Below are 143,251 nucleotides of genomic sequence, written 5' to 3'. Positions count from 1 at the left end.
TCCAACGTTGGGGACAACCCTCGCGTGAATGTTTAGTAAAACACCATGGACATGAAGAAAGTTGCCGAGAGTTTTGCTACAGTTTCTGAGAGGGTTGTTTACGGTTAGGCCGAGGCTGCGCGTGGGAGCGCACTGCGGCCACGTCGGCCGGCTGGGACATGCCTCACGCGTCGTCAACAGCGCACAGAGGTTGTATGTCCCCGACGTCACCCCACGCCTCTATTTGTGCTCCAGCGCCGCGGGAAATTTCAAAAGACTGCGCGATGGATAGGACTTCATCTAGAGTTGGATTTGCCAACTGAAGGGCACGTTGCCTCACTTCTTTGTCGGGCGCCGACCGGATAATAGCATCCCGTACCATGGAATCTGCGTAGGATTCTTTGTGAACGTCAGTAACAAATTGACACTTTCGACTGAGGCTGTGAAACTCAGCAGCCCAAGCGTGATAGGACTGATTCGGTTGTTTTTGACAACGATAAAAGGCAACACAAGAGGCTACCACATGCGTTTGCTTATGAAAATATACTGACAGAAGTGAGCACATTTCAGCAAAGGACAAAGACGCAGGATCTTTCAAAGGAGCCAACTGCGACAACAATCGATACATTTGAGGTGAAATCCATGAAAGGAACAGAGACTTACATGTTTGTGCGTCCATGACATGAAATGCCAAGAAGTGCTGTCGAAGACGTTTTTCGCAATCAGACCAGTCTTTCGCCGTCTCGTCGTAAGGAGGAAAAGGAGGTATAGCCAATGACGAGAAACGGCCCACATTGGATGCCGCGACGAAATCTTGAATCGCCGATGTGAGAAGCGTTTGCTGTTCAATGAGACCTTGCAATAGTTGCTCTAAAATAGCCATGGAAACCTGTGGGTCAACGATGAAAAGGAAAAATCCCATCCTCGTCGCCAATTGTTTATAACGTCAAGTTGAACACACATATTTCAAAACGACACAACACATGTAAGTCACTGAGCAAGTTGAGAAAGCAAGACGTGAACACGGTAACATTCAAATGAGCACTGAGCCCAAGTCTAGCGGCCGCTGGCTGGCTGGCCGCTTAGGTGGCTGCTGCTGCTGCATGGCTGGCAGACAGCGCCGCATGTAGAGGACGCGCCTAACTGCGCGGCGGCACTTTGAATGATCGGCAAGTCACAACAAAAATATTGCTTAAACTGCATTTGTAGAATGGAATCAAACATGGTGGAACTAGTATGTGTGTAAAAGAAAATGTAGATTATAAGAGTATAGCCTCTGTGTGAAAACTAGGTAGTGTAAAAAACTTTGAAAACTCACGTGTAGAGTCAGTGTCTGAAAAAAAGTATTATTTTATGTGTGTATAGATTTACTGTTAAAAAGTATTTATTTTTATTTATTTATTTTTTAACTGGACCTTCCTGTAGGCAAACTCAAGACAACTGGCAAAACAGTAGTACTGTGTGGTGATTTTAATATTGATTTTCTGAGCCATAGCTCCCACAGAGAAACATTCTTAAATATTATAAAAGCCTACAGTCTATGTCTGACTGTTAGCTCTTCAACACATGTAAGAAAACGTAGTGTCACTCACCTTGATCAGGTATGTGTAAACATAGACAAGTGTATATCAGAAAACTTTGATACCATCTACAGTGATCACCTTTCACAATTACTAACCATACCAGTAAATCACATTTCAACCAGTGTACAAAATATTATGCCTAAAAGGACTTTTAGCCAGAAAAAAATTGCACACTTCCAGTATTTACTCAGCAAAAAACCTAGGAGATAAGTGTACAACACTTCTATTACCAATGAAAAGATGGAAAATTTTTCGTCATTCTTAAGCATAATTTTGACATAGCTTTTTCACAAAGAAGTGATTTTCAGAAGTGCAGACAGATTTGAAAACTGGATTGTGTTGGGCATTACAGTATCCTGTAAAAGGAAGCAAGAACTTTTTCTGCACTCAAAAACTCAAGAACAGTCCAGAATTTCTTAGTTATTTCAAAAAATACAAGTTAGTTTTGAAATGCATCATAAAAGAGGCAAAAATTAAGGAAAATGAGAAATACATTATGAAGCCAGCCAATAAAACTAGGCCCATGTGGAAAGCTGTAGAGGACCTTATGGGGAGAAAGAACTGAGAAAAATATTGTGATATCACACAGTGGTGAGAATGTCACTGATTCTAATGCAATTGCAAACAACTTCAATTCTTATTGTGCAACTGTTGCTGGAAAATTAGTGAAGGATAAATTTGGTAATCCACCTAATACAACATTGAAAGAACTTTCTTCTTTTGAAAAAAATAATAAACCAATGTTCCTCAGTCCAGTAGGCTCAACTGAACTCCTAAATACCATTAATTCACTGAAGATTAATTATTCAGCTAGTATTGATGGTATTCCAGATTATACCATAAAAATAACATCAAGACACATACACTCTCCTTTTTTAGACATATGCAATTCATCTTTATCAAGTGGTATCTTCTCACAGCAACTGAAAATGGGAAAAGCAATACCCCTATATATAAAAAAAAGTTATCAGCAATGTATGGGTAATTATAGGCCTGTGCCACTACTGTCTGGGTTTTCGAAAATTATTGGAAAAGAAGTCTCTGGTAGAGGTGTATAAAAGAACGTTTACCCAGTAATATAAAGTGTCTGACAGACAGCAAAGTGAAATTTGCTAACCAAACTGAGAAAGTTTCTGCTTGACAACTCCCTCTTTTCCGTAGAAGAATTTCTATTACTGTAATGTGTAAAAGGTGGTGGGTAGGAATTACTAACTCACATCTGTATATACTTTTTCCTTATTGTAAAAAAATAAAAAAAATAGGAATGTTCAGAATGTAGCCATATGTCCAAATTAATCTGCAGTGTGAATGTGTAATGACTAGTTCCACATCATTACGATCTATCATGCGAAGTGATCCATGAATCATGTTACTAACCAACTAACGGCGCTATCAAATATCACAGTTTTGTGTCAGTTGTTGTACACATTACTTGTAACAACCAGCACTGCTGAAAAATATTTCCCAACCCTCCCCAACTGAAGACATAGCTTCACAGTAGAATGACAGAAGATGGTTTAAATAGACTGGCGCTGAAGCATATCCATCAAGATATTGCATATTTGATGAACACTGAGAAAATGTTGGATATCTTCTGTAGAAAACCACAGGAAACTTCCATTTTATCATGTGTAATGATGATTGTGATAAAATTATGACTGTAAGACAATGATATTTCTAATAAGTATATTGTACACAATAATGACTGTAATAAAATTAATTGTATTATATAATATACAATCTATATACATGGTGATTCAGTTGCTCCTACAGCCGGCTTTTATGCATCCGCAATTCCTTCAGATACGACACGGAAGGTTTTCATATTCTCTCACTCACTATGTGCGAACTAGTTGTCCTACAGAAAAAATGAACAGGGCGTTCATGCAGAAAACTTAATATAGTTAAGTTCTTTACTGAGATACATTCTTGGTGGAAGCCACTGTTTTCAAGTTATTAAAAAAAACGTTTAAAGGTCACTTTTGTATGTTTTTCCTGGATAATTCGAAAACTATGCCCCTTAGCAGAAACATATCTCAGTGCATTAAATTTCCTACAAAAAGGTAAGCTAATTTTTTCTGTAGGAGTTACAGTTTGCGTGTAGCAAGTGAATCTTGCACATGGTATTTGGAGGCATTCGCGTTTGCATAAAAGCCATGGTTAAGGGCAGCCAAAAATATATATAAGTTTTTGTTTTAAAATTAAACTTACAAAGCCAATAAGGACATGTTGACCCTTATAATCCATGCCCTCTTCCCCCCCCCCCCCCCCTCCCAGAAAAAGTTCTGTATCTGACACTGATCCCATCAAATTTTCAACTATTTAGATATGTTTTTTTCCCAAAACTCTCAGCATCATGTTCACTTAGCTAATGGAATCTTGAAAACCACCCCTGTATTTCAGACTCCTTTCTATCTAGTTTGTTTAAATCTAAGTGCAAATATCTTACAACAATACTAATTTGGTCCTTTATTAGTGCAATGGGGGTTGTGTCTACGGTAAGTGCAAATAATGGCTGCTGTCTAATTTCAACGATGATCCACTCTGCAATAAAATCATTCAACAGGTCTATCATCTTATGTGAATTTGTGAGCTCATTTTATTTTATTTTATTTATTTATTTTTAGTTTTTCCATTTGCATGATGTGCCCTCATAGGATGATCATATCTGGATAGAAAGTATATTATTTTTAAGAAATGTCCCAATTACACATTTATGATGGCCATAGAAAGAAACTTCAAATAGAGCAAATGTCCTTCTTACATCCAGTATTTTAGAAACTGTAGCTTTCATTTGGTCACGCCCTTCCTCAAAAATTGTATTAATGTTTTGCAGCATTTCCACACACTGTAAGTAATTCACGAATTTTAATGTGTGATATAGGTTTTATGTACTTTTATTTTCTTACTCTGACCTTGCCAACCATTAATTTGTCCACCATGTCATTCATTTTCTCTATCTCTGTATAATGAGCATGCTACACAATATACTGGATTTAAAGTAGGGATCAGCACAGCCAAAATTGTCCAATTTTCTGATATGTTTCAGTAAAATCGTACTAACAATTACAGCAAAATAATTTTTGGTATTAGTGTCTCTAGGGGAAGGACCCTGAGGCTTGCATGGCCTGCTGTCCATAACTTTTAGTTTAGCCTCTTCATTCAGTTTACCTTAGAATAACGCTCTATTAGTGATAAAAGGTGCATTTTGTTTATTATTTTGAAGTTTAGAAGAAGGATCAGATGGTGTGGACTGGTGCCTAATGCTGGTGGTCCATTTTCAAATTGTGCATCACCAGAATTTACACATTATTGATTTTCACAGCTTGTATCATGTCCTCTGTGAATGTGCAAAATTTCAGAATCTTGTCTCCTTTCATTTCTGCAACTTTATTGACTTTTACTTTCAACTTTTAATCATCATACATTTCTTCAATTTCACTCTCATTACTAATTTTAGTACATGTCTGTTGTGGGCCTGCAGGGTTGTCATTTATGCCATTGGGTCTACTAGGTACATACAGGGACTGGACACAATCATGAAAACATAAAAAAAACACAACACACCACCATGTCTAATATGGTGTAGGAAACCCATTGGCATTCAAAATAGCTTCCAGTCATCTCAGAATGGATAAATAAATGTCCTGTAGGGTTTTCAAGCGAATGTTACCATTTTTCCTGCAAAATGATAGCATGTTCAGGTAACAATGACAGAGGAGGATCGCAATTACGCATCCTTGTCTCCAAAGTAGACCACAAAGTCTCAATTACATTGAGATTTGGTGACTGGGGTAGCCAGGAGAGATGTGACAGTTCATATTTGTGCTCAGAAAACCAGCCCTTGATGATGCGAGCTGTGTGAACAGTGGCCCTGTCATCTTGGAACACAACATGGCCATTTGGCAACAAACATTATACCATGGGATGGACCACATTAGCCAAAATGGTTTCATAATCCTTGTCAGTAATGCGATCTAGCAGATTAACCATGAGATCCATGGAATACCACTATATTGTTGCCAAATCACTGAACCCCCGCCATGTTTCACCCTTGGGACCTAAAATCAGCAGAAGTCGGAAACAGAGAGAAGCAAACTTGTCCAACCAAATGACATTCTTCCATTGCTCCATAATACAGGTTTTATGGCTTAAGCAACAGGTTTTACTGCTACAGGTACTTGCATCAAGTTTTGGAATTCCAGCTCATTCTGCAATTCCCTGCTTATGGAGCTCCATTCATGATGTTTTGATGCTAACAGGGTTCATGAGTGCAACACTCAGTTCTGCAATAACTTTTGCAGCTGTTGTCCTTAAGTATGGAAGTGCGCTATCGACACTTATGGTCCTAGATGTGCAGTGAAGCAGCTTTACTGTTGCACCCATGCACTGTGTCCAAGGAAGAGGTTTGGTGATGGAAATGTGACTGGAATTGATGAGAGTTGTTTTGTCAGTGGCATACATTTAATTTCCATACCTCGCTAGATATTACAAACAAACTCTTATATCTAATGTCCGTACTGGCACGTTACACTGGTGGTGCGGCTCGATCACTGATCCTGGAAGGCACACAATCCAGTGATAAGCAGTTTGTGTGACTGTATGAACCATGTGGAACAAAGGTTGTGTCTCTGAATGGTCAGTTTCTGGCGCGGCCTGTAGAGTGGCATGTCTTTCCTGGACAGATGAAAGACACCATGAAATGAACAAATGAGTAAAACTTTGCATACACATTTGCGAGCAGTCATGTTAACTCGACCCACATGGTCCTCTGTGAGAAAGATTGGAGGCGTATGTCATGTAGCGCTGTCCAGCTTGCACTGACTGCCTGGTTTGTGTTGTGCAGGTCAGTGCACGTTGCTCCATTACCAAAATTTGGAGTAACGGTAGATCTGCATGCAGCCTAGTGAATTCTGGGCACTGTTTGTTTGTGTCAGCTGTGACTGCAGTTCTGCTGTTCATGTCCCCCTGAATAGGTCAGGCGTGCACTACACGCTGGAAGCGGCTACAAGCGTAGCGGAGAACGTGTGGAGTGCACATGGGGGTTTTTTTGGTTAGAGAATTCCTTCCCTAGGCCCGACAAGACGCCTCCTGAGACGCGGCAAGGTAGGAGTAGGCAAAATGCAACAGGGAATAACAATATTAATGTGCTAGTAGTAAACTGCAGGAGCGTCTATAGAAAGGTCCCAGAACTGCTCTCATTAATAAACGGTCACAACGCCCATATAGTACTAGGGACAGAAAGTTGGCTGAAAGCAGACGTAAACAGTAATGAAATCCTAAACTCAGATTGGAACGTATACCGCAGAGACAGGCTGGACAGTGACGGGGGAGGCGTGTTCAGAGCGATAAGAAGTGCAATACTATCGCAGGAAATTGACGGAGATCCGAAATGTGAAATAATTTGGGTGAAGGTCACTGTTAAAGCAGGCTCAGACATGGTAATTAGGTGTCTCTATAGGCCCCCTGGCTCAGCAGCTGTTGTGGCTGAGCACCTGAAGGATAATTTGGAAAATATTTCGAGTAGATTTCCCCACCATGTTATAGTTCTGGGTGGAGATTTTAATTTGCCGGATATAGACTGGGAGACTCAAACGTTCATAACGGGTGGCAGGGACAAATAATCCAGTGAAATTTTTTAAAGTGCTTTATCTGAAAACTACCTTGAGCAGTTAAACAGAGAACCGACTCGTGGCGATAACATATTAGACCTTCTGGTGACAAACAGACCCGAACTATTTGAAACAGTTAACGCAGAACAGGGAATCAGCGATCATAAAGCGGTTGCTGCATCGATGATTTCAGCCGTAAATAGAAATATTAAAAAAGGTAGGAAGATTTTTCTGTTTAGCAAAAGTGACAAAAAGCAGATTACAGAGTACCTGACGGCTCAACACAAAAGTTTTGTCTCAAGTACAGATAGTGTTGAGGATCAGTGGACAAAGTTCAAAACCATCGTACAGTATGCGTTAAATGAGTATGTGCCAAGTAAGATCGTAAGAGATGGAAAAGAGCCACCGTGGTACAACAACCGAGTTAGAAAACTGCTGCGGAAGCAAAGGGAACTTCACAGCAAACATAAACATAGCCAAAGCCTTGCAGACAAACAAAAATTACGCGAACCGAAATGTAGTGTGAGGAGGGCTATGCGAGAGGCGTTCAATGAATTCGAAAGTAAAGTTCTATGTACTGACTTGGCAGAAAATCCTAAAAAATTTTGGTCTTATGTCAAAGGGGTAGATGGATGAAAACAAAATGTCCCGACACTCTGTGACCAAAATGGTACTGAAACAGAGGATGACAGACTAAAGGCCGAAATACTAAATGTCTTTTTCCAAAGCTGTTTCACAGAGGAAGACTGCACTGTAGTTCCTTCTCTAGATTGTCGCACAGATGACAAAATGGTAGATATCGAAATAGACGACAGAGGGATAGAGAAACAATTAAAATCGCTCAAAAGAGGAAAGGCCGCTGGACCTGATGGGATACCAGTTCGATTTTACACAGAGTATGCGAAGGAACTTGCCCCCCTTCTTGCAGCGGTGTACCGTAGGTCTCTAGAAGAGCGTAGCGTTCCAAAGGATTGGAAAAGGGCACAGGTCATCCCCGTTTTCAAGAAGGGGCGTCGAACAGATGTGCAGAACTATAGACCTATATCTCTAACGTCGATCAGTTGTAGAATTTTGGAACACGTATTATGTTCGAGTATAATGACTTTTCTGGAAACTAGAAATCTACTCTGTAGGAATCAGCATGGGTTTCGAAAAAGACGGTCGTGTGAAACCCAGCTCGCGCTATTCGTCCACGAGACTCAGAGGGCCATAGACACGGGTTCACAGGTAGATGCCGTGTTTCTTGACTTCTGCAAGGCGTTCGATACATTTCCCCACAGTCGTTTAATGAACAAAGTAAGAGCATATGGACTATCAGACCAATTGTGTGATTGGATTGAAGAGTTCCTAGATAACAGAACGCAGCATGTCATTCTCAATGGAGAGAAGTCTTCCGAAGTAAGAGTGATTTCAGGTGTGCCGCAGGGGAGTGTCATAGGACCGTTGCTATTCACAATATACATAAATGACCTTGTGGATGGCATCGGAAGTTCACTGAGGCTTTTTGCAGATGATGCTGTGGTGTATCGAGAGGTTGTAACAGTGGAAAATTGTACTGAAATGCAGGACGATCTGCAGAGAATTGACGCATGGTGCAGGGATTGGCAATTGAATCTCAATGTAGACAAGTGTAATGTGCTGCGAATACATAGAAAGATAGATCCCTTATCATTTAGCTACAAAATAGCAGGTCAGCAACTGGAAGCAGTTAATTCCATAAATTATCTGGGAGTACGCATTAGGAGTGATTTAAAATGGAATGATCATATAAAGTTGATCGTCGGTAAAGCAGATGCCAGACTGAGGTTCATTGGAAGAATCCTAAGGAAATGCAATCCGAAAACAAAGGAAGTAGGTTACAGTACGCTTGTTCGCCCACTGCTTGAATACTGCTCAGCAGTGTGGGATCTGTACCGGAAAGGGTTGATAGAAGAGATAGAGAAGATCCAACGGAGAGCAACGCGCTTCGTTACAGGATCATTTAGTAATCGCGAAAGTGTTATGGAGACGATAGATAAACTCCAGTGGAAGACTCTGAAGGAGAGACGCTCAGTAGCTCGGTATGGGCTTTTGTTAAAGTTTCGAGAACATACCTTCACCGAAGAGTCAAGCAGTATATTGCTCCCTCCTACGTATATCTCGTGAAGAGACCATGAGGATAAAATCAGTGAGATTAGAGCCCACACAGAAGCATATCGACAATCCTTCTTTCCACGAACAATACGAGACTGGAATAGAAGGGAGAACCGATAGAGGTACTCAGGGTACCCTCCGCCACACACCGTCAGGTGGCTTGCGGAGTATGGATGTAGATGTAGATGTAGATGTTTCTGTGGTACCACCACCACAAAGATCCCCCTTTGGAGAGCGAAGCACTGTGGCTGCAAGAAAGCAGAGTGATCAGTCTGTGGTGCACATGTGTTTAGAGCTTGTGCACTGCGCGATGACATCAGGTAGGTCAATGGTGGAAGGGCGGCGGTTCGTGGCGTCAGCATGTGGCACTGGCAAATGTGCGGTGGGTGTGTCTCCATGTGGTTAGCTTGTGACAGCATCAGCAGCCAGTGCTGGCTACAAACTGCCTGTATCAATGTCCAGTGTAGTCATGCAGCTGTGAGTCACTTGGAAAGACATCTCAAAGATTGATGCAGTGATAATTTAATAATGACACAGAGTGTTCACTAGTGTTACAGTTAATACACTACAACAGAATGAATTTCAGTATTTTAATTGTTCAGAATACATCCAGAATGACAAATCTAAGGTTTTTCAGTAAGAGTGTCCCACAAGTTTGCCGAAGGACTCAGTCATGGAAGCATGGCACGGTACTTGATCTGGCCCCTATGCTCAAGACAGGAGGGATACTGAGATTGCATGCTAAGTATGAACTTGTGCCAGTATGGTGTCACCATGACTCGAACACGGGTCTCGGAGCTGCAACGGGCAAATCCGGTGGCACAGAGGGCGATGTCCAGAGCTCAGCACGAACACAAGTACAAAAGCCAATGTGGACCAAACTGGATTCAACACCCAATGCAGTGAAGGCACAGGGATGTGAGCGTGAGTCCATGAGATATGACAGAGAAGCAGACATTGATGTGGGAGGTGGTGTCCGAAGCTCGACAGGAAATACTGGCTGCGTGTGCGGCCAGCTGGTGACAGGGACTCTATAGCAGATGGTAGCTGGGGGGCGCCAGATTCTAACAATGTATGGCACCTTGGGGTACATGCATGCTGCGTAGTGTGGCATGTTGGTTTGATGACACAGCACAGGCGTTTGAAGCATTTGCAGTGGCTGGCACACATTACATAGTCTGCTGCCAGCTGTGTTGGTGGTGACCTGTACACCTGTGGTGGGCACAGTCTGGGCAGCAGTGCCGACTGCCATGGTGAGGTGGTGGGAGCCACACATGACAGTGTGATGACAACTGGAAGCAGCTGTGCATCACTGGCAGCTACAGGGGTGGGCACTGGCTGACCACTGGTTTAGGGAGTATCGTCTGTCGTCACATCCTCCACCAGATCAAAGAAATGAGTTGTTGATGAAGTGGGCAATATGTAAGCCAGATTGATGCTGTCAGTTGAGCCCCCAGATGGCTTCATGTTGCACTAAATGTTCAGAGTTTTTTCTCCATGTGCGATCACATGGTGCAGTCCGGAGTAGGGGAGCTGGAGCGGTGGCTGTACTGTGTCAATACACAACATGACCTGAGTGCAGCACTGCTGATTGGAATGCACAAATAATGTCCTGGTGCTGTGCCATGTTGGTGCTGTGCCGCATCACTGCATGTGCTCAGAGGCCGGCCATGTGAGTACGCAAATTTTCCACCAGAGTGAGGGCTGCGGAATTGTGTGGGAATGGTACTTCCTCTACAAAATCACCTGGGATTGTTAGAGGTTGTCCATAAATGAGATCGGCATGTGATGTGTCGATCTTCTCTTTGGCGTTACTCGCAGGCCCAGCAGCACCAATGGAAGTGCCTCTGTCCAGGCAGTGTCATGGCACGTGAGGGCTGGTTTTAGAGTCCTATGAGGCTGTTTGACCATGCCGGCAAATGCCAGATCGTAGCTTGTGGTTCTGTGTTATCGGATACCACATAGTCTGGTGACATGCGTGAACAATGCACAGTCAAACTGGTGACCGCAGTCAGTTGTCACGTGATTGGAGCATCCGAAATGTGCCACCCAGGTGTCAATGAAGACAGCAGCGAAGGACTCGGCAGTGATTTCCGCTATGTGCGCCACCTCCAGTCAGTGAATGAAGGGATCAACCATAGTAGATACCACTTGCCTTGGGAGAGAGGGAGGAAGGTGACGATGTCCATGTGGATGTGCCCAAAATTGGCTTGTTGCGTTGGGAATGTACCAACGGGTGCGTGGTTTGCCTCCCAACTTTGGTGTGCTGGCATGTGGTGCAAGAGTGTGTCCATTCAGGGCAGTGCTTCCAAAGTCTGGACCAAACGAAATGCGCAGCTGTGAGAATTGTAGTGGTGTTGGTCCCAGGGTCTGATAGTCTGTGGACTCAGTTAAAGGTACTTCAGCGGAATTTCTCTGGAAGTAATTGTCAGTGTGTCCCAGTGGAAATGTCGGACCAAATGTTCCATGTAGAGTTGGGTACAGACACTAGCTCCAGTTGCAGGCTGCTGGAGGTATCATCTGGCTTCTACTGATGGGCAGAGTATTTCACTTTCACATATACCACAACCAATTCCTGATCATCAGCACTTGAAGCGTGTTGTGATCCCAATAACTTCTTTGAGAAAAAACGAAACAGCTGCCAGTTCCCACCGACATGATGTTTTAGTGCCATGCTGAAGGTGGTGTGGCTGGCGTTCATCACTATGGCCAAGTCTATGTCATGTACCACATGCACAATCAGTGTCGCTTCTACAATATTCCGTTTTGATTCCGTGAAGCTCTGCTCCAGTGCAACTATCCAATTCACCAGAGTCTTCCCTTTTGAGCTGGGACAGGGTAGTGTTTTAGGCATAGGTTCTTGCTTTGTGGCAGCGTTGGGCAGGTGACGGTGATAAAAGTTCAACATGCCGAGGTAACGGCATAATTCTTTATGCATCTGTGGATGCAGCACATTCAGAATAGCTTGTGCTTTCTCCGGTAGTGGCATCGATCCAGTGGGGGTGATTAAATGACCAAGGAACTCGATTTCTGTCACCCTGAATGGGCACTTCAGTGGGTCGATATCAATTCTGGCTTCACTCAGGCACTCAACGATGGTGGCAGCGGTGGAGTTCAGGTGACTTTGAGAACAACAGGATGTCATCGAGGTATGCGAAACAACATGGCAAGCCTTGCAAGACGCCATCCAGGAACCAATGCCAGGTCTGGGCTGCATTCCAAAGGCTGAACGTCACAAACAGAGTTTCAAAGGGCATGACGACAGCTGTTTTCTGAATTTGGATGCCACTGGAATTTGTGTGTACATCTTTGCACAATTTATAATACTAAACATAAGGCATAGCTAAACATGTTGTACTGGATATCGATCTGGCACTGTTTGTGAATTAAGGGCGGGATGGTCCAGACACAGGTGACACTAATTGTCCTTTTTCGGAACTAAATGAAATGCAGACAACCTCAAACTCGGCCATTGGTGCCATGAGTCTATTTGTCGTGAGTCGATGTGGGCAGCAAGATGTGGGTCGGCCAGGTGTAGTTATCATGTGGTGCACCATTGAATGCTTGATGCCCTTCAGTGTGCCAGCTGGGTGGGTGAGTTCAGGAAATTTCTCCATAATGTCAGCATAATGTTCAGGGCACATCACAGACTTTATGCTATAGAATGCTACCTGCCGGTGTCATCCCACTATCTTTAAAATTGTTGTCACATCAATAAGCTTACCGTTTGCATTGTCAGCTAGCAGCCTGTAGTGGCCGAGAAAGTCCGCTCCCAGGATCGGCTCATTGACGTCGGCCATAGTAAGTGTAGATGAGAATGTGCAGTGTAGTCTGAAACCTAAATTGGAGTTGTGTGTGCCATAACTTTTAATGGCCGAATTGTCCACTGCAGTGAGAGAGAGTGCCTCAGCCCACCTATGGTATCTTAGCATAGAACAGGGAAATATTAAGAATCCGAACCCACAGCAACAAGGTACATCATGCCAACCACCTGTTCCACTATGAAGAGACGCCTGGATACTGAATTGCAGCTGGGTGTGTCCAGGGCTGTATGCAGCTGGCGCTTGGATGTGAGCAGGAAGGACAACACTTTGCCACTTCATTGTCAAAGCATGTGCAGTGTGACCAGAAGTCTCTCAATGGCTGCTGTGCTGTCAGTGGAGTACCAGTGGAACAGCCGGAGCTAGACTGCCAGTTGTGCTAGCAAATTCGGCAGTGGCTGGATCGGCTACCACTGTGGTGCCTACTGCTATCTGCCTGTGAATGTGCCAACCGGTTGACCTGCATGGTGTGAGCTGTCACCTGTGCAGCCAAGTTGTGAACTAGCTGGTGCAGGTCGGCGACCACGGCAGAGACTGTGGGAGGTGTGTGCCACTGTGGAGGTGGCAGAATGCCATCATAAGCTGCTGCGGCCATGGTGCTAAGTGCTGTACACAGCGCATCATGCACCTGGTCAGTCTAGTATGCAATGGCGTCCAGTTCCATCTCTGTCTGTGCTGCTATTACCACCTGCACCTGAATGGGAAGGCTGCACACCCACGTAGTGGATAACAGCATGTCTGGTATCATGTCAGACTGAGTGAGGCTCCACAAGTGGTGCGGGAACTGAGAAGGTCTCTGGTCACCACATTCCTCTTGACAGAGCAGGTGGTGCACTCGCTGTTCCTCAGGTACTGAGATCAGATGGATTATTTCTTCCTTCAATCATTTGTAAGAGGACTGCGTTGGCAGGGTAGTGATTATGTCCCGTGCTTCGGCCACGTAATTTTGGTCAAACTGGCTCACTACGTGCCCAAATTTAGCGATGTCACGGGCTACATTGTTACTCATGAAGATCAACTCCACTTGGCTGAACAACGTGTCCCAGTCATGTGGCCAAAAGGGAGGCAGCCTGACCAACACTGCTCCAGTGCTTGCCACTGCTCCTGCAACAGTAGGTGGTGGTGCTGTGGCAGGGCTTTGCGTACCGAAATTTTCCTGAGCTTTCTGTGGGTGAGAAGAGTCCGTGCATGCAGAGCACACCTGTAACTAACTCCCCAGTCTTTGGTTGTGCATGAGCAGATCTTCTAAAGCCTTTTGTCGGTCTCCTAAATTCGCCATCTTGGCTTAGAGTTAAGTTCTTGTATAACGGGAAAGCACAGCATGGAAATAACACAACACATGACAAAAAAGCACTAGAAGGTTAATCAGAAAAGCATACACCCATTATATATATATATATATATATATATATATATATATATATATATATATGTGTGTGTGTGTGTGTGTGTGTGTGTGTGTGTGTGTGTGTGTGTGTGTGTGTGTGTGTGTGTGTGTGTGTGTATTTGCCCAAAAAAGTTGATAGTTTGTCTCTACAAATCACTGTATGGATGCGGGAGTGTAAGTACCAGTCCACTTGCTGTTCCATGTCACTCGTAACCATAAATATTCATCACCACGTGTTAGCCCCAGATCACTTTGGCATCACCAGTGAAGCATGGACATGTGTTATCGCTGCTTACAGTCCTATAAATGCAGTGAACTTGCTTTACTGCCACATTATGTACAAGAAAGAGTGACAAGAATTCATGAGAATTGGTTTGTGAGTGGCATACATTTAATTTGTCATACCTCGCTAGATGTTAAACACAAACTCTTATCTTTAATGTCAGTACTGGCATCTTGCACTGGTGGTATATTTTGATCACCGATCCTGGAGGGTACACACTCTGGTGATAACAACATTGTGTGACCATGTAAACTGCATGAAACAAAGGTCACATCTCCGATGGTCAGTTTCCGACGCTACCCAGGGAGTGGCATGCCTTTTGCGAATGGATGAAACACACCGCAAAATGAACAAATGAGCAAAACTTCACATACACGTTTGTGGAGAGCCACATTAACCCAACCCACATGGTCCATGGCAAGAAAGATCGGGATCATGAGTCACATTGCATTGTCCAGCTTGCACTGACTGCCTACTTTGTCATGTGCAGGCTGGTGTGCATTGCAGCACTGCCAAAATTTGGAGTAATAGTAAATCAGTGCATGCAGATCAGCAAATGCCAGGCACTGTTTGCTTGTGTCAGCTGTGACCACAGTTCCGCTGTTTACGCGTTTCTGTGGTACGGCCGCCAAAGTCCTCTTATTTTATGTCACAGTCCTCTTCAACAACTGTCTGTCACGATCACTGAACATACACTTTCAACCGCTTTATGACTTAGTGAATGATATTTTTGCACTTTCTCTGTGAGCAGCATAAATCTCCAATATGACACCTCTTGAAACCAGAGACTTCCACTCCCTTGGTTATGGATGCGTCCACCATATGAGCATCAACCAGTTGCCAATGTTCGAATTCACTTAGCTCTTACATAATGCACTCACAACCACATAGAACACTGTTCTGACCACAGCTGATATTTGTAGAGTATTGAGGACATTGCACTAGTGCTGTTCATACTCAAATACAACAATGATACCTGCAGGATTGGCTAGCATCTGCGATTATGTTCAAGCATGCACTTCTTGCGGTTTTTCCATATGTTTGTCCAACCCCTGCATTTATTCAGTTCTTGGCCAACTGTTCCTCTACACCAGTGCTTCACAACATACGTGCTCGCGGAGCAAGCTGTGAGCAGCAAGGCGCGAGCACGGAGCAGCGCGAGCACGCTACCCCCACTACCGGACCAGAGCGGAGAGTGGGGAGAGTCACGTGGGGCACACAACAGCTGCAGCCAGTCGATGTAAATCCGCGGCCACCTGCAGGGATATCACTCACGAATTATTACTGCGACAAATGAAACAAATAAAGGAGAATGTACACGTGCCACATAATTTTATTAGCTTAGTGTATGCCTCTACCATCTGTAGACACTGAAACTAAAGAATTCCACGACAATCCTATATTTTCAACACTTTCTTCAACACTACTTAAAATATCACCTCCGGTTGTAGTGTTCTTCATGGCTACTACATTGAGGAGCTTCTCCCTCACCTGAAGATCTCTATTAACACTGCTAATAAATATGGCAAGCTGCGCTGTTCCAGTGATATCAACACTTTCGTCCAGAGCCAGAGAATACGCCAAAAAATCTTTACGGATATTTGCAAGCTGGCTGTGGACGTCGTCTGTTATGTCCTGTATGCGACGCATGATGGTCATGTTGGATAATGGCACAATCCGAAACTGTTCAACTTGAGATGGACACAAATGTTCCGCGGCAACTACCAAACATTCTTTTATTAAATTGCCATCAGTGAAGGGGCACAGGGATTTTGCTAAAAGCAAAGCAATTTTGTAACTCACTCTGAGAGCTGCCTCAGTTGATTTTTCTTCGTCGTCCAGATTTTCTTCGGATAGCTTCCTTTTAGGTTTAATAACTTCCTGTGCACGATCTGGTCCATCACATTTTTCACTTCCGTAGTCTTTTGCGTGGAATGACATATAATGTCGCTGCAAATTAAATTTCCTAAAAGAATTCAGCGTTTTGTGACATACTAAACATTTTGCAACACCATCTTCTTCTGTAAACAGATACAATTCCTCCCAATGGGGGTTGAACTGCGAAAGCATGGTTGGGGTTATACAACGACGACTGGACACGATTCTTAACCAGGGAAGTGACTGTTAGAGCTGATCGTAGTACTTTAAACGTTACATAGTCGGTGCGAATTCAATAGGCACGCTGCGGCCCTATTCAAACGTGTGCGCGAATTTCCCCTTCCTCCCCTCCCTCCCTACTCCACGACCATGCACCTGCTCGCGAGCACGTGCCTGAGCAGACGCGAGTACTCGCGCTCAAATCCGGCCAGTTGTTAAGCCCTGCTCTACACACTTATTACCCAGAGTAAATGTTTCGAGTTCCTTCTTGAGGTAAAACATCCCTTAATGTAGTGCTTCTGAGCATTAAGCCAAGTTACTGTTCATTTTATGCACAATATTTTGATGACTGATGCAGTCATTATCTTCAGGTGCTGTGAGTTTTGCTGTTACATGTACTTTCTGCCTGGACTCCAAACAAACTGTCAACTATTGCTGGCCCTGCGTCACTATTTATAATTGTATTTGACTCATGATGCATACCATGCCCTTTGATGCTCTGTTGCTTTACCGAGCCTGCACTGATATTACATTAACTGCATATTCCCTTAGTGTTTCCCAGTTATGGTGCATCGTATGGTGGGTGAGATCTTAATGAACTGAATGCCTCACCACAAGCTCTGTTAAAACTGAGTCCTCCAGACTAGTTTCTTAGGTTTTATGATATCTTTATTTCAATACACTACTTCATTATGCTGTCCAAGAAACTTGGCATTTACACGTTGATATTGGTCTCATCGTATTTAATTTCAAGATTATATTTGAGACAATGCTCAGTGACATCTGATATGAGTGGTTGTTCTAGTTGGGTGTGTTGATGATGTTCCTTACATGAACCCTCGATTTTTCTAATAGTCTGCCTCAGTCAAGACATGCCATATTGATATGGAATGCAGTATACATCTGGCTTTTGAAGACACAAATAGACTTTAGACAAAGAAGACTTTTTATCTTTTGCTGGCATAACAGTTTGAAAGATTGGTAAACTCCTGTGGAAACATACCATCTAGTGTATTTCACTCCTTCAACAAAGATAAAGTCTTCTTTGTAGCATTAAAGATGATCTAGGTCTCCAAAAGTCAGGATCTATCACATTCTACACAAATGTAATATGTCTTACTTGGGGCAGACTATCAGAACAGTCAAGGAGAGATGCAAGGAGCATGAGCGACACACCAGAACGATACATCCAAGCACATCAACTGTAACTGAGCACTGCCTCAAATATAATCATGAAATGAAATAAAGGATGTCCCAGGTGGTATGTTACAGCTTCAGTGTTTTATCACTTGACTTGTAACTAACTTAGAGAAAAAAAGTAAAGTCTGTTTGATGTATCAACTCAAAAAGTTTTATTCTGGATCTTAATCACATTCTACTTGTGCTCCCCTTGTGTCACATACAGTACCTAGCTGATATTCCAAGTCAGTCCAAACCCATTCTAACAATGTCAACTATCTCAATAGCTGCCATTATTCTTGCCTTCAAATCGCAAACTGCTGGCCTGTCATTGGGTTTGATTTGTAGTAACAATTGTAGTCTGATCAGGTTCGATTCCATGGGGAAACAGTTGTGCCCAGTGACTGTATTCATATGAAGTAGTTCTCTGTAATATGTAATAAAATTGTCAGAATTTGATTTGTAGTGCCAAAGCTCCTCCAATACTAAAGCAGCTGAGCACCATTGATTTTATTGCTGTAAAACGTTAAAGCTAATTCATCAACACATGCTGGTGAATCAGGAATCAAGAATGCAAGGCAAAGACTGTCGCCCTAATATCAGATGAATTCTCAGTAGGCTTATGCAAACATGAGCTGTAAACAAAGGTCTTTATTTAAAATGTTATTGGCCCCTTTCTTTTACAAAATGTTAGATAAACAACATTCTTTACCATATATGAAACATTTCATCACAGTTTGAATATTGTAATTATCTTTAGCTTCACTACCACTGACAAGAACAATAATATAAAAGGGATTATCAGAAAATACAGTACATTTAGCTTTGCTTGCTTCCTCAAAACCAGGCCAATCTTCAACAGCATCAACTAAAATTGACTTCTCCCATTTACTGCTTGTGTCAACTTATATGCATTCTTTCCAGTACACCAGCGCCAAGGCACACCTGCAAAATCAAATCTGTACAAACTAAATTTGCCAAGTTTATTAGAATTGCATATGCGCACCTGCTCCACACCCCAACTTTCTTCAAACACCTTCTTTGATACCTGATTATCATTAGTATCTCCTTCAATCTTCACATTAATTCTGTATTCATATGTAACTACTTTACCAATTAGTGCATTAGTTTGTTTATTTTTGAGAAACATTGTCTCATCTTTTATATCATAGTGCCAGAAAACTGTAATTTGATTCGCATATGAATCAAAGTTTCTGGCTATAATGTGCTCTTTGTCCTTGGTGGCACCTCTGTAATTAAATTCACTGTTGAACGACTCAATCAACTGCATTCTCCATTTACACATTTTATCATGATGAATAGCTATAGCTCATAGTCTATGGTGACTCCATCACTTCCAGTGATGACACATCATTCCTATCTTCCTCTTTTGACAAAATATCTCATAGCACCATTTTGTCAACATTAGCTGCCTGTGAGGTGTCCATATCCTCCTTAGTATTTAAACAATGACAAAAATGGCAGTCAGCATGAACAACCAATAGGCACGACATAAAAGCCTCATACCATATAGCCATTTCATAAGAAACAAATGACAATGCCTCTATGTGCAATTGTCATGAGTGGCTTATGAGGTTAGGCAGTGGCAGTTTTCATATGTATTGAAATGCATAGTTGAAGGCCATGCCATCTCCATCAATGTAAAGAATAAGCCAGGCATGACAACTGCACATAGGGGTCTTGTCATATTCATGTCTAATGAAATGGTTATAGGTGATGAGGCTTTAAGGCCAATAGACACTGGCGGTCATGTCGCATCACGTCATGACAAATTCCCGTCCCATCAAAACATTGTGCAATGCATTTCCAATGACAGCATCCACATTGGCTGTCCTGTTCCATCACACCATGTCATGCCACTGCCAAGGTTTCTCAGGAAGAGAGTTTTGATGGTTGACATCGTCCATCTGTTGTTGATCATATGACCCCCAAGCTCATTCCCTTCTGATACACGGCCATGTGCAGATGTCCATATTTCATTTCATCGTGATTTTCGTAGTTGATATCAGTTGTTTGTTATTTGTTAAAAATAGTATCCTTTCGTTATTTCTTTTGTTAAAATTTATAAGAAATGATGAAAGGTTAATTGAAGCAGTTAGGTAGCAATCTGAATTGTATGACATGAGCATACTACATTACTTGATCTCTACTACATTTATAAAGTGAATGTTTATACATACTGGTACCACATTGAACATTTTACAATGAAATAGATTACCATATGGCTACAACTTCCATTTAATTTTTGCTATAATTATGCTATTACTGTTAAGTAGCTCTCTGGATTGTGTGTGAAACAGTTTTGCAAGCATCAGTGGTCAATATTGAGGTGGCTTCACTAGCTAAACCCAGTACAAATAAGGCACTGGTATTATTACAAGCCAAATACAAGATGCAATGAAAATCAATGAATCTTGAAGGAAAGGTACTGAGAGAGATATGGCTATTGCACAAAAATTTGCAATGGGCTACCAATTAAAATTAACCTTAAACAAACCTATTTTTTACAAGATGTGATCCTTTTAATAATTCTGAGTGCAATTTGATATAAAAATGAAAAAACCTATGCTTCAAGTTTCTAAAATATAAAATGCACATTCCTCTTCCTCAGGTTCCTTGTACAGCGTGTGAAATTCCCCTTCTGTACCACATTTTTTGGACCCACACACTTCTTTGTGTTATTTTGCACTTCTGTCTTCCCTTTGTAATATACAAGCTAGGTCTACAAGCTGCAAACCATTTGATCCCAATAAATGGCATTTTTGGACAAATGTGCACTCCAGCATCCATGTATATACCCTGCCGCACTATGTATATGCACTTTGCTCTTAAAACAGTTGAAAATCATGTTGCAAAGATTTCAGGTCTTGCAAAAAAAGTTGAGGACAATCATGCGAGTTGAGATCAAGTGACTTGAATGAACTTGATGGGACATGACATGACATGATGGACAGTGCGAATACACCTTGATATGGTGGTGCCGTGACTTGATGGTGCCATGATTGCTAGTGTCAATTGGCCTTTAATGTCTCACCTATTGGTTGTTCATGCTGATTGCCATATTTGTCATTGTTTAAATATTAAGGAGGAGATAGACACCTCGGAGGTAGCTAATGATGGTGAAACGCCGGATTGGATATTTTGTCAGAAGAGGAAAATAGGGACAGCAATCATCCACAATCATACCATGTACATTGAAAAAAGCTGTTTTGTAATTGTAAACAGCAGCTTCAGTGTGAACTCAACCTATGTTTTCAATATTTTAACTTATATTTACTGGTACATATTTTATGACTGACTTACATTTAAAGCTTATGCAACTGTACATTTAATAAGGCACACACATTATCTAATTGTAACTCATTCTTCACACTTTTGTTAGCAATGAAGATGGCCACATAGTGACTGAAATCTAGATATACAATACACATCATTGCGACTGAGTGCTGTACCCTTTACTACTTGAAAAGCAGCCTTTTGATGCCTTACAGACAGACTTCTGTGGAGAATGCTGGAAAACCAGTTGAATTCTTGTCATATTCAATTCAATTCAATTCAATTTATTAGCGTCCTTGTAATACATCATCGAAATGACATAGGACTTCTTTGTGACTTCTCCTTGGCCCGCCTACATGGTGTTTCAAATCCACACTTCCATTTCCATAAAGTTCGTGTGCCATTTTCTTATGGATGGTTGAGAGAGTGGTGGTTTCCCATTTCACATTCTGAAATTTCTCTGAACTTGGGTGTCTGACTTCTTTTCAATAAACCAAATCGCACACATGTGCCTTTCCTGGTGCAGACTCCATTGTTCAGTTCATTTATGGTGCTCCTCCACCCTGTGACAAAAGGAAAAACCTTTTTTTAGTTCTGTTGCCCTTGTCACCTGGAAGAGCAAAACATTTATGCATTACCTTACAAAAAAACTTTTTAAGAACTTTATTTTGTTTCTCTAAGATTGCCAAAACAGTCAAGGAGAGCTGCAAGGTACATCAGTGACACACCTGAATAAAACATCTGAGAACTTCAGCTCTCACTGAGCAGTGCCTTGCATTACAAGTTGAGTTTTATGACATTGAAATTGTAATGTACCTTTTGGGATACACTGTAAAATGATACTGATATCACGGTGCAAATGCCAAGATTCTGTGACAGCTTAATTAAGGAGTATATAAGAATAAAAATTTTAGAAAACCTAATAAAAGGGACAGAGATTTTGTGTGCTTCACAAATGATCAAATATCTAGGTAGTGGCCTCTGACATGTAGTGAAGCCCTGGAGGGACATGACAATTATCAACCCTATGGTGCATGTCTAAGGTGATACAGCTTAGCTTGTCAGAGAGCCTTTGAAGACCTCAGTTTAAACCAATGGCTTGACTAAGAAGTGAGGATAATGCCACAGATTATAGCTCCTTTGAAATTCAGTCTTGTCTGCTTGTAATTTTTCCTACTATCTATGTAATTATGTAGTTCTCAATTCGTTCGCGCAATCAATTGTTCATAAGAGGAAACACAGTCATAACTCAGTCACTCAAAATGATTCAGAAATTTTACTTCTTAGAATGAAATCAGGCGATGATTCTTCTTCTCTGCAGGCTCGTGCTTTGGGTAGTCTGCTAATCTGTACAAATAAAATGCCTCGTATTTTTGGGAGCGTTGTATAATCAGTCGGGAAACCTCAGATCAAGCAGATATTTGGCTTTGATGAAGTTTAACCTTCTGAAGAAGTAATGGAGCTCTTGGATTATTAAATGCAGGTTCATATCCAGTCTTTCAGAAGTTCCCTTCTGATTAACAGCTACGCAATATATCGATGAATATCATTAATTGTCAAATGTCAAATAATGTAAATTGTTACACACCTTTTGTATGAAGGAGCAATATATATATATTTCCCTTTTAATCTTACAATTTGGTATCAGTTATCTTTTGCCATAAATCTCAATATTCAGATTACAATTCTTCAAACAATGCTCAGACTAATTGGCACAAAGACAATCTCGTTAGCTTTTTTCTAACAACCACCAGAGAGAGTACTACAAAGAATAATTATGCGCTCATGGCATAGCTATTGTATGAAACTACTTTGCGCATGGATTCTGCGAGTATGAAGATAGAAAATTAGTAAACGTCATTCAAGGGTAGAATTGTATCAGAATAATTCATCGAATATAAAGAGATATTATATGCTAATACCTGAAATGATTCAAATATAACCTTGGATGTGCACCATGAACTGCAGCTTGTGGAAACCTATTTCTGCAATGGCTACTAGAACAGCTTTTTCAGCATTCTGAATGAGGCCTCCAGGGATACATACTGAATCCTTCTTACCCAACACTGCCATTTCCCCGAAGGATACCATTAATTACCATATGTTTGAACTGCCAACAGGACTCTACAGTTTTGCATTTGTTTTCTGGGAAAATGGGACACAGCAGGTTTCTTAACAAGGGAACTGTGTTGCACTGGCTCAGTTTCACTTTCAGGGGAGATAAAACCTCAGACTTATTAGTCATTGAGTGGGTGTAGAGCCCCTTCTCCCTGGTCCCTGACCACACAAGTAGACAAACAGTTGCAGGTACTGTATTTCCTGTAGAGCAGACTGTATCCATGGGAGAGGATAGCAGCTGGGGTACCTGCAGGGTTATTCATATGTGTCTCTTGGTATCGCATCCACAAACTTATTCACAGCTGCTTCCAGTTTCTTGACAGCAGTCGAGATGATTTCAGGTTGCTTATGAACACAAATTAATTCATCCCAAACCCTGGAACAGCACTCATAAAGGTCAGCCTGTTTAGCCAGGTGGTAACGCACTAGCCTCACAAGCGGGCCCAGGTTGATTTTCTCTGCTCGGGGACTGGGTCTTGTGTTATCCTCATCATCATTTCATCCTCATCACTGGTGCGCAAGTCACCCAATGTGGTGTCGACTGAAATTAGACTTGGATTTGGCAGCCGAACTTCCCCGTTGGGGCCTCCTGGCCAAAGATGCCATACGCTCATTTCATATTTAGCGTTGATAAAGAGGTTGAATTGTGGCAGGTGCAATGTTGTTCTAAACAGCATGGAAATAACTGAAAAATAAGCTTGCTGGCTCTCATGTAATTTTTGCTATAATTTGTCTGTGGTAGTTCTGGCAGTAAAAACACACTGAAGAAAGTGCATAATTAGGAGTTATGTCACATCTGTACTTTTTTGCCACAGCAACCAACATAATGTTCAGTTTTCTTTTTGTAAATGTACTGTTTTATTGATTACTGTGTGGCATCAAATAATTGCTTAATTAGTTCTTTATATGTTTTCTAACATCACCATATTTTCATATTCTCATAGTTCTTCTGAACCACTACTAAAATATGACACACAACTGCACATGACACAGCATGTTTCTAGGTGAAAAGTGTACAATATCTTACTGCTTAGTGACATTTTGGGTAAGCTCACTTTGCATGTAATTTCAATATAAATTAATAATGATAACTGTGTAATTCGTGACAACTACCATGAAAAGTTCAATCACTATATCAGATTGTATACTTTAAAATTTGTTCCATCGAAGTCTGCAAGAGATATTGTTGCACTGCTTGTCAAAGTTTACAGACATTGGTGGAAGCAGACAGCACATTCTCATTCACTTCTACACTATGTAGCTTCCAAAATAGTTAGCTTTGGGTATAATCCAGTTTAATAACTGTGTATCACTTTTCATCAGTATGTTGAGTGTAGTTCTAGAAAGATCTGCTAATGATATTTTCATGGATATTAATAAATGGTTTAAAGCCAACTCACTGACATTAAACTTCGAAAAGACTCACTATATGCAATTCAGAACCTGTAAGAAGTTTCCACCCAGCATATGCATAAAGTACGGAGAAGAGCAGATAGAAGAGGTTGACAGTCTTAAATTCCTGGAATTACAACTTGATAATAAATCAGTTGGGAGGAGCACACCACAGAACTGCAGAAACGCCTTAACAAATCTGTATTTGCAATTCGAGTGTTAGCAGACATAGGCGACATAAAAATGAAAAACCTTGCATACTTTGCCTACTTTCATTCCATAATGTCATATGGTATTATATTTTGGGGTAACTCTTCAAGTCAAACAAAAGTTTTCAGAGTCCAAAAGCGTGTAATATGTATTATTTGTGGAGTAAACTCACGGACGTCTTGTAGAAACCTCTTCAAAGAACTGGGTATACTGACTACAGCCTCTCAGTATATTTACTCCTTAATGAAATTTGTCCTAAATAATATATCTCTTTCTCCAACAAACAGCTCAGTTCACACATACAATACCAGGAACAAAAATGATCTGCACAAGGACTTAAAAGCACTTCCTTTAGTTCATAAAGGGATCCACTACTCAGGAACACTCATCTTCAATAATTTGCCAGCAAACATAAAAAATTTAGTTACAAATAAAGATCAGTTTAAAAGGAGTCTGAAAGACTTACTAGTGGCCAACTCCTTCTACTCCATTGACGAATTTTTTAATAGAAGCAAATGATGTATTGTATATATTCATACTATCAGTATTGTTATTTCAGCTTAAAAAAAAAGTGACATGTTCCACATCCACGAGGATCTCCTCAACACGGATCAATGGAATGAAAAACTAATCTAATCTAACCTATTCTAATCTTAGTGAGAGATCTGGTGGTCGTGACATAGCAGGGCAGCTGTTGTACACTGCATAGAGAATTTCGCATTGAAGCAACCATATATGGACTTGCACTGTCCTGCTGAAAAAGTACATCACCTTCCTCTCGAAGAAATGACAGTAGCACAGTGACAACAGCCTGTACAATGTAATGGTCACTGGTTACTTTACACTGCAGAAACACCAAATGTGAACTCATGTTGTAACCAATGGTGCCCTGCACCATGAAGTCTGGGATGGGACCTGTGTGTTGAGGGTGAATGCATCTGGAATAGGCAGCTCACCAGCCCTAAAGGTATATGTCCATCACTCGCATACATACATAATCTACTCACATCACCAAAGGCAAGAGTGACAATCCACTTTCCAGTCAACAATTTCACAACACCAGATGTGGCAATGTTGTGATGTCAGCTGTAGCATGGTCAGAGGTACATGTGGTCCTAATTTTGCTGCAAGCAAGTGGTTGCCAATGCTCCTGATGACACAGCAGGTGCAACATGTGCCTGAATTTAGGCCCTGGATGATGTTCGTACAACCACCACTGCTCACACAATGCTTTAATCATGTGTGTCTGTACCAAGTGGACAGCTAGAAGATGGTCTTCAAGTGTGGTAATGTTCCACAAACTGCAGTTGAAAGCAGCAACACACCACCAACACATTGTGCCCAACATGTGCTGCAGTCTGTTGTTTCATCCATCCAGCTTCCCACAAGCCCAAAATACAACCCCTTGCAAATGGCTAATGCTTTTTTACAGGGATATATACTTATCAGTGGGGCATGGTGGTACCCTAGAATGAATGTTGTAAACACTTTTCACCTTTAAGCTCTGCACAGTTACTGCCTGCAGAGTCAAAACAGAGGGTGTACAGACAGGCTTCCTGAATGCCATCTGATCGTCAATGACCGTGTCAAATGAATAACATTGCAACCCATCAGTATGCACATATTATAACTTAGTGCCACTGACCACAGTCCTTGAGAGTGGTGTATTTTTTCCAGCAGTGTACAGTTTTCTTTCTTGATTCTTGGACCAAGTGTTAGCAATTATTAGATTATGCTCCACACAAAATTCTACCAGGCAGCTTTCCTTTTATTCCTTTACCCTAGTATACACTATAAGACAAAATAAAATAAAGATGCACCACTAAGGAATCATCCAAATGAGATGGAAATTGCTAGATGTGATATACATGCACAGATAAACAAATGATTAAAATTTCTGAAAAATTCAATGATAAGAGAAAGAGCTTCACAAATTAAGCAAGTCAGTAACGATCCGGTCCACCTCTGGCCCTTATGCAAGCAGTTATTCGGCTTGACATGGATTGATAACCATGTTGGATGTTGTCCTGAGGGATACTGTGTCACATTCTGCCCAACTGATGTGTTAGATCGTCAAAATCCTGAACGGGTTGGAGAGCCGTGCTGATAATACTCCAAATGTTCTCAGTTTGGGAGAGATCTTGGAACCTTAGTGACCAAGGCAGGGTTTGGCAAGCACGAAGACAAGCGGTAGAAACTCTCACCGTGTGCAGACGTGCATTATCTTGCTGAAATGTAGCCAAGGATGGCTTGATGTAAAGGGCAACAAAATGGGGCATAGGATATTGTTGTAACATTCCACTATTCTGTAAGGGTGCTGTGGGTGAAAACCAAAGGGGTCCTGCTATGAAATGAAATGGCACTGCAGATCATCACTCCTAGTTGTCAGGCCATATGGTGGGTGACAGGTTAGGATCCCACTGCTGTCCAGGGCACCCCCAGACACCTCTTCGCTGGTCCTCAGAGCTCAATTGAAAACGGGACTCATCACTGAAGACAGTTCTGCTCTTCTCAATGAAATTCCAGTCCATTTCATTTCCTAGCAAGACCCCTTTGGTTGTCTTCTGTGGCACCCTTACATCATAGAGGTATGTCAATGATATTCTGTGCCTCATTTTGTTGCCCTTCAGGGCAAACGATCCTGGGTTTATATTTCAGCACGATAATGCCTGTCCACTGACAGTGAGAGTTTCTACTGCATGTCTTCATGTTTGCCAAACTCTACCTTGGCTAATAAGGTTGCTGGACCTCTCTCTAATGGAGAGCATTTGGAGCATTATGGGCAGGTCCCTCCAACCAGCTCAGGGTTTTGACAATCTGACATGCCAGTTGCCCAGAATTTAGCACGATGTCCCTCATGAGGACATCTAACAACTTGATCAATCAATCAAAGCCAAAAAACTGCTTGCCTATGGACCAGAAGTGGACCAATGCATTATTGACTTGCTTAATTTTGGAATAAATCATTCAAATTTTCTGAAAATATTGTCATTTGTTTGTCTGTACATGTGCATCACATCTATCAATTTCTATCCCATTTCACTAATTCCTTAGTGGTGAGTCTTTCTGTTTTTGTATATGTTCTGTTACTACTTTTCTTTCTCTGTCTTTTCCCGCTATCAAATTCCTGTGACCCACAACAACTAAATTTTCATCTCCCTTATAAATTTGAATAATTTCTTCTCTCTCTTGATACATTCTTACAATCTGTTCATTATCTATGGTTCTAATAGGCTTATAAACTTGTACTTCTCTATTGGATGTTGGTTTCATGTCTGTCTTGGATACTATAATGTCTTCATTGCACTGTTCATGGTAGCTTACTCACATTCCTATTTCCTTATAGTTCCCACCTCAAGATGCAAATGGGGGACTATCTTACATCTGGAATATCCCACCCAAGATGATGCCATCATCATTAAGTCATACAGTAGACCTACATGCCATTGGGAAAAATTATGGCTGTAGTTTGACCCTGTAACTACTGAACAGGCTGCTGTCCCTCTACAGGAATCACAGGTTAGTCTCGCATCTTAAAATATACACCTCTGTTGTGGTTACACCTATGGTACCACTCTCTGCACCATTGAGGCATACAAGCCACACAAATGTCCATGGTTCATGCATATCCTACATGCATGGATTTGCAAATGATGAGCATTTCGACACAAAGTGAGTAGGAGTAACGCCATCTACATTCTGCACAAGGGAAGATTACACAACAGCTATCTCATTCATAAATCACATTCAAATGTTGACTGTTTGCAAGAAAATTGTGATATGACTCATGCAAGAAAGAGGAATGGCTACCAACATATTGGAATTTGACAGTAGCAGGATTGTGGCTCACTGAAACTTGTTTATCATTGCACAGCTTGCAATGGTTGATGTCCCGTGAATATGGAATCAGTGGGTTCAGGATGGCCATACTGAATGCTATGCATGATCTCTATGGTCCCACATGTCTAGCACCTGAGAGGACAGATGTACTGGTCACTTGGCTCTGCAGGATCATATAGCCATGTCACATAACTTGCATCAGGAAATGGTTTTTTTTGCACCAAGGTAAGTATCCAAATGCACAGTGCAATGATGCTGGAGCACCACAGACAGACATTGTGGTGACCACTGTTGTTGTTTTCTTGGTACAGCTGAAGAAAGAGGAATGCTGACACTGCTGTGCACATCAAAATTGCACCACACAGGAGTCACACCATATTGTCTTTGCAGATGAGTTCTGTTTCTGTGTACAGCATTAAAATGGATGAATCTGTGTACATCTCCAAGGAGACTGAATGCCATCATCATAACACCTGGCACAGTGGTATAGAGTGCCATCAGCTACACAACACTATCAGCTCTGGTCTGCATTGTTAGTAATTTGGACAGCAGCTGTTACATTTCTGGTGTGTTAAAGCTGGTGGGTGTGCCCTAACTTGAGGTCTCTCTGATATTCCCTTTCAATAAGATAATGTGAGGCTGTATGTTGTGCATGCTGTCCTGACCTACATTGATAGAGGGAGTTCAACTGCTGATCTAGCCAGCACATTCTCCAGGTCTCTCACTCAGTGAAAAAATGGTCACTGGTTGCTAAGACTGGCATACCACCACTCACCAGTCACTATGACTAATTAACTCTGGCAAAGAGAGAAAACAGCATCGAATGACATATCCATATATGTCATTCAACCTTAGTTCAACTCTATGCCCAACACGGCTAGACTCGTTGTTCCTCAAGATGGCAGCTCTGTGTATTAAAGGTCTTACCCTGTTTAACCTCGAACAACTTACACACTTGTAATTCTTCAAGCTTTTCCAGCTATCTGTTGACATCTTGGATATTCAGGAATCCAGCCAGATATTCGTCGTTCTCGCACAATATTTCAACAGCTTGCCTTGCTGTCTTCTTCAGGTGCTACCTGAGACTGGTCCTTGGGTTGATCGAATCCAGTATTTATAGCTGGAAGGAGCTGGGCGTTCTGTCTTCGGTCCGCACCGAGTCGAGTGTTCCCTCTGTGGTCCGCGCCCACCAGATTTGGCTCCAATGGACCCCTCCAGTCGTGGATGTTCTGACTGCCATCTGTGCCCGTTTTGGCCATCCCCAACGGTTGTGGACGTCATCTGAGGTGTGTCGGACCCGATCTGAGATGTTGGGTACTCTGTCTCATGACTGTTACTATGATTTCCACTTCTGTTTTGTGCTGGGCACTTCATAATCGGTCCGCACCGTGTCGTGTGTTCCGTCTGTGGTCCATGCCTGCCAGACGCGGCTACATTGGCCCTCTCTGGTCGCTGGTGTTCTGACCGCCGCCCGCACCCGGCCTAGCCGTCTTCTGAAGTCGAGTTCATGATCTGGGGTGTGTCAAATCTGGTCTCTAATGTCCGACACCTTGTCTCACGTCTGTTCTCTCGGTCTCCACTTCTATTTCGTGTAGAGTCCCGGAGTGTCCGGCGTTGAGTTTTCACAAGCTCAAGTGCTGGATTCCAGGCAGTGCTGATTTGGTATCCCGACTCACAGTTGATTAGATTATCTGTGACCTTGATCTCAATGGCTTCTTCAATGACACTGTCCCAAAATCTTGAGGTCTGTGTCACAATCTTGGTGTCATTGTAATCCACTGAGTGACCAAGTTCCAGACAATGCTCTGCTATGGCTGATTTAGTTGCCTGTCTGAGTCTGGTGTGTCTCTGGTGTTCCTTACACCTGATGTCCACAGTTCTGGTGGTCTGGCCAATGTATGACATCCCACACTGGCATGGTATGCTGTAAATACCTGGCTTGTGTAGCCCCAGGTCATCTTTTACATTCCCCAGCATAGCCCCAATTTTGGTGGGTGAGCAAAATATGCTCTTGATGTCACATTTCTGGAGAATTCTGCTGATTTTGGCAGAGATAGGTCCAGTGTATGGCAGGTATGCCATTTTCTTTGCCACTTCTGGTTCTTCTTCTGGATCCTTTGGCTGATTGGCAGGTTGAAGTGCCTTCTGGATATCTCTAGAGTAGTACCCATTCCTGCTGAACGCTAATCATAAGTGATCTATTTCTGTGGCCAAACTATCAGGATCTGACAGAGTTTGTGCTCTGTGGACCAGTGTTTTGAGCACTCCATTCTTCTGTGCCAGATGGTGGCAACTGCTGGCTTGTAGGTATAAGCCAGTGTGCATAGGTCTAAAAAAGCACTTGGGTTGATATGTGGCTGAAGAGAGTGCCTCCTCTTCAAACCTTTCCATAAATAGGTTGGCCACCACTGGTGATAGAGGGCTGCCCATCGCCACCCCTTCTGTTTGTTCATAAAATTGACCCCCATATAGGAAGTACGACGAGGTCAGTACATGCCTGAATAAGTCAAGGAAAGCCCCATCGAACTTCTCTCCAGTAAGCTCAAGTGACTCCTTCAGTGGTACCTGTGTGAAGAGAAACACCACATCGAAACTAACCATGATGTCTGTATGTGTGATGTGTTGCTGGCTCAGCCATTGCAGGAAATCCTCTGAGCTCCGAATGTGATGTGCACATTTACCCACATGTGGTGTCAACATCATATTCAGGTATTTCACAGTAGGGTAGGTTGCTGCGCCAATATTGCTGACAATAGGTCGCAGAGGAACCCCATCCTTGTGAACCTTGGGGAGTCCATACAGTCTAGGTGGTACTGGCACTTTGGGACACAGCTTCTTGATGACTTGTTCAGGCAGGCCTGTCTCCTTCAACAGAGCCCTGGTCTTTTTGTCCACTTTCTCTGTAGGGTCACTTCCTATTGACCTGTATGCAAGATCCTCCAGAAGTTGTTGCACATTTCTGTCATATTCTGTTTTCTTTAGGATGACTGTGGAGTTCTCCTCGTCTGCGAGCATCACCACAATGCTGTCATCCTCCCGTAGTCGCCTCAGTGCCACCCTTTCATCACCAGAAACCACAACCGCTGGGGACGGCCAAAACGGGCGTGGACGGCAGTTGGAACATCCGCGACTGGAGGGATCCATTGGAGCCGATTCTGGTGGGTGCAGACCCCAAAGGGAACACTCGGGTCGGCGCGGACCGAAGACGGAACGCCCAGCTCCTTCCAGGCATAAATACTGGACTCGATCGACCCAAGGACCAGTCTCAGGTAGTGCCTGAAGAAGACAGCGAGGCACGCTGTTGAAATATTGTGCGAGAATGACGTGAATATCCGGCTGGATTCCCGAATATCCAAGATGTCAACTTACACACTTAATCATGAATTATTCTTACAATATTGTATATACACAATAAGGATATCTTCATCATTTGCTACCCTTCCTGGAGCAGCAGTTTTAATGGGCAGCAATGTAGTTCTCATGTCACTAAGTAGTAGTAGTTGTAGTAGTAATAATAATAATAATAATAATAACAAGTGATTTTTTTTTGGGGGGGGGGGGGGCGAGGAGTAACTCCTCATTAAAAACCTGGGGCCATCTGGCTCTCCAGATAGTAGCACCCTGTGAGGGGCCCTGCCTGGGGTTACAGGGGAAATCTGGTCAATGGTCTCAAAGGTGGAAGAGGAGTATCAATTCCCAATGGCAGGGAGAATGGAAGAACCATTCAGAGAAACCATTTCAGTGTCTGCTCAGAGTGAAGAGCGAGCAGTTGACCCAGTATCTGTTCATCTGGTTGGTGTGGCTGCAAACAAAACTCTGGAAGTAACCACTCCAGTTCTATCTACCTAGTGAAAGTTGAACTCATTAACCAAGTGCAGACATGAATTGTGAGCAGAATACTACCAATACCCTAGGTGATAACCAATCTTCCAGTGCCCACCTTACCATCGCAACTGGACTATCAGATTCTGGGGAGTTTGGCTGACCAAGGAAACATACGGAGTTTGAGACCTGTGGCAAACTTTATACTAAAGCGAAAACATATATAGAAACATTGAACATTAATACGCTAATCAGATCAGGGGAACTGCATGCATTAAAAAAGATCCTGGATGAACAAAATAGCCTGATACTGGTAATCCAAGAGACCTGTATAACAGATGACAACAATATGGACTGCTCAAGAGCGAAACAGACGGGGAAATGAGCAAAGGAGCTTTGTTCATGTGAATGGTCTTTACAATCAACAAGAGGATCCTTTGGTCAGTAACAGATGTAAAACAAATAGACAACTGACTGACGATGAAGAGACTGAAATGTGCCAATAAGTCTTACACGATAATTGACGAACTTGCACCAATAAACCAAGATAACATGAGAGACAAAAGAGGAGGAGGAGGAGGAGGATATTAGTGTTTAACGTCCCGTCGACAACGAGGTCATTAGAGACGGAGCGCGAGCTCGGGTGAGGGAAGGATGGGGAAGGAAATCGGCCGTGCCCATTCAAAGGAACCATCCCGGCATTTACCTGAAGCGATTTAGGGAAATCACGGAAAACCTAAATCAGGATGGCCGGAGACGGGATTGAACCGTCGTCCTCCCGAATGCGAGTCCAGTGTGCTAACCACTGCGCCACCTCGCTCGGTGACAAAAGAGGAGATGATAAGTGCAATTAGGCTGAGAAATGAGATTCGGAGGATCAATAGGACAATACCAGAGGAACTGATTTATCAACAAGAATGGACAGAGAGTAACTGAACTATGTTAACAACACAATATACACATCATGTTGATACATTTCAAAAAGAGCATAGAGGTTACCAGTCAAATCCTTAAGAGAATACCAAATCAACCATGTAGGTACACATAAGAACTGCAGGTAAATCACAAATATACAAGTCAGAAGAGACTCCGATCATTATCTCACCAGAATTAAAATTAGGCTGACACCAAATAGAAAGACCCTGCTGACAAAGTTCGATATGACAAAATTAACATCAAGGTTCAAACCTCAAAGGGAGGCAGAGATAGCCACGGCATGAGAAGAATTCAAAGAGAAGACAACCAGTAAAGTGAAAGAGAAAATTCCTCTAGCTAAAAGAAGACACATCCATGGTTGAATGATAAGCCATAAAGCAATTACGAACATGAAAACAATGTACACCAAATGTGACAGCAACAAAACAGAAATTAATCTGGAAACATATGTAGCAGCAAGAAAGTAACATGAGGAGAGTCAACAGAGAATATGAAATGGATCAGTTAAAAGGAATAGAAGAGGAGTCCCAAAATTACAACAAATTATAACACATGAGACTTCAAACATTTAAAACCAGAATCATTGGATATCAACCACAAACTCTGTTTCAGACAAAAAGGATGGAGAACTGACACTGGGAAAATATTTCAACTAACTATTGAATTGTGCTGAACCAACAGAGATTCCCAAGGGAAATGATAAATCAAAAGCACCAGATGAATTGAAGATCAAGAGAGAAATTAAGAAATTGGAAAACAGTAGAACAGCAGGAGAAGATGGCATCATAGCAGAACTGTTAAAGAAAGCTGGCCTCAGTACCATCAGTGAAACAACAAGTATCCTCCAAAATATATGCAAAACTGGAGTAATACCAGAAGACTGCACGTCTTATACAAACTCTTCATATGAAATGGGATAGGACCGATGTTAAAAATTACAGAGGGATATCTTTAACTGCCTGTTACATACAAAATTATGTCACAGCAACTGCTAGATAGGACACAGTTCCAATTGGAAAACAAGATAGAAGAATACCACCCAGGTTTCGGACCGGGAACATCCTGTCCTAAACAGATACTTAATTTAAAGACAGTCCTGAGATACCAAGCAATGAGAAGAGGAGAGACCGCATGCACCTTTGTAGATTTCAAAAAGGAGTAAGGTTCTATAGATGGACTGTCACTGATCCAGGAACTAAACGAGGTGCCTGAACAAGAAGACAGTGAACATTATCTGACTGACACTAACACAAACAAAATGTAAAATTAAATTCATGGGATAGTTATCAGAGACTTTCGAGATCAGAGCATGAGTGAGATAGTAGAATGGTATTTTACCAGTACAGTAGAGCGTCGATTATCCGAAGTAACTGGGGGACATGGGTGTTCGGAAAACTGGTTTGTTCGGATAATCGAACTGTACATGTTTATTTGCCAAAAAGAAGTACTGTACAGTAAATTTTTTCATAAAAACAGGCATCTCTTTTAGTATTACAAAGTAACATACAAAGACAACTTCAGTAGGAATATGTAGTATGTGGCACAGTTTATTAAACAAAAATATATACATATTACATACGCATTTTGCATGAACAATACACACAGTATACAAAATTAATGTTTAAAAAAATCCTTTATTTTGGTCTGTCTAAGCAAGCCTACATGCTTACGAGCAGCTAAGTCACGTACGGTTTTCATTACAGATATCTGAAACTGGTCACTTTCATCTTGGGCTTCAAACCATCGCAAGGCAGTATCTAAACAACTGAATGTCTCAGAAGCTGTTGGTATACTTTCATCTTCACTTTCTGGAGTACTGATTGATGAGATGCTGGCAGCGTCATCTTTATCAGTGACGACGTTTACAATATCACTGTCCAGCATGATTTGGTGTCCTGGATCTGCATCATCGATATTCATCCATTCATGAATGTCTTCTTCATCACATTCGTGGCAATCTATTTCTTTTACCATACCGAGAATTTCGGACATATCATTATGTTCGTCATTTTCAATCATACCTTGCGAATTTTCTTCTGTGTCCAAAATTTTATTCCAGGCTTTCTTCAAATTCTCTTCCTTTACACTATTCCATGCTGCGCTGATCATGTAGCATCTTTCAAGTCAATATTCTTTTGATTTCTTAAGAGACTTTCTTCTCCATCCTCTTCTCTTTCTAACAATAACTTACGCAACAATTCTTTCCTGTAATATCGTTTGAAAGTCTCAATAACACCTTCATCCATGGGCTGTAATAGGGAGGTTACGTTAGGTGGAAGAAATATTACCTTTATGAACTCATCTTTTTCGTTCAAAATATCACATGACGGATGAGTTGGTGCATTGTCAAGGAGAAGTAGTGTTTTCTCCCTCTTCCCATTCTTTAGCTGATGAGCTTTTACAGAGGGTACAAAAACGTCCAGAAACCACTTCATAAAAGTCGTACTATCCATCCAGGCACTCTTTTGTGAGGTGTACACAACAGGCAAGGCTGACATATTAACGTGCTTCAAACAACGTGGTTTTTTACTTTTACCAATGACGAAAATAGGCAGTCGGTGACTTCCAGTAGCATTAGCACAAGCCAAAGCTATAATACGGTCCTTGCTTGTTTTAGGACCAGGTGCTGCTAATTCATGACGTGAAACAAGAGTTTTTCTCGGTAAAGCTTTCCAGTTAAGTCCAGTTTCGCCAGCATTGTAAACGTTTTCAAGAGCATAATCTTCTTCCCTTAATACGTCCCTTAGTTTGACTTTGAAAGAATCAGCTGCTGAAAAATCAGCCAACAGTTTTTCTCCCTGTATTGTAAGCTCACGAATGCCGTGTCTTGACTCGAAGCGTTTTAACCAGCCCGTGCTCACTTTAAAGTTCGAAGGCCCTCCAAGTTTTTCGTTGAACTGCATTGCCTTCTCACACAGAATGGGACCTGAGATAGGTTCTCCTTCTGATCTCTTTAGTGTACACCACTTGTAAACAGCATCATCTAGATCAGTGTTAGCGGTGAGCTTCATAGTTATACAGCTTGTTGATCCATCAGTAGAATCAAGCATAGCTATAAAATTTGGTATGCTCGTATTTCCCCCCCACCTGGAACTCATTGGATAAAGTGGTTGCAGATTCACCTTCTTCTAACCTTTTAATAATCTCATACTTGTCCCTCATAGAAAGGACAACACGTTTACGTTTAAGCATTTTGTATCGTCAAGTTCACTTCTTCACGCAGCAGCACACAAGTGGTCATAACACAGAACAGAAGGTGACTGTTTGCAACGTGAGAAGCTCTTCTTGGTGGCGCGCAATCCTTCAAACTGTGCGGAGTGGCACGCCTCAACTCTAAGCTGGTGCAGCTGTTGCTGTGAACAGCTCTGATACTGCCGCTACTTCTACTGCCAGTGCCAAGCCGACAGAAGTGTGCTGATTGTTGAAACACAGCGACTGGCAGATTGGCCGGTCAGCAGCGCCTTGTGAAGGCCCCATTAGAAGCAATGTTCCACCAGCGGTGGACCAGTGCGGCGACTACTGTGGGAAACTTTGTTTGGGAGTGAGGGGGATGATGGATGGTAGGGTGGGAGAGTAACAGGTGCGAGTGAGTACACAGTTCAGTTAAGCGGTCATTCGGTTGACCGACGTTCGGATAATCGACACACTACTGTATTATTCAATGTACAGAGTTATCAGGAAATGAGAGAAAGAACAGAAGATACGGACTCTTCATAAATAAGTCAGGCTAGGAAGGAAAATGGCTGGTAGTTTGCTGATGATCTGGTAATATGCCCCGTACCACAGCAACTGCAGTTAGTAAATAGCAGTCCTGAAAGAGAGGGTTGAAAAAGTCGGACTAGACATTCCCTTTGAAGAAACAGAATAGATGTCAAATCAAAAAAAGATGTACCAAAAACATCATGACAAAGCATGGTAAGATCAAGAGAGTTCACAAATTCAAGTATCTTGCAGAGATGATATAGGCAAATGGAATAGAGGAAGACACCAATGAACAAAGAAATCAAAAGATGAGTAGAGCATTCTGAAAGACTGGAAACATCTACAATAAATCATGCATATCATGTAGTGTAAAACTGAGATGTTAGAACACTATCATCAGGCCAGAAACTTCATATGCATCAGAAGCGGTCATGGATTGCAAAGGTGTACCAGAAAACATCAAGAAATTGGAAAGAAGAATCATGAGAAAAATCCTAGGGCTCAATAAGATAGAAGGAGGCTACAGATTGCAGAGCACACAAGAGACCAAATAGATATCTAACACAGAACATGACACGAAGAAATACAGACAGAAATTTTGCTGGCATATCAACACAATGCCGCCCACCTAACAAACTAAACAGATATGAAATCATGAAGAATGCCAACATGACATTCAGTTATGCAAGAAAGCACAAAGTACTCAACTGGAAAATGAACCTAGAAATGCAAGACAAGAACAGCTTGTCAGATGAAAGGGAGAAAATACATGGTGAGAAGATGGAAAAAGTATAATAATAATAATAATAATAATAATAATAATAATAGGAATGGAATAGTATAGCAAATTCTTGTAATCGAAATAAATTTCTGTAGCTTGTATGACAAAAATAAAAGCTTCATTGCTCTATATTTCCTGTGTCCACTTCACAGCTGTAATCAAATTAGTAGTTTGACATAACACATTCGTATTTCAGGGATCAGCAGTCAGAATTAACTTCTTGGAGAATAATTTAGTAGCAGTTATTAATTACAAGATAATGGTATGTTTTGATCATGGATTGTTAGTAACATTATTCTCATATAACATACCATTATTGATTATTCAGAATACTATAAAATGTCACCCTCACCACAAAATGTAAACTGCAATATGAACATAAAGTATTACAGGTGAATAAGACTACACAACTTGATACTGTTTAAAATACTCCCTCCTTCTTCGCATGCTCAGATACAAAGTTTGCCCACTGGGCGCAAAAACACAGTGTGTGTCAACGGACTACATACAAAATTTTAAATTTTGCGAGAGAAGTGTGTTGGACAAATGTGGACAGAAGAAAGTATGCAACAGAATTTGCTCAGCCAAACTAAAATGTCATGGCACATTAAACAGTATCATCCAAATGCTGGTCTTATTCTGACAGTCTATTGAGATGAGTTACGTGGGTCTTTAATGTATTATTTGTTCTATGGCAATGAATGACACTCCAGGATTCAAAGTCAGATAGTTGAACCATCTTTATTTGCGTCCAGCCATTATATTCATGAGCCGTAGCTTACTGTCAACAGCCTACTTGCGTCCACATCATTAATCCTGCAGAGGAAGGGGCTTTTGTCAGCACACCTGAGTGCACTGCTTGATGGTTGATACACTGATATTGGGACACTGTAGAATCCATTAACCATATTTCAACACCTGCCTTGCATACAACAATGTTGAACACATAATGGCAAAATCCATTTTTAAAAGCAGAACAGTCGAAGCACACAACTAGATTTTGTGGGTCGGCGGACATGCTTCTGCTCCGGCTTTCTCAGCCTTGGCTGCAAAGCAAACATGCGGCCACCAAAGAGAGAGACTGTGATGAATATGGGCTTTACCATCTAATATTTGTTGAGGAAAATGACAATCATGACTGGCAAACTATTGTACTTTCCGAGGACTCAGTATCGCCCTCAGAAAACAATGGTCTGATAATTGTATCATGAAAATGTCATAATCCCATCAACGTGACAACTATATATTGAGGCAGTAATCTCTTTCCATCGGGATCAGTCTCCAGTGCACTTGTTCACAACAGGGTAAGGATGATTGACAGAACAGAATGAGATTACTCTTCTAAACTGACCTACTTCTGCACCAGCCCACAACTCCATCTAAACTGAATGGGCAGAAATGAAATGGACAAACTGGCCTAACCCTGCACTAAGAACCTGAGATAGCTTTTGGAACATAACCTGACAGACAGGGAGGAAAGTGGTAGAAAATAATATGTTTGCTGTCCACCTCAAAGACTTCTTTCCTCCTGCAATGCTTAACAGTTGTTGAGATTGAAAGCTTTTGGACAGATGTTATTTGAGTTCACAAATTCCTACTACTTGTAATTCCAACCTACCCATTTCTGTAACCTACCTGCTTAACCCATTAATCGGCCCAACATCTCATCATAACAGGAAACATTGCATCAGAAAAAGAGTAGAGTGCGCAAAATGTTTGCCAAACTTCCAGTGGTCATGGGAGGTCATCAAGATGTTGCATACCTAACACAACATATTACAAGGCAGAGGGGATTTTTTGAAAACAAAGAAAGTTATTCCAAATGAAATGGATAGTAGATGGAAAAGTCGTGCATCAGTATCTCTTGCCAAATGTAACAGCCTTGGAGAATGGGATAGGTCAACCTGCAGTTACACAGCAGATATATTTGACATTGTCACATTTGCAACAGGCCCTATTGCTAGTTTGAATACCGTGGAGAAGAATGGATATTTAGAAGATGGAGGGTGACATACCAATACATTTTGGCTATAGATGACATGAACATATCATACGCTCCAGTTGAGAACAGAGAAAGGTGTTCAATATGCATCATGCCAGAAAAAGTCAACCATAACAGCAACTACACACACACAGTCAAATGCTGACCTATGGAATGAGGCCTATTATTGTATAAATGATGCATTTGTGCACAACACTGAATTCTCTTTAATTGCCCATACATTTTGTTGGCTAAAAATTTGTAGAATCTTTCAGAATTTCCTTATATGAGTACGATACTGACAAGAGGTAGGAATTTGATCTAAGATCTGCACATTACCACAAATGGCACAAAGGGTATGATATAGCTCCCATTCCTAAATAAAACTTTTTTGTAAGGGCTTTTCTGAGTTGCTTATGTATCTTTTTGAGAGGTCCTTGTATGTTAGATGTCTTCATGACTGCAACATTGAAAGCTGTGAAGAGCACCAACAGTATCATCCACTTCTTTACCCTTGCATGGTATCAGCTCTGGAAAAACATATTGTATGCCTGGGGTCATTTTTGACCCCAAAGTTATTCAAGCAACTTTATGGCAATCAAATTTGAAATATGTCCACAAAAGTAATTATAATTTATTGAGAAACATACACACGATGTTGATATTACAACCCCATAGTTTCTTAATATAATTAAGTAACATGTAAATTGTAATTATTCACTAGAGTTGTTTGAAATATGAAAACATATTTTGTTTAGTTCCAAAAATTATTTTAACACAAAATATTCATAACCCGCACACTATGTAACAATACTATAATTAATTAATACTATGTGTAGTATCACTTACATGGAATTTTATTAGAAATACACTCCTACTTGCCCTCCGTGTCATACGATGAACAATCATTACACAACACACTTATCCTAGCGTGTTCTTTACAGACAAACTTGTGACACCCATCACATTGTTAATTCACTTTCTTGTCCTTTGACCTTGAGCAGGAATCACATCATTTTCTTTTCAGATTTGGAACATCGGCTTCCTGGTTATTGTGTTGCTTTTTCTTTAGAAGATCCTTGAAGGCAAATGGGATACAGGAAGAAACCAATGAAAAAAATCAAAAGATGAGTAGAGCATTCTGAAAGGCTGGAAACATCTACAATAAATCATGCATATCATGTAATGTAAAACTGAGATGTTGCAGCACTGTCATCAGGCCAGAAACTTTATGTGCATCAGAAACGGTCATGGATTGGAAAGGCGCACTAGAAACAAATGCGTTGTGTTCTGCACTGGGGCGACAGGATTTGTTGTTCAGTGTGAGGTTTGACTAATTCTTTTCCTAATTCTGAGAGGAATTCTCTTCTTGCATTTCTACTTCTCATATCATGTAAAAATTTACAATACAGAACATAAGCAAGATACAAGCTACATCTAGTATATAAAAAATTACAGCAATTGGCCACCTTTTTGTTCCTAGTTTCACTGAATAATGTCTAGCCATCTTATCAACTGTACCCACTCCTGACTTTATTGTGTTGTAGAACATTATTATTTCAGGTGGCTCATGTCCACTTACATCAAATGTTTGGTATAGAATAGATGACAAAACGACTGACTTCTTTTGTGTAGTAACATACGAAGCTAAAACAGTATTCTGTCCATACCCAAAAGTGGTCAATAATGGGTGCCTCTGTTTTGACGGCAACATTTCTTTTGGTATCTCTTTTTGGTTGGCCCGAAGATTTCCCACAATTGTCAATTTATTATGAGAAGTTCTTGTCCCAAATCAAAACCGGTAAAAAATTTGTCAGTATTAATGTTCCTACCACTTCCCTTCAGGTGATCAACTAAATCATGTACCACTCATTTCTCTTGATTTATTTCCCTTCCTTCAGCAGATTTCCCCATATACACTTATGCATTTATGGCATAATTGTTCTCACAATCTACAGCAACCCACACTTTTATCCCATACTTTCCAGGTTTCGAAGGCATTCATTCATTATCATTGAATGGACACTGTCCCCTGAAAGTACACAGATGCAGGGACATAAGCCGGAATGCATGCATCAATGAACATTTCAGACACAGCCCTTATAGGTTCAGCTTTTGAACCAGAAACAACTTTTGTTTCTTTCCTTGTAAGTTTATCATCAAACCAGAGGCACATCAAAATCTTGAAAAGCTGATTGTGGCTAACCAATATTCACCCAAAGGCTTCCTACAAGCCTTGTGCAAGCCAGCTGTTATTAGAGGACCAAAGAATGCCTGCAGCTCCGTAGAATCAAGTTCAATCCAGGGTTCAAGAGTTGGGTGCAGAATTTTATTATATTTTGCACGATTATTGGTATGCATTACTATTACACTCTGCATGTGATTGGCGATAAAAAGTCTGAAACAATCTGCCCTTGTGTGTAATTGTGGTTGAAGGTGACATGGAATATGCGGTTTCACGTAATACATGCCTTGAAACCTGCTTACACACATCAGGTGGTACTGTGTTGTGTGTTATCTGTCCACTTCTAGACACAAAAGCAGATGCACTTGTTACCTGAATACCATTATCATCTTATTCACAGTCACTCATATCCACTTCATCTCTGACCTGCATATCTTCCTCTATCATATCTCCACCAGCATCACTATCATCCTTGTTCCCAAAAATGCATTCATTATCACTTTCACTCTTCTGTAAATCTGCCAAAGCCTGTTCAAGACTTTAGCTCCTTGCAAAACATACATCACCATCTATGATGAATAAACACCACACCTTCCTTCCACAAAACTCAATTGCAAACTGTGAATGTGTTGTAACAATGTATGTGAATGTACTTTCTATTCATTGTTTACAACAATGTACAAATGAATGTCAGTTTATAAGGTGCATTGTTGCTAAGATTTATTTTCATACCAAAACTTATATATGACACTGCAAAACACATATTGCATACCTGTGGTATTTTCTGACCACACTGCAAAAATTTCAAATTGTTGTACTATAGACTGTGATGTAATCATAAATATTTTACCCAGTTATAGGTCTGTTAACAGCATATCTCGAGGATGAGTAATTTACACCCACATTAAAACTGTTTATTTGCAGTTAAACGAGCCTTGGGGTCTCAAAAGACCCCAGATATCATGTGAGGGTTAATATGATTAGTCTTCATCTTTGATCCAACCATCTGGACTGTAACAGGGGCTTCATGTGAAGGGCATGGATAATGTCTTCTTTATATAAGATTGTGTTCGCAGCTTTGTGGATGCAGCATTCAGTACAGAACAAAACTACATTTGAATAATTATTCTGAGTGCCTGAATTTCTGCACAAACATAAAGTCACCTGGTCTGTATTTGATGGAGAATTGCAGTGGTCTGTGTTGTTATTCTGGACATCTGAGATCCATATGTGGATCAGACATCTTGCTTAATCAGTTCTTGTGATAACCATTTGGTATAATCCTGAAGAATATCATTTTGCCCTCATAGCCTTAGAAGTATGACAAAGAGCTCAAAACCTGCAGTATCTTGCTTCCACGCATAGTGTGCCACTAGCAGGACAGGTATTATTGTATCACAGTCTCCCTGAGTCAACATCATATTATAACATTAAGTAAGGCCATTTGAGTGGTAGGTAGTCGCCATTTAACCGGAAATTTTGCATGTTAGTTTTCTTCTGAAAGTAATTACAACTGAAAAACTTTTCCATAAAGATAAGCACACCTGATACTCAGTGTTTCAAAATGATTTCTTTCATTAGTAACTAAGGAACTTTTAAAATTCTGGATGTTGCTAGAGACTTTGTAATGACGTATAACACTCGAGACAATCAGTGTACACTGTAAGTCATCAACTTCAACTAACATATTCACTAAACTAAAGGCAGGGCAATCTCTTTTTATTTCTGTAGTAATAATTCTCAAAATATAAGAAGTCACCTTTTCAGCAGCTTATTCAATATGCAGCATATCTACACAAATCCCATAAATGATAATGAGAGCATGCAGTCCAATTTTAGTATTTTTTTCAATGACAGTAATGATTCTAAGTCTGTATCAGGGTGTACATCAAAATATACAGTTAACAGGAAGAGACCAATAATTCAGAGGCATACCTATACATAACTTTATTGTATCAAAAGATATTTGAACTTTACACACAGAGACATTTCAAAAATTCTATGTTATCTTTCTTTCTTCCTTTTCGTGAAAGAAAAGTCCCCTGAGACTTTCCCAATGAGGTTCTTAAATAAGGTACATAAAAATCAGTACAGAGGAACAGACTGTTTTTTCTTCTTTACAAAATTCAAAATATCAATAGAATAATAAAACAATGTACTTGAGTGACTGGTACATAAGCTTCCATTTTCAGTGCAGTGTTCACTTAGATGTCTATCAAGTAACAATATAACAACTTGTGCAAATACTATGAATGGGAAAGAACATATGAAAATGAGAGGGTGATTTTTTTTTTTTTGCGTATGTGTGTAAGGAGGTTTTATGCAAGACAGAAAGAGAGAGAGAGAGAGAGAGGGGGGGGGAGGTGGAAGGAGGAAGGGAAGAGGTGGTGGTGGTGGTGGTGGTGGTGGTGGTGGTGGAGGAGGAGGAGGAGGAGGAGGAGAGAAAGGAAAATCATGAATTTAGTGAATCTGTGACAATTACATTTTAGAGTTGATTTCTAGTAAGTTATTTCTTCTATCTTTGTCTCTCCTCTAAACAAAAATATTATTCAAAAGTTACATTAATTTTAAGTACATATATTGCCTTTTTACACATTGGAACCTACAAATAATTTACAAAAGTAAGTACTTTGTGATTACATTAGCTCTGACAAAATGAGACTGTGATATATATCGAAACAAGAGCCGGTGAAATGTTTCATATGAATACAAAGTCCTTTCAAAAGCATTATCAGTCATTCACTGCATCATGCTCAGATTATCAAAAGGCAAACTATTTTCCCTGTGAAGACATGCTGTTACGTATCTTGAAAATTCATTTAAATACATTCATTTTTCATAATTAAATATGTATCTCAGGGACTTGTGAACACAGCTGCCTGACTGAAGAAAATTGCCATCAACATATTCTTTGCAAATTTGGAGGGAAAAAAAAACACATTTAAACTCTTGATACATATCCTGTAATATTTCCTATTCACATAGCTTATTTATGAACTTTTTGTCTTGGTTTTTTAAATTTTATCTGTAGTTTCATTTTCCATGAATACATGTTCAACTTATGAATGGGAGCTAATTAATATACACAGATGATGTGTAGTGGTAGAGTGTGTAACATATCTTTTGTTTGTTGCATTTTACACAGTTACCATTTCATATGCAGGGTGATGAATATAGTGCTGTAATGCTTGTTAATATTGACAATGAAACTTTTTGGAAAAATATCCAAAAAATGTGCTAAAGTTAAATGATGAGGTGTCTAGAATTTGTCAACTGTGGTGTAAACATTGCTAAGTGGGGCTCTCATGCCAGGCTCCACTGTCATATCTAGCCCTTTAACTGTTCCCACAAATGCTGTTCTATTCAAGTATGTACACACATTTGAAATAGTTTTACTCAACCCCTCCTGACAGGCTAGAAGTTAGAATGTAGCTCCACTTACAACAACTGAAACTACATTGTATCTATGTAAAATAAATTAAGATCAAGAGGAAATATGTTTCATCTTAGCAGTGTAGGCTTGTCTTCTATCTGCATATTATGGCAGAGCCTAACATAACAGACCCCCCTTGTGTTTATAGTGCAACAGCCAATCACAGCTATCTTGTCTTTCAATTTTAGCACATTTCTGGTATATTTTAGTCAAAAGTTTCAACACCAATGAGAGTTTAATCGTCGTACTTTCAAAAATTTTCATATGTTGTTAAAAGAAGCACACCATAACATGTTTCAATATCTCTTTTCATAGTACCTCTGTGTACTGTCATCTTCTGAAAACCTCATTTCTGTACCTTGAAAAGGTCACGAAATAAAAGTGTTGTTACATCATCCTACATGGCTCACCCCCCTCCCTTTTTTTTTAAAGTGTGACATCCATTTGTTTTGATTTAAACAGAGTATATTAGTTCATGATTAAAATAAAATATGATGCTTATCATGCCAGTAATAAGATGAAATTATAGAATACAGTACAGAATTGAAAATTATGTTTGCTTCCTCCAGGAAATAAATGTTCTGGACAGCCAACCAAAAGAACAAGATCACTTCCATTTTTTGAGGTAGATTGATTAGTTTGTATGCTGTTTTAATTAAAATGACTTTCACAAGTTTGTTACATTTCAAATGAATAAAAGGAATATAAGTCAGAAATTCAAGTTTGTTACATTTCAAATGAATAAAGGGAATATAAGTCAGAAATTTAAATGTACTGTAAGCTTTAAAACAGTCCAAACATTTTGGACTTTTGTAAAACTGGGTACCAAGGGCTACGAGACTGAAATACAAACTATGACAGGGTACAAAGTATAAGAAAACATGGAAAGAAAATAATTATCATTTAATAAGATGGAAATTAATATTTAAATGTCTTCTGCAACACTGCCACTATAATTACTGATGGCAAATAGCTGAATAGCAATGATATACAGTAATGTTCAGTGGGTAATTTATCCTCACTATTACCCAGAACGAACACTGGTTTATGCTAATGATATGTTTAAAAAAACTTTTGTACATCATGGACTGGAATGCACTAAAAGGCTGAATCATTTGAAAATTTCAAATTACAATTATTAACTACTCTCAGTGTTCCATACCTTTGTGGAATTAATGATTTTTCCTTCATTGGGGACCACAGTCAAGTAGAACTTCTTGAAAGAAATTTCTTCCGTCTGAGTGTCAATTCACATTCATTCATTTCACACAATCATGATTTCGGGTTTATAGCCATTCTCAGGTGCAATTTGAAATTTCAAAAACTGTCCAACCTGTCTAAATGATATGCCATCATCAAAGAAACACTTATCTGGTCTTATAAAACCGTCATCACATTAAAAGACATGAGTACCATATATATACTGTGTTTCTTTGATATTTATTCATATCCTTTAATATAATGACCAGTTTATAAGACCAGATAAATGTTATTTTGACACTGACATGTCGTTTAGGAAGGTCAGATATTTTTGTGATTTCAAATGGCACTTTAAATGGCTACAAAGCTGAAATCATGATTGTATGACATAAATGAATACAAACTTGCATTCAATGGCGGAAATTTCTTTAAAAAAAATTGTTCAATGGTTAAATATCATTTTCTGTATCTATCATTATATGGAAGTGTTACCAAGTCTGTATCTTGCACAGAAATGAACATCTGGACAGATTAAAATAATGTGTCAAACTAAGATCTGTACCTGTATCACTACTTTCTGTCAGCAAAACTCTATAGTTAATCTATACAATCACAAGTCACAGACAATACTAGCATCTCCAGTAGTTCTCTCCTACTTTGCAAATATCCTTATGGAGATATATGCATGACGTTGATACTGCCACATCAGAGCCGACGAAGACCAACGGAAAACAACAACATGGCCACTGCACCTAAACTCATTTGTGCTGTGTTAGGATATGTACTTATTACACATAAGTCAAGGAAAACAAATTTACTGTATAATGGTTGTTCTTCTTCAAATTATTAATAAGAAACAGAGACCTGGAGCCCCGAAAATGAGGGATGCAAATGAAGACAACCATATGCAAATGGGGAGAACGTCTAGTTGATGACAATATAGAAATTAGAGAAAAAAATAATGCTGCAAACTGTGAACACATGAAACAATTCTACTACTCTGAAGAAATGTTTCTGGAGGTAGCAAAATAAAGAAAATGTAGGAAGTTTCAAATGGGCAAAGTAAATAATAAAACTGGCTCAAAAACTGAATTAACACAATGATGACAGGTTTTACAAGTCATTTGTTTGTGGTGGTGGTGACAAGGGGAGGAGGGGTGTTAGTAAGAAGTCACACAGCATTTATATGGATAATGATGTCATGGAAGTTTTGATCTCTGATAACTCTAAGTTAATCGTTATCTACCAACACCCGGTATTAGAAACTGAATGAATGCTCTAGAACTAAGAATTTGCCTTTGGCACAGGAAAGATAGGACAAATCATGGGAAGAGCAGAAGCTTGAATGACACTGTAATTATTGGAGAACTGGAACTTGGCCAGGGTTTATAGAACCTAGGAGCAGCAATAAGGAACAAACTGTTTATCTGAATGGCAACAAAAACCAGACTATGAGTGTGTGTGTGTGTGTGTGTGTGTGTGTGTGTGTGTGTGTGTGTGTGTAAGCGCACGCGCACCCCCCCTCCCTCCCCCCACCTCACGTACCTTTGTCTACAGGTAGTAACTACTACGTCTAGTGTAGTGAAAGCTACACACTGAGGAGGATAAAATTATATACCACAACAATATTATACATGAACTGGAGTCACAGAGAACCAAGAAATTTGTGAAACAGAGATGGAAATTCATTAGTTGATATGGTATCAGGAGTAACATATTCACGCTGTGCAAAATAATTCAGCATTCAACATTTATAACAAATAATACTGCATATCTGTTGCACACATGCCTATGTTTCAATCTGTCAGTTGTGAAGACAAGCAAACGCAGATGAACTGTACAAATACAAATTAAATCAAGAGAACTACAACAAAAGAATCATGTAACACATGTATCCAATAAATAGCAACTAACAACATTGGCAATCCATATAACCTAGAATAACAAATATCAGCATCATCATAATATCAAACAGTATAAATGGGAATCGGTCATTCCAGCCACATCTTACCATACATTCATCAACTCAGTTACAGTGATAAATGTTGTGAAAACAAAATTACATTATAACAACATACAACTAGCAGCTTTGCCAACTCTTTAACAGAATATGACAACAAAAGCTCAATGAAATTTCATTAGTAGCCATTCACAACAAACGTTGTGCATGGTATGAGGATGGAATTGAGGCTGAACATCTGCTCACTACTAGCACATATTGGTTTATCAACAACAACAGCAAACTCTTTTTTTAGCTATAGTATAATTATCAAAAATATGCTGAACAATAAAGGGATTGCTAAAATCTATCAAAAGTCAGACAAACCTCCAACAAGAATATAAAATACTTCTTTGAATATTTCGCTTACTAATATTGGTGAAGAATGACCGACTTACAAGTTGCCATATTACCAGAAGATAAACAACAAATCTGGGAAACATTTATTTGCACACTAATTTTTGTTTCTTGGCTTGCTATATCTAACTCAAGAGGTCTGCAGGACCGGGGACAACTGTACCAACCATTAGAACTCTCCTGATTCCTACTAAAAGAAAACAGTATTATAGTAGTCACAGGAACTGTTATTGAATTCTGTACTTCTATTTTTTGAGCATCTTGTATTAAAATGGAGGATAAAGCTACATAAACTCTTCCTCAATGAAGCAACTTTGATTACACCAAACATTTAAGGATTTTCAGTATAAAAAAGATTCCCATTTTTCTTGTGGGCTGCAGTGTATTCAAGTAAGCTGGAGCAAAACCATTGCTAACCCTAGATGAACTATGCAGGTTAGAGCTAATTTCCTTATCTGAAAACAGTGAAGAAAATGTGCATGGAGTGCAAAAATCTCTGATGAATGGTATTAAAACCTGGGAAAACCTTACATGACGTAGTAATGATGAAAATATAACAATAATGATATATGCTGCTTACTGGTATGGCTTAATAACTTGCCTTTCATGAGGTTTTAGTGAAAAAGAGAGCCCCATGATCAGATTATAATATCTAACCATGACAAAAAAACTGGATGCCATGATATGTTAGGGACTAGTATTAGGAGAATGGAAAATAAAAGTTAAAGGCATTGGAAAGACAATTATCAACGCCACCACAACAAAACTTGCAAAGATTTTTACTTCATACTTCTGCATGGACAGTCAATATTTATGACGTTAATATTTCAGTTGCACAACCCTCAGATGAACGAACTCCAAGATTCATCACTTTCAAAGGTGAAATAGTAACAATGACAGTAGAAAAGTTAGTCTGAAGCAATACATTACAGGAAGATCTGGCTCCATTTAACATACGGCAATAACCATACACAATGAATCTTATAATAATATTTAAATAGCAAATTTAATGGTCAATATGCAAAGTGCAAGAGAGAAAACAACAGTGTTTCATACTCACAGTGGAATAACAATCTGTTTTACAGTCAATGCAGCTATTTTGAGATATAAAAGCATAACTAAATTTCCCAACAAAAGACATTATTCTCAATCAATGTGTGTTAAATAAATGGTAGCTATCTTATTCCAGTATGGTGGCACTCAATTACCTCCAGCTACTGTAAAAGACAGCAGATAGGGAAGAAACTTCTTAGTTTTTCAACCATCAACCATCCTCCCACAGCAAACAACTTCCTGTTTGGAGTTTATTCTGCCACTGTACTTCTCACTTGCCTTTTGAATTAACCCTTTGACTGATAAACCCATATATAAATGAGTGGCAATTGTTAGATGTCAGGTGTTGTGTACAGGTTCAGTTTTCAGTTTCATATGCTTCACTTGTTTTAAATCAGTTTCTTATATTGCATTGTCTTGATGAGTAATGTTCTCTGTTATGTCTGTTTCTGTTACTCTAAGCGTCGAAATTGCATTGTTCCACAGTCCCATTCTAATGCTTGTTGCTTTCCCAAAAGAGCATTTTCCAGCGTGGCCTTTCCAATGTGTGGTCATCAAGGCTGCCCATCCCACATACTGGTCTCATCAAAAAACAATGTGCTTGATAGTAATTTCATTATTATGATCCGGTGGGGTGTGGAGGAAATTCTAAGTAATCATTTTTGTAAAACTGTATAAATAAAAATGTGTAAGTTATATTTAGACACACAAGAGTTTAATTCCTTACTCCTGACTTGAGAGAGAGAGAGAGAGAGAGAGAGAGAGAGAGAGAGAGAGAGAGAGAGAGATTTGGCTGTGAGAGAAAGTCAATTTCTAAGGCTGCATGCGGGTTTTGCATCATTTCCCAACACCCCAGTGAAAGGATTAATACTCAACCAATTAAATCTACCACCTTTCTGTTGGTTTTAGATACTTTTTGGCCACAGAAATTTTTATACATCATCAATTTAGGTCGCTGTTTACATATACATATTCATGTCACTTCTCTCTACTTCTTGCTGCTCTAATAGGCTTTGGTTTGATTTTTAGGAGACTTTCCCAGCATAACTAATTGATGGTATGTTTTCCAGTATCTAGCACAGCTGATTCCATTTTGGATACAATATTTCAACCACTGACAGAGTTATCTTCTTTGTATATCATGAACATTACTGAAGATTTTGGTATGAAAGCAAACAGCAGATATTTGTCCAATTTCCTTACAAATGCAATTAAAAAGTAAAATATGGCAAAATATTAACAATTGTAGCAGAAAAGTGTTCAAAGTATTACTTATCTGACAGCAGCTAAGGAGGGATAATCAGCACACCTAACAATAAATCCTCTGACAGTCTGTTCTGTAGCAGTAGAGGAAATGTTATGCAGAGAACTATGTCTAAAGATCATGACTCAATCCCACACTTGAGATGTCAAGAGACTGAACATTTGCAAAAGGAGTAGAGTCAGTTTATCAAATATAATATTAAAAAATGAAAAATAAAACTGATTGACATACAACTTTTAAAACTGACTTGAATGTCAAGCTTTCTGAACTTTTAAAAATGTTTTCAAGTATGAGATGTAAAAATGCCAAAAAAGATGAAAAGGCACTCCTAATCATCATTGATCATTAGAGTACAATGTAGCAGTCAGAGAGAACAATGGAAGAGTCTCAAATTAACCAAGATACAGATTTTGACACAACTATTCATTGCCCTAAATCACCTGAAAACTTTTAATTTGTGTTTTCTGTTTTTTCATCCTCCTCTATAAGAAAATACACAATTTGCAGATTAGAGTTTTTAAATGTGTGTTTCTGTGATTATTCCTGCTTCAGCAGCGGGTAAATAGATGTTCTTCTAATGTCACAAATATTGGTGCACAAATCCACAAATTGCATTCAAAAAGAAACAAGCCAGAGGCTGTAGAATGAGAACTGCAGAAGGGATTATAATGCCATTACCTATGGAAGAAGGTGTGGTCCCTATGAGAATGCTGACACACCACACTCACCACTAGAGGGACAGAGGCACACGCCCAAGTGACGATGGAGCAAGCACTTACACACATTTACTGTCCACTGCACTTAGTCTAGCTGAGAACAGTGCAATAGAGACTTCTGAAGAAGAAAGATCAAAGGAGGGTAGTGCATCTTAAGACATCAGAAGGAGTGCAGGGGTGGAAATTCATCAAAGAATGACACAAATGTATGGAGAGCATGGCATGTCCGTCACAATGGTCAAGGCATGGCAAATCAATTCAAAGAAGAATGAAGGAAGTTGGCCAATGATGCAAAATCTGGAATACCACACCACATTACCGATACCACTGTCCAGCAGGTGGATGCCATCATTATTGAAGATTAGCAAATTATGTTGGCACCCACTGCCACAGAGCTTCGAACTGCAATAGACATGCAGTGCTCTCCATACACTTGTGCCATTGTCCAATGTAATTCCGTTCCCCCAAACTCCTTTCGCTGTAAGGAAACACAACACCCCTTTGTTCTTCTTCTGAAGCCTCTCTTTCTCTATTTTCAGCACTATTAAGTTGGGTGCATGGTTGACACAAGAATGTGCTCACTTTGTCATCATGTGATGTGTGCCCATACCCCTCTTGGAATGGGCTTGGGGTCTCAGCATTCGTACAGGAACCACACTTTCTTCTGTAAGCAATAGCATTGTGATACTTTCAGTGGTTTTCACTTTACAGTCTCTGGCTTGTTTCTTTCTGAATGCACCTTATAATTAAATCACAGAAACAAACATTTTACAAAGTTACTACTGGCGAACATTTGAGGTCACTCATGTCTCCTATATTATCTACTTTCATCCATCATGAGTCATTAACAATGTAACTCCATTACTTATGTATTTCCTCTACTAAACACCTTTATAAAAATTTTGATCCATGTCTAAGTATGCTCTGCAGGCTGTAATTTCTATATTAATCATAAAATAGATTTCTCGATAAAGCCGATCATATTGGGCTGGAATAGCTGCCCAGTTATCATCATTTGACAGATGTTTTTTTGTTCATCATAAAACTGAGAAAACATACTTAAGAGTACATCTTTATGTCTTACACCAACATACTAAAAATGAAGTACTAACTTTTCAGAGCTATTACAAAATGAATGAAAATAAAATCCACACAACACTGTATATGATTTAATAAAAATATTCACTAGACACTATTTATTGTGGGGTTTAGGAGAAGTAACAAAGAAAGATGAATTTCAGTAATAAAAATGTGAATGCCAGCAAAAAGCTGCATATAACAAAAACAGCATACAAATACTACTAGTGATACACAAACAAAATAAGTTTCCAGTGGAACTTATTGTAAAACAGATGTTCAATCAGTAAGAAAGTTGTCTGTTTTAAACTATTCACCACCTTTTTTTCACGTAGAAATCATAAATTAGCACAGTTCAGAGAGAGAGAGAGAGAGAGAGAGAGAGAGAGAGAGGCTGATAGTACACAACAATTCTGACTGATCCCAGTCGTCAGTCTGTTATTCAGAGAGATTCTCCATGCCCACAAACTGTTGTTGTCAAACTACTGATGTACTCCTGGACACAGGATGTAGCAATTTCATGACATTATTTCCAACATGCTTAGTAAATTTCTAATTATTTATCAGGTTCCTTTTTGACAAAACAAATACTTTCAGTGTCAAAGTAGACAACCTGTCAATACAAATATCAAAAACCAACCAAATCTCAAAACACAATAAAACATTAAATTTCCATTTGTGCTTATGTACCCCAGATTCTTTTTAGTATCTATTAAGGTAAATGTGTAATGGTGATACTGAAAAGGCATTAGTTTGCATAAGTTGGAGTTCAAAGAAATTGGAGGATACATGACAGGTATGTAATGCATTGTTAGAATTTAACTACATTTAACAGTCTGACAATAAAGTTGACATAAATAATAGATAAGGGAAAAAATACATCCAGTCACACAAACAGGTGAATATGCACACACTTCTCGACATTTTCTGTGATACCTTAACAATTGTTTACTTCAACAACATTTCATGTTTATATATAATTATTTGATTAATCAATACTACTTCATCACTGCAATTAAAATATTCTACAGTAAAATACTTTGTTTTATATCAGTACAAAGATCATTCAAATTAAAACCAAAGAAGCATGTCTTCAAACATCGTACTGAGTTTCACTGTACTCACAAAACCTCACATTTCTTTTATACCACTGCCAGAACAGTAGCGTGTAGTTCACTCCTGTTGTTACCTAAAAGCCATGCACCACTTTGCTACACCTCCATTTCTATAAAAGGGATATTTAACCAAAAATATTCCAGAGGAAAAAAAAGCTTATCATGGCTTGCAATTCTGGACAGGAAGGAGTGCCTGGTCCCCGGCACAAATCCGCCCGGCGGATGTGTGTCGAGGTCTGGTGAACCGGCCAGTCTGTGGATGGTTTTTAGGCGGTTTTCCATCTGCCTCGGCGAATGCGGGCTGGTTCCCCTTATTCCACCTCAGTTACACTGTGTTGACGATTGCTGCGCAAACAAGTTCTCCACGTACACGTACACCGCCATTACTCTACCACGCAAACATAGGGGTTACACTCGTTTGGTGTGACATTCCCTGGGGGGTCCACCGTGGGCTGAACCACACAATAACCCTGGGTTCGGTGAGGGGCGGCGGAGGGGTGGAGTGGACTGCAAAAGTTGTCGTGGGGTTGTGGACCACTGCGGCTGCGGCAGGAATGGAGCGTCTCCGTCGTTTCTAGGTCCCCAGTTAACATACAATACAATACAATGGCTTGCAAGGTGCAAAGACAGTGATTGCACACCCAAATCTGGCAAATTATTCTGATTGCATATATTTCATTCAAATTCAAAATGACAAACGAGTCTTCAAGCACTTTTTGAACTTTAATGAGGGTATTAGGTGCATTATACCAACTTTCACATTCAATAAAGGGTAACAGATTTATTTTGAGTGGTTTTGTTTGTTCATATAATATGGATTTTCATACACAGTATTCATATTCTTGCTGATATTAGGTTTCTTGGAGTACTTCTTTTCAGCTTCTTCTGCGGAAAGAAGATCCCCTGAGGCTAAGGAGGTAGCTGTTTTGCTATTTCTAGCAGTAAATTTAAAGCAATACTGAGTATTTACACAGTACTTGTAATTTTGATTTAAACGTTTCTCATGCTGAGCATACATGTCTCAATACAAATATTTGTATATATGTAGTTAATTTTTTTTATTCTTTTCAAATTAGAGCAATTATTATTATTATTATTATTATTATTATTGTTTGCACAAAACATATGAAAACTGTTACTCAGAAAGAAAAGAAAAAAAGATGTAAAAAACCACACAGCATTGTTAAAATTTAGATGAAAAATTAATACTGCAAAAACATAAGAGAGGGAGGAGGTGAGCCATAATCCAACATGCATATGAGAAAGAATGAAAATTACACAATTAAAAAAATAGGAATAGTTTGTTGTGAAAAACTGAGTTGCACCATCCACAATACACATGAACTAACAAGATTCAAAGGAACACTGACAAATGATACATGATATTTATAAAAGATATATGACAATTCAAAAGCCATGATTCACAGAAGATGTTGTGTGTCCCATTTTGTAAAAAATCAAAACTTAAAATATTTCACTATACTTTGTGAAAAACAATATGTAACAATATATTTACTATGGTATACTTGTTGACAGCCAGAAAAATTACCATAACTGTAAAATGCAGTTACAGTAAGGTTACAAATGGGAGTGAGTTTATTATAATCAGTATCAAAAATCCATTTTTGATGTGGGTGTGAAATCCAGTGGGGGAGGGGTGAGAGGGGGGGGGACATATCAACAAAAAGTTCATATCTTGTTAAATACAAAATATGATTATGTGAAGCACTGGAACAATGTCAAGATTGTTATTCAACACTGGATGATTTAGCCGAACAAATTGTGGTAACTGATATTAAATCTGCTTTGTACTGAGCCGTTGTTTGTAATCAAGGCATTTCTGATTACTTTGTAATGATAGATCATTGACATCTTAGCACTTCAGGTCAAACACACAGTTAAGATAATATTTTGACTGGTACCGATATGGCATTAGTGTTTTCATTCAGGCTCACATTCTGTGATCTTCACTCGTAACAATTATGGACTGTTATCTAGGATGAGACCTGTGTGTGACAGACCTCATATCAGTTTGAGGCCAGTGACTACAACTACTATCCTTACTGCACAAACAGTATTGTTTTGATGTGCTTGAAGTAAAAGCATTTCAAACCAGTAAATATCAGGCAACCTTAACAGTTATCTCCACAAACTCTACTGGTAGAAGGTGAAAAATTAGGTACAAATTTGACCAAGTTTTAGTGAGGAAACATGTTTGGCGTACACTTTTATCTACAAGTAAATTACATTTCTGTAGACTTAATTCTATAGTCAAACAAATAAAACACACTACTTGAAAGTGATATGCAATGAACTGCTTTCATAGGCTCACACATGGCTAACACGCAGTCTCACATTTTTAATAATTTAGTTAATATTTCTTTACAAAAATTCTCACACTATGCCATCTTTTAACAACAATTCAAGAACCACTCTTGAAATAAAGCTCAAAACAAATTTCCTTTGTTTCAAAATAAAAGCTGAAATTTTTGATGATCAAAAATAGTTCCTGCATTTCTTGTAATGATTTGAGATATTTAATCTATCAAATTGTATTGTTCCCAGTTTTAATTTAAATGATCTTTGTATCAACTTCTCACAAATTAGAAGTTACAGCAAATACAGCCACCTATACAGCATTCATACAGCTCACAATATCAAAATCTTTAAGTTCTGTAGAGCGGAGACTGCATTCAGTTCTCTCTCTCTCTCTCTCTCTCTCTCTCTCTCTCTCCCCCCCTCTCTCTGACACACACTCAATAATACAAAGTGTCTGCAAATTTCAGCTCCGTTTCCTTTTATGGCTGGAAAAAAAAACATACCAGGAAAACTATGTTAGTATTTTACTTCATACTCAGGTAAAAGATATATTTCACTATAAATGGAAAAAAAAAATTATCGTACTATCCACTAACTATCTTTGCCCCCTGATCTGTAATATTTAATTAGCACAAACAATAGCTCTGTCGACGTTTGAGATCAAATATGCTGCAGTTCAAAATAAGCTACAGCACCAATTTGTAACATTTTCCTTCATTTTCTATACTGTATTTAGGGTGAAATTGAGCATTAAAGGAGTTCCTGGTTCACCACAGGCAGGAACCTCCTACTACTATTCGATGAAATTGTGGCTTCAGCTATGATGACATGAAACATATACATATTTATTGTGTCAGCACATCTGTGTTAACTCACTAGAAGGTTAATATGAATCAGAAGACAAAGCTTCCATTTCATTGTTAGCAAAACTACATACGGGAAGTAGAGTTTGTTCTTTTCTCTCCGAATGCCTTATAATCTGAGTGAAGTTGACTTATCCTACTTTCTATTACACCCCCAGGGAAATGGAAAAGAAAAAGTTTGTGGATAACAGATACAACTGAAATATTGAAATATACATACCGTGTTTCTCGAGAATAATCCCTCTCTTTGTCATAAGCACGATCCAAGTCTTTATCCTTATCTCGACTGCGATCTTTGTCACGGGAATCCTCTCTGTCCCAGACCCTAGAGCGTTCATGAGCCCTGTCACGAGAACGGTCCCTTTCCCTCAATTTTTCTCTGTCTCTTTCCCTATCCCGTTCTCGATCCCTGTCTTTATCTCTGTGTCGGTCTTTTTCTTTATCCCGTTCTCTTTCTCTTTCCCTCTCTTTTTCTCTCTCTCGTTTCTGACGTTCCTTTTCTCTTCTGAGCTCTGCAGCAAAATCATCAGGTGAGCTTCGACGAACAGGGCTGCAAAAAGTAAAAACAGCAGTCACTGTCTGAACACACAGATGGAAGCATGATTTCAATGTGAGGCTATAGATGAGCTCTTTGCATTCTTTGCTGAGGTGGCCTTTGTTACGGCTGTACTGCTTGTCAAATGCTGGTGTTTCTGCTGAGAGATGGCATTCTGGCTGATATGAAACATTTATCCGATTTTTCAAAAACTATTTGGAAAAAAAAAAAAGAAATATTTTCGCACATCTTACAACCTGATATCTTCACTCAATAAAGAACTGAATTTCTTTTCATTATCCATCATTCTTACTGCACTGCATCAAATTAAGTAAAACAATGCAGCGAATTTTAAAAGAGTTCACAAAGGTAAAAATGCAATGCACAAGCTTTGTGTATTGTTGATTTGAGCTGATAAATTTCAGTAAATGAAATGTAGATAAGATACTGAAATTTTATTTAAAATTGAGAGAACAATAATATCTCTTTTCATGCTTGAGTTACTAGGTTTTATAGCTGAAGGACAGTCACATGTGACACACCCATTCACAGCCTTGCACATCGCGAATCGTGTGGCCATAAAAATTGTCATATCTCATGAATAGTTCAAGATACTGAAACGAGGATTTCTGCAAATGATAGCACATAATGAGACATAAATACTCAAAACTTTTTTTATTTGCCAAGATATGGAAATAACTCATCTGCAGCAGCGAGAGGTCGACAGCTTATGATACATTCAATGTTCATAGCACTGTAGGGAAATCCTAGCGGCAGGCATATACATGTCTGAAACACCTGGGGAACGGCATAGGATGACTAGTATACATGTTCACAACAGTGTAAGGGTTAATGAAAACCGATTATCCTCACCCTCAATAACACTACAGAGGCAGGTGAGAGAATCAACCAATATAATAATCTATTTAACATGCAAATATAGTGTCAAAGAAAAAATTAAGAGAGCATGAAAGTCCTGCAAAATAAGAAGTATTGGCTGACTGAGTTATTTATGGTCATCATAAGCTCTCAATGAGTCAAGTAAATATCAAATGAACAAAATTACTGTCAAGGTAATTAGTGTCATAATAAATTACTCTATTTCTAACACTATTATGACTAGTCTCAGCTAGGATGATCACAATATCACCCAACTCGGTTACCTGGCTTTGAATATCAAAATTTATCATGAGAACATCATTATACCTCTGGTTCCAGCCCATCACACCACTGAATAATGAATTCATGGCATTAACAGAGATAAAAGTTGTGGCTAAACAGTTACACATCAGTTAGATTGTGGTCTGTTGCACTTAACTGTTCATAACTGATTGCCCTATAGAACCAAACAAGTTACAGAATGTGAAACACATCAGTCATGATGCCTTTACAAGAACTATTTGGAAACTAGTGACACAAAATGAGTAAAAATGGACATCGAGTGAGGCAATCGAACACCATAAAAAACACACAAACCTGCAGGGTAACACAAAATGTGGGCACTGCCAAAATAAGATCCATATGCACTATGGAACTTCAACACTGTTAGGGTAAAACTGGCACCAAGAGTTTTGGTTTCTGTACATGGGTTAAACAATTGTTTTCTTGGGACTAGCACGCTTCTATGTTGCAATACATAATTAGTAGCAAAAGGAAAATTTTACATAAATGAGAAAGTGAAAAACAGTATAATCAGTTAGTTTTAGTGACATACCATGAAATTGGCAATTTTTAGTAAATGCCACACAATTTAGCATTTTTCCCACTCCCATACAATAATGTTATAAAACTGAGGGGGCAGTTTCCTACACTGAACAAATATTGAAATAAATATTCTCAGCAGTCTGTGTTACTGCAAGAAAAAGGTAACATGATGTCACATGTCTGTGTTGTGAGAGGCTGACTGAAGCAAAGTGAGCAGCATGATATTGATTTGTGTATTAATGAAGGTAAAAACCAAATTTCATGATTTTCTTATTTCTACTTGTGTACTACAAAAATATGTTGTTTAATTGATCCACCACATTACAGATCTTCCCAAAACTCATCATTTTTGGTATTATTTGTGACATAAAAATATCAAAAATTCTGAAGCTGCCAGATAAAACATTATTTGTATAACCAGTTAAAAGTAAAGACTGCATCATTATTGCAGGAAAATGAATTTCTTCAACCAGTAACTTTTGAGTAATATGAAGGTATGAATACTTCAGGCAGTGGTGAAGGAAACATTGAAAGACTCTAGGTTGTACGAGAGCTGTTCAAAAAAAATGGCTCTGAGCACTATGGGACTCAACTGCTGTGGTCATAAGTCCCCTAGAACTTAGAACTACTTAAACCTAACTAACCTAAGGACAGCACACAACACCCAGCCATCACGAGGCAGAGAAAATCCCTGACCCCGCCGGGAATCGAACCCGGGAACCCGGGTGTGGGAAGCGAGAACGCTACCGCACGACCACGAGATGCGGGCGAGAGCTGTTCAAACAGTACCCAAGTTTTATTCATAAAATCAATCTTTATTCAGATACAATTGTTCGACACTAGCCATGTTCGAAGTAATCGTCTTCACCTCTCCCAACACTGCTGCTACTGCTGGAACCATTGTTAGAAAGTGTCTTCCGGTATGGTGCACAGCTGCCCTGCCAAATTCTGCATAATGTCTTCCCTGTTCTGAAATCTGGTCCCTTTGAAAGTTTTTTTTTTTTTTCAGTTTAGGGAAAAGCCATAACTCACTTGGTGCTAGGTCAGAGGGATAGGGAGGCTAATAAACAAGTTACAAAAAACTCCAAATTAATTGAGGATGATAAGTGAGTGCGTTATTGTGGTGACAGTGCCAAATGCCTACTGTCCCAAAGTCCAGACGTTTGCATCTCACTGCTTCACAAAGTTGACACAGAACCTCTTGGTAGTAGTCCTTACTGACATTATTAAGTTCTGGGATGTGCATGTGTTGGACAACACCACTGGAATCAAAAAAGATTGTCATCATGACTTTCACATTGCTGTGATCTTGCCTCAATTTTTTGGTTCTTGGGGATGATGGATGCATCCTCTGTGATGACTGGAATATTGTTCCTCAGTCATACTGATAAAACCAGGACTCATCATCAATGATCACTGTGTTAAGAAAGTTGGGATTACTGTTCACAGTATCCAGCACATCCTGTGTGCTCTGCAAACAAAGTTGCTTCGGCTTAGTTGTCAGCAACTTTGGCACAAATTTTGACGAGATATTCCTGAGGTCCCAAGGTTTCATTAAAACAGAATGAATGGTACCAGTACTAATTTTAACTTCATCTCCAAGTTTTCTGATCATGATTCATCTGCCCTGCATCACCAGCGTCCTTATGTGATCAATAACAACAAGCCTTATTTGTGGATGTTGAGGGTCTACCTGAATTTAATTCCATCTTCACTAATGAGTGACCATTCTTGAAGAGGTTGTACCACTGAATCTTTTATATAATTTCAACTTGACAATTGCCAAGTTTAAAATAAAATTTGAAATAGTAACATTGTTCCACTTTTTCTGTCATTTTACTCACAACACAAAAACTGATGACTATCAGTTACATGAGTTCATTTGTCAAAATCAGGCATGCGCACTATGTATGCCTACAAACATAAGTGTGTGTGCCCGCCCTGATACTATTGTTAGTTTCAGCAATAAAAGAAAAGTCGGATACTGTTTGAACAGCCCTCGTATCCTAAAATTAAGCCAACAATGTTTAGGCCAAAGATCGGTGTATTAAACGTGTTCAGAATCCTAGGTTCCTGTTTCAAGCGTGGTAAAACAAAATGTGGGCAATGCCAAAATTACACATATTTGCTCTATGGAACTTCGACACTGTAAGGGCAAAATTTGCAAATACATTTTTTGGCTTCTGCACATGGGTTAAACAACTCTTTTCCTGGCACCAGCAAACTTTCATACTGCAATACATTATTAGTACTGACAGGAAAATTTCACATTAACGATAAAGTGAAAAATAACCCACTGTTCTCTATCACTTTTTTTTCACATGGCGCCAACAGTCTTCTCACTCGCCACCACATGGCCCAGCACTGGCTCAGTGCAGGGCAACAAGCAAGTGGCCTTGCCATGCACCTCAGGAAACATGGATTCTATACAGTTTTGTCACAACGTAATGGCACTAATGAGCTCGACAAACATTGGAATGCATTTAGAATTAGAATTTCTTTCAGTTATCAATTTTCCATATTTTCTATGACTGATTTAGCAAGAATCACCACAACGACTGAGTATGCTCATGTATAATGAAAATTAAAGTGATAATCTAATATTTAGTGTTACAGAAAGTAATTGATTTAGCTGTGGAACTATGAATTTTATAAGCACATGTGGCACCTCACTCCAGCAGTCTCATCTTGGACTTTACTACTGCGGATATATCAACACCACAACATTTTGCTCGCTGTCATCCGGACTTTGACTACGCTCGGAACTGGACTATTCAGAGATTTTTACTACTCAACACTACAGAAACCAGATTCACCCATACACTTTGCTGATCTCTGTCTCAGTGGCAGCACTCGCCCTATCACTTAAGTGTGTAGCAATACACCTTGCTGAGTACTCACCACTCATGGATACAACAGAACCATTATAATACTTGACTGGAATTGTGTAGTAAAAAACAAGGAAGGTCAAATAAAGATGGCTGCATCATGTAAACAAGCCTCAATCCACTTTATATTAACAACTTTTGCACTTTCCACTGTATTTTGATGGCTTACAATTATAACAACATAATCAAATAATTTGTAACTGAATTTAAAATAGTATTCACAAACATATTAAATGTAAAGTATAACTGCAATTCATCATCACTACTTTCAAAAGTATATTAAGACAAGCAGAAATTGTTAAATACTTACGTTTCCCTGCCATTTTTTGTTCTATGTACATGTGTTCTTTCTCGATGGCGCAAAGGACTCCTCTCGCGGCTGTACGAGCTTCTCCTTTCTCTGCTATTTCTGTGATGTTTTTCTCTGCTATTTCGCCTCTCAGAACTGTAAGCTCTTCTCCTATCTCTCTCCCTTTCTTTGCTTCTGGCTCTATCTGGTGATTGCCGCCTCTCTCTTGGTGGAGGTGCATCCGTCCTCCTGAGCCTTGAAAATCGTTCTGCTTCCCCAAAAGACACTTCATCATCAGGGATATGTCTTGCCTCTTTGCTTGACTGCAGTGGTGGTAGTGATTGCTTCAGTGGCCGTGAGGGTGATACTACAGGAGGAAATCTTTCTAACATCTTTTTTTCGAGTTTTTGCTGCAACAAAAATAATGTTATGTGTAATAACACATCAAGTACTGAATATGACTAGTAGAAACATTTGAGCCAATTATGGCACAGCCTATTGCTCAATTATGGTGGTGTATCAAAAATAGTGTAAACTATTTGCCATTTTACAGGAAATATTGGTATGACTTTTAAACCAAAGAAGCAGAAAAAATATTGGGAAAGACAAGGACATAAATCAGTGGGAAAATATATGAAAATAATTATACAAAGGTGGAGTTGGTTTGTTGACTTTACCAAAAAAAATGTCATTCCTTATGTAAGGAACCATAGCACGTTTTTAATAACATGCAAATACATTATCCTCTGATCTCTCTGACATATACCATTACAGCAAGTACACAAAAACTTATGTCCTAGCTATCAGAACACTGTCTTACTTGAATGACAGTTGTGTCTTGGAAGAAAATAGCTCTTTTACAAGAGGAGAGAAACTTCGTGAAGAAGGATATGCAGCTGTTGATAATCTCACAATATAGGATCTGCCTAAACATACTGGAATTATTCTGCAATAAACACTTTTAGTAAAATCAGGTTTGAATGCAGTTAATAGTTATCAAAGTATGTACTTTAAAAGTCTATACATTGTGTCTGGCATTAATGTCACTTTCCATCACAGCACTGGAAGCATTCAACAGACACAGTGTTCAAGGTCCTTGTAGTAGCAACATGGATTATTTTATGGTTTTCTTTTCAGGTCTGATTTTATGTTGGGTAACCACCTTTTTACTACATGGTGTGGTATCCTTAGGTATTATGTTTTTATTGTGCCGCGCGCGCGTGTGTGTGTGTGTGTGTGTGTGTGTGTGTGTGTGTGTGTGTGTGTGTGTGTGTGTGTGTGTGTGTGCGCGCGCGCGCGCGCCGCGCGCGCAGGGTAATGGAGGAGGTGGGGGGGGGGTTCCATAGGTTGGTATTATCTAATAATTCTTTGAGGGCAGAGAACAGAGTTCCATTGCAGAGAACTGTGTATTCATTTATTACTTGTTTTTCTTCAACTACAGCTTTTTGTATTTGATAGTTTTCTTCTCAATTATTAGTTTTTGTAGGGGGCTGTCGCTGCATTTGAGAATTTTCAAGTCAGTATTGATGTATGTTGGGCTATGTTTCTTGTCCATAAGATGTTCAGAAAATGTGGAATGACAGCTGTTACTTTTTAATGCTCTTCTGTGTTCTGCGTATCTGGTATTAAAGTTTCTGCTTGTCTGTCCTATGTAAACTGATTTGCAGTCCTGACATGTTAGTTGGTAAATACCAGATGTGTTGTTGTGTTTGTCTGTGCTTGTGTTGGTTGCCTTAGTTTTCTCTGTGTAAAGTTGTCTGTCCTGTAGGCTATTTTTAGCCCTTGTCTTTTGAGTATTTTGCCTATTCTGTGGGCTGCTTTGTTGTTGTAGGTGACAGTGAACCACTTGTTTGCTGTTGTGGGTGTTTCTTGTTAATGTGTGCTCATGAGTGTGTTATGTGTGTTTGTAAGTTGATGAGAAGGCTTCTGTTTTTTGAGTGTCCTTTTTAATTTTTTGGTTCAGTTTATCTATAGTGTTTGTATCATATCCATCCTCTACAGCTATTTGCCTGTCTGTAATTCACTGTTACAGTTGTTTTCAGTGAGTTGAGTGTTGTTCAGTCTGTGCAGCTTATATTGGACACCAGCTAGTTTGTGCGCAATTGGATGATTAGAATGTTTTTGAATGGCTGTGCTGGTGGTGGTCACTTTCCTGAATATGGAGAATTGGTGTTGGCTGTTGTGTCTCTATATTGTGAGGGCAAGAAAATGTAACATTTTGTCATTTTCAGTTTCTACGGTGAATTTTATTTTTCGGTAGACTTTGTTTATATCATTGTGGAGTTGTTGGATGTGACTGGGTGTTTAATCTAGAAGGCATATCATGTCATCTACATAATGATACCAATGTATTATCAAGTATTGTTTGGGTCTTACTACCATTTCAAATTTTTTATTTTCAATGTGATTGAGAAAAATGTTGGCTAGGAAACCATTGACTGGTGACCCCATTGGATCCCGTCTTCTTGTGGGTAGAACTCATTGTCAAATGAGAAACAGTTTTGCTCTGTGATTCATTTTAGAATGCTAGCTATTTCTTTTATAAGGGGTTTGGGAATTTCTGCTTGTTGTTCTAATTGTTTTCTGATGATGTTGATGGTTTCTGTGGTGGGGATCTTGGTGTACACGGATGTGACGTCAAATGATTTGAGTATGGTTGATGTGGGTATGTTGATGTCTTAGATTTTTTGTATCAGCCCTTCGATGTTGTGTATGCTTCTGTTATTTGTGTGTATGTAATGTTTCTGTAAGTATGTGTACATTTCTCTGGGTAAGTGATATGTGGGTGCACTTCTGAAATTGGCAACGGAATGTATCAGAATGCCCTCCTTGTGGAGCTTTAGTAAGCTGTTCAGTGTGGGTGCTTGGGGAGTCTTTCTTTTTTTCTTTCAGCCATTTTGCTTTCTGTTTTGTGAATATACGTGAGGGTTTTTGTTTTTAGAATTGTTTGTGTTTTTCTGGTATCTTTGTGTTGGGTTGCTGGTTAGCTTTGTTATGTTGTTGTCTTCCAGAAATTTTAAGGTTCTATCCATGTATTCATCCTGTTTTATTATTATCAGGTGCTGCTCTTGTTTGATCTCGTAATGAGTGCCACTTTGTTTTTAAGTTTGTTCTTTATTTTTCTGGAGGTTTTTTCTTCTTCAGTTTTTGTTCCTGTCAATATGTTGTTTTCGTTTTCCTTTATTGTGTATCTTATTTCTTCTACGACTAATTCTCTTGTCAGACCTGCAGTGAAGTTTGGGTTACTGTTTCCCTCTTCTTGTTTTCTGACATACTCACTTTATCTGATAAGATTCTCGATTATCTTGTGTGTAATGTGTGTGTTGACATAGTATTTTGCGCCTTTTTTTAGAAAATTTATTTCTTGGTTGGTTAGTTGTATGTCAGTAAGATTGACCAGACATTTGTAGAATGTGTGATTTGGTTGTTTTTTATTTTTATGTATAATGACTTCATTTTGTTTTAAAAGTGTGTTTAGTTTTTGTTGTTGTTTATTCCATTTTATTTTTATTTGTTTTTCTGTATTTTTATTTGTTTTTCTGTATTTTGTTTGACTGTATTCATGATATCATTAAATATTTCAGAGACTTTGGTGTGATTTCCTAGTTCCAGGTGAATTCTGAATAGTTCAACATTGAGTTCCTGCTTCAGTTTCGGCTTTGAAACAATAGTAAGATCCAAACAATACCGGATAATGTATTGGTATCATTATGTAGATGACATCATATGCCTTCTAGATTAAGCACCCAGTCACATCCCAACAATTCCACAGTGATATAAACGAAGTCCACCCAAAATTAAAATTCACCATAGAAACTGAAAATGACAAAATGTTAATTTTCCTTGACCTCACAACATACAGACACAACAATCACCACCAATTCTCCATATTCTGGAAAGAGACCACAACCAGCACAGCCATTCACAAACATTTTTATCATCCAATTGCGCACAAACTAGCCGGTTTCCAATATAAGCTGCACAAACTTAACAACACTCCACTTGCTGAAAACAACAATAACAGTGACTTACAGACAATCAATCAGACAAATAGCTGTAGAGAATGGATATGATACAAACACTGTGGATAAACTGAACCACAAAATTAAACAGGACACCCAACACACAAAAACAAAAGCCTTCTCATCAACTTACAAACACACAACACACTCATGAGCACACATGAACAAGAAACATCCACAACAACAAACAAGTGGTTCACTGTCACCTACAACAACAAAGCAGCCCACAGAATATGCAACATACTCAAAAAAACAAGGGCTAAAAATAGCCCACAGGACAGACAACGCAACACAGAGAAAACTAAGGACAATCAACACAAGCACAGACAAACACAACACCACATCTGGTATTTACCAACTAACATATTTGAGATGAAGAGAGAAATGTTCTATTACATACTTGTCATAATTTGTGGTGACATTGAAAAGAAAAATTACACACACTCTGCACAACTTCAAATAAAGTCAGCAAACCAGACATATGTTCATTAACTGTCAATGACTATCATTTAGCGTAAGTATGAAAGACAAACATAAATTTCAAAATAAGATATTCTAAATACCTAAAGTACTGAAAAGTGGAAACATATACACCAAATCTGCACACCACCTCATACAACAGAATCACCACTGGCATAAAAATGCCAGTAAACAGTAATTCATTGACAGCTAACGCCCACCTACTACAACCCAAAAAGGATCCACGACAGAAACTTAAAAAACATCAAAATGGACATACATAACATTTCTCACTCACACACACACTTACTTGAGGTTATAACCTAGGCCCAAAATTTCCTATATAGATTTTGCCTATGTTGAAAATGACATATGGAACTAGATATAGACATAAGGCTAAAATGGCTAGATAGCCACAGAACATGCGTAATGTAATATAAGGTAACATTGAATAAATTATTACTAAATTTTTAAGTTGTCTGAAACTGAGATTTCCAATAAAGTAGTAACTTCAAACTGATGATTCTGAGATATATCCCTGTTATTGTTTCTCATCCCCGGGACACCAAAAACTACTCCTTTCTTCTACTGAACTAAAAAAATTTCTCACCATCCATGTTTTGCACTTGGGAACATCAGCCGATCTGACTGAAGGAAACAAGCCAATTTGAATTCCACTGACTGTACTGCGAAGTTTACACGTTTGGGCACTGAAGTCGGTTGCATTTAGACTGCGCATGTACTGGTTTGAAAAGATCGGCCATCTCTGGCCGATGTTGGTCATAACCCCCCATATCCTTGCCATTGTGGCTGCAGCCTTATACAGAAAACTGAAGACCATTCATGCATATTCATTATATACAAATTTCTGCTCTCTTTCTTACCCTAACCTCTTCCCACTATAGAATATAATTTTTTTTTCTTAAAGCCAATAATTCCATGATTGCTGCCATTCACCAATTGGCAATCTCCCACAACTGAATTGATAAAACACTTTTGCCTTTAATGCTTCATTTCCATTAGTCAATCGTGTTACTTTTTGAAGTTGTTTGCACTCCCTTCTGTCACTTTATATCTCCACTACAACACACCTGGCTTATCACGCTTCTATTGGAAAAACTTTTCCTTTTCATCAATGGGAACTTCCAAGTTTTAAAACTGAGCAGCATTCCCTTCTTAATAGTTCTTTCAGCAACACTGCTCTGATTTCCTGCCATTATTGCAACTACTATTTTCTAAGGTTATTACAAATCGATGAAATACCCATGTCATTAAGTAAATTTTGAAGTGATTAGCTTCAATTACATTCTCCTGAAGAAGAAGATACCACAATTAGCCACTGGACTGAATTCGAAAAGTTTAATCTCTTCACATCATTAACAGGGTATATTCGCAGACAAGGAAAAAAATTTCCCAGATTTCCCAGTTAAAAATACACTTTTTCCGTGTTATTAAGTGACAGTATTTTTTCCCTCGGAACTGTAAAACTTATCAATCCTTTAAATGGTTATGTTTTTATACAAGGGCATAGAATTTCAAGGCACTTTAGATAACAAAACTCACGGAAAAAAACTCCTTTTGGAAAGATTTTTGATGTGCAGCAACATGTACGCTACATATTTTCGTATTACGAAAGCATAAATTCGAATTCCACCAAACATCGCATGTTACTTTCAGAACAATTGTAATTGAGACTGCGGTGTGCTTTTGTAAGCCAGTCATAGCCCATGTCACGTGATCCCGCCAGCTGATGACAGCGGATATTCAGACCACAGGACACGTGATGTAGCCAGCTAGTAGCAACATCACTGTTATGCAGTGCGGATACACAAACAGGAAAAGTTAATGTTTTAAATTAATATACATAGTGTTGCTACAAGAAAAGCACAGCTTTCACATATAATATTGGTCTCTAGGGTTAATAAGCTGCAAGAGAAGCTCAGCTTTCACATATGAGGTTGATATTTTTTCCACATGTTACACTTTAAGATATATCACACAAATGGGCCACTAAAATTTTTAGCTGAGTACAGTGACTTGTCCTCAAAGTTTTCCACAAATAAATTAGCTACCACAGAGGAGAGAGAGCTTCCCATAGCACTACATCAATTTGCTCTTAATAACGACATGAATGTCTGATCTTCTGGGCTCAAAATACTTCTTAATGGCTCGTCGTCGAATGCTCTGTGATTTAAGAAATTCATCGTACATTCTCGCACATAGTTCGACTTGTGTAAAAGGAACTTTACTATGCAAGTAACACTTTTCAAACCACCATTCGCAATATTTTCCCGCAACCTGTTAGAAATAGGTTCATTTCAGTAGTTGTCAGAGAGAGCCAGATAACAGGCGCCACCGCGCTTTGGCAGCTGCTATGGCGCAGGAAGCCCGTATGTTCGTACGTGTAAAATATTAAAAGGTCTTACATTACGTCATTAAAAAAAAAAAAAAATCAGAGGATACTCCAAGACCATCGGCATTTCGTGAACCATACTAAAATGGCACATTTAAAGTGCATACTTAAAGAGCACATTCGTATGTCCAGATTCGCAATGAAGTAGGCCTCGACCTGATATTAAGCTTTTCAATGTGGGTTTCAGGCTGTAAATTTTCTTGGAGTACCGGTACTGTATTAACTCATTTTTTATTCTTTATTATGGCATAATGCCATACGTGCTACAAGATGAAAACGTGCACTTGAAATGCACCGACCAATTGAAATTAGCCGATAGTGTGGAACTAAACACTTTGTTTCAAACACATTGACTGCCTCAGCATAAAAGATTAATGAAAACCAAACTTCTTTAGCAAACCGACAAAACTAACTTCATTGTTCTACAAGGCGATTAATGCATGGCTGTCAGAAAAGTGGAAATAAAATAAAATCTGAAACTAATAACATATATTAGCATTCCATAATTATGTGAATGTATTTTAATTCACTTGACAGCTCCCGGCCACAGAAATCGATTTTGTTTTCATTTGACGTGAGAGCAGTAAACAAAGAGGAAACAGCAAACTGACTAAATGAAACAAGGATCACGTGGACACTACACGCTTCCCCACTACAACTTAGACTGCTCTGCGCATCAGCCCCAGATCTACGATGTTTCCGAACCAGGACAATACTAAGATAGTGGCACCCCCTGCCACCCCCCCCCCCCCTCCCCCAAGCGTCTGAGATATGACATCAAAAATTTTTAAAAATCGAATTTTCAAACGTATACAGGGTGTTACAAAAAGGTACGGCCAAACTTTCAGGAAACATTCCTCACACACAAATAAAGAAAAGATGTTATGTGGACATGTGTCCTGAAATGCTTAATTTCCATGTTAGAGCTCATTTTAGTTTCGTCAGTATGTACTGTACTTCATCGATTCACCGCCAATTGGCCCAATTGAAGGAAGGTAATGTTGACTTCGGTGCTTGTGTTGACATGCGACTCATTGCTCTACAGTACTAGCATCAAGCACATCAGTACGTAGCATCAACAGGTTAGTGTTCATCACGAACGAGGTTTTGCAGTCAGTACAATGTTTACAAATGCGGAGTTGACAGATACCCATTTGATGTATGGATTAGCACGGGGCAATAGCCGTGGCGCGGTACGTTTGTATCGAGACAGATTTCCAGAACGAAGGTGTCCCGACAGGAAGACGTTCGAAGCAATTGATCGGTGTCTTAGGGAGCACGGAACATTCCAACTTATGACTCGTGACTGGGGAAGACCTAGAACGACGAGGACACCTGCAATGGACGAGGCAATTCTTCGTACAGTTGATGATAACCCTAATGTCAGCGTCAGAGAAGTTGCTGCTGTACAAGGTAACGTTGACCACGTCACTGTATGGAGAGTGCTACGGGAGAACCAGTTGTTTCCGTACCATGTACAGTGTGTGCAGGCACTATCAGCAGCTGATTGGCCTCCACGGGTACACTTCTGCGAATGGTTCATCCAACAATGTGTCAATCCCCATTTCAGTGCAAATGTTCTCTTTACGGATGAGGCTTCATTCCAACGTGATCAAATTGTAAATTTTCACAATCAACATGTGTGGGCTGATGAGAATCCGCACGCAATTGTACAATCACGTCATCAACACAGATTTTCTGTGAACGTTTGGGCAGGCATTGTTGGTGATGTCTTGACTGGGCCCCATGTTCTTCCACCTACACTCAATGGAGCACGTTATCATGATTTCATACGGGATACTCTACCTGTGCTGCTAGAACATGTGCCTTTACAAGTACAACACAACATGTGGTTCATGCACGATGGAGCTCCTGCACATTTCAGTTGAAGCGTTCGTACGCTTCTCAACAACAGATTCGGTGACCGATGGATTGGTAGAGGCGGACCAATTCCATGGCCTCCACGCTCTCCTGACCTCAACCCTCTTGACTTTCTTACGGTATATTGATAATTTTTATTTATGGACCGTCTGACAGCAACTGAATAAAACACAATTTTAGTGCCATACGCATTTCGCCTTTATTTTCTGCAAGGCATCATCAGTGGCCTGGAATATGTACATATGTTAGCTATTTTATTTACATTTTTGTAACTGTGCCTATAGGTTATAAACAGTTCTGGTGGTTGGTATTTCCTATTAAGTAGTAATGTTTTGAACTGTACTTACAGGTTGCGTAGACAGTTTCTTACGTATTACACTCCTTTTGCATTTTTGGTGTTGTTCTTCTTCCTATGAACGCCAATTTGCTGTTTCACATTCCACAGTACTATGCACTGAACGCTTGTTTTAATGCAATGTTTTGGTGTCTGTTGCCGACTGTCAAATGTTTTTGCCAATGATCGAATATTACTGCAAAACTTATGAGTGTAACTATTGAAGTATCTGTGGTCTGTTCATGTATGCATTTGTGTGTGTGTGTGTGTGTGTGTGTGTGTGTGTGTGTGTGTGTGTGTGTTTTTTTTTTTTTTTTTTTTTGGTGTGGTATTAATTTAATTTAATTTATTTTTGTTTTTGTCCTGTGTATGTGTTTTGGTGTGATATATATTTTTTTGTGCTGTGTGTGTGTGTCTGTCTGTATTTTGGTGTTATATATATATATATATGTGTGTTTTTTTATGTTATCATTTCCTTTATTAAGTGTAGTAGGGAGCCTGTGCTGATGTGTGTTTGTTCATTTATCACGTTTGTTTTCTGCTATCGCTTTCTGGATGTGGAAGTTTTCTTGCATTTGTATAAGATGTTTGTCATGGTTGCTTATTCTCATTATTTTCATTTCTTGTTCCATGTTTGTAGGATGATGGTTGTAGTGTTTTAAATGCTCTGCAAATGTGGAATGGTTTGTTTCATACTTCCAACACCTGATATGTTCTTTGTATCTTGTTTCAAAATTCCTGCATGTCATGCCTATGTATACTGCATCACAACTTTGACATTCAAGTTTATATATTCCTGAATGTTGGAATTTGTCCCTCTTGGTGGCTGGCTGGCTTAGGTGTGATTGAAGGGTTTGCCCAGGCTTATATGCTATTTTGAAGCCCTGTCTCTACGCAACTGAGGAAGACAGGACTACAAAAGTTGGGGGGGGGGGGGGGGGGGAAACTCTTGACCTTCATTTATGGGGGCATTTGAAAGCTCTTGTCTACGGAACCCCGGTACCAAATGTAGAGACTCTTCGTGCTTGTATTGTGGACAGCTGTGATACAATACGGCATTCTCCAGGGCTGCATCAGCGAAGCAAGGATTCCATGCGATGGAGGGTGGATGCATGTATCCTCGCTAACGGGGGACATTTTGAACATTTCCTGTAACAAAGTGTTTGAAGTCACGCTGGTACGTTCTGTTGCTGTGTGTTTACATTCCACGATTAATGTGATTTGAAGAGAAGTAATAAAATGAGCTCCTGCATGGAAAGTAAGCGTTTCCAGACACATGTCCACATAACATATTTTCTTTGTTTGTGTGTGAGGAATGTTTCCTGAAAGTTTGGCCATACCTTTTTGTAACACCCTCTATTCATTTTGTAGCGCACATCATTCTGAAGAGAGTGATACATAAAACACAGATGTTCGAGGAAATGTAAGACATGTTATTTGGTCTTACGTGTGCCACAGTGCAGTGCCACTGCTCTTCCCACAGAATTCTTTTATCACACGTCACTGTATTTCACTCTGTGGAATTGAAAAGTGTATTTTACTGGATGGCATCCAACTATATTCAGGACAGTGGAAATTAAAATGTCCTGTGGTGCCTCTCCTGCTCCCAGTCGCTCGGTTTGACATCCTGACCATCTTTAAAAAAGAAAAAACCTCACAATTAATAATGGATGGGATAATTTGTAATCGGGAGGACAAGAACTCCTCAGAAAATTTGTACTCTTTATTGCCTGTTAGCTAATAACTTCCTGTTTTGGGTGACATGAAATTAAATATAGGATACATAAAACCAATAAAGACAAGAGACAAGCAATACAGTACACATTTCTTCAATCCTTAGCGCCTAGCATTGTTTTCACTCTAATCTTGCTACAGCTTTACATGGCAAGCTTTCCTTTCTGCGAAAGAATCTATTACCTCACCACGGTTCGTCAAACGTTTTGCTACATGAAAAATCGAAATATCGTTATCTAATACTGCGTAAGCTGTTAATACAAATAGTACCCAAGACTGGCGTGGTTTCTTGATCTGATTACATCTATTTTGTCACTGTCTGCTAGATAAAACAAAATAGGCCTTTCTAACACTGCAGAAATTTTAACACGCACCAAATAAACGATACTGTTTTGGCACAAATGGTCATTTTTATAACACGACAGAATATAATTCACGAAGACCAACAAAAACTGCCTATTAGGCCTACTACAAGCAAAAAGCTTTCTGTTAGAAAACAGTTTCACATTTCATTCATACGGTCCAGTTTCTCGAGCACGAGATCAAAAAGTAGTAGTATGAGATATTTATATAAATTTGGAATCGTCATCCCTAATTTGTGTGATGTCCCCGTTTCTTCGCCTTCCTAGTTCTAATAAACAATCTTGTCGTAACTAATTCTGGAACTATTCCTGCCTTTGTCAAACCTTATTCGCCGGTTAACTTCACTAACCCTGCCAGAATCACTGGTTTAGTTGTCCCTGATTATTCTCCAATTAGGCGTTGTTATGTTCGTACAAACCATTTTCCGCGCTACTTCCAGAATAGAACTTAAGCGGCTGCTAGATGGGGACTGTACAACTGGCCCTTACTAGTGTAGCGATCTGACCAAAAATTTTCTGACAAAATTTCATTTTCCTGGATACACCGAGAAGATAATACGTAATCTTCCTTACCTGTTATTCCTGTTAGTCGTTTATTTCCACTCTGGTAGTCTGAATCTATGGATATCCCTAGTAATTATAACAATGCTGATCATTCACAAACCCAACCAACAACATAATCAGACAGTGATTGGCGTTCACTCATTCGGCTTTACTCCGCTCCTCTTGTATAGCCCATTCCCCTTCTGCCTGCAGGAAAGTTTATTTCTAGATGCAGCAAGGATTCCCCTGACAGAGACGTCACGTACACCTCTGCTCCCAAGATATGAATCATCACACTACTATACACCGAAAGTAGCTGTTTGGAAATCAAGTTTCTTGAGTACAAAACTAAAAGAATACTGAATCAGTATTGTGACTGCTCATTCGTCTTTCTTAAATTTTTAATTTTCAGAAAGTTGGACTATTACATTTAAGTATGTCCAGTTGCACATAAATTTCAAATTCTACCAGGTAAGGCGAAATTCTTCATTAAATCTTCAAAAAGAGCATGTATTTATCCACAGAACAAACACTAAAGACTGTGGTACACTCACTTTAATTACAGAAAGAATGACAATTTATTAAAATCTAGTATTAGATTTGACAAGAATTTTTGCTAAAAATTGACTAATACCTGAATAGGTACAGGTATTCTAGGAAAAAGGGTTGAAAACCACTCCAGTTTTGTCAGGAATGCTCTGAGCATGTCACCAATAGTCATAACTTGGCCACCACCAGCTTTGACATCCATTTCCTGAAAACATACAACACGCAACATTATTTGGCTTTCCTTGAGAAGACAACAAAAGTGAAAGTATCATTTAAAAATGGTTGTTTCACTTTGTAAGTGAGAAACAGGTTATTTCAAAGGTGTAAGTTAGGACCTCAGCTTCTAACAAGGAATACAGTTATCTAGCATATGGAATTTTACAGCTGTTTCACAAGATTAAAGTAGAAAATGAAAGTGAAAATCTGTCCCTCTAAAAGCGAAATGCTTGAGTTCAGAACCGCTTTACGCAATTGATATGATTCATTCATAGATGAAGCTAGACATGAATATTACCTGCTAGAAGTCTGAGGTGTAGTTTTGGGAGACTTGTATATGCATATATGTTACATAGCTTTCAAGTCAGTTATATTAACATACATTTTATTCATTCATGTTTTTCTTGTTGAAGTACTTGAGAAAATCTGTACCATCAAGCAATGAAATAAACTGAGTGAGAAGAAAGAAATATATGAAACAATGCAAATAAGCTACCAAAGTATACTGTACAAAATTGCTAGTAAGTGACTGGAACTCCAAAAAATATTCAATTATGTGTCCCTTAACATGTCTTAAAGGTGATCATGATCATAAGCAATTGACTAAATGAATATTTTATTTGCCAGATAGTTATATAGTTTCAACAAATTTAACTGGTGACTGATATGTAACACACAAGTACACCATAATCAACTCAACTGTTTATATTTCTAAAGATTCATCAAGAACAATATACAACTTAGTACTTGCAGTTAAACAAGGTTTGAAGCACAAAAGTTGCACTCCGTAATTCTTAGGATGAAGCTGGACTTCGGTCCTGTTGGAACATGGAATTTGTTATTACATTAAATGCAGATAACATGAAAACATACAAGACAAGAAATGAAGACAGGTAAGACAAAAAACTTAAGAATCACTATTAAACTTATAATACATCTTGCAACATTTGCTTCATATCAGGAAGATACATTTACTAACCACATTATCAAAAAAGGACATTCAAAAACACACAACTGATGAAAAAGATCTGTGCATTAATACTGTAAAAATAACATGTCACAAGAAGAATACACAAAAACACTCCCTAAAGGCAGTTCAATGAAATCTGCTGCTTGTTTAAAGCTCACAAGCATTACAAAAGAAAACATCTTCTACCATATTTACATCTTCCTAAAGACAAGTTTCTAAAAAAAAATGTTAATAGACTGGAAGTCACTAAAAAGTACTAAATTAATCATGTAAACTGTCACTACATTTACAAAATATGGAATAAAGAATACAAAACCTATTAAAGGACCCAACAAGCATCTATAAGTTAACATGAAGCAAGTATGCTGCATGTGAGTCGAAGTGTATGGATCACTATGTTTACATGAGGCTCCCGAAACCGAATTTCATAAACAGATTTCCCATTATCGTTTCTGGTTTGTCACAGCACAATACTGATTCTGGAAATGCAGTTCTAACTGCTGGACATCCTCTTCCAGATTTGATTTTTTCCTCCCATGTAAATGCACAACCATTTTGAAATGTGCTTGAGTCAGCAAATTATATCTTGTTTTCAAAATTTTTTGGTTAATTTGGATGGAGTGACTTTTTGTGCAGTGATGGAAACATGTAAACACTGATCTGAGCATGAAGTTATCTACCTCCAATATTTAACTGAAGGGAAAAACAGCCATTGCGCTGACTAAATCAAAAACTGGAAAAACTGATTTCCAGAGGTCATGTACGCAAAACAGCTGATGAATGTAAAATCAATGCATTAACATGTAAACGCGGCAGTGAAAAATGGTTTCTGAAATTCAGTTTCTGTCTTCCAGAAGCTGCCTTTCATGTAAACTTGGTCAACATAAACCTATATCAACAGCCCTAATAAAATGTTATAGATTATGAATTCAGAAAAAGGCAACAAACTTTGAAAATAATCATGATGGCGTGTACAAGGTGATTCAATAAACTCATGATCACTAATAGTTTCTGTGGGAATGAGGTAGTGAGGTGCTCTAGTCTATGTTTTGGAACACAATGTGCCTCCACTTCTGTGACCCACCTGTCAGTCAGGCGACAAGAGCAGTAAGAGTTTTCTTATTCCTTCCACAGCATGCATATGGATGCAATCATTGGACACACAGAGAATACTTCAAAATTTCTTATTTCATGGTCACACTTTTTATACAACTGATGCATCACAATCTTTATGCAAAGAGAGAAAACATTTTTAGCTACACTCTGAGTACATATTATGCTGTTCTATGGTAACTTTTTATTGAATCACCCTGTGTGTGTGTGTGTGTGTGTGTGTGTGTGTGTGTGTGTGTGTAAAAAAAAAAAAAAAGAGCAATTCATTAACAGTCTGAGAGATTGCAGTGAAGTACATTAAAATTCCTGGCAAATTCCACTTCTTGTATTCCTACTTAAGTTGTACAGTTAAATCACAAAATGTCACATCAGAGTAGTTCTGTGTGTTTTTATGTCTTCTCTGCAAGGTGTCTATACCTAAACAAAGAAGTAGTAGTAGTAGTAGTAGTAGTAGCAGCAGCAGCAGCAGCAGCAGCAGTAATACTAGTAGTACACAACCAACAGCCTTTTTGACAACAGAAAATCATCTGCAATTTACAAACCTTTCAGAGACCCAAGGATATGGTATGAGGTATCGCATTTGCACTGTATGTGAAACATATGGAAAAAATCCATTGTTGTTTCCTTATCAGACATGTGTAACAGTGGGTATAGAACATTTAATTCTTTATGAGAAGCAATATAATGAGACTTGGCAGATTTTACTTTTTGAGCAACACATTATGTTATGCTTTTCCAACAACACACAGCATTTGCTGTCTTATTTATTAAATACTCACCAGGTCTAAAAAATGGTGGGAGTTACAACTGTAATATACCAGTTCTCATCTACCAAGTTTGACTGCATCACAGCCACCAGAAAATGACCTGTGCTGCATGCATGCTCATGATTTTAACAATGAGTAATTACCAAACTACATACAAAATCTACACAGATTTTTTCATTGATTCCAAAGCTTTCCCAATTAACAACTGAATATCTGAACAAAGCAGGCACTGTCAAGTAATTTCGTGTATCGCTAACTGAAGCTAACAAACAGGTACATGCTGACAGCAAAGTCACAACATTTCCACTGAAGAAGTTTTCACAAGTGTACTGATTTCTTCAGAGCAAAAGACAATAGGAGTTTTGCTGTCCTGTTGGTTTTTAAGAAGCCCTGATTACATTCAGTTGACAGGTGTTTCAGTTGTTTGGAATCCTGTATTAGATTCACCATTCTGACAGAGAGGTCTACTAACTAAACAACATTTTGGCTTTCATCATATCTTCAAACTTTTTGTAAACCTCTGACAAGCTCTCCTATGCAAAGCAGTTCTAATTTACAGTGAATTCGTCTTACATCTGAAAGTAGCTTCCAGGCAAAGAATTTTCTTACAGTATCATCTCTGACCTCACAAATTATTAATGTTAATAAAAAAATTTAAAAAAAAATCACATGACAAGGTAAGAAACTAAATTTTGTTTACAGACCATCTTAAAATAATAATCATGTCTTCACTAAATGCACTGTACCTTTCTGACCTAGATGTTTCACTAATTTTATACCATACCTGGGATCTCATTTACTAAAATTGGTCTTAGTCTCGTCTGGTCACATGTAATAAACCCAGAATGAGTATATCTATATTTAAATCTGGAATTGAATATAAATCCAGTGGAACTACATATGGTCAATGAAACAGTAACCATATTTAATAGTTCCTTAAGCATTACATTTTAATGGGATCATTGGTATTTTGTAATTATGGTCCCATCATTTTAGTGGGTCATTTCCACACTCTAGTATTAAATACCCACGACTTCCACTTGAACATATGAAGTGTTATTGGATATATAAAATCAGGTTTTCACGAGAACATACATACCATAAAAAATTTGGAGTTAATTAGGTAAAAATACTGGCAAGAGAATCTTTCTCGGATGCTTGGAAAACAAAACACCAACTGACCAAAAGAAGGGTCTAAAGTTGGTACAAAATAAACAATGAAGAATAGCACACCAAAGTATTTTATCTGCTACCAATGGCTTTTTTTGTGTGGTGAAATTTTCACACACCCTCATATCTATATGCACTAAGCTCAAAGGAGGATCTACCACAGTACTACATTCAGTTTAGCATAAAATCACTTTTTGTAAATTAAAAAGTAAGTTTTAAAATGAACTTGTAACTACTATGCCTGGTATTTGTTTCATTAAATTTCTAAATGCCTGTAATATCCTAATGCACTGTGTTCGTGGGCTGTGCATCTGCAGTACTGAAGTTAAGTAATGCTTCTTAACTGACCCTTGGAAACTATGCCTAGTCTTTTCCTTCCGTGACTGCACAAATGATACAGTAATATTAAGGTTTGTGAATAAAAACTCCCAAAACTACATCACAGATATAAATACAATCAGAACTTTACTTACCCCATATATTGAGACTTTTTTACAGTATGTATAAAGAAATAGCTAACTCTGAAGGAAAAAGTACTATCAATCACTATGATTGCAACAAAATGTAAAAGAATACTTTTACACTCAGGAAAGTAAATTTACATTGCTTAAAATATGATCTTAAAATTAACTGTGTTTTGCCTGGTGAAGCCATTACAATCAGGTGTCACTACAAATCTTAAATGCCACAAAACAATGATAACTGCAATTTCAGAGTAATATCTGAAATGTTTGTATTAATGTCTGTCACTTGGAAAACATACCTCTGGATCTTCCAAATAAGGGTCATACCAGTCCCACAAATCTTGTGGAGGCTGAGTATACCTAAAAATTGCCATATAAATATGAGTCAGTCATGAAAATAAAAATCTGTTTTGAGTAAATTATTTACTTTGTATCCTTAAAAATACTTTTTACTTCCTCAAAGGTGGGAACAGGTAGGGACAGTTGAGGAAATGATATTTTTTTCCATAAGTCTAACTGAAGACACACAATTGTCGGTTAAATCAACATGCAAGCTTCTGTATAATGATAAAATTGAGTTCTCCCTGCCATACATCAACTTCTTTTCCTTCATTTAATTCTTAACTGTTTAGAGTTTCAATTACCATTTATATATCTAATTTCTTGACTTTTATTTTCTGTTTAATATACTGTTCAGAGGCTCCAAGATCTGTGAACTACTTTCTGTTTATGGAGCTTCTTATCCTAATTTTGGCAAAGACACTCCTAAAGATAAAACGGAACAAACGCAAATGGGTATCAATAGGGAACGACTGCGAGCACAGAAACTAGGAGATCCACTTGATTGAAATATCAAAAATAATATGATCATCATATCTGAAAATTTAACCAGAAAAATAAAATACAACAAAAAGCAGTGGTTTTGGGTAATTTCTGTTAAGTGAGGAAAGTAGCTTTTGTTAGTTTTAAACTATATTATATGTTAAATGTACAACTGCACTAAAGTTGTCAATGGCTAGCTAAAGATCTACAGCTGAGGGTGACAACAGTAAACAGTGTGTGGGTATGAGATTGATATCACCTGCATACCAATTTCATTGCAACTGCATAGCTGCATTTCAGATAAATATGCTCAGGAAGTATTCAAAAGTTGTGTGTATTGCAATGCGCAAAACTGTAATTTTTATCTGGAGAATAAACTTTTTTTCCTCTAGATGTAACTTCTCCATGAACACACATTCAAATACCAGGACTGTGATGTGTGAAATGTTTGAGAGTTAGCCGTTAAAAAATATCTACTGTATCTGTGCTAAAGCCTGTATGAGAAAACTTATCTCAGCAGCACCTCCATGATAGCAACAATCAACAGTATTAGCTGCTTCCTTCACAGCAGCATGCTGTACTGTCTATCTACTTTGTTTTATGAAACAAATAAGTAAACCATTATAGATCCACTGTTTTGAAAAGAATGTGAGTGATGAGTTGACCCTCATCTTGTGCAATGTAGTACCCTGGCACAGGAGTAACCGAGAAATCATCACAACAAATCCAAAGAAAATTAACCCAAACATGTCTCTTTCCAAGATAAAACTTCTTTGCACTTAAACTTCACATAAAAAACTACAAGAGAATACAATGTTCCTATCAGTATTGAAGTGAAATGCACTTGGGTACATTGACCACAAGCAGACGTAAGTTACACTATTTGGAGTATGGCAATGTAATGATTTTGCTAAATTATTATCCCATTTTGAGTATTACATTTGCTCTTACAGTTACCTACAGCTTACGTTCTGCCAAGATTTTCCAAACAGCTTTCATACACACTTCTTTTTGTATATTCACACTGTATGCTATATTTGTGTTCCCATTGAGTCCATCAGTTCAGAGCTTTGCGTGTCCATCTTACATGCTATTCAATCACACACAAAATAAACAATTAACACCTTTATATCATGCAACATTTTCATTTTCTTTGCAGGGAGTGAAGGGGACAGTGTCAAATTTTTTTATGTTGTGTAAAAAAATGAAAATGTACATTAAGTATTGGTACAAGCTTGGTTAGAATCACAATTCTGGAGAAATTAAAAGTACAGGCAAGTAGACTTCAGGAAGGAAAAGGATGAGGGAGGGAGAATTGAGCGATATTAACTCTCCACTATTTAACACATTTTGTAGTAAGGCCCAATGCCTATGTGCGGCTGTTAATTACTCTTCAATTTAATATTAGCTACAATAAGAATGTGAAAGCTACATATCAAGTTGCTAAGGAGCAATATTTTGCATACAAAAAAACATACTGTGCCGACACATTTGTTTGTGATTATATAAATTGCTTGTTAATTAAGTAATTCCACAAAATAAAACTATTTGGCCACATTTCCTAAAGAAAATGAAACTTACCTTATGTACATAAACCCCAGGCCTCGAATATAAGGTGAATCTGGATGGGTTAAGAGACCATTCACTTGTTTCCTTGTTAACTTTAGCGTAAACAGCTTATATAGCAAACAATAAGCTGTTGAGACAATACCACCTGCACCAACTCCACGAACCTATTAAAACACAGACTTACGTCATTTTACTATTTAATAAATAATTTACTCAAACAATGGTGATTTATAGTAGTCTTGAGATACACTTTGTTTACAATGAGAAGAACGAAGGCATTCTAATCGTAAGTAGATAGAAGTTGAGAAACTATGACCCTTTCATGTTTTGCATCCAACTACTACCAAACTCAGGTATCTAACACAGAACATAGTGTATGTAGCCTTTGTGAAGTGACTGTTATGTTGTGTATTAAAGCAATACATCCCTTGATGAGTGATGAAGCAGTTCTGGCCCATCAGGGGCAATGTCAGATACTCCTTCAAACTCCTTGGAGAAGAGCAAGGATAGTACATTATGGAGTGGAACAAGAAAAATATTTAATAATGTCGCTGAATATTGCGATCAGGAGAGCAAAAATACAGAGCTGCGACACCCTCTCTCTCAGCTAACAAAATGAACAGTGACATACACAGTGGCAAGCTTCAGTTCTGTGAAAAGAATTAATAGATTTTGTAAAGATAATTCTGGGAACTCACCAGACACTTCCAGGAAAAAAAGAGGTAAATTTCAGTTCAAATTTTTTAGTTCAACAGTGCTTTTAAATTCCTTTCCCTGGTCTGAATTACTTTAAAGTGGTCATTTTGTCTGTGTGTGTAAAATATTTTTTTTTTTCATTTAGTAGATGTTTAAAGATGCAATATGAAAGTCGACTTTTTAGAAACCTCCATATAACGTAGTGGTTAAAATACTTGGCTGGTATGCGGAAGGTAGCTGGTATGAGTCCTGCCACATGTCAATTTCTTTTTGTCTTGTAATAGAAATGACTATCTTCATTATTTTTATTCAATTAATTATTGTTGCATAGAGTGATGCCTGGTACTGTACCCTAAACTACAGTTTAGGTGGTTTAAAAAAGTCAATCTTTCCCCTGGGGACACCTCATTATTATTCGCAACTATAGATTCTGCATAGAATACAGTCCTCCTTTCTGACAGTTTTTAAAATTCTCTTTCACCGAGACCGTAGCTTACTGGGGCAAAATCCAGTTGGATAACTTTGACAGTGGTGTCTTGAGACAAACAATTGAAAATTTCTACTTGGTGCAGAAGATTACTCACAGTCTGCAGAAACTTCGAGCAATACTTGAGGAAAAGATCGGCTGCAGAATATTTGTTGTCCTTGGGATTCACATGGAAAGATGTCTTTACTGCAAGAGCATAGAGACATTATTAACTGACACTCACGTTTCATTGTAGAAAATAATCAAATATATTAGGAAAGCAGCCACAGAAACATTCTATCTCTGGATGAAACTTGGATGGACAGCAGTGTGACGGTTGGTAAATGTTGGCAGAATGATGATGATGTCAGTGTTATGGGATAAGGAACATCCTTTAAAAATATTTATTATTGAAAGTGTTGGATCGAGGAGGTACAACTAAAATTCTGGGCTAAATCCATGAAAGGTGGTTAGCAAATATGGTTGTCCCAAGCCTTCCTCCTAAGTCAGTCACTGTGATGGACAATACTCCATACCATAACAGGCACAGTCTGATACTAAAGTGAGGATGTTGGAATGGCTGCAGAAGATGTATGTTGCCTGTAATGAGAGCATGAGTAAGCAGGCTCTCATTCCTATAATTCAACAACACAGACCTACTGAAAAGAAAAAGGTAGTAATTGATGAAATTGCAAAAGAAAAAGGCCTCACTGTTGTCTGCTTAACACACAAAAATTGTGATACGAGTGTGATAAAAGTGGCATGGGAAAAAGTAAAATTTCAGGTGCCATGCCCAAAGTCAAATTGTCAAAGATTGCAAGTGAGTCTCTTCTGTCAGTAAGTGCTCGTAAGTGGGAAGGGTACTGCAAGAAGGTTCAACAACTGGGTCCGCAGCTCGTGGTCTCACGGTAGCGTTCTCGCTTCCCGAGCACGGGGTCCCGGGTTCGATTCCTGGCGGGGTCAGGGATTTTCTCTGCCTCGTGATGACTGGGTGTTGTGTGTTGTCCTTAGGTTAGTTAGGTTTAAGTAGTTCTAAGTTCTAGGGGACTGATGACCATAGCTGTTAAGTCCCATAGTGCTCAGAGCCATTTGAACCAATTTTTTTTCAACAACTGGAAGAAGATTATGGGAGGTGCAATGGTGTCATTGCACTTGTAATAGACGAAAGCATTATTAATACTGCAGTAACAAAGATATTGAACCATGCACAGATCAGGAATTTTATGAGACTGACTCTTAAATGATTTAAGTGCACATCGAATTCAGCATTACATATGTGAATAAATGTACAAAATTTTCCTCGTTCTCTTCTAATTGGCACAGTATAATTTTTACTACTGGTTTTTTTCAATTTTGAATTGCCTATGAGAACACAGGCTTTTGAAATGAGGTAATATAGAAGAATGCTGAAGATTTGAAGGCTAGATCATGTAACTAATGAGGAGGTACTGAACAGAACTGGGAAGACAAGAAATTTGTGGCACAACTTGACTTAAAAGATGGGATGAGCTTTTAGGACACATTATGAGACATCAAGGGATCACCAGTTTAGTGTGGGAGGGTAGAATGTGTGTGTGTGTGTGGGCGGGCGTGCAGGTTGGGGGTGGGGGAGGTAAAAATCATACAGGAAGACCAAGAGACGAATAGATTATGCAGATTCAGAAGAACAAAGACTGTAATAGTTATTTGGAGATGAAGAGCTTTGCACAGTGTAGAGTAGCATGGAAAGCTGCATCAAACTAGTCTTTGTACTGAAGACGACGACAACAACACGCCACTTGGAGCACAAATTATATGCGAGTGCACGTATGTTGCTATAACTGCATGATGTTAGCATAGCTTGTCCACCTCGCATTGCCTCTCACCCTTCAAGAACCTCTGCACTGGGTGTTGGTGAGTATTGTGAGCAGACTGTACAGTGTCTGCCTTTCCTTGAAACATACAATGTCAGTAAAGCAAAACACAATAGAAATTAACTGAGTTGTAAATGTGTCTCGCATGTGTTTGACTGTGACAGCATTGCAACTATATTATTTATTGGTTCCAGTTGATTCAATGAAAAATATGAATCTTAAGAGAAATGAAGAATAAATTAAAACTACAAATTATTATCTTCTAATTAATTGATGTTATTGACAACTCTATGGCTTTAATCATTAGATGCTAACATGTTTACTGCTCAATCATTACAGCACAGTCTTCTAATGAAATATTTATAGAAAGAATAATATGTGATGACATTCAACAAAAAATCTCAACAAGTGCATGAAATGATTTGTGATTGTGGTGGTGGTGGTGGTGGTAGGAATGTACTGTTTCAAAACACTACCGTAAAATTAAGGTTTCATAGATATAACTCATTCACATCATGTACAAAGATGAAGTTTCACAATTTCTGAACAGATGTCACCATCACCAAACTTATGGTTTAACATACAGCTTCCAAAAAGACTATTTTTTTGGAGAGGCATGTAACTTATGTCCTCCATTTTTCTTATCCTTGTCCCACTGCTTCATAAATTTTGGATTAAATCTTAATTGGTTAATCTTGCAATCACTCATTTCTTTGAGGCTGTGCAGTAACTACGAAGTGTTATTTTTAACAGTGGAATCAATGTCAATATTACTAGAAAGGGTGCATAAAATAATGGTCATTATTTGACGGTCCTCAACTTTTCTGGAGGATTTTAATGTTAAGTACAGGGTGTATACGGGGACAAGGAACAAAAATTCCCGGATTATCCCTGGATTTCCCCCGGATATCCCGTTTAAAAAATATGCTTTTTCCCGGGCGAAAATACACTTTTTCTGTGCTAAGTGACAGTAGGTTTTCCGTAGATTTTCCCTCAGAACTGTAAAACTTATCAATCCTTCGAATGGTTACCGTTTTATACAATCGTGTAGAACTTCCCGGGGAAAAAAAAAAGACGGGGGGAGAGAAGTTTTGGAGAGACTTTTAATTAAAAAAGGAGAGAAGTTTTGGAAAGATCTTTGATTTGCAGCAACATATACGCTGCATATTTTCGTATTACGAAAGTATAAATTTGAATTGCACCAAACACAATGTGTTAGTTTCCGGAGCGTTGAAACCAAGGTTGCGATGTCCTTTTGTAAGCCAGTCATTCTCAAGCCACGAGATCTCGCCAGCCAATGACAGCAGCTATTCAGAGCATAGGACACGTGTTATAGTCAGCCAATAGCGAGATCACTGGTTACATAGCGCGAACACACAAGAGGAAAAGTTAATGGTTTACATTAATGTACACAGTACCATATATCTACAAGAAAAGCTAAGCTTTCGCATATAATATTGGTCTCTCAGATTAACACGCTACAACAGAAGCTAAGCTTTCACATGAAATATTGATCTTTTTTTGTGTGTGTTATACTTTACAATACATCACACAAATGTGTCAGTAAATTTAAAATTATGACATAAATGTCTCGGTTCGAAATTCTTGTAAGTGGCTGGTCCTCAAACTGTTCAGTTGCAAACGCTCTGTGATTTAGAACTCCATCCCACTTTCTCACACGTAACATAATTCATCTTGCGTAAAAGTAAATTTACTTTGAAATTAACGCTTTTCTAACCACCGTTCACAATACTATCCAGAGACTGTTAGAAATAGGTTCGATTTACCAGTTGCCAGAGAGCGCCAGAAAACAGGCATTATTGTGCGTGTGCAACTGCAGTGGTGTAGGAAGCCTGCATGTTCGTGTGTATAAAGCACTAAGAGAGCTTACATTACACCATAAAAGAAACAGGGCATCGGAGGATACTCCAAAGAGCACCAGAATTTTGTAAACCATACTAAAATGCATAATTCGGCTTGAAGTACAAATTGTCTTTTTACAGATTCACAATGAAGTAGGTCCCATCTGATATTAAGCTTTTCAGCGTGGTTTTTGGGATGTAAATTTTCTTGGAGTACCAGTACTCTATGATCTCATTTTTGGTTCTTTATTATGGCATAATGCCATACATGGCAGAAAATGATAACGTGCACTTGGACTTGCACTTTAAATTCAGCGAACAGTTGGAACTAGCCAATACTGTAGAATGAAACACTTCATTTCAAATAAAATGATTGCCTCAGCGAAAAGATTAATAAAGCCAAATTTCTTTAGCAAACTTGCCAAAATAAATTCATTGTTCTGCAAGGCAAATAATGCTTGACCGCTACTAACTTGGAAATAAAATAATATCAGAAAACTGAAACTAATAATATATTTTTGCCCTCCGTAATTATGTGAATGTATTTTAATTCACTTGATAGTTCCTGGCCACAGAAATCCATTTTGTTTTCATTTGACGTGGGAGCTGTACATGAAGAGAAGCAGCAAAATCACTTAACGTAAACACAGCTCACATGGAGACTAACCCCCTCCCCACTACAACTCAGACAACTCTGTGCATGCGCGAATCTAGCAGCTAGGGCGCGCGAGAAAAATTTTTCTCGTTTGCATCTGGATGCTTGCTGCTACTGCCGATACAGCTAACAGCCAAACTTCAAGGAGCGGGAAGCGGGAGAAGGTACTGCTTATACGCGAGTCAACTGCGCATGCGCAACAGCCTGCTGGCAACTGGTCAAACGAACTTAATGTGAACAGTTGTGACAACATGCTCATTGCAAGCAGTTTATTGTTATGAAGAATTACATAGTCTTCACCCTATGGCCTTTGACAAATTTTTTCTATTTGCAAACGCTTGTGCGTGCACGGTGTTTTGTTGTTGTAAATTGCGCATTTCCTTTGCCACTAAAGTTTTATTTTTTTTTCCCCCTCTCTATATTTTATTGCTGCAGTATCATTCTCCTGTAGCAGGATACAGTAACATTCTTTGCTAGAGAATCAATTCTTAAAAGTCAAAATTACAAAAATTTAACTGAAAGCTAAAACAATGAAAAATTCTCGGGATTCCGAAAAATTCCCGGGTTTTCCCCGTTTTCTCCCGGATGAGAAAGTTCCCGGGTTTTTCCCTTATTTCCTCGTTGTCCCGGGTCGTATACACCCTGTAAGTAATAAATCATCAGATCAAATGAGGTATTAAAGCTTATTTTTGTCTCTGTTCATTAATTCTAGGAATTCTGATTGTAATGCCCAGTATATACACAACGTTCTTACAATTTTTCTTATCTTCACTACAGAGAGGAACGATTACATTTTTATTAATGTTTTTTCTGACACTGTTCTATGAACTCTTATGAATAAATTTGCTTACATGTCCACTCTACAATCACATTTTATTTATTTTTATGTGGTCTAGTCACATTAATGTGACAACTGTCTGTGTTCGGCATTAAAGTGCAACAACCACTCACAGACGGTAGGTGGCAGCATTAGCAGTGGATGGTACATAAAGAGCATCAGGGGGATGCAGAAAAAAGTGGAATCATTGTAAAGCGGAAATGGAGCAATTTATCTGATGCCCAAATGAACATGATCACTGGCTTTTGGGGCAAGGGCGGAAGCATTTTCTAAATGGCCAAGTTTGTAAACTGTTTGCATGCCGTTGTGGTTAAAGTACATGGCGCAATCCAAAACCAACACTGACGCAACTGTGGTGCACCAGGAGTCATAGATGACAGGGGTGAACAAAAATTGCAGAGATGTGTACCAGCAAACAGATGTTCAACTGTTGAGCAACTAGCCACCCAGATGAACCATGGTGATACCAACAGTATCTCCTCAATGACTGTAAGTGAATGTTGCTGTGTACAGGCCTCCGCAGCAGGTGCCCGGCTCATGCACCCTAACTCACTGCTGTTCATCAGTGACAAAGGCACATCATCAATACCACAATTGGGACTAGTGGCAAAAGGTGGCCTTTTCAGATGAATCATGTTGTATGCTCCATCGGACAGATGGCTGTTGGTGTGTATAGTGTGAAACGTCGAAGTTTTCATTCTTGTTTACATGCTCATCAAAGACTCAATTTCTCTACTAATTGGTAAATAACGTAAAATACAGTAAACAAAACATGAACATCACACAATGTTCCATACTTGGAGCAATTGAAGATATACTCACTCCGCCACACATTCCAGTCTGGCCAGCTGTTTTCCTGCTACCTTTCTCCCATGGCTCTAGATGGGTAACCTTGTAATAAATTTCATCAATGACCTCATGATATGTTTTGAGTTCATATAGATTGACTGAAATCAAACAATGAAATTAAAATAAATCCAAAATTTTAACCAATGTAAAAGCTTAACAAGTAAAATAAACATAAAAATATAATAAACAGCATGAAAACCGTCACTGTTTAGTTTGGTTAGTTGGTTGTTTACTCTTGCAAAATGCCTTGGACAATTATATTAGTAATACCAGCTTAATACAAAAAGAAAACACTATTGAAATTCCAGAATGGATTTTCACCCTGCAGTGGAGTGTGAAGCGATTTGAAATTTGCTGGCAGATTAAAACCAGTGTCAGACCAGCACTCAACAGTGAGATCTTTGCCTTTCACAGTCAAGTGCTCTACTGACTGAGCTATCCAAGCATGGCACACATCCTGCACACACAACGTTACTTCTGCTTGTACCTCGTCTTCTACTTTCCAAATTTCTTATGCCATGAAGTCGCAAATCAGCAAAAACTCTGCTGCTGGCAGAAAATTCATTCTGGAAACAATCTCCCAGGCTGTGGCTAAACCCCATCTTTGCAGTATCCATTCTTCAAAGAATGGCAGTCCCACAAGGTATGTAGAACAACTTCTGTGTAGTTTGGAAGGTAGGAGAAAAGGTACTGGCAGAAGTAAAGCTGTGTGGCCATGTTGTGAGCTGTGCTTTGATAGCTCGGCTGGAACAGCAGTTGCCTGTGAAAGGCTAAGTTCCCAGATTTGAGTCCAGATCTGCACACAGTTTTAATCTGCTGGGAAATCTCAGTATTTAAATTCAATCAATTCACAAGTGTGGGCAAATAATTACTTACTGGTAACGTTTCACAAGTATTTATACATTATATAGCATACTCTTTTGGATCATGCTTGGTAATCTCATTACCACAACATTAGCATAGGTAAACCACACAGATATGTCGATGTATTGGATTACTGGTCTTTTACAATGACGTTCCTACAAATGAGGATAATTAAAGAGCACAACAACAGCCTTTGAAGTATTTTGAAGACAATAGGAAAAGCAAGGTGGGGTACATCCCTTCACCAACATACATCTGTCACTTGATTACCTCACAGACACACTTTGTGACTGTGGGGGCTCTTTGCCAATCAGGTGACACAATGAAAGTTTGGTTATATAAATGTGGAACACACTGGTAGTCATTTGGCTACATATTATTCTGCACTTCAAGCTAGCCATTTACTATATCAAGATACTACTACTATCATTTGGATAAAAGTGCACTTAGGGGGTCAGCAGCTGTTGCGTAGCATAGGTTGGCAACAACTCACCTGATGAACGATGGAAACTGAATACAACAAATTGAGAGTTGATTATTGGCAGATCTGAATGGTTGTTCACAATTTTCTATGGTTCATATGAAAAGTCATCTGGTATTTTGTTCTATTATGTTAAAATCTAATCACACTGTCACAGAGTTTGGGGAAAAAAAATCGAAGTAAGACATACAAGTAGGTTAATACAATGAAGAACTTGGGTTAAACTACAGATCAGTTATGGCAATCATATTTCTGTGTTGAGATCCATTCGATTCACAAGCTTTCAGCCAAACTGTCACATTAAAACCTAACCCAGGTCTCAGGCTATGCTAAAGGTCTCACAGTCAGTACATTTAGTTTCTTTCCATTCACATTCATTGATTTTGCCAACTGTCAATCATATTGTAACATTTCCAACCTAACATAAGCCTAAGGCTCTGCTATAGGTCAGCGTGCCATTGCATTTAGCTTTTTCTGTCCCCCCCACTCAGAAAATAAATATGAATATCAGCAAGCCAATTTAAAATTTGTAACTACCAGGCCAATAAAACTGATTCTGACACTACCCACATTGAAATCAAATGTAATGAATCTGTGTCTTCTGTTGAAAGAAACCATTGGATTCAGTGATTAACAATGGCTAATTTATACTATGACCAGACTGGCTAATGACCAATGTCAATGAATTTCCAACATCAGCAAGCAACACAAGAGCTGCCAACACTGTATGTGCATTTTAGCCCAGCACTTGTATATTTGTAGTGTCAACATTGTGCAATCTGTTAAGCTCACTAGTGAAGACAGAGGAGGAGGAGGAGGAGGAGAGGATGGGGGAAGGGGGGGGATGTTTCCCCAAAATGGATGAAAATTAACTAATAAAGTTATGATCCTGAATCTCTGTTCACTTGTCAACATTTTTAACATATATAACTATAATTAATACACTGACAATGTCCTCAGTGCCAACACAGTAATAAAAAAGGTTGTGACAGACGAATGTAGCAGCCTGTAGCCCTTTTCAAGTATTTATTTCAGTTAGCAAAAAGGTGAAATTGGAGTTATGATAGATCCCCAGAGAGCTTGTCCTCACATTCCTTGAAAGTATAGTCTGGATGTGTTATTACTTGGTCAGCAGGACACTGAAACTTGGTAGGGATATCTTCGATATAAAAATTTGATATCTCAATGTCGAGAAAATTTCCCATGATAAAAGTGAAGTGCTCTCACAAAACATGTTGCAGCAGAAAGCGAACATCGTTGGACTGTTCTATAAGCTAGGGGGAGACAGAAGGATCTACTCATATATGTGTATGAAGCTGGTGAAAAGTGAGACACAATTCATTTCTTGCAGTAATAGATCATTCTCTTTTGCATATTACCATTATTGACAAATTAATTATCAACATTACAGAAGGAAAAAAAATAAAAGCCTACAATGTGTGGCTTATAGTACCAGTTGCATGGTTCTTTAAAATGGTATTTGCTGGCAGGAGGAAAAGGTTCAAGATCAGATCTCTCAGTAAATTCAGTGACAGTTTTCAAGCTTTTGGTCATATCTCCAATATTTGACACAGTAAAAGTATACACTGAAAAGGGATCGTGACATCCAATACTATAAATTAAAACATTCATGTATGGCAAGGCACCAAGTTTGGCTGCTTCTAAAGAGTCACTGAAAACACAAATGTGCACATAGCAATGTATCACACATCATAACTGTAGGCATCCTACTGTAACAGCACAGACACCGGCAAGTCGGGACAGCAGCCCAGCAGCAAAACCAGGCCAGTGTCCACTGGCCAATGCCCTACCAGCTCAGTAGCATTAGCAGAGACACCGCTTCTGCAGATGACACTTCTGCATGTCAACCACATAACCACCGGCCCACCAGTTATGTCATACCAGGCCATCGACCTCACTCCACGTGTCTCGATGCAACCTTGACACTGTGGCTTTCCGAAACTGTCAGCATGTGGAAATGGGATTTAAATCACCAGGATAAGCCTGCTGCCATGTTGTCACAGCTGACCCATCCAATGACACACGGCCTGTGTCAGTTGTTGCCGGATCTTAGACACTGCCTCTGCATTGTGCTGTGGTAGCTGGATCGTCGCTACAGCTCATGGGGAACATCTGTGTCAGTACATCTGTATTGATATGCGAGGATCACCTCTCATCGTCTGCAGTCTTTCTGTTTCAAATATTTTGAACCATGTCTGTCTGTGTCCGACAATAAAGTGTTCTATCAATGGATCAGCTGCCTTCTTTGCCCACACCGTCGCCAACTACCAGCAGAGTACCACTCGCCCACTCCCATCCTAAAGAATACTCCTTACGATGTTGGTGTTTGAATATCTGCCGGAGCTCGAAATCATCACCCAATGGAACTTCAAAGAGGATGAGGTGCAGCAGCAGTGGCGTTCAGCACAAGTTTTCAAGTAAGTACTGGCCTCTCTTGTTGTGTTTGTCCTTTCCTTCCTATTTGCATACACTATATGTTTGAGGTGGTAGTACTGAGCAAAATGTATGTCAGTGAGAAAGCAATAACCCAAGAGACTATTCAGCATCTACTAAATAAGGTAGCTAATGTCAGAGCTAACAATGAAGGAAACTGGATCGTCTGAAGGGTGAAAGAAGTGAAGGGTCATCTTCAGGAGTATCTTTACCTATCCTCAATGCTGGTACAGGTTCATTGGTGGCTCCATTTTATCGTAAATCTGGGAAAGACATTTTTGTCTTCATGGACAGTTTGCATACAACTGCGAAATTAAGGAATTGCAGTTATGGGCATTTGTTAAGTATAGCTTGCTTCAGACAATTAGGGGGTGTCAGAATGTATGTGATGTGCAATGAGAAATGGACTTTCAGGAAGGGTTACTGGATCATTACAGGAAAAACACCTTGCGGCATTATCGCAAATGACTTAATGATGTAACACAGAAGTAAGGAGACTCAATAGAGGGTTTAGTGGACTGCATCATAAAAATCAATGTAAATATGTATGGATTAATGGATGCCCGTACGAAGTCCCAATTTTTGAACAGTCCCCCCCTTTTTTTTTCACAGTCTACTCTAGACAATGTCATGAATGATGATGATGAAATGAGGAGGAAAACACCCAGTTCATAGGCAGAGAAAATCCTCAACCCATATGAAACAAAATAGAGACTCCTCAAGCTGCCTCTTGGTATCAGCATGGTTCTAACACAATGCATGATAACCAAGGCGCACTGGAGAATGGTATCAGTGAAGTGTGTTTCTTTGAAAGCAATTGAAACTGCAGAACAAGAGGGAGTAAGGAGGTGTATTTCTGGCAAGTGACAGTAGTGTCCATTATAGTTCCACTCAATGATCACGTGACTGGTGGCCAGTTTAGGCATCAAGGGCCAGGGGGACCAGTCACTCTACAAGATCGGTACTGTCTGTCAGCAGGGGGGATGGAACTACATCCACAAACAGCAGCTCAGAATCTGACTGTGTGGGGGGATACAGTACCTTTTTCTTTTGCTCAAGGGGTTATTCGCATTGAGCATGGGGACAGATAAGGAATGGACAGCCCGAAGATCCACAGGCCATGGCTCCTTCAGCCACAAGTTTGATGCTGGCCCCCGGTCCGGGATGGCCAGCGAGAGGGATCCTGAGAGGGAGCCCTGTTACCGGTAGACATCAAAGAAGGAAAACACTTTCTGGCTGGAAATGGGAAATGGTTCCTGAAGAAAGTCCCATGAGGGATTAGGATGGACATCTGGTTTGGGGAGGGTAGAGATGGAGGGGGGAGGATGCAATGGTTGTGATTTTGGCGTAATTGACTGTCATACACACAGGATTGAGGCGTTCATATTTCTTCCATGCCTCAATATATGACAGGTAGTCAATAAATTTGTATTCCTGGGTCGTGTGCTCTTTCTTGAAAATTGGCAAATGTTGAGGGTGATGTTCCATGCAGTTTATATACAAAGGTGGATGTTCACAACTACCTTCATGGAGTGATTGCCCATAGTTGCCGCATTTTGGGTTTGCCATACAGTGGGATGACGTATGTTCAACATGTAAACATCTGAAGCACCTCATAGGTTGTGGGACATACAGTTTCGCATCGTACCTGTACACCATGACTAGCTTTCTCTGTGACGACATTCACTTCAAAAGGCCATGATAAAAGTGCCTGTATCCGTACAATATCCTTGGGACCTTTTTGACATGATCGATATAATGCACGCCTCACCACCGGAGCTCCTCATCTATTTGCTGTTTGGAGTGTAAGTCCTCTGTGGACGATGATTCCTTGGACCATGTTTAGTTTGTGTGGGGCAGTGCCTGAAGAGCTGAAGTCTTGGCAGGAGAGGAAGTTTTAATTAATAATGAACTATTTCTCATTTTTCCCAAAGACTCAATTTCCCCAAATTTGTCTTCAATCTTTTCAATAAGAGTTTTGTTGCAGTAAAGTATACCCATCAGTATGAGTACATTACGGGTATGGGGTGCAATGCTTTGCACTACAATGCCTGGATTGTCTCTCTCCTCACAGCACAGTCAAGGAAGGTAGTGTCATGGGGCTGAGTCCTTGTGACCACTAGTAGAAGAAACTTTAATTCACTTTGAACAGGGGCTCTCTCCATGGGTGCCACCTAGCCACAGAAAAGGTTATCTGGCCAGTAAAATGTTGCTTGGAGCCCACCTTTCCAGCCATGACAGGCAGGAACTCCATTGCTTGTTTGGGGAATTTCTAGCTCAGGATACAACAGTGTGATCCCTGCATGGTCAGGGACAACCACCATGCTTGAACTTGATAACCCAACCCCAACAGAATGAATACAATGCTGGGTTTCTGGAATAGTAATTTTGCAAGAAACGAAGGGCGCAAAGAGAGAAAGGCACAAAACGTGGATTATACACCACACTCTGTGACCTTCACTTCTGTAAAAATTGGAAAATGCGCAGCATGTCAAACCTAACAAGGGGACTATATGGTTAAAAATGAAAATTGGTAGCATGCTGGAAGGGAGGAAAATGAGTGTCCAAAATCACAAACCACATCCGTGCAAAATTGGCACAAAGAAGACCATCCAATGGAAAGGCAGAGAGGAAAAAAGAATGATAGGAGGATAGACTTTCAGTACAGAAAGAGACATAGGGCTGAGGCCCTGTAGTGGCTAAACATGTACTCATAAAAGAGGTGCGAGACCCCTGAGAGGGAGGAAGGGATAACAAATGTTTCATATGGCAATTTAGTCAATAAAGAAGAATCTGAGGACACTTTTTGAATGTGAGGGGGACAAATAGGCTGACAGGGAATTTCCTCTTCTCATAGGGTGTGGACAGAGCCTAACCCAGCACCAATTTACAGAGAGCAGAAGATAGCTGTATCAGTTCCGGCCGCCAAACGCAAAACCAAGGAAAACATGAGAGCCAGAAAATTCCTGGTTATGGTGCTCCTGAGCCTGTGGGGCAAATCCAGAATGGCAGAAGGTATCAAGGTATGGCCTTTGAGTGGTGGGGTAATTTTTATGCAGCACCCAGACATAGTGACCTCTGAGCACCATTGGACATTAAGCCTGGATTTTGATGTATGAACAGTAGAAACTAAGTTCAGCACCTTGAGGATACTTTTGAGAAATTACAAATCATGATGCAAGACAGGGCAAGACTAAATGCTACTCAAAGTCAATATCATCTATTACAATTAGCTTTTGAATGTTTACAGGAGCAGCTGCGCCAAACCTCAGAATTGTTTTGTGATTTTAGTAAAAAAGGGTCTGGGTAAATGCAGGTGGCAGAATCCTAAAGACAGTATTCGGCACTGCCGACACAGAAGATGCTGAGGACATAAATGTAGGGTTGCAACAAGTACAGGTAGATGTGGAAGGAAATCAGGAGATGCTTGAAATATGCAGCACGCAATTGGCCAGCCTAGACCAAGACATGGAGAACAATACCCAGCACCATGGCTGCCATCCTCATGACACACATCCGAGAGTAAGCAGACACAGTAAGTCATAACTTAGAAGTTTTCAAGGACCACTTGGAAACTGTCAAAACACAGCTGACCATCATGAGGTTTTTTTCACTCTTGCTGAAAGTAGTACTTTCACTAGTATCAAAGTTTCAGAACTGCTGGAAGCACCCCTCCATGCGATCCATGGGCATTTGACCCTAGTACTTTTGCAACCAAGACAGCCTCTGGCAGGGCTATGCAGAATTCGAGTAAAATTACCAATCCCATTAGAATCATTAGCAGCAGTGGAGGAGGAATCATTACCATTTTATTACCTTCTGACCGGCATAACCAGAACACAAGTAGGAACCAGGTTGAGAATATAGATACAGATTCCACTGACCTGCGAAGATCGTCAATTTGAGTCCTTCGCATCAATGCCCGCTCAATATCTTGGAAATTTGTGCCTTTACGGGTATATGAAATATTATTTGTATCATCGACACGAAGTCTCATGCTCTACTTACCACTGCAGAACTATTACACTGCTGAGGTAGGCAAGTCACCATTTGCCCAACAAAGCAAACACACACTCAATCTGAGTCATGTGACTACACTTTGTTTTGCTCTGAGAAGCCTGAGACCAAATGCCCCAGGAAGGCAATTACAAGTGAAACCAAATTTTCCCAGAAGATAGCGTCCACTTGCTATACTCAATACTGAAACTGATAGTAGTCACTGCCATCTCTTACGGGCAAGAATATTTTGGCTGCACCCAGCGCATAGAGCTACAATGTAAAGGATTGATAATGAATGGTACTCGATGCGACATTTAAGGTCCCACTTTCAGATTGCCTACCACCATTACTGGAACCGCAATTCTAAACACCAGCTACTTATCAGTGCCCTAGCTCTCTTGCCTAGCTGTACACTTCCTCCACTGCCACACCACTCTGCTTGAGTGTGACAAGGGGGGAGAGGGGGAAACTGCAAATGTGCCATATTTAAATGGGAATGCAGACACACTATATACGACTTGGTTTCCCATTTCATATTTCTCAACAGCAAGTATCACAAACAAAACATACTTTTGTTGTTATTTAATTATTTTTGGTGCACTGGAGGTGTAATATAATTTTTATGTGTTACAGAACATCAGCATATGTACAGACAGAATTTAACAGATCTCCTCAAGTCAGGCTGCCACCTAATTGTGGCCTATTTATTTTCACAACAGAAAAAAAACCTTTCACGCACAAATACTGATTGAAAAATTGATATCACATTTACTATTATAGAGACAAGGAAACTCTTCCCGAGGAAGACAATGTACACCTCAAGGACAGGTTTAATGTAAAAGAATTTGTCTTCTAGTTGGAACTAACATTGCAGATTGTTCACTTCCATGTGCATATCCACATGTTCAGGGGCACTTGCAACTGAAATGACAAATGGTTTTGAAAACAGATTGGCAGTAAAAAGTTTAGAAAGGTATCCCTTTAATTCTTTCAAGGGAAAAATGATTTCTTCAAACCTCGTGATTTCTTTAATGCCAATGAGACAAAGGAATGGACAATGTTTTTTGTCACAATTTGTCCCTTACATAATGCAATTTTCTTTTTAAACATATCATCAAATTAGAAATAAGTTGTTTCTTATCTTGCTCTCTCTTACCATGGGCAGTGTGCAGTTAAGACCACTTAAAATGCAAGGTCTTCAACCATTCTTGTTTTAATTTTCATTCATGCGCTCATTTTTCCTTTATAAATTCAACAACAGTGAGTTTTAAATCGAAAAATCATTCTGGGCTTGCCACTTGACTTAACCAATGTACTTTTCAGTAACGAATAGAGTCTCCAGACTCTTCTTTCAATTAGACTGAAATGTGTTGCAACTGACACGGAATAATATATGTGACTTCAGAAAATTTACCATTCGTACCACCAATTTTGTCATGTGGTCCATGCCTGCAAATTTAGCACAGAGTTCTTCTTGATATACAGAACAATGAATCCCATCTGCCAATTGTTGAACATTTTTTCTCAGTAATCGTCAGCTAAATCTTTAAACTCTTTCTGCACGATGTCGTAATGCTGTTCCACAGCAAACTGTGATACCCGTTTATAACGTGACTGTGTATTGCGTAATAGATATTGAGAATTATTCTCCTTTTCCTCTGTCATTTCCATTCATATTTAAAGGCTTGTGATGATAGATTGCTAGACTGCCTCTTTTCGTGGAAAAAGCCACTGGACCTGTGAACTACTTTTACACCACAAAGAAATAGCGAAGAGTAAACATCACTGACTCCCCCAAGTCTGCCAAACTGAAGAAAGTCGTGCCAACTGAAAAATCCAGCACCACAATGCTAAACGAAATTTCGTGCTTTACCGAGTACTTCCAAAAAGTACCAAGTAAAGCCAAACCTCGTCCCTCACATCGTGCTCGCATTTAGTTTGGCATGCTGTGGCCAACATTGCTTTGACACATGTAACAATGTCCCTTTCCTATCCATTTACTATACATGTCTTTAATACCTGTGCCCACAATGGGTCTTGTTACCCACAACATCCTGGCTCACACAAAGTTAGTAATCATATGTATAACAATAATGGAAATTTCTGGATGGACACAACATAAGGGAAGGGCAGCCAATCACCTACAGCAGATCATGCGTGGAGAACAGAAACACATAACAGAAAACAGCATTCACACTAGCTTTCAAGCACTAGCTCTTTTTCTAGCAACAGAAAACCTATTCACAGACACACTACTACACAGACAGCTAAATGCGCATTCCCATTGCCACAGCAAGTATTCATTTGGTATTTTAACACTTTTGGAGATGGATTGGCTTACTTTCATGTTGCTGTTTCTTAAATAGAGCATTATTTAAAAGATTTTAATCATGTTCTAGAGCTCCTGCATTTTCTCTTAACTTCAATGTAAATAAGAAGCTACTACTCAAGACTGCCTAGTCACTTTTCACAAATTGAAAAAAAAAGTGAACAAGTATTGTACGCATTCAATTCCTGCTAATATGGTCTACATTTCAATACGGTTGAAGACTTGTATTCAACACTGTATGTGTGTATTTGACTTATACAATTTATATTTTATAACAAGCAAACAGAGAAATAATGTGTGCATGACTGGGTCAGCTTGAAATAAATGAACTTTAGCAGGCACCCCTGACAGAGTACCCCGATTTTCTGCTGAAGACATACACATCTCCTCTGCATGCCACTTACATCGAGGCTTTAGTTTTTTCTTTTTATTGAGGGTTACACCTTTATTACAATGTGGTGAATGAAGTCTCCATTATCCACTGATACAAAATATTCCACTGTCATTCTAACAGTGTCTGACACTTTTGCAGATAATTGGTGGTACCCAACTAGAGCTTGGATGTCTGTTTCCTCGATCTCGTAACTAACAATGATTGATTGGGATAGAATGTTTTTCTTTCAGTTTTACACTACACTGTTAATTTGCACACAATATGTGCACACTACCCTCCTCCAACAATGAAAACTTGAAAGGGATAACATTAATACAGTGCTGTGAATACTATATCCCGCCCCCTGATCTCCAAATTTCTACCGGTTTAAACACTATATTATGGACCATCCATCTGAAGTGCTGAAAAACCTCTCTCTCTCTCTCTCTCTCTCTCTCTCTCTCTCTCAAAGTACGTATATTTGCTTCATTTTCTTACAAAAACTCATATTAACATTTCTCAATGCAGCACTGTTTTTTAATTACAGGTAAATTCATCATCAGATGAGTGATTCCCTCATTTAAAAAAACACCCTATAAAATGTCATTCATTTCCATGTACACTGGACATCAAGTTAGTATTATAGAATTATTCTAAGACATTACAATAGCTACCCTTGAAGTAATGAGATGACTGGATGTTTGTCAAAATCAATGGGTTAAGATTCATGGTCCGCTCATTCCCCCACAATGGTAAAACGTTATTTTTCTTTTCTAGTTTCTGCGCATGTGTCTTTTTCTCTTCTTCTTGGCCAGGGCTCCGATCAAGCCAGTTGGTGTCTGAAAAGAAAATTTCCATGTCTTAGTTCCAAAACTCAACACTGTACCAATGAAATATTACCAGTCCAAAATATTAGAGCCATTTGCAAAGTATTCATTTCATGTGGGAGGAAATATGTTTGTTTCAGGTGTTTAATAGTGTTAAATTGTTCCAATAGATATGTTGGATGATGTGTGAAATCAACCAACATATTATCTTCAGTTCTACATAAAAGTCTTTCTATTCCCCGAATATACACAGTCTCACACTTTAGCTACACAATAAGAAAAACACACAAAACTTGTAAGATTGTTGAAGGAGTTCACAACTACTCGAAGATACTTTTAAAAAGCTTTATTTTATTGCTGCAACCACTTTTGGGCCATTATGCCTCTATTCAGATAGCAACACTTGTTTCAGAAAAGTGTCAAGAGTCATCGTATGCATGTCATATCTATTTGCAATTTGTCAATGAACTAGAGTGTTGTCAACCTATAAATCATTTAGGCTCCTCTTAGAATTTATTAGTAGTTCAACTTTTTATGGCTGCTGACAAGCTACTGAAATGTGTTCCTGAATAATGGATGCCTTTCTGGACCAAAGAAAGTGACTTCAAATCTTTGTGAAGATTATTCTTATTCCTAGTATTGATTCCATGTATTGAGCTGTTGGTTTGAAAAACAGATATTTTTAATGGCAAATTTCATTAACAAATAAATATATTGGAAAGCAATAATTCCCCAATCAGGCCTCAGCAGAACATATTTGAGTTCACACCACAAACAATTCTTATTATTCGTTTTTGGATGTGGAAAACTTGATATGAGATACTCCATAAAAAAATAATCCCATATGACCCTATTGAATGAAGGTAAGCACGGTACGCGAGCTTTTTTTATTTTTATACCACTTAAGTCTGACAACATTTGAATTGCAAACAGAGAGGACTATAACAACACCAAAATTGTGACACAGACGCCAAGATTTTGGAACAGTGTCATAAAGGAGGCCATCGAGATCAAGGTCACAGACAACCTAATAAACCAAGACAGCGGTTACCAGCTCAGCTCGGCGTGGAGTCCGGCTCTAGAGCTTATCAGGGCTCAACGAAATGAACCAACAAACTCCTCAAGAAGTAGTAACACTGCAGGAGTAGCGCCAGGCGGGTGCGGACCGCAAATGCAACTCCCGACGCAGGACAAGCCTCTGACAGCCGCCACGACCGCAGATGATGGACGAGCCGAGCACGGATGTCCATCGGAGTACCAGGGAAGTGCCAACACCTCGGGAGCAACACCAAGCGGGCACGGACCACGAACGGAACGCCACATGCGGGTCCGGCTCCAGACAACTGCCACGACCACAGATGGTGGACGAGCCGGGCGCGGACGTCCGTGGGAGCTCCAGGGAGGGGTAAAAACCTCAGGAGCAGCACCTAGTGGGCATGGACTGCGAACGGAACACCCGGCACAGGACAGGCCTCAGAGAGCTGCCACAGATGGCGCCCAAGTCGGGCGCGGACGTCCGAGGGAACACCGGGGAAGAGACAACACCTTACAAGCAGCGCCAGGCGGGCGCGGGCGGCACAGAGAACACCCAGCGCCCTCTGGGCATAAATACTGGACAAGATCCTCCAACACAGCAGTCTCAGGTAGCACCTGAAGAAGGCAATGAGTTATGTGGCCGAAATATTGTGCCAGAGCGACACAAACATCCGGCAGTAGTCCCGATTACTCCACATGTCATGAATATTATTGTTGAGTATCTGTCCAATTTTTAAGTCAGTTGAATTTTGACAAGTGGGTTCAGGCAAACTGCTGTTTAAATGTGGCAGATCTTCCTAAAAAAAGTCAAAGTATGAGGTATACATTCCCATGGCTGGCAATAAGACATAATTTGCTGCCTGCTCACTACTGCCCTCACCACACGTATCTAGTTCTGAGCCAAGCTGATACCATTGTTTCCCCTCCAACCCTTCTGTAGTGCTGTGCTTGACAAACTGTGAAACACAAACTGCAGTATCTTCTATGGTGCAGGTAATATGTAACAGCAGCACCTAATAAATAAATAAAATATCGCAATCACGATTCAGTCCGATTCTCCAACTTTCACACATTCCGTGGTCTACTGGCATCTGTTGGTACCATCTCCGGGGCAGATCTTGTCGCTGTAATTTATTCTCACAATAATTACAGTCACTTTAATATGAATGCTTTTGTTTATTTGTTGAAGGACAACGTTTCCACTTTTGAATGTTAGCTTCACTTAAAAAGCAGCATTAATGTTTGTACATGGTATCCATACATGTACGAGAACAGCAACAGACTGTTGTTGTGGCCAATTCATTGTTTCTCATGTATCCTTTGCACTAGCGCCGCTCAAGTCAAATGTTATGTGATCATCTGATCAACGTCAATATTGTATCGAGCACTTCGGCATATCGGAAAATCTAGAACCTGTTAAAATGCAAGTGTCGTCTGCACATCACCCTTCCGAATTCTTCAAAACAAATCTGCATCTGCTTCATCTGTAAGTGAAAGATGACCCCTATGCTATTAAACAATGTAAAACTGTCAACCTCAGCAGCAACAGTTTAATCTCAAATATAAGACGACCCTGTACTTTTCGAATGATGAATTTGAGGAAAAACCTCATCTTATAATCAGGTAAATACGGTGTCTCATTTCTTAAACAAAGGCTTAACTTCAGCATATTTCAACCATTCCGGAAATATTGTTCTCAAGATCTCAAACACACATCAGAAAGGAAAATAAGAAAAGTAAAAAAAAGTGGCTATGTTTGCCATAAGAATAATTGCCAACTCTGGGCAGAACATAGACCCCCAAAGGGAACATCACCATGTCGAAGGCATTTTCAGTGGTGGGAAAGGAGGTTTTTTCTGCTCTGAAGATGCTGGAGGCACTGTTGGTGGTAGCACAGCTACTGGCAAGGCCACCCTAACCTGAATGGCCACAGTGGAGAAATCATACAAAGCGTGTCCCACAAGATAGGGAAGGGGGAACTCTAGACTATAGGCAATCCCACAAGAGGAACTAATTCCAAAATGAGAACCTAGTCCTCAAAGGTTGGTGGTCCAGCACAGGGTTGATACACCTTCCTCATTTAGTTCATCATCATGAACAATTGATCAAGGATTGCCCACCAGCATTAAAACATTCATTTTAAGCAATAGTAGATGATTCCATATGTTTACTGTTCTGAAGGTCTGTCCTTCCTTCTACAGACAGATTAAACTGCATATATACCAGGTCATTAACAGGACAGTCATAAGCTATGAATGTGGAACATGGACATTAACAAATGTTAATGCGCAGTACTCAGAATATTTGAACACAAGGTGCTGCACGAGGTCTACAGGGCAGTTCAGAATAATAATGGTTCATGGAGAGTTAGAGCAAGAGCTGAGTTGGAACATCTTATGCAAGGAGCAGAAATTTTAATGTAAATAAAAAGTCGAACAGACTGGCTTAGAAATGTTCTTAGGATGGAATGTAAATATTGCAATATATGTTAATGAATGGAGGTCAAACAGCAAAGGACAGAGAGGGAGGCCATGAAAGAGGTGAATATACTATGTGGAAGAGGATACAAAAGTCTTAGATTTAAATGTTCGAGAAGTACCTCTCACTGGGGAGGGCAGAAGCAGGAAACTTTCTGAGGGGGGTACTACCTATACAGTGCTAAAGTGCTGAGAGGGGGGAGGCAGAGGACGAGGAGGAGAAAAAAAGAAGTTAACACATTTTCATTCAATAGTGTCCTGTGAAATAATCTTCTGGGTTACCTCTTCACTTAAACGGTATTCACTGCACAAAAGACAATAATTAGAATTATGTGTGGAGTTCACACACATACATCATGCAGGCATCTGCTGGGATTGGGAATATTAAAGCACAACCTAGCAGTATATTTATTCACTGATGAAATTTGTTGTCAAAAACAACAAAAGAGACATAATGAATTTCCTTCTAATTAGACTAACTATGGCACAAAAATGAGTGTTTTACACTGCCGTAAAACTCTTTGACAACCTGCCTACAGAAATACCATGTCAGATGGACAGCATAAGTGTATGAAAATGAAGAAAGACTGGCTGGCTCTCTTGTCGATTGGTTGGTTTGTTTCATGTTTCATGCATAATTTGCACAATAAATCGCAATGATGTAGAACGAGTCACTTTATACCAGGTGTACCAAAAGATAATGTCAATCCTTGATGAGAGGATAAAGGACCTTATTTGCACTGAAAGTTACTAAAGTGAAGTCTGTGTCTGAACATCCACAAAGTTTACTAATGAGGAATACTAAGATAGGCAATTTGTTTATGGTTTCTGTAATGGCAATGCATCCATGGCATCCAAGTAGATGGGTGTTTCAAGCTCTCCACAAATGCATGGGGGATACAGGAATGCTACAACAATCTACACATCACATTGGTCAACCAGGACATGCTCCATATCGTAAAGAAGAAATTCTCGATATTGTAGAAGCACTTCCATTATCAGTACAAGGTGTCCTGGGTGTCATGTTGGACTTCCACACTCATCGGGTTGGCGAGTACTTCATCATCAAGCTCTTTATCTATACCATATGAACACTGTGCAAGAATTAAAGCCACAACCATGGACATCATCTCGCATACTGTCAGTGGTCATTATAGATGATTAATGACTGACTAGATTTTGAGAACAATGTCTTGTGGACTGATGAGTCAGCATTCAAAAAATACGGTGTTATGAACTGACGCAACTTATACATCTATTATGACAACAATCCTCAAGTAGCTTGTTCCATCTCATTTCAAACAAGATTTTGTGTTAATGAACAGGAAGCTATCCTTGGTGTCACACTGACTATCCCATTCATATACAATTGGGGGGAGGGGGTCTGATTGCCTGCTTTTTTAAGAAGTTAAGCTAAGAACAATATTGGATAATATGCCTGTACAGACAAGACAACACATATGGTTATCAACCAGAAGGTGCTCCAGCACATTTCTGACTAAGAGTACGACAATGGCTGTACAACAATTTTCCAGCTATGCGGATTGGAAGAGGTGGTCCTGTTCCTTGGCCAGTGTAGCACCACTATCTGACGCCACTGGACTTCTTTCTCTGGGGATTCCTCAAAGAGCAAGTGCACAGAGAAGAGCTCATTGCAACAATTCATACAGCGGCAGGAGCAACACATCAGCAGGGATTTGGTAACTTGCAGCGAGAGGTCAGGTGCTGTGCTGAAGCTTGTATTTGAGAGAGAGGGGGACATTTCGAGCATGTGCTCCAATAGGGCCATGTCAAACCAAGGACAATGGCACATATTAATGTAATTATTACAGGAATTAACAGAACAAAATTAAATCATCAATTGCATGATAAATGCGTTAATTGACATTGGCATGGAATGAACAAGAAAGTAGCCATTCCGGAGTTACATATAACAGAAAAAGGGTGACAAATATGGAAAAATTGATTAACATTTTTTGCTGCAAACAAGGTCTTATTTCATCTCACCAAGGACGGACATTACCTTTTGATATCCCCTGTATTAATATCATAAATTATTTTGTAAATATGGCTACATGCTGAACATTTACTACTGTTTTTTCTTTAAGGATAGAGATGTGAATTAGTAATTCCTACCCATCATCTTTTACTCATTACAATAATAGAAACTTTTCTAAAGAATAGGAGTTGTCAAGGAAAAACTTTTTCAGTTTCTTTTCAAATTTCACTTTGCTGTCTCTCAGACAGTTCACACCACTGAGTAAGTGATCAAAAAGTTTGTTTGCAACATGGTTCAAAAATGGCTCTGAGCACTATGGGACTTAACTTCTGAGGTCATCAGTCCACTACAACTTCGAACTACTTAAACCTAACTAACCTAAGGACATCACACACATCCATGCCCGAGGCAGGATTCGAACCTGCAACCGTAGCGGTCGCGCAGTTCCAGACTGTAGCGCCTAGACCGCACGGCCACCCCGGCCGGCTTTTGCAACATGGAGCATGCCTTTTTGTACTGCAGATGAACTTAATGCGGAGTAATGAACATTTTTCTCTGGTATTGTAATTATGTGCATCATTGTTCCTTCTGAATAACAGTGGATTATTTACAACAAACTTGAAACTTCCTGGCAGATTAAAACTGTGTGCCCGACCGAGACTCGAACTCGGGACCTTTGCCTTTTGTGGGCAAGTGCTCTACCATCTGAACTACCGAAGCACGACTCACGCCCGGTCCTCACAGCTTTACTTCTGCCAGTATCTCGTCTCCTACCTTCCAAACTTCATTAAAATTGTGAAGCAGTAGACAAAATGTCCATCTCATTAAACAGATATCCATAAGTAAGTCCATCATCAGTAAGCAACACATATTACTATTAAAGAGCATTTTTGTGCAATGAAAACTTTCTTCCATAAAGATGAGTTTCCACAGGACATTCCATATGACATCATGGAATGAAAGTATACAAAATATGTCGACTTACTGATTTGTCTGTCTCTCCCCAAGATCTGCAATGATTATAAATGCAAATGTGGCTGAACCAAGTAGTTTTAGGAGTTCCAAAATGTACTTTGCCCACTTTGAATTCTCATCAATACAGACACCTAAGAATTTCAATTTTTTTTACCCTATTTGTTATTTCCCCACCATGTGTTACACTTCCTATTACTGTAGTAGCTCTAGGTGTGCAGAATTGAATATGTTCTGTCTTTTTACAACTGAGGGCGAGATGATTTGCAGAAATTATTTGCACTGGTGGTAAGGTTAAAGCACATCGTGCATGGTAGAATGGCACTATCCAACTCGTGCTGAGGCAACTGTGGTGCACCACAGGCCATAAATGACAGGAGTGAACGACAGCTGCGGACATGTGTACGGGCAAATAGATGTGCAACTGTTGAGCAACTGACCACCCAGATGAACCAAGGGGTTAACAGTAGTGTCTTCTCAATGACCATTCAGTGAATGTTGCTGTGCATGTGCCTCTGCAACAGGTGCCTGATTCATGCAACCATGCTGACTGCTGTTCATCAGTGGCAAATACTGGAATTTGCACACCAATACTGCAACTGGGCATTCACTCAGTGGCGAGAGGTGGCCTTTCCAGATGAGTCGCATTTTATGCTCCATTGGACAGATGGCCATTAGTGGGTATGGCACAAAACCTATGAAAGAAAACATCCTACAACAATTGTTGGAAGGGTCCAGGCCAGAGGAGATAGCATTATATTTTGGGAAATGTTTTTGTTGCATTTCATGAGTGATCTTGTCATTCTGGAAGGCACAATGAATCAACAGAAGTATGCGTCTGTCCTTGAGGCCATGCCCACCGTTAGATGCAGTTCATTCTTCCTCGACATGATGGCATCTGCCAGGAGGAAAATGCAACATGTCACAAAACTCTTAGAGTAAGTTCATTATTTGAATAGTGCAGGATGAGTTTTCCGTACTGCCCTGCCCATCAAACTCCCCAGATTTAAACATATTCAAGAATCTGTGGCACCACCTTGATCGGGCTGTTTGTGCCACGGATCCTCAATCAAGAAACCCAGCGCAGCTGGGCACAGTACTAGAGTAGCATGGCTCAACATCCCTGTGGGTACCTCTCAAACCTGATTAACTCTCTCCCTGCACATCTCACATTGATCCATGCAGCAAAAAGTGGTTATTCAGGTCTCTGATGGATGGTCACATTAATGTGAATGGACAGTGCAATTCTGCTTGTTGCATACCAGATAGAAGATCATTTACACATATGAGGAACAACAGTGGACTTACGATTGAGACTTCAAGAACCTCATACGTCATTTCTCCACAGTCAGAATAATGTCCCTTTATTACTTTGGTTCAGTTACTAATTACAACTTCCTGCATTTTTTTGGTTATAAATGACATCCTTTCGTTGGCTATCCCATCAATCCTCATTTTATTTAGGAGAATACTGGAGAGGAATTCCGCCTAATTCAAGACACCATTTTGTAGTTCTGTTTTCTCCCAGATATGTTTCAGCCCTTTTTTGTTATCTTCTGTGGGTTGGTTTGTTTATTTTCTTTCAGCAAGCATGCAAATAAGAAAAACTGTAACATACACAACATGATTATTAGGAGAATATTGTGATTCACATAGTCAAATGTCTTAGATAAGTCACAGAAAAAGCCAACCAGTGCTATTTTATTATTTAATGCTTGTAAATAAGGCCTCGAATTGGCGCTGTATTCCTTGTGCAAATGCAGTCACTGTGATGCCACTCCCCTTGCCCACAGTGAACCAAAATGCGACCATCATTTTCAAATAAACATAACCTGGATTCATCCGAAAACACTATCTGATGCCATTCCTGTCCCCACAGTCATCATTCCATACACCATTGCCTTACAGCATGTTTCATGCACATTCGCCAATGGTAGGTGGAGATGTTTTTAAGTGTAGGTGCATTAGTAGGACTAAACAGTAATGCGGTCATTAAAGTTAACACTACTCATGTATACACATCCTGTAAACAGACTTACTCCACATAATTTTGATAAAATAATCATTCAAATGGTCTATGGAACATGTAACTGGCCGGCTAACCAACCAACCAAGTCATAGTTGTCACGTTGGATTTACACAAGTTGCTTATGTCTACCATTTTGACAAAATTGTAGGTCACAGCTGATTCCTGGTATCAAACACTTAAGTATTTTCTTTGGTGGGATCTTATGGCATTCATGAGATAAACACAAGAAAGTGTGTCCACAATTCAGCTGAATAACCCTTTTATATTATTTTTTGCTTTACAGAGAACTGATCCCAGGACACTCCAAAACATCTGAAGTAAAGGCCTGCCAATAACTAAAAAGTTTAAAGGAAATGACATACAAAAAGGTGATGTATAATTTATCCATTGTTATGTAAGTAAACATGTGGATGTCTGTATTTTTTTTTAAAGAAATGTTGAAGAATAACTGGATACAAAAACAGTAGCATTAACAGCCATAAAAGATAATAGTTGTTAATGTGACCCACATGAAAACTGGATTTCACAAGGACACATAACTCACATGCTTCAAATTCCATAGCAGACTTTTGCAGCATATACATCTTTATATTAAATTATGTTTCTTAAAAAAATTTTGACAGTATATTTGTGGTATCATCATTCTAATTACGCAGTTAATTCATGTGTTTGTCATGTTAAACTTGAAAATTCTCACCCTCTGAATTACAAGCAGCTGTTCAACTGCACTACCATTAAATATGTCAGAGGGGGGGAGGGACATCTCACTTCCCAAGTGAACCATTATGTATCACCTGTGTCTCATTGGAATCAACGGGACTGTTAAGTCTTTTTGTACCATATTTAGCTACTCCAGATTATATGTAATGTAATGGAAATGTGCTTATAGTTGTGTATATATTAATTAGTTATCCTAAAGTGACAAAGGACAACTACTGATTGACATCAATCACAGAAACCATGCAGCAGCAGTCCACAGCATTCCATATCTGTGTATGGTTTGATACGAAAAGGTAACACTCCAGGTATTGTAATATAACATAGTGTACCAATGCTACAATATGAAGACATGGCAGAAGTCAACAGAGGCACTGTAAGGAGCTGAAGTCAAAATACATCTAAAACAACAAAATATCAGCTGGTTCGTATTTTCTGCAACCTATCCAAGGCATTTGACTGTGTGAATCACAATATTCTCCTATATAAATTGGAGTTTCATAGGACTGATGGGATAGCCAACCAACGGATAATGTCATATCTAACCAAAATACTGTGGAAAGTTTTACTTGAAAGGTCCATTGTGTTGGGATCAAGGATCTACTTCAAACTTTGTACACCTTTAGTAGGTTGTTAAAACAACATAATGAGCAAGCAGTATGGTGCACTACTGTGGCAATTCTGAGAAAATCGGAAGAGAAGTATTATGCGTTTTTTATGATACAGATGTAGCTGTGCGAAGGTGCAACTGTAAGAAGTCACTGTGATCAAGCGGTTAGCATTCGCGCCTTGCAAGAAAGTCATGGGCGCGGCAATGGTTCGAATCCAACTAACACTTACTTTTTAATCTATTTCTTTTTTTCATCACTGGTAACATAATTTAATTTATATGACATTCTGGAGGTAATGTAATGGAAAAACTACCATGTGCATTTTCATACAATTGTAACGAATATCTTATGTTATTTGACCATTTACTACTTGTAATTAAATTTTGAAGGACAAGGGACAGGCTTGGAAACCCCAAGTCAAACCTCGATAAATAATGATGCAATCAGTAACATGTAAATCACAAAGCGTCAGACCACAAGAGTAATGTACAATTACTCATCAGATGTGCTCTCAACATCAGATACTGCAGGTTGGTATTTGTCATTCAGACATGGAAAACATAAACTGAAACTTGATGCAAATATTTCATGTAAATACATGTTTCTTTCCATTACATTACCTCTCAAATGTCATATAAATTAAATAATATGACCAGTGATGAAAAAAATAATGATTAAAAAATAAGTATTAGCAGAATTCGAAGTGTTGTCATGCCCACAGCCTTCTTATGGAGCATGAACACTAACCATCTGACCATAATGACTTCTTGCGATCAAAACCTTCACACAGTTACATCTATGTCATAATAAACGCATAAAATTTCTCTTTCCATTTTCTCAAACTTGCCAGAGTAGTGCACCTTACTACTTGCACATTATGTTGTTATAATGACCTATTACAGGTGTACAAAGATTGAAGTGAATCTGTGATCTCAACATTGCGGCCTCCTTTTGTTAGTAATTCAACCATTGTAGTAAGGGTACATTATTCTGATGGGGCAGAAATAAAGTATAGGGTTCCCCAAGGCTCCAAATAAGTCCCGTATAAAATGCACGTTTGGACATCAGCTTCTTTTTTATTTGAAACCAAAATCAACTGGTTTCAGTCACAGATCATCTTCGTGGGTTAGGGTTACAACAGTTTAGGTCACATCATCAAACCTGTCATTACTTAAATAATGGCCACGTCTCATATTTAAAGCATACCATGAATTCCAGTATAACACACAGGACTTTTAGAGGTAAATACACTAATAACATGCGTAAACATGAACAGAAGTACTGCTCTGTTTATTACGTTATTAGTATGTTTGCATTTCAAAGTCCTGTGTGTTGTACTGGAATTAATGGCATGCTCTACATGTGAGATGTGGCCATTATTTAAGCAATGACACACGTGATGATGTGCCTTAAACTGTTTTAACCCTAATCTGCGAAGATGATCTGTGACTGAAACTGGTCGATATTTGGCTTTTAAATAAAAAAAACCAGCTGATGGTCTCACATGCATTTTATACATTACTTGATGGTTGTTAGTAGTCACCTTCCAAAAATGTCCAATATAAGCCCGCTGTTGTTCCTCATCCATGTAAACAATCCTCCGTTTACATTAGATTAGGTTTCGTTCCACAGACCCAAAAAAAAAAGAGATGATTCTTGTGGGTGTGGAACATAAAGTACAACATAAAAATATAAAACATTTGAATATAATAGTTACAACCCCGATCATTTGTCAGGAGATAGTCAAAATAGGTTAAAACAATGCAGTAAATTGGAACAGCTAATATTTACAGAATTAACACACAGTCAGAATGAAACACTGTTTTACACTATTAATAAATTTATCATATATAGAATATCCAATCTTGACTGTTGTGACCAAGTGTTGTCAAAACTGAAATCTACCTGATATTTTTACTTAAGCTGGTTTAATAGTCTCTGTTAAGATATTGATCTACGGTGTAGGATGAGTTGCCTATCAAAAAGTCTTTCAAACTCTGTTTAAACTGTGCTTTATCTGAAACCAAGTTTTTAATGGTTGCTGGCAATTTATTGAAAATGTGTGTTCCTGAATACTGGACCCCTTTTTGGACCAAGGTAAGTGATTTTACATCTTTATGTAGATTGTTCTTATTCCTAGTATCGATACTATGTATTGAGCTATTGGTTGGAAATAGAGATGTATTACTTGCAACAAATTTCATTAAGGAATAAATATACTGAGAAGCAGTGGTTAGAATATGAAGTTCATAAAACAGGTTTCTACAAGATGTTCTTGAATTTACACCAAAAATGATTCTTATCACACGCTTTTGCACCGTAAAAACTTTTGCTTGGTTTGATGAGTTGCCCCAGAATATGATCCTATATGACATAACAGAATGAAAGTACGCAAAGTACACAAGTTTTTTATATTTGTATCTCCTACATCTGACATAATTCTCATGGCAAATACAGACTTGTTTAGGTGCTTAAGCAATTCTGTGGTATGCCCTTCCCAACTGAATTTATTACGGAGTTGTAATCCCAGAAATTTAACACTGTCAACCTCTTCGATCTGCATGTCTTCATATGTTATACTCATGATGGAAGGATATCTCTTAGACATTCTGAATTGCATATAGTGGGTCTTCTCAAACTTTAATGACAGTGAATTAGCTTTAAACTGCTTATTAATGTCAGTGAAAACTTGATTAGCAGCTATTTCTAAATCTGTACTTGACTTGCTACTTGTTGCAATGCTTATATCATCTGCAAACAAAACAAACTTAGCATCTGACAATGTAATAGATGAGAGGTTATTAATGTGCACAATAAAAATCAATGGATCCACGATGGAACCTTGAGGAACACATGTAATTAATTCCCAGTCAGATGAAGACTAACTGCTTACTGCACAGGTATTTCGCAATGACACCCTTTGTTTCCTGTTAGATAGATAAGACACAAACCATTTCGCAGCACTGCTGGTGACACCATAATATTCCAATTTACTTAAGAGAATGCTATGGTTCATGCAGTCAAAGGTTTTTGACAGTTCACAGAAAATGCCAGTAGCCTCTAATTTATTATCTAATGAATTAAGTAAATTCTCACTGTAAGTGTAAATAGCTTTCTCTGTATCAGAACCCTTCACAAATCATAACTTGGACAGTATATTATTTGCAATCAGATGCTTAAGGAGATGCTTGAACACAACCTTTTCAAATATTTTTGAGAAAGCCGGCAAAAGTGAAATTGGTCGCTAGTTTGATGGTATCTCTTTATCCGCCTTCTTGTAAAGAGGCTCAACTTCGGCATATTTTAGCCAGTCTGGAAATGTTGTGCTGATAAGAGATTGATTACACAAATAACTTAAGAAAGAACTAAACTCGCATGAGCACTCTTTGATTAACTTTGTTGATATGTTAGCATACCCACTGGAATACTTAGATTTTAAGGATTTTATGATGGATGCTCCTACTTTGGGAGATGCGTGTGTCATTTCCATTTTACTGAAGTTATTTTTAAAGACCGGTCTCAGATACTCCATTGCACTGTTCACCAAACCAGGTAACCCCAAGCTGTCAGTAACAGAAATGAAGTACTTGTTTAATAGGCTTGCAACACTACATGTACTTCTTACCAAAGTCAACAAGCAGAATTAGTACTTTCTGCAGGTGACACTAGTATTGTGATCAATCCAAGTACACAGACAAAAACAAAAGGAATGGTAAACAATGTTCTTAAAAGTGTTATTGGCTGGTATTCTGGGAATTGTCTCCCCATCAATTTTAAACAGACACAGCATATTCAGATCTGCACATCTACGATACAAATACTACACTAACGATAAGTGTAACACATGGTGAGGAAATATGAAACAGGGCGGAAAATTAGAAATTCTTAGGCATTCATATTGATGAGAATTTAAAGTGGAAAAAGTTAATTTTGAAACTCCTAAAACCACTTAGTTCAGCCACATTTTCACTTAAAATCATTCCAAACCTTGGGGAAAGACAAATCAGTAAGTTGACATATCTTGTAAAGTTTCATTTCATAATGTCATAGCGAATAACATTCTGTGGTAACTCATCTTTAAGAAAGAAAGTTTTAATTTCTTAAAAATGTTCTTTAATAATAATATGTCGTGCTTACTGACTATCATCTTATAGACATCTGTTAAACAAATTGGTCATTTTGAATAATGCTTCTGTTGTGGCGTAACAAGCTAGTCACGCCACACTGAGGAGGAAGCCGAAAGGCACGCGTACACACACGCCGACTGGCGTCAAGTCTGGAACAGGATACGTATTGAATACTATAAAGAAAATACGTATCTTTGGAATATACTTAACTTTTCATCAATCCTTGTGATACATCTCTCTTGACTATACAAATGAGACTCGTAAGATACATGCACTGTGACAATTGGCGCCTTGCTAAGTCGTAGCCATTAACTTAGCTGAAGGCTATTCTAACTGTCTCTCGGCAAATGAGAGCAAAGGCTTCGTCCGTATAGTCGCTAGCAACGTCGTCGTACAACTGGGGCGAGTTCTCGTACGTCTCTGGAGACCTGCCGTGTGGTGGCACTCGGTCTGCGATCACACAGTGGCGACACGCGGGTCCGACATGTACTAATGGACCGCGGCCGATTTAAGCTACCACCTAGCAAGTGTGGTGTCTGGCAGTGACACCACAGCTTCACAATTTATTTCCTCATAAAGTGTTTTGTAAATAATCTATTGCTGTCCAGAAAGAACAATGATAGATGTAATTACAATACTAGAAGAAAAAATAATGTTTATTACCCCACATTAAGGTTGTCCATAGAACATAATGAGGTGTGCAATGTTGCAACCAAAATTTTTGATCACTTACACAGTGATATAAAATGTCTTACAGACAGCACAGTAAAAGCTGAAAATAAACTGATAAAGTCTCTCCCTGACAACTCCTCCTATTCTGCAGAAGAATTTCTACTGCTGTAATGTGTACAGGGTAGTTGGTAGGAATTACTAACTCACATCTGTACGTCCCTCTGTCTCCTTTTTCTAATTAAAAAATGAAGAAACAACCACTTGTAAATTATGAGCATTTAGACATATTTACAAAATTATTTGTAATGTCAATATAACATTACTTATGCTACATCATTATGATTTATCATGAAAATGATACATGAAATAAGAAACCTACTAACTAGGTAAATTCTTATTTTGCAAGCAGCCCTATAGTACATTGCTGAGGGTATCTGGCACTAGTATTATGTATGATCCACCCACATGTCAGATCAGGATGCTACACTCTGGCACACTTTGTCTAACATTTCCAAACAAGCATGTTTCTTCTACACACCCCATGTATACTGTACTAAAACTTGTGTTCAATGAGGAACGGGAGTGAGAACTTTGGCAAAGGGTCGAAAGTACCATAAACCTTATCTTACTGCCAGTGGTTCTCATTTCCTAGACCTCTATACATCCACAGCAGTGACTGTACAGATGCAGAGTAGCTGAAAGTGAAATGAAGTGATATGATGCATTTAACCTTCTTAGCATATACACTCCTGGAAATGGAAAAAAGAACACATTGACACCGGTGTGTCAGACCCACCATACTTGCTCCGGACACTGCGAGAGGGCTGTACAAGCAATGATCACACGCACGGCACAGCGGACACACCAGGAACCGCGGTGTTGGCCGTCGAATGGCGCTAGCTGCGCAGCATTTGTGAACCGCCGCCGTCAGTGTCAGCCAGTTTGCCGTAGCATACGGAGCTCCATCGCAGTCTTTAACACTGGTAGCATGCCGCAACAGCGTGGACGTGAACCGTATGTGCAGTTGACGGACTTTGAGTGAGGGCGTATAGTGGGCATGCGGGAGGCCGGGTGGACGTACCGCCGAATTGCTCAACACGTGGCGCGTGAGGTCTCCACAGTACATCGATGTTGTCGCCAGTGGTCGGCGGAAGGTGCACATGCCCGTCGACCTGGGACCGGACCGCAGCGACGCACGGATGCACGCCAAGACCGTAGGATCCTACACAGTGCCGTAGGGGACCGCACCGCCACTTCCCAGCAAATTAGGGACACTGTTGCTCCTGGGGTATCGGCGAGGACCATTCGCAACCGTCTCCATGAAGCTGGGCTACGGTCCCGCACACCGTTAGGCCGTCTTCCGCTCACGCCCCAACATCGTGCAGCCCGCCTCCAGTGGTGTCGCGACAGGCGTGAATGGAGGGACGAATGGAGACGTGTCGTCTTCAGCGATGAGAGTCGCTTCTGCCTTGGTGCCAATGATGGTCGTATGCGTGTTTGGCGCCGTGCAGGTGAGCGCCACAATCAGGACTGCATACGACCGAGGCACACAGGGCCAACACCCGGCATCATGCTGTGGGGAGCGATCTCCTACACTGGCCGTACACCACTGGTGATCGTCGAGGGGACACTGAATAGTGCACGGTACATCCAAACCGTCATCGAACCCATCATTCTACCATTCCTAGACCGGCAAGGGAACTTGCTGTTCCAACAGGACAATGCACGTCCGCATGTATCCCGTGCCACCCAACGTGCTCTAGAAGGTGTAAGTCAACTACCATGGCCAGCAAGATCTCCGGATCTGTCCCCCATTGAGCATGTTTGGGACTGGATGAAGCGTCGTCTCACGCGGTCTGCACGTCCAGCACGAACGCTGGTCCAACTGAGGCGCCAGGTGGAAATGGCATGGCAAGCCGTTCCACAGGACTACATCCAGCATCTCTACGATCGTCTCCATGGGAGAATAGCAGCCTGCATTGCTGCGAAAGGTGGATATACACTGTACTAGTGCCGACATTGTGCATGCTCTGTTGCCTGTGTCTATGTGCCTGTGGTTCTGTCAGTGTGATCATGTGATGTATCTGACCCCAGGAATGTGTCAATAAAGTTTCCCCTTCCTGGGACAATGAATTCACGGTGTTCTTATTTCAATTTCCAGGAGTGTACATAATGAAATTTCACTTCCATAACCGCTATAAACATGAAGTCAATCTGCATAAAAGTATACCTGCTGAATTCTTCCATGTGTGAAATGTTTAATAACATCCTTTATGTTTACAGCCTGCAGACAAAATTCTGCTATAAACCATACGTTTATAGTTCATTCCATGAACCTGTTCCTAGTCTTTCATTTGACTCCTGTCACTTCCGTATCACAAATACTGTACCCCAATTAAAATTATTCTGTGACAGACATCTTTTAGTGGTGGGGAGCAATGTTGCTGTTATGCAGCCAGACATGCCTCACAAGGTGCTGCATGTAACCTACAAAACAGGCAATACAGCGAGCATGTGGTACTCAAGAAAGAATTACGATTGGATGATAGTTTGGTGGTTGTCCCCTACCAATTGACTCTGTAAAACATCAATCACAATGTATATGTATATTTCTAATCTGAAATACATTTAGGAATCTGTCATCCCCCCTTCTCTTTATGTATATCTAAATACTAAGCATAATGCATGATAATGATGTTCTTCTCTATTTCATTTCCCATGTGTGCATCGTCCAGTCATATTATTAGATCCAAGAGGCACACTGTGCATATAGCGGATGAAATGAGGCGTGTCTCAACATTTGATTCTGCATCCAATAATTACGATGTTTATTGCGCACTAAAGTATAAATTTATCCCAGTTGGAGGGAGGAAAGTAGCTGCATACTGAGTGTGAGAGTGCAGGGTTTTTGAAGCACTGAAATTTTTAAATCTTCACAGCAAATGGTCAAGGGAGAAAATTATTGTGCCACAAAGTCATGTTATTAAAGACAAAGAGCACATGCAAAGATTAGTGAGAGTTGACTGGTGAACAATATTTCATAGAATATTGTTTAACCTAGTGCTTCAACAGCCATTACCTCTGAATTGTGTCAATGCCCATTAGGGTTCATCAACAAGTTGCGCAATAACCTCAACAACAGAAAGTCAGGGGAATTTGTTTACCTGATGATTCCTTGTTTGTATGAACAGTGCGTTAACGGTGGCTGCATAATGCCACACTGATGGTTAGATATGTACAATACAGCCTGATGATGCACAGCAACATCATACTTCTAGGTACTCTCTTGGTCCCTTGACATCAACAGCAAGTAAACTTAACTGATTATGGTAACTCTCCATCCCTGGATGTGCCATGCACTTCTACTGTCTTCCCTAGTGGTATGACATATCGCATAGTGGTAATGCTGTACTACAAAATTATCGAAGCGTGGTTGGTATAACATTAGTGGAAGTTCAATGTGCTTCAATGGCATCCAAATTCCATGAGTCTTACCATTATGAAGTTCCTCTGGCATCACTTCACAACAAACGCAACTTCTTAAACAGTTTAACAAAATTTTAAGTGTCTTGTAGTTTACCTGGTGTCAAGGCATTACAAATTGAGCTACCGTGTTCCAATTCTTGTTTATGTTCCTGATTACCTCTCAATGTCTCCACTACAGGGTGAGAGGTTATCTTCACTCATTCCATTAGTTTAGTTATAACAAGTATCAGACATCATTATGGCAAGTTTCATTAATGTGGCACAGTGTCTATTTTGGGACATGGTTTAATTATGAAATACACAACTCAGCTTGTTATGCTACTGAATGGGGTTTGTTTACTACTACTTTTCAGAAGTGTTACAGGTGGAAAATACAATAGCTGTGTGTATGATGGAGGGAAAATAAGGTTTAATCTACAGTTTAATTTTCTACACATTCTGTGGATCATATTTGTGACAACCCAGCATGATGTGCATAGTGTCAACAGCTTTACAAAGAAGATTCATTTTCTCTGTGATAACATGGCTACATGCTGGACATTTACATAACTGGATCTTTTTTAAAATCATCTGCAACAAAATTCTATCAACATAAACCAACATGTTATCTAGTACCATGCTGATCCATAGTGTGTCTGGTGAATAACGAAGAGTTAAGATAGCAACCACTGCTTAATGAGTATTGATTAGTAGCATGTACGGAAATTGGCAAGAAATGGGTGCTTGATTGCATCTAGGAGAAGTGGTAAGAGTTAAAAGGCTTGGAAGCTTAAGACTGTAGCTTCAACTAGCAATAAAAAAATTAAAATAATGTTTGGTGAACAATTTTGGAGCCAAGTTGAAGAAATGCGCACTGTGATTCAGTTGGTTCAATGTTTCACATTTTTATTGCTCATGAAAACCACACATTGCATGTTGAACCACCATACAGCGAGACCTTCAGAGGTGGTGGCCCAGAATGCTGTACACACCAGTACCTCTAATACCCAGTAGCACGTCCTCTAGCATTGATGCATGCGCGTATTCGTCGTGGCATATTATCCACAAGTTCATCAAGGCACTGTTGGTTCAGATTGTTCCACTCCTCACACGGCGATTCGGTGTAGATCCCTCAGAGTCATTGGTGGGTCATGTCGTCCATAAACAGCCGTTTCAATCTACCCCAGGCATGTTGGATAGGGTTCACGTCTGGAGAACATGCTGGCCACTCTAGTCGAGCGATGTCATCGTCCTGAAGGAAGTCATTCACAACATGTGCATGATGGGGGTGCAAATTGTTGTCCATGAACACGAATGAATCGCCAATATGATTGCACTATTGGTCGGAAGATCACATTCATGCATCATACAGCTGCTATGGTGCCTACCAAGCCACCAGCAACCTACGTCGGCCCCACATAATGCCACCCCAAAACAGCAGGGAACCTCCACCCTGCTGCACTCGCTGGACAGTGTGTCTAAGGCGTTCAGCCTGATCGGGTTGCCTCCAAACACGTCTCCGATGACTGTCTGGTTGAAGGCATATGTGACACTCATCGGTGAAGAGAACGTAATGCCAATCCTGAGCGGTCCATTTGGCGTGTTGTTGGGCCCACCTGTACCGTGCTGCATGATGTCTTGGTTGCAAAGATGGATCTCGCCATGGATGTTGAGAGTCAAGTTGCACATCATGCAGCCTATTGCGCACAGTTTGAGATGTAGCACAACGTCCTGTGCCTGCACGAAAAGCATTATTCAACATGGTGGCATTGCTGTGAGGGTTCCTCCGAGCCATAATCCGTAGATAGCGGTCATCAACTGCAGAAGCCCTTGGGCGGCCTGAGCAAGGTGCCTGCCTTTCTTTATCTCCTCCATGTCCGAACAACATCGCTTTGATTCACTCCGAGACTCCTGGACACTTCCCTTGTTGAGACCCCTTCCTGGCACAAAGTAACAATGCGGACGCGATTGTACCGCGGAATTGGCTGTCGAGGCATGGTTGAACTACAGACAACAGGGGCAGTGTACCTCCTTCCTGGTGGAATGACTGAAACTGATTGGCTGTCAGACCCCCTCCATCTAAGAGGCGCTGCTCATGCACAGTTGTTTACATCTTTGGGTGGGTTTAGCGACATCTCTGAACAGTCAAAGGGACTGCGTCTGTGATACAATATCCACAGTCAATGTTTATCTTCAGGAGTTCTGGGAATCAGGGTGACGCAAAACTTTTTTTAACGTGTGTATATTCAAATACACCTTTATACAGGGTGTTACAAAAAGGTACGGCTAAACTTTCAGGAAACATTCCTCACACACAAATAAACAAAAGATGTTATGTGGACATGTGTCCCGAAACGCTTAATTTCCATGTTAGAGCTCATTTTAGTTTCGTCAGTATGTACTGTACTTCATCGATTCATTGCCAGTTCGCCCAATTGAAGGAAGGTAATGTTGACTTCGGTGCTTGTGTTGACATACGACTCATTGCTCTACAGTACTAGCATCAAGCACATCAGTACGTAGCATCAACAGGTTAGTGTTCATCACGAACATGCTTTTGCAGTCAGTGCAATGTTTACTAATGCGGAGTTGGCAGATGCCCATTTGATGTATGGATTAGCACGAGGCAATAGCCATGGTGCGGTACGTTTGTATCGAGACAGATTTCCAGAACGAAGGTGTCCCGACAGGAAGACGTTCGAAGCAATTGATCAGCGTCTTAGGGAGCACGGAACATTCCAGCCTATGACTCGCGACTGGGAAGACCTAGAACGACGAGGACACCTGCAATGAACGAGGCGATTCTTCGTGCAGTTGATGATAACGCTAATGTCAGCATCAGAGAAGTTGCTGCTGTACAAGGTAACGTTGACCACGTCACTGTATGGAGGGTGCTATGGGAGAACCAGTTGTTTCCGTACCATGTACAATGTGTGCAGGTACTATCAGCAGCTGATTGGCGTCCACGGGTACACTTCTGCGAATGGTTCAACCAACAATGTGTCAATCCTCATTTCAGTGAAAATGTTCTCTTTACGGATGAGGCTTCATTCCAACGTGATCAAATTGTAAATTTTCACAATCAACATGTGTAGGCTGACGAGAATCCGCACGAAATTGTGCAATCACATCATCAACACAGATTTTCTGTGAACGTTTGGGCAGGCATTTTTGGTGATGTCTTGATTGGGCCCTATGTTCTTCCACCTACACTCAATGGAGCACGTTATCATGATTTCATATGGGATACTCTACCTGTGCTGCTAGAACATGTGCCTTTACAAGTACGACACAACATGTGGTTTATGCACGATGGAGCTCCCGCACATTTCAGTTGAAGTGTTCGTACGCTTCTCAACAACAGATTCGGTGATCGATGGATTGCTGGAGGCGGACCAATTCCATGGCCTCCACACTCTCCTGACCTCAACCCTCTTGGCTTTCATTTATGGGGGCATTTGAAAGCTCTTGTCTACGCAACCCCGGTACCAAATGTAGGGACTCTTCGTGCTCGTATTGTGGACAGCTGTGATACAATACGCCATTCTCCAGGGCTGCATCAGATCATTAGGGATTCCATGCGACGGAGGGTGGATGCATGTATCCTCGCTAACGGATAACATTTTGAACATTTCCTGTAACAAAGTATTTGAAGTCACTCTGGTATGTTCTGTTGCTGTGTGTTTCTATTCCATGATTAATGTGATTTGAAGAGAAGTAATAAAATGAGCTTTAACATGGAAAGTAAGCATTTCCAGACACATGTCCACATAACATATTTTCTTTGTTTGTGTGTGAGGAATGTTTCCTGAAAGTTTGGCCGTACCTTTTTGTAACACCCTGTATATTTGAGCTATTTATTTTCACTGTATTTTGATAGCATTTCCTATATCATGATCAAATGATCCTTGGATTAATATGTACCTCCAAAAATTTGGAAGATTCCACCCTAGGCACATTGTACTATATTAATTGTTTGTATTAATCAATTTGTTGTACAGAACTGTACTCCCACCAACCACTCTTCCCCTGCTCCCATTCTCTCAAAAGCATGGGGGAATCCATTTGAAGAGAACCACTCGATATTCCCTTGAAAATTTTACTAACAAGTTCTTCTGTTGCTGTTTCTCTACCAAAATTTATTATAATACATATTGAGGCAAATGAGATACCCCACAACTGTACCATGTGGAACTACATTCATTATTTCCCCCCACCCGTCAAAGCATTATGTTTTTTTCAAAGTTTTTGTCATTTATCATCAAAACCAGTTGCTTGTAATGCCACAAGATCTGTAAAATGTAAGCATATCTACATTAGTACTTAAATCTTCACAGTAAAATGATTTGGACTGATCACAACACCAGTTCATAGTTTCTCATCTGTGGTTGGCAATATCTGGTAAATAAATGCGCAAATGCACTTTCAGTCTAGCAACTCTTCTGGAATTACTTCTACTTAAGTGTGAAACTGGATAATAATTATTTAGATCTTCTTTGTCACATTTCTTACAAACATGTCCAGCAATGGCATTTCTATTGCATATGGTGTAATCTTTTTGATTGGTGACAAAAGAAAAGTTTGAGTCTACAGTAATCTCAGGAAAGTATTGGGAAGGAATGCAACAAGAGAACAGAATATTACTCAGTAAAAGATGTACCATGCTGTGAAAATTTAATTGAGGAAGGACTAAATATTGCATTAGAAAATTTTCAGTCCCACATGAATTGACAGATGAATACAAAGTAGGATTGTGAAGTATTCATAATATATAGCTATGAGATGAATATATAAATGTAATTAGGATTAGACGAAGCCACATCACTGCACATGCTCTATCTTATTGCAATAATTTCAGTAAGAATAAATTTGTGGTAAATGAATTTCACAAAATGCTTCAACCTTATGCAATGTGCATCTTTGGAATGGAAACCAGTAATAGATTTACTGTTATAAAAAATAACCATTTTTACCTTCAAAGTAGTCCAAGATCCTCATGTGAAATTAAGCTTCTCCAAGTACCAGTGAAACTGTCTTATAACAACATCAGAGACAGTGCTTCATAGTCAACAGAGCCAACACAAATTAAAGAGCAACAGGCTGGTCAACACAACATTCAAGAAAAGTCCACAACAAAGATTGCATAGCAATAGCAACAGCATAATGTAAACAAATGGCCACATAAAGGAGATTGAAGTAGGTGAATTTTAACCATAAACAACAAATGAAATGCACAGGTTAAACAAAACTAAATTAAAGTGGGGCCATGAAAATGGGCACCAGTAAATACTATCAGCGCAACATGGGGAAATGTAGTGATAATGGCAAATATAAAAACATAGCACACATGAACTGGAATTACCATTTCATTGTACCTCCAAAATATGATAGCAATTGTGTCAAAACTGGTGGAAAGGAAAGACACTACAGAATAAAATTATCATGTAATCTGGACTGTGACATAAGCAACTAAAAAAATTCTGTTCACTGAAAGTGTTTAACAGACAAATGATTTCACTCAAAATTTACATGTAAGCCACCACTAAACAGGTACACACACTTTCCAACATGTTTTGTTTATCAGATAAATTGTTTTTATGTGGGGGTGAGGGATGGGTGGAACAGCATCAAAAATTCTGGTTTAGTCATGAATCCCACCGAACTTATGCACATTTCTATAAAACAAAAGACATGGATATTCACTGGGCGGATTAGAACCAGGACCAGCACACCTACCCATTCCCAAAGTGAGCGCTTTAAGGTGTGAACAACAACAGATGGCCCAAAGCTCATGGATAGACAAGTTTGATGAAGAATAGTTAATGAATAATCAGAAAGTAGGTCAAAAGGTGGACAACACAAAGACCTTTTCTTTTAGTTTGCACTAAACAATTTAACTTATTTCCTTCAATGGTTACTCCATAAATTATCAATGGAGAATGCCTCACACATTATGATGAATGCCATGGGCTTAGTTTGCTGGCATGGCTGTACATAAAGTTTGGGAAAGTGGAACTCTCTGTGTGTGTGTGTGGGGGGGGGGGGGGGGGGGCAACATGCACGCTACCCTGCCAGGTATCAAGGGCAAGCTGCAAACTCATATAGTGGTTCCACCATATACTTACCAAGGCACTGCTGGCCAACACTGACAAAAAAAAAATAGCAATAGTGTATCAAGCACGAACACCCCAGAGACTGAATTGGCAAGCTCCCCAGGTCAATGGAGGCGTCGTATCCCACCTGTTGGCTTTGACCCATGACGTAAGGGTGTTGTGTTGTGTGACGTCATGACGGTGCGGAGTTTAGTTTCAGTGTGTTGCGTTTGTAGATGTCGTCTTGTTGCGGTTGGTGTAGTGCTCTGGTGCTGTGTGTATGGTGTGTGTGTTCATATGGGTGTCGGTGCTTGAAGTGTGCATTTATCGGTCGTGACTGTTATAGGAAAATGGAAATTAGTTTCAGTGAGTTACGGATTAAGTTTCCATTGCGGTGTCGTTTGATGTCAGTGGGTTGATGTTTGTCGTGCAGTAAGTCATTTAATTCAATTTTCGGTTTCTTTTGTTAGGTATGGATATGACTTCTAAGTTTAATAGCGCGCAGGCTGAAATGGGGGACGACATGTTGTCCGTCATTTAAGTTTCTGCAACTTTTCGAGCTTGTAACAGAGATAGTGAAATGTGGTGTATGCAAGTAGAATATGCGAGTTGGGGGTTAGTGTGTAGCGCTGGAACTTTTTTATGGTAAGTAGTCATTTTTTTGGATCTATTGTACACGTGTAATGATGTTAGGTGGGGTTTTTATGTGTTGTTGGGTCAGTGTTATTTACTGCATGTGTTGGTGGTTGATGTTTTGGTATTGGCACTTGTGGTTGATTTATGTACCTTAGGGGAAGTACGCTATTTTAATTTTTCTGGTGTCGTCAGTTGTATTTGAGCTGTAGAGGTCATGGGAAGTAACTGATTCCAATTTGTCGTCGTAACTCTGTGTGTTTTGGTACCATGAGCTGTTGTTGACCTATATACATCAAGGGAAGTGTTCGATTCAAATGTGTCATGGCTGTGTGTGTTTTGGTATCGTGAGTTGTTTTTGACATATATAGGTCAAGGGAAGTGTCCGATTCCAATGTGTCATCGTAGCTGTGTGTGTTTTGGTATCGTGAGCTGCTGTTGAACTATATAGGACAGGGGAAGCATCCGATTCCAATTTTGGTTTTTTAGATGTTGGTTTTGTGGTATCGATAGTTGCGGTGTGATTATAATTTTTGGAGTAGTTGGTTTTTATTTTGTGGTATTGACAACTGCGGTTGAGCTATGTAGGTGAAGGAAAGTGACTGATTCCTGTTGACACTGTAAGTGTAGCAGAACTACGGGATTTAGTGGTGTTTTTATGTCGTCATTTTTTGTGGTTTGGGATTTTGGTGTGTTTATATTTAGTTTGTCCCCATCCAAAAAACCCCAATTTCCCATGCTGGTCCCATTAGTTTGATTATATTTTGGAGAGAGATGTGTTTGTTGGTTTTGTATGTATTTTCGTGTTTATTGTCATTTACGTAATGACGTCATAGGCGCCATATTGGAGACGTTGACAATGGTCGTTTCCGCCATATTGGTGACATCATGGGTCAAAGCAGACGGGTGGAATTGGACACTTCTGTAATCCCAGCTCCACCTGTCATCTCAAGGTGTCAAGTCTTGTCACACTGTCAAATCACTGTATCATGGCCAGTTCTACACAACAGATCTGATCATCTGCTCTGATAAAGATGGCAATGAACAGAGTGAAAGTGTTTTTAAATGCAAACAACAACAGAACCAACACCATAGGGCAATTCCTCCATCTCATGGCTTGGCAAATATATTTAAAAAATTAAGAACTAGGACCAGTGGCTCACACCTCTCACAAAAAAGGAAACATATGCAATGGAGTGGACACCATAATTATGAAGCAGTCCAAAGGTAGACATCATAGCTGGGGATAGAGTTGCTGTAAAATCAAGAAAACTGGGTAAAGTTCTTGGAACAGAGGGCCCATACAGCCAAAACAACCTTAGCAATTAAATGTATTGTCACAAACAACAATATATATAACTTGAAACTAAGTCCATAGATTTTCACAGAAAGTTCAAAATAAAAACTCAGAAAGTGTAGTTAAAGTAACTGTATTCCCTTTAGAGAATCTTACACTAAATGGTTTGTAATTGCAAGGAAAACTACAATCTTTTGGCTGAATACTTAAGAACATACTTACACAAGATCCATCAGAGGAGGATTTGGACAATGGGTCCACTACTGCCCACCATGGGAGAAGTTAGTCAAATCACAAAACAAGGCTACAACTAAGCTATGGAAGCACTGTGATGGGACAACATGGTGATAAAGTCCATTAAAATTATTCAGAAATTTGAAAACCAGAACATTTACCAGCTGACTGTACCTAAGCCATAATCCATCCCCATCACAGATAGCATTTAATATGACAAACAATAATGAGCATCTCTATTCCCTCATTACCGAATAAGATCCAAAGGCCTTGCTAATGAGGAGAAAAACCAACTGAATTTTTTTTTTGGAATATCAGAGGTGCTTCATGAATAGATTAGCTGAGTCTTGAAACAATACTACTTTACAAAATTGTTAAGGCTTTCGTGGCCACTTGTTGACAAACTGCCTATTGGCTTCTGTCTCGGGTTCTTCGGCCGAAGAACCCGAGACAGAAGCCAATAGGCAGTTTGTCAATACTACTTTACTCTGGAAACATAAGCAGCTGTTGACTTTAGAATGGCTTACAATTATGTGGAGCAACAAACTCTTAGTCAAAACATTCAGCAATTACGAGTAGACAACACACCACTCAAAATCATTATATACACTCCAAAGTAAAAGTTAACACACAGAACTATGATTCTTTTGAGACTCAAAACACGGCTCAGACAAGGTGATGGGCTTTCACCATTTCAATTGCGTTTATGAAAAAGTGGCGACAAACAGGAAATGTGAACTAGTCAGAGGAATTTATCTGAATCGTAAGAAAGGGGATTTATGGGCAACATAGCACTAACTGTACACTAGCTCTGTGAATAGAAAGAACCTAATTCAGTGAAAAAAAAGCCCTCCCTATGCCACTTAATAAATTGGAACTATGAACTGACACAAAATACCAAAAAGTACATGTATCTTCTGAAATGTAGCTGAACACCATATAACAGACATCCACCCTAGAGCCTTGTATGCCATGGAAAGCATCACTGAACAGAACTGAGGAACACTGATGACATTACAATTCATAGGTGGGTAAGTTTGTCCACTTTCTAGTAAAACAAAGACCTCTGTACAACCTAGCTAACAGAAACTGTAAAGGATATAAAGGAGATGGGGAGGAGGGGTCAACATATTTTTAGTAACAGGGAGATTTCATGCATGCATACTTTTTAGAAACTACCAATGAAGAAAGCAACAGCACCAGAAGAAATGTGAAAATACTGTGCAAAAATCAAAGATCAGTGCTTGAATAGACTTTGTACTCAGTTAAGATACCACGGGGGGAAAACAAAAGAAAGGGAGGAAAAAAACTTTGCAGACTATAGCGAGATACAAATGTTTATGCTATATACAATCTAGCAGTGGCTTTAAGAGCATTAAGCACACTTCACATTAACACAAAGTAAGAAGGGAAAAACTTGAATATACCATTATTGCAAGGAAAAGGTGGAAGAGCAAAAATAAAGTATTGTCATCATAAAGTAGAAGGGGAAATGAGTAACCACAAATAATAGCCAGGTTGCCCAATAATTGTATTATAAAAGATAAAGTTTTTATGAAGAACATTAATTTAATATATTCCTCAAATCTGAGGATAAAGCAGAGGGTGGGAAGTGCACATATATCTAAACAGTTGTAACGAGGAAACTATTCCAAGGTAAAGGGACAATTCCTTAGCTGTACATTGTGCAGTAGCTGCAACAGAGAGAACATTCCATGGGAAATGTATCAGTGTCAGTTGTGATAACTCAGCATCAGCTTTTCAACCAGTCATTTACTATAAAATTCATCAAGTTGACAGATGAAAACTGCCTGTAATAACTGCCAAAACTTGAGTAGTTTCATGTGTTGCACAACATACTTATGCATGCCAAATAACTTTTACTCAGTCATCATATAGCTACACACAAATTTCCATACACAGCGTTTGCACATGACAGTAACATGCTAGAATTCGGTAGAAGTTTCTTTATATTATTATTAATTACAGCAAAAAGTCAATAAATGCCTTACAACAACTTATGACAGGTAAAATAGGAAACTTATTAATTGTACCATTGTGAAAAAATTGTTGACTAACGGATGAAATAACAGCCACAATAATCGGCTCACTACTTAAATGTTTTATACTTTTTTGGCAGACAAAACGAGATAATGAAAATATTACTGGAAAATGAAGACTGACAGGGCATGACCTTTGTTGAAAATAGAGATCTAGATACTTCTGCTCAAATATTTTCAACATGTGGCAGAGTTGTTGCAAACTTTCCTGCATTAACAACAAAAGACAGTTCATAGATAGAACTGCAGACTTGTATACCATATCAAGCTTTACAAGACAATGGCGAAGATATTTAGTGCAGGTCAATAAAACATTTTTTTTTTTTTTTGAAAATATTAAGCACAAATATAATACAACCACACCAAATTTTAACGATGATATATTGTTTTAAATGTAACGGTTATGTTGGAGAGCGGGAGCTTAAGACATAAACGCAATTCTCTTTTATAGCTCCTAAGCATAAATTTATGAATAGTATCACAACTGTTCATAACTACAGGCCACCAGGAAGTGAAAGATTCTTGTAACAACTATATTATAACGCAATAAGTATGTCGCACTCCAACTCGGCAATCGTCTATATCGGTCACTCGTGCTTCACATAAACCGCCGCCGCCCCCCCCCCCCCCCCCCAACAACAACAAGGCAAGGAATACGTCACACCAACTGCCCGCCGCCCTACAGCCAGTCTATTCGTAGGTCGCACTCAAACCCGCCAGTCATCTATCGGCCACTTCGTGCTTCACATCAACCGCCCCCGCCCCCCCCCCCCCTCTCTCTCTCTCTCACTAGCCAAATACGCGGAAGCAAACAGCGTATTTCGCACGTAAACGGTAACCAAGGCAACTACGCCTTCAGCTGAGATGATATCCATTTCATGATGAAATGCGTACTCTCCTGTCACCATGTAATAACCGATGGGAACGAAAATTTTTATGTATGGCGTGATAATACTAATGTGAGCAATTATGTTTCACTCGAAAATGACAGGGAAGAGAAATTCGGATATCCAGTAACACAAGAAATGTTGGTCTGCTGAATGTCCAATTGTGATGCGCTTCGTAGCTTCATAATTTAAAAGCGGCTAACAAGTGGTGTTAATTCTTCGTAAAGCTGGAGAAGCAGTGTTTATATATTTAAATAATACTTAGTGAATACTTGGCAATGAGCATTTTCTTTCACTATAACACAACACTGGGGCATTTGGATAACGTTACAAAATTTCTTACACATCAATAGACACCTGCACACATCATAATCCTAGCATCTTCAATATACATATAGGTATAAAGTATCGCATACAGGATGAGTAGAACACATACCATCGTATTTTTCCATTACCATTTACGTGCGATTTGTCTCACACTCCACTCTAATTTGTCACATAGAACCATTAACTATTTATATTTATCTATTTTTTTCAGGGTACTACCCTATTTTGAGTTTCTCTAACGAATTTAAAACATACACATCCATCAATCAAGGACCACTACAAAACTGCGTCAAGGTATCCAAAGAATACAAAACGAAAGAATACTCGTTAAATTCTATTCTCTTGGGAACTTCACGAACACAAAGTCCACAAAAGGGTAGCTCATGAGACAGAACCCAAACACTCGGAAAAATGACCTAAGGCCACCGACACACATGGTGACAACAATGTTTACTGTTACCCAGAATCTCAGACGAAGCGACAGACAAAACGTCTGATTGTCATGTTGCCCCATTATTAAAGAGATATCGCAAGCATTGTTTATGAAAGAGCTGAACTGTTTACGGTTAAGTATATTATTGAGCACGAAAACAATTAGCATGTTGTGAATGTCTGTATTTACACATGACTACATTATACATTAGGAATTACTTCGGCGCTAGTACAGGCACGTATAAACGTCAGTGAATGACAAAGTGACGCAACGAATCCTGTCGCATTCATACGGAGCAGGCAACCTACTAATTTTCTAATAATCATTTCTGTCTATCCTTTAACTGTTTCACGAAATGATGTTGGACGGGTCAAATACGTTCCTGTGCATGACAAGCACGCAACGTGCGCATACGAACTACTTCACTACGTGAATTTGTCTTACTTTTAACACACACTTACACAGGAAGATATAATGCCTCAGTTCAACATTACTTTCCGCAGAAAACGTCCCTACTCTTTCCTTGCTACGTTATCTCCAGCAAATTGCTCTGCATATGAATGTTCGTGAAACAGATTACCTATGGAAACAATGACAGAAACATTCTCACGTAAATGCGCACAAATTGCTCTGTGTTACATTTACTTTTGGGTCCAAAATCAAATGGCTAACAACTATGTCATTTATGCAACACAAACAAATTACTAAAGGAACTGTATATAAGAAAAACGATATAGGGTATTTTAAATTTTCGTTTGACTCTCAGTGTATTATCTACTATAGAACATTTTGCGAAGTATGAGGTCATCAAAGGTGTTGCCATCAATTGGTAATTAAGGTACCATAAATCATGGCAATTTATCCGAAACATTACGATATAACATGAATCCAAATATTCCTGGTAGTTGAGGGCTTGCCATTTACAGAGAAGTAATAGAAGAAGACACAAAGTTTGTAGAATTTAACGTCCTGCCAACTACAACGCCGTTAGAAATGGAATATAAGTTTGGATAGTGCGATGATGAGGAAGGAAATTGGCAGTGTCTGTTTCGAAGGCACACACCTTGATCAATTTAAGCAAACCGCATAAAACGTATGTCACAACGGCTGTTTGGGTGTTTAATCTGCACTCCTTTATAATACGAGTCCAGTGTGCTAACCAGCAAGCCACATCACTTAATAACAATAGGAGAATATCATCGCTCTACTGGTATTTATATGACATAGCTGAAACTTCTCTCGCACTTTGTGGTCAGCGAGCCTGGAATAACAATTTCTCTGCTATACATCAGGGCACTGCTGAACAAAAGGGCCAACAATGGTATAGGTCCAAGCTAACTGTAAGAGCACATCTCTCGTTGATAACGGAGACAGTGTGGGTTGACGATGCAATCGACTGCGAAATTTTGGACTGTTCGTTTCGTTACTTCATAGCTATTGGCGAAATAAAAACAACATTCTAACGACTAGCTCAATAAGTAATAGCAGAACGCTTATTCAACAACAACATAGTACAAAAATTAATTGCCTACTACCTGCTGACCATCTGCTGACATCTCAATATTAGAAAATAACTATGTTTTAAGGAAATTGAGCAAAACGCAGCATTATGGTAATTAAATGAGCTAAGATGTCTGCTGGTAGTATTTAACAGTTATTCAAGTGGTGTATCTAAACATGATAAACGCAAAGAAATGTACTGCGTAAGTAAAAATATAGGTGTAGAAGACTGCAAGTATTGTGCTATTTGTGACTTAAGAGCAAAAGAGAAGACAAAATGCGGAAAAGCTTTGAGGAATTAAATTCGAGTATAGACATGGCCGATGTTTGAATGATGAAATCGAGTGATGTGCTCATTAAAAACCGAAATGAAGAAATCATTGAAAAAATTTCGCGTTTGGAATCTATCACAGCTACGTTCTATGATAAAACATGCGATCTACAGAAAGAACTTTATCCTGAAAACAGAATTGCCAGTACTGTAACAAAATAGAAAAAATCGTATTGCTACGTAAATAGTTCAACAAAAACCCAAGAGAGCACCAAGAGTAGTCCAGAAATGTATAAGTTCTGAAAATAAATATATGAAAAACAGGCAAAAAAGTTCATCTTTCAAAAAACTTATCAGACAGAATCGGTGGCGGTGTTGAAAATGACGATAAAAGAAGCACATCTACAACCAATACATTTTACAGAAAATTCTGAATACAGATTACTGCTTGTGTAAGAAACATGCTAACAAGGGTATAATGTGTTTAAATTGCGGAAGCATATATCACTTCTACATCCGAAGCGAAAAGTGTGGTTTTGCATAAAATCTGATGAGCTGGGCCAAAACAGAAGGAAAAGGTCCACAAAGACATAATTATTACAGTGATTTTAGAAGAGGTACGTACATTAAAATATAAATATTACCAATACAAGCACCCAAACAGTAACTGCAACAGTGAATCGTATAGCAGCCTATAAGATAAAAAATTGGAAAGTCTATTGGTTTCATCCTTTAACAGAACCTAAGTGCACAATGATCAAAATCTGTTATCAGGTTTACCTCCATGGGGTGGGTGCACGCAACGACTGTGGTTATATTGGGTTAGATAGAGCAGCAATCAGTCGTGGAATTAAGTTGCTTTAATATGACATTTATAGTCACAACGCAGATCAGATTTCGACCTGTGTCAAGTCATTATCAATGCTGTGTGGAATTGTAGCAGTTGTTCATGCTCAAGTGAATTCTTACACAGTTCAACCATTACCATGGTCAATGCAGTGCGGAATTGTAACAGTTGTTCGTGCTCAAGTGAATGCTTACACAGTTAAACCATTACAATGGTCACTGCAGTGCGGAATTGTAGCAGTTGTTCCTGCTCAAGTGAATGCTTACACAGTTCAACCATGGTAATGGACAGTATTGGCAGCAGCAATATCATCATCACAATCACCTGCAGCAGCAAAAGAATCATCACTGGATCCAAATGAGGAATGTCACAGTCAAAATCCAGCAGCTGATATGTCACCATCCATATTACGGACATATGAAGAATCATCTGAGGCTACACCAGAGACTTCAGTGGTTACAACAACAACATCAGTATCAACAACAATTGGAGCACTGACAAAACTAGCAGCATGTGCACCATCTCCAGTAAAAACAACAATTCCGCACTGCATTGATAATGACCTGACACAGGTCGAAATCTGATCAGCGTTGTGACTATAAATGTCATATTAAAGCAACTTAATTCCACGACTGATTGCTGCTCTATCTAACCCAAAAATCTGTTAGTTAACCAATGAGAACAATCTTCAAAACAGCGCGGGACGAAAACTGCAAGTACCGTAAGTAAAATGTTAGTGTTATCAGATAGCGACAAGTGTGGACTTGCTGAAATTATTGATCAGACAACACAGTTGAAATCAACCAGTGTTGTGAAACCAAGTGCCCTATTTTCAGAAGTAAGGAAGCCAGTACAATCTGCAGGCTGTGTCGGTCTAAACGAAAATGATATGTTGCTTTGAAAGGGTGGTTGAATGACAAATTTGAAAATGGATCTCAAATGGCTGCATGGTATTTGGAAAGTTGCCAGAGCCAACTCACACATAGAAATGTCATTTTTTGCAATATACCACATAGGTACAACGTAACACACTGGTCCTGTGTAGACAAAGAAATCATAATGGCTAATAAGCGTTGCTCAGATATTTGCAGTTATTTGAGAAATCTCCGGATCATTGACTCCATTTCCATTACATACCACACATATCTTGCACCTTAACAGACTGAGTACGCAACTGTTAGCCAAATAAGTTGCCAATATTGTTACAATACTAAAAGTAGCTATACCAAGGACAGTATTGGCAGCAACAATATCATCTTCACAATCACCTGCAGCAGCAAAAGAATCATCATTGGATCCAAATGAGGAATGTCACAGTCAAAATCCTGCAGTTGATATGTCACCATCCATATTACGGACATATGAAGAATAATCTGAGGCTACACCAGAGACTTCAGTGGCTACAACAACAACATCAGTATCAACAACAATTGGAGCACTGACAATACTAGCAGCATGTGCACCATCTCCAGTAAAAACAACAACAATGCCTGAAGCACAAACAACAGTGACAGAAGAAGTACTAACAGCAGCTGTTACAGTAACAGTAACAGCAGTACCATTAGAAGGAGGGAAGAGAGCTAAGGTTGAAGAAACAGTGTCTAGTGTTGTGGGTTAGTGGAAACCTTTGCCTCATCTCTGTCTAAATGATTTTTAGTCGAAGGCAGCTCTAGGAAGAAGGCCATAAGATAAGTAACGGTAGTGTGAAATATTTTATAGCTTCTCAACAAAATATTCAGTTTAAAAGGAATAACAGTTTTCATCTAAAAATTTGCTATCTGAACATTCAACGAGTAAACGATAAACAATTTACTGCAAATACTGTTGGATTCGAGAATAACTTTTGATATTCTTTGCTTGTGTGAAAATTGGGCTACTCAGAGCGAACTTACAGTTGTTAAATTTGATAAGAATAACACAGCTAACAGTTATCGCAGAAAACTCCATGTAAAATGTGGTGTGGATTCTTTGTTGACTGGTCACTCAGTTCCTCTGTTATTAAATTGGATCTAAGATTTTGGTGTGAAGAACAGAACTTTCAAGCTGCTGGTACAGACATTGGCAGTTTTAAATTAGTAATAATATCATTTTACAGATCACCTAAGGGTATTATCAGCAAATTGTTTTAGAAAAACTGATGATATTGTCAGATGAATTTGCAGAGACTAAACGGATACATTATGACACTCCAATAGGTGAAGATCTGAATGGCAATTTTGAAATAACAGCACATAAACATAGTGTCACAGAACTGAAAAATCTGCTAAGGCAGTGCAATTATTAAAGTATTCCTGGATAAAACTAAACTTCTTTTATCAATGTATGTATCTAATTGTGCACCTAACTATTGTGCTATATGCTACTATTCATATGTAACTGAAGTACTGCTATTTAATAGTTTCAGTAAAATCGACCATGGTGTTTTGCTAGCTTTTATTTTATCTGAATGTACATATATGATTTTATAATCTAATTAAGCAGAATAATGTTTTTGTTGTGAAGATGTGCTGATAAGAATGACAAGATTTTGTACATGATGTAAATATAAAATATTTTATACAGTTTTGTACTTTGACAAGTCCAATATCATGAATGTGATAATATTGGCGCCAAATAAATAAAATACACTCTATGAATAATAGGCTCACAAGAGATCAAGCCTACCTCGACATTATTTTCTTCGATTTTAAAACTACTGAAGAATCATGTGATGTGAAAGTGTTTCCATTTTCTGATCATAATTCTGTATCTTTAAATGACAGACGTACGTTCCCTGTTGATGAAAGTAATATGACTACTGTTTGGCAACGATATCTTGACGATTTCGCTACTGCTGCCAGAAGCGGAGGAAAGCAGCACTGCTTGAAAGATATTCATTTCTCTCAGAGCAGTGCCAACGTCAAGTAGAGTGACCATATTTTCTTCAGACAAAAGTGGGACTTTCGTACATTTTCTTGGCCAAAAAGTGGGACAATTTTTATTTCTCATTAAATATCACTTTTAATGCTAACATTTCTTCTCCCTCTGCAAATATAGCCTTCACTGATTTGTGTGTTTTTGTGTGTGTGTGTGTGTGTGTACAAAACCAAACAAAAAATGGAAAGTACATTTCAAGTTTTCAGAAATTTACTTATTAAGAAATGTAACATTTGTAACACAGAATGTAGAAAGACATACAGTAACAATCACCACAAAAAAAGTTCTTAGTGAACACAAGGAATTTATGGTTTTGTGGATTCCACACTGCAATCATATTTCTTTGAAGATAAAATTTCATTCAGAACTCAGGGTTGCCTAATGGGTATGAATAGAAGTCAGTGCAACTGTATTTGCTGAAGTTTAAACAGGTCAGTAAAATGCACTTAACGCTCCTCGCTGTAAATCTATTCCTCTCATCTGTCCACTGTGTCGATAGTAAGCTGAAAACTCTTTCAACATTTGCATTGTGGGCAGGGAGTGAAAAGAAGTACTGCACTATATTATGCGATTCTCTGAACTGTTCATTACACTGGCAAGATCTGAAAAACCTACACCATTTTTCATGTGCCATCAACTGATTCCATTGTTCACTGTCTGTTTCCAATTGTTGTTTTACAAATGACTGTTTGTGAACTATTTCATCAAATAAGAGGCTGTCATTTACTCGAATGCCCTTTTCATTTAGCCACATTAAAGTATTTTCAACTACTGACCATTCTGGTGGTTCTGTGAGCATCATCCATGAGAATACAGAAAACTCAGCCATTCCCTGTAACCATGAGGATAAATAGTCCACTGAAGCATCATAAAATGTTGATACTGCTATGTCAAATTTCTTAACAAACTGGCCATCACAATCATTCAGCAGTTTTTTACACTTTGTGGTACAAAATGTTCATGTTTACTTGAATTTAGACTTGTCAAAGCTTTATTTAAGACTGCTAATATTTCATATATGGAATTATTCTGTTTCTCAATGCTCAGAATGGATTGTAGGAAAACACCCATTTGTGAATATACAAAAAGTAAATAACATTCGTTTATAGGATCACTGAAAAAACTCTTTAAGATTGCAGGGCATTTTGAGTTATACTGTGACAAAAAGTAAGATTTCAAAGGTTCATACATTTACAAGATCCTTTCTATGGCTGGCAACAATGAAAGTCACTTTGTTTTGGAAAAGGAAAGTAAATTTTTGTAAGTTACACCAACAAATTCATAGAATTCAGTGAGTTCTGCAACACGAATAGAAAAAATATGAAAATGGTCGTACAACGTCATGACAATGCAGTCAATGTCAACAGGTAAAACATCACAAGCACTTGGAAGTGTGTTATGAACAACATGTGCTGGACAACCTATGCCAACAATGTTAGAGTTTTTAAATTTTTCTTTCAGATGTGTGAAAACATTATTACCCTCTTTCTTCATTTACCCCCCAAAATTACAGTTAGTATTGTCTGCACCAAATGCAACACACTTTGAGACGATACTGAATGACTGTATAACATGAGAAAGATAATTGGAAATTGTTTCGGACTTTTCGTTCTGCAATTCATCAAGATCAAGCAATTTCGTCTGCAGTCTACCCTCACTTACAGAAAAATACTGAACTATCACAGGAAAAATTTTCTGATGCTCATGGTTGCTAGCATCAGTAGATATTGAAAAGTATTTGGCACAGTATACAGCAGCTATTACCTGTTTCTGGGAATGCAGAGCTATAGCATTGTTGATAATTGCTTCACACTTTGTTCTTCCACACGAAACATTTTCTGCAATCTTAGAATCAGGAAAATATTTTTGTTTAGCTGAACACTGCAGTCATTAGAATGATAGCTTTGGTGGTGTTTAACAACATGGAATGACATGATTCCTTCTGCTGCAGCTACGTTTTTCTATTCCTGTGTATTTGAAGTTACAAAATATCTCGGCATTTTTTGCGAGGAACCTGCCGATCGAAGATTCTTCCTGTGGTTCTCTGATTCCATATGATGCTTGAGATCTGCACCACCACCATGAGACACGGATACAGCACAGTTACATACGTTACATTTTGCTGAACAGTCATTGCCTGTAGCAGTGAAGCAAGGAAATTTCCTCTGAAGCTCTTCCGAAAACTTTGATTTTCATTTCAGCATCGCCACGATGTGCTAGCACTTCACGAAACTGATACTGAGTGCTGACAACAATGGCAAGCAAAAGCAAAGAAAATAAGAGTACACGACAGTTATAGTGCTTTAGCTGTGCATTATCAGGGGGTACCAACATACGGAATGTCAGTTTCAAATGATAGTTCATAAGATCGACACTCAGAAAATACTTTAACCACTTTGTAAATGTCTGAAAATAATCCTTGAAAATCGGGACAAATTGCTTGTTTAAAAAAAAGTCGGGACAAATTTTGGACCTCAAAAAACGGAAAAATCGCGATTAATCGGGGCGTATGGTCCCCCCTATACCGAAGGCTTGTGTTCACTAGCGAGTAACTTTTGTATGCCCTTGCATTGTTTCCAATGTTCACATTGGAACTAAACCTTACTCAAGAGTACTTCTTGAAGTCACTATGCCAAGTTTACTTGAGGAACCTGCAGCAAGTACTAGCTGAAGAAGTGCAGTTATTCTTAAAAACCAGAGCATTCGCAAATGTCGTTGCATATTGTTAATGATTAAAAATCGTGACGAAACACAAAAATAAAAAATAGGAAAAATGTTAGAGGAGCACATATGGATGTTACCAAGAAACACTACTCAGTTAATTGAAATCAGAGGAATTTCCTTAGATTAAAAAGCTTTGAGGATGTTGTCTATTGTATAAACAAATATTCCATAACACAAAACAAAAATACGGCACACAATCTCACCAAGAAACTGTGTTTGGAAGCAATATTTACTACTTTTATCACAAATGTAATGCATTTATGTTTACAGTAACATTAAAAATTCAGCTAAAATTTAAATACTTCTGTAGTGCCATTTTATTTTTTCTTCTGGTCAAACAAAGGATTGGTAAACGCATATCGCAGTTCCTTGGCTAGTGATGTCAATTATATATATTTATGGGTCCCAATGGTACATTTGTTTTGGCCCATTTGTCTTTGCATCAGTCTCCTTTCCGACACTGATATTTTCACTCCTGTACTGAACACACAGAACTTTGGTAAGATTGAGAAAACCTTCTGCGAAATGACAAATTCGATAAGTGCTTGCAGTAAGATACAAGAAATTAGAACGAATTTTCACACTGCAGTGGAGTGTGCCTGATTTGAAACACTTCCTGGAAAATTAAAATTGTATGCTGGACTGGGACTCGAATCTAGGAAACTGGTCTGGCACACCGTTTTAATTTGTCAGGAAGTTTCAGACAAGAAACTTTTTCCATGTTAATAAAAGTTGTCTATACAAGATATTACAGTATACAAAATATTAGATGACACTTAATATTTTTTGTGGGGGTTGGGGAAATTACCCACTTACTATCTCCAAAAAATCATGTAATGAGTAGACGGAGTTGCCATTAAGAAGTTCTTTTAATTTTCTTTTAAATGCTATATGGCTATCTGTCAGACTTTTGATGCTATTAGGTAAGTGACCAAAGACTTTTGTGCCAGCATAATTTACCCGCTTCTGAGCCAAAGTTAGATTTAACCTTGTGTAGTGAAGATCATCCTTTCTCCTAGTGTTGTAGCCATGTACACTGCTATTACTTTTGAATTCGTTCAGGTTGTTAATAACAAATTTCATAAGTGAATATATATATTGTGAGGCTACAGTGAAGATCTGTAGCTCTTTAAATAAGTGTCTGGAGGATGATCTTGGATGAGCTCCAGCAATTATTCTGACTACACGCTTTTGTTCAATGAACACTCTTTTACTCAATGATGAGTTACCCCAGAATATGATGCCATACGAAAGCAGAGAATGAAAATAGGCGTGGTAAGCTAATTTACTGAGTTGTATATCGCCAAAATTTGCAATGACCCTAATAGCACAAGTAGCTGATCTCAAACATTTCAGAAGATCCTCAGCATGTTTTTTCCAGTTCAACCCCTCATCAATGCATACACCTAGAAATTTTGAATATTCTACCTTAGCTACCGATTTCTGATCGAAGTCTATATTTATTAATGGTGTCATTCCATTTACTGTGTGGAACTGTATATACCATGTTTTGTCAAAGTTTAATAAGAGCCCATTTGCAGAGAACCATTTAATGATTTTCTGAAAAACATTGTTTACAATTTCACCAGTTAATTCTTGTCTGTTGGGTGTGATAGCTATACTTGTATCATCGGAAAAAAGTACCAGCTTTTGCATCTTCGTGAATATAGAACGGCAAGTCATTAATATATATTAAGAACAGCTGAGGACCCAAGACGAACCTTGCGGCACCCCATTCTTGATTGTTCCCCAGTTTGAAAAATCGCCATTTTTTGCATATTATGAGAACTGCTTATTTCAACTTTCTGCACTCTTCCAGTTAGGTATGATTTAAACGATTTGAGCACTGTCCCATTCATACCACAGTACTTGAGCTTATCAGGAAGTATTCCATGATTTACACAATCAAAAGCCTTTGATAGATCACAAAAAATCACAACAGGTGACTTCCAGTTATTCAGAGCATTTAATATTTCATTAGTGAAAGTATATATAGCATTTTCCGTGAAAAATCCTTCTGGAAACCAAACTGACATTTTGTTAAAACTTATTTTTACAATGCTGTGAAGCTTCTCTACAATACATTACTTTTTCAAGAATTTTGGACAAGGCAATCAGAAGAGAGATTGGACAGTAGTTATTGACATCAGATGTGTCCCCTTTTTTATGCAGTGGTTCAACAATGGCATACTTCAGTTTGTCTGGGAAAATACCCTGCTTCAGAGAGCTATTACATATGTGGCTAAGAATCCCACTTATTTCTTGGTAACAAGCTTTTATTATCCTCCTGGAAATGCCATCGATTCCATGTGAGCTTTTATTCTTGAGAAAGTTTATTATCTTCCTAATTTCAGAAGGATAGGTGGGTGGAATTTCAATTTTATCAAATGGTGTGGGTAAGGCCTCTTTCATTAACTGCCTTGCTTCTTCAAATGAACATTTAGATGCTATTTTCTCTAGAACATTTCAAAAATGATTATTCAAAATGTTTTCGACTACCGGCTTGTTGTTTATCAAGTTTCTATTCGCTCTGATGGTGATGCCGTAATCCTGTACTCTTGGTTGCCCTGTCTCCCTTGTAATAATTTTCCAAATTGTTTTGATTTTGTTATCAGAGGTATTAATCTCAGACATGATGCACATGCTTCTGGACTTTTTAATAACCTTTCTTGATGTAGCGCAGTAATTTTTATAATATTTGGTAGTTTCTGGGTCATTACTCTTTCTTGTTGTTAGATACAGTTCCGTTTTGTGGTTACAAGACAATTTTATTCCTTTAGTAAGCCAAGTTTTTGCATGGTTTCTTATAATTAGATTTAACTACTTTCTTGGGCAAACAGTTTTCAAATTCTCTTACAAGTTGTCATGAAATAAGTTATATTTTAAATTAGCATCGGGTTCCTTCTACACCTCATCCCAGTCTAACTGCTAAAGATTTTCCCTGAAATTTGTAATAGTTGAGTCATTAATTGAACGCACAACTTTGGAGAGTAGTTTTGAATTACTGAATGGAGCTATGTCATATACTGTAAATAGCTGAGCAGCATGATCAGAAAGGCCATTCTCAACAGGACAAGAATTTATGTTTTCAAACTTATCTTGCTCTATAAAAGTGTTATCTATCAATGTGCTACTGTCCTTTACTACCTGAGTAGGAAAATTAATGAGGGATGTCAAATTGAAAGAACCAAGCAAGACTTCCAGGTCATTCTTCATATTACACTCTTTCAGTGAATCAACAGTGAAGTCCCGACAAATAATAATTTGCTTTTCTCTGTCTGACGGATAGCACAACAAGGCATCCAAGTTTTCCAGGAATAAATGAAAGTTTCCTGAAGGGGACCTATATAGTACTACAATTATAAAAGAGCCCCCCTTCAGTTTAAGGTGACAGGCACATGGTTCTATTTGTTGCTCTAGACAAATCTTTTTTGCATCTAAGCTTTTTGCACAGTGATAACTTTTGACATAAATGACAACTCCTCCTCTCACCTTATTCTCTCTACTCATATGTGCAGCTAGTTTATAACCACTGACATTTACCTTTTCCATATCAGACACAATGTGATGCTCAGACAGGCATAGTATATCTATTACATTATGAGATTCAATGTCATCTAAACAAACCAGGCGCTCATCTACTTTATTCTTCAATCCTGGAATATTTTGGTGAAAAATGGTAACATTATTTTTTACTTTACTTTTGTGAGAATTTACTTTTTCCTTTAATTCACCAATATTTTTGTTAAATATGGTAACATTATTATTTACTTTAATGTTGTGAGAATCTTGTGAGTTTTGGACCTCTTTAGCACTGCCTGCCTGAACTTCTCATTGGACAC

At 39.0% G+C, this 143,251-nt stretch overlaps 1 protein-coding gene across 4 annotated transcripts; it reads right to left on the bottom strand.

The window, feature by feature from the left end:
- Positions 1–21,707: 21,707 nt before the first annotated feature.
- On the bottom strand, positions 21,708–131,031 carry LOC126248556 (pre-mRNA-splicing factor 38B-like). Of its 4 annotated transcripts, XR_007545506.1 has the most exons (10): positions 130,828–131,030; positions 100,932–101,096; positions 89,731–89,855; positions 82,551–82,702; positions 80,447–80,507; positions 75,533–75,652; positions 63,172–63,560; positions 57,955–58,284; positions 41,003–41,231; positions 21,708–21,934 (listed from the first exon to the last, which is right to left on the bottom strand). XR_007545506.1 is itself a non-coding variant. In XM_049949642.1 (9 exons), exons 1-9 carry the CDS (start codon positions 130,847–130,849, stop codon positions 21,913–21,915), a joined length of 1,386 nt encoding a protein of 461 aa, XP_049805599.1. In that variant the 5' UTR covers positions 130,850–131,031; the 3' UTR covers positions 21,709–21,912. The 4 variants fall into 4 exon arrangements, 3 of the variants coding, with proteins under 3 accessions (XP_049805599.1, XP_049805600.1, XP_049805598.1); XM_049949642.1 differs by lacking the exon at positions 41,003–41,231 and having other exon boundaries at positions 21,709–21,934; positions 130,828–131,031; XM_049949643.1 differs by lacking the exon at positions 21,708–21,934 and having other exon boundaries at positions 40,811–41,231.
- Between the last annotated feature and the right edge of the window lie 12,220 nt (positions 131,032–143,251).

Source organism: Schistocerca nitens, chromosome 3, assembly GCF_023898315.1.
Source record: "Schistocerca nitens isolate TAMUIC-IGC-003100 chromosome 3, iqSchNite1.1, whole genome shotgun sequence".
In the NCBI taxonomy this organism is placed as follows: domain Eukaryota; kingdom Metazoa; phylum Arthropoda; class Insecta; order Orthoptera; family Acrididae; genus Schistocerca; species Schistocerca nitens.
Note: the sequence above shows the minus strand (reverse complement) of the source record. Positions and strands in the feature narration are given on the sequence as shown.

Excerpts from the sequence above, each read along its gene's own strand:
- LOC126248556 (XM_049949642.1), bottom strand. The coding sequence starts at position 130,849 with ATGGTAATGGAAAAATACGATG. Across the intron at positions 89,856-100,931 it reads GTCATCTCATTACTTCAAGG|TCAATCTATATGAACTCAAA; the intron begins GTAGCTATTGTA and ends GTTTGATTTCAG. Across the intron at positions 58,285-63,171 it reads ACAAAAAATGGCAGGGAAAC|CCCTGTTCGTCGAAGCTCAC; the intron begins GTAAGTATTTAA and ends TACTTTTTGCAG.